Raw genomic sequence first — 144,179 nt, forward strand, 5'->3', positions numbered from 1 at the left:
TACAATTTCAAAATTTCACTTTTTTGGCAGATTTTCCATTTTAATATTTTTTTTTCCAGTTACAAAGCAAGGGTTAACAGCCAAACAAAACTCATTATTCATGGCCCTAATTCTGTAGTTTACAGAAACACCCCATATGTGGTCGTAAACTGCTGTACGGGCACACGGCAGGGCGCAGAAGGAAAGGAATGCCATACGGTTTTTGGAAGGCAGATTTTGCTGGACTGGTTTTTTTGACACCATGTCCCATTTGAAGCCCCCTGATGCACCCCCAGAGTAGAAACTCCAAAAAAGTGACCCCATTTTAGAAACTACGGGATAGGGTGGCAGTTTTGTTGGTACAAGTTTAGGGTACATGTGATTTTTGGTTGCTCTATATTACACTTTTTGTGCGGCAAGGTAACAAGAAATTGCTTTTTTTGCACCGTTTTTTTTTTTGTTATTTACACCATTCATCTGACAGGTTAGATCATGTGGTAATTTTATAGAGCAGGTTGTCACGGACGCGGTGATACCCAATATGTATCCAATTTTTTTTTTTTATGTACGTTTTACACAATTATTTCATTTTTAAAACAAAAAAAATGTTTTAGTGTCTCCATAGTCTAAGAGCCATAGTTTTTTAAATTTTTGGGTGATTATCTTATGCAGGGTCTCATTTTTTGTGGGATGAGATGACGGTTTGATTGGCACTATTTTGGGGTGCACATGACTTTTTGATTGCTTGCTATTACACTTTTTGTGACGGAAGATGACAAAAAATGGCTTTTTTTACACCGTTTTTATTTTTATTTTTTTACGGTGGTCATCTGAGGGGTTAGGTCATGTGATATTTTTATAGAGCCGGTCAATACGGACGCGGCGATACCTAATATGTATACTTTTTTTTTATTTATGTAAGTTTTATACAATGATTTCATTTTTGAAACAAAAGAAATCATGTTTTAGTGTTTCCATAGTCTAAGAGCCATAACTTTTTCAGTTTTTGGGCGATTATCATGGGTAGGGTATGATTTTTGCGGGATGAGATAACGGTTTGATTGTTACAATTTTGGCGTAGATGCGACTTTTTTGATCACTTTTATTACCTTTTTTGGGAAGTAAGGTGGGCAAAATTCCAATTTCATCATAGTTTTTAATTTTTTATTTTTATGGCGTTCACCGTTCGGGTAAAGTAACATTACCGTTTTATAGATCAGGTCGTTACGGACGCGGCGATACCAAACATGTGTAGGGAATTTTATTTTTTTCATTTTTAATCAGTGATAAATGTGTTTTTTGATTTTTACTTTATTTTTCACTTTTTTCACTTTTTTTTTGACCCAGACCCACTTGGTTCTTGAAGATCCAGTGGGTCTGATGTCTGCATAATACAGTACAGTACAATATATATAGTACTGCACTGTATTTTACTTACACTGAACAGATCTATGCTTTCAGCACAGATCTGTTCAGCACCATGGACAGCAGGACGCCTGAGAAGGCGTCCTGTTGCCATGGGAACCTTCCCCGTCTGCTCAGTAGTGGCCAGAACTGCGCAGACGGGGAAGGGTAAGGACGGGGCTTGGGGGGCTGCCTGGAAGCTCTCTCCCTCTCCATTCGGGGGACTGCAAAGGCACAGCAGCCCCCCGATCGGAGAGGGAGGGAGCTCCCTCTTACTGTTAACCTTTTCCATACAGCGGTCCGTACGGACCGCTGTATGGAAAGGGTTAAACGGCTGACATCGCATCACCGATGTCAGCCGTTTATACCAGGGTGCCAGCAATGTGCTGGCACCCTGGTATACCCACTAGACGCCAACGATTACGCAATGGGAGGCGGGCGGGGGATCGCGATCCCGCCTACCGCACCGCCCGCCTCCCGCACCGCCCGCACCGCCCGCAACCCTCCCCCTGCACCTCCCACCGTGCTCGAACAACTCAGGGGTGCAGGGGGGAGGGATACAGGAAACAATTTTTAATCCTAAAGTTTCTGATCCCCGCGGTCAGGGACCGCGGGGATCAGAAACTGCAGAAATCGCAGCAAACCGCAGGTCTGAATTGACCTGCGGTTTGCCGCGATCGCCGACATGGGGGGGTCACGGGACCCCCCCGCGCATTTAGCCTAGGTGCCTGCTCAATGATTTGAGCAGGCGCCGGGTTCCGATCACTGCCAGCCGCACGGCAGTGATCGAAAATGCACAGGGCGTACATGTACGCCCTGTGTCCTTAAGTACCAGGGCACAAGGGCGTACCTGTACGCCCTGTGTCCTTAAGGGGTTAAAGTAATGATGGCCACTCGTTTTTCTTTACTTAGCTGCTTTTTTCTTGCCATAATACAAATTCTAACAGTCTATTCAGTAGGACTATCAGCTGTGTATCCACCTGACTTCTCCACAACGCAACTGATGGTCCCAACCCCATTTATAAGGCAAGAAATCCCACTTATTAAACCTGACAGGGCACACCTGTGAAGTGAAAACCATTTCAGGTGACTACCTCTTGAAGCTCATCAAGAGAATGCCAAGAGTGTGCAAAGCAGTAATCAAAGCAAAAGGTGGCTACTTTGAAGAACCTAGAATATGACATATTTTCAGTTGTTTCACACTTTTTTGTTATGTATATAATTCCACATGTGTTAATTCATAGTTTTGATGCCTTCAGTGTGAATCTACAATTTTCATAGTCCAAAAATTAAGAAAACTCTTTGAATGAGATGGTGTGTCCAAACTTTTGGTCTGTACTGTATGTTTCTTTTTTTCCCTATTCCTTTCTCTCCCCCATCTCCACTTTTCTGATTGGTGGTGGATTTTTACAAGGGTGCTCGAATCCAGGCAGTCATCAGTTCATGAGTAAGAACCGATCGGTTCGAGACATGTCGATCTGGCGGTAGGTTTGTCCAATTTACTTTAGTCACGATGTCGTTTTTGGAATAAAGAGGATGCAATTTTCTAATCTACTATGTGCTGGAAGTTTTTTTTCTTTGAAGTTTGCAATCAGATTCTGGTCTACTATCTGCAACACTACCTCATTATGGACATAATGACGCCTTTGGGCAGAATTCCTATAAAACCATTCCAGTGAATCTTCTGGTAAAAGCCTATGTTTTATTGTATATTGCCGTCAATCAAGGGTCTCTCTTCCTATCACTGTCTCATCTGTAGTTCCTGTGGCTTATTCTGCTATCAATAGCTTCACCCAGACTTGGCAAGAAACCAAGACCTGCTTCAGGCCTTTGCTGACCTAAAGAAATTCACTTATCGCAAGTGCAGGACTTTGCCTCAATTTTCTCACAAAGACAAGAACATGCAATCCGCTTCATTGGTTGGTATTTTCTACCTCATTTATTGTTGCATTAAAACTAATGTGTTTGAAAATCAGATTCTTTGTCAGATTTCTTTGTCAGATATACTCTGTGATTATTTCATTCTATACGGTCAACCTAAATTTATATATATATATTTTTTTACGATTTACCACCTTTGTGATAAAAAAATACTTTATTAAGTACTAAGTCTCTGAGAAGTATTAAGGCTCCCAGTGCCGTACATCGAATAGTGTTAGTGCTTGATATTGCAGCTCAGCCTCATGGAATTGAATGGGGCTGAGTTGAAACTAGGTCATGTGACCGATATTCAGTGATGTCACTGGCCTAGGAGGAGGCTGTGGGGTTCTCAGGTAAGCTCTAATTGGTTTTCTGTAATTCACAAACCTGGAGGCCATCATTAGTCCTCTAGTTACCATAGTAACTAGTGAAGAATGAATCGAGCTTCAGGTGCTATATCCGAAGTTGATTCGTTAAAAACTTTGTTTTAAGTTGTACGGAGATGGGTCTCCGTAAAGCATTAAAATTTATGCGCTCCGGCGAGGCGAAGTGGGTTATTGCCAAAGTCTCGCAAGACTTCAGTGAATAACTTTGGGCATCGATTTTTAAACTTGAAAACCATTTTAAAACATGGATCTGTTCAGACTTCGGATCCATATTTTAAAATGGTTTTCAAGTTTAAAAATCGATGCTCCACGTTACTCGTCATAGTCTCGCGAGACTTCGAGAATAACCCACTTTGCCTCACCTAAGCACATACATTTTAATTCTGTACAGGGACCCATCTCCATACAGCATTAAAACAAAGTTTTTAACGGATTGACTGCTGATCTAGGATCCGAATCTCCAATCGTTCATCACTAATAGCAACCATAATTACACCATCATTGTGTTGCCCAAGGGAAATATATGATGGAGTTTCAGAGGGAGCTGCCTCCATATGCTTACCTGCTTTTATACAGTGTTTACTATTGAGACTGTGGTATCTAAATGAGTTAAATATCCAGGAAAGGAGCTTGCTAAAATCCTGGCCATTGCAGCAAAAGCCTGGCTATATATTGTGCTTATGGCACAAACACAACTGCTGTGGCCACCATCACTAAGTAGCATATAGGAAGTTAACCCTTACCCCCTTATACAGTTATGTCAAGGTCAGAGAAGGGGTAAAAATGACTACTATCTTGTGTGGAGGTTTTGATGATTTGTTGGTTAAACATTTCCTACATTCTGGACAAGAACAGTTTTTTCCAATGTGAATTTGATGATGGGAAATTAGATTAGACTTTTGGGTAAACATTTTCCACATACAGTCCATGAAAATGGCTTCGTGCCTGTGTAAATTCTGATGCCGAACATGAACTGAATTATAGTTAAAACATTCCCCACTTGGCATGAAAATTCTCCTTCTGCGAGTTCTTTGGTGTCTAAGAACCTTTGATCTATTGCCATAAAATTTCCCACATTCTTAGCATGAAAATGGCTTCTCTCGTGTTCGAGTTAATTAATATTCAACAATTTCTGATTTAAAAATGTAATATTTTCTACATCATAATGGTGTGAATTTACAGATGTTCAACAAGATTTGTTTTTCTTAATCAACATTTCCCACAATCTTAACATTTTCCCCTGTATGAGTTTGTTGATGTTTAACAAGTTGTGGTTTCCAAGTAAAACATTTCCCACATTCTGAACATGAAAATGGCTTATCGCCTGTGTGAATTCGTCGATGTGCAACAAGGGTTTTCTTCTGTACAAAACATTTCCCACATTCTGAACATGAAAATTGCTTTTCTTCTGTGTGAATTTTTTGATGTACAACAAGTGTTGTTTTGTGTGAAAAACATTTTCCACATTCTGGACATGAAAACGGCGTCTCCCCTGTGTGAATTCGTTGATGTTTAATAAGTTGTGATTTCCAAGTAAAACATTTCCCACATTCTGAACATGAAAATGGTGTCTCCCCTGTGTGGGTTCGTTGATGTTCAACACAATGTGACTTCCAAGTAAAACATTTCCCACATTCGGAACATGAAAATGGCTTCACTCCTGTGTGAATTCTCTGATGTTTAGCAAGATGTGCTTTTCTTATGAAGGTTTTCCCACATTCTTGGCATGAAAATGGCCTCTGCCCTGTGTGTATTGTCTGATGCTCGACAAGATGCGATTTTCTCATGAAGCTTTTCCCACATTCTTGGCATGAAAATGGTGTCTCCCCTGTGTGAGTTCGTTGATGTGCAATAAGTTGTGATTTCCAAGTAAAACATTTCCCACATTCAGGACAGGAGAATGGTGTATCTCCTGTGTGAGTTCGTTGATGGTCAACAAGTTTTGATCTCCAAGTAAAACATTTTCCACATTCTGAACATGAAAATGGCTTCACCCCTGTGTGAATTCTCTGATGTTTATCAAGATGTGCTTTTCTTATGAAGCATTTCCCACATTCTTGGCATGAAAATGGCCTCTGCCCCTTGTGTATTGTCTGATGTTCAGCAAGATGTGATTTTCTCATGAAGCATTTCCCACATTCTTGGCATGAAAATGGTGTCTCCCCTGTGTGAGTTCGTTGATGTTCAACAAGTTGTGATTTCCAAGTAAAACATTTCCCACATTCTAAACATGAAATGGTCTTCTTCCCTGTGTACGTTCTTTGATGTTTAACATCCCTTCTGTGACTTTTATTCTGCTTTACAGTCTGTGATGAATCAGAAGATAGAAGATGTTTAAATGGATCAGACGAGCAACCTTGGCTGTGAAGAGCTGAGGGTATATCCGAGATAGTGGCATGCTCTTCATATGTGTCTTGCGTGAGACCATGACCATTTGTTTTAAAAGCTGAAGAGATCAGATGTCCCTCTGAGCTTAAGGTACAGTCACCTGCCAAGAATAAAACTGTATTATTTTTAAATACTATAACCTTGAAAATGGTATAGATTATTATTATTGCTCCATTCCTTCCACAGTGCTGTACATATAAAACGGGGTGTACACATACATAAAACAACACAAGTACAATAAGCATCAACAAGATAAGTTACAAACTGGTAGAGGAAGAGAGAGGACCCTGTACCAGTACCCTGGGATGTTTTATACAATTTTTATATTAATAATATTATACACATTGCAAGTTATATATGTAGTAAAATGGTGTATAAGGAACCTGCAGTTAGATTTTATCATGTTCAAATTTTTGTTCTTGGCGAGATAAACTGACTGCAGAGGTGTCTCCCCTCTCCCCGCTGGCCAAGCCAGTTGGGCATATGTACGGAAGGTTTAGGAGGGATACAAATAGCTGTTTGCTAAATTAAACTTTTAAAGGGGTTCTGTGTCTTTTTATTACTGATGATCTATCCTTTGGATAGATCATCAGCATCTGATCAGTGGAGATCTGACACCCAGGACCCTGCAGATTAGCTGCTTGAGAAAACAGCAGCTCAGCCCCGTTCACGTTAATGGGGCCGAGCCGCGCCCATGCCACTGATAGTAGTCGTGATGTCACTAGCCTGCGGGAAACAAGAAGAAGGCCACAGCGCTACCGCCAGCACCCACTGCCTTTTCAAACAGCCGATCAGATGCTATAAATTAATCCCTTAATAACTGGGTTATTTTAATTTTTTTATTTCAGTTTTTTACTCCCAGCCTTCCCAAAGCCATAACTTTATTTTTCCCATTCACTGCGCTTGCAAGCCAGCACCATATTTAAAGACCCAACTGCTGATGTATACAGCGGTCACATACAGGTTAACCCTTTCTACCCCAGGCCAGTTTTCACCTTCCTGCCCAGGCCATTTTTTGCAAATCTGACATGTGTCACTTTATGTGGTAATAACTCATAAAGTAACACAAGATACTTTGAGTCAATATATTACACCTTTATTTATGAAAAAATCCCAAACTTACCAAAACTTTTGAAAAATTAGATACCTCATAAAATATTTATTACTTAACATTACCCATATGTCTACTTTATGTTGGCATCATTTTGTAAATGTCTATGTGTTCGATACTGCGCGACGTATACCCCTTTTATGCTCTCCCTGCCTGTTCAGTACTATAAAGGCCCACAGTATATGATACAGTAACTCCCAGAGTAATAGAATACCTTATCTTTGATGTTTCAGCTGCGGAGCCTGTTCCTCTGTGTCCTTATTTTTTTCTTTTTTCTGTCTTTTCTTCTTTTAGGTGCCGTCCAGGATGGGGAAAGGTTTGAGGGGTTAAACCCTAATTGTTATTTGTGGTTTTTTATAGTTTTTTTTATAGTTTTTTATATAAAATACAAAGTACAGAGCTTGCCCTGGCCGGTGGCACAGCTCGTGGTTTGAAAAGGCCGCTCGTTCACGCTCGCACGGAGTGCTGCGTGACGTCACGGTGGTAGCTACGGTGGACCAGGAGGACCAATTTTCATGCCAAGAATGTGGTCCTCCTGGTCCACCGTAGCTACCACCGTGACGTCACGCAGCACTCCGTGCGAGCGTGAACGAGCGGCCTTTTTAAACCACGGGCTGTGCCACCGGCCGGGGCAAGCTCTGTACTTTGTATTTTATATAAAAAACTATAAAAAAAACACAAATAACAATTAGGGTTTAACCCCTCAAACCTTTCCCCATCCTGGACGGCACCTAAAAGAAGAAAAGACAGAAAAAAGAATAAACAAGAAGGACACAGAGGAACAGGCTCCGCAGCTGAAACATCAAGGATAAGGTATTCTATTACTCTGGGAGTTACTGTATCATATACTGTGGGCCTTTATAGTACTGAACAGGCAGGGAGAGCATAAAAGGGGTATACGTCGCGCAGTATCGAACACATATATATTACACGTCATTTATTTGATCTTCAACGGGGGCGATACCGTTGCGATACCGTTGCGTTAGTTCAATTGTAGTGCAAGCGCCGGTGTACCACTAGTATTTTGTAAATGTCCTTTTATTTTTATAGGACGTTGGAAGGCTTAGAATTTTAGAAGCAATTCTTAAAAGATTTTAAGAAAATTTCCAAAACTCACTTTTTAAAAGGACCAGGTCAGATCTGAAGTCACTTTGGGGGGCTTACATAGTGAACCCCCCCCCCATAAATGACCCCATTGTAGAAACTACACCCCTCAAGCTACTCAAAACGGATTTTACAAACTTTGTTAACCCTTTAGTTGTTCCACAAGAATTAAAGGAAAATGGAGATGAAATTTCAAAATTTAACTTTTTTGGCAGATTTTCCATTTTAATCAATTTTTTTCTTTAACACATAGAGGGTTAACAGCCAAGCAAAACTCAATATTTATTACCCCGATTCTGCGGTTTACAGAAACACCCCACATGTGGTCGCAAACTGATGTAAGGGTGCACTGCAGGGCGCAGAAGAAAAGGAGCGTCGTATGGTTATTTACCATCAGGCCATCACCTCAGCCATCGGCAATCTACCACCAGGCTGGCACTCTGGCCATCGTCATCCTCCGAGGGCCTACTAGGAGGTGGTAGCCGAGGTTTGAGGACAGGGAGTCCCCACCATTAGGGGCCGTCCCTGGGCTGAGGTGTAGATTAGGGTACGAGTGTAGGGATATTCTCTCCCCCCTCTCCCCCCCCCCCCCCCTTACCCAGTAGTGGCCAGTTAACTGGTGGTATACTGACCATAGTGATTGATGTATGTCCGTCCTTTATGTTAGTATATCAATAAATATAAATCCTTGTGAGGGTTCATTTTTCTGCTGGAACTATGGTGTTTGGAAGGCAGATTTTGCTGGACTGGTTTTTAGATGCCATGTCCCATTTTAAGCCCCCTGATGCACTCTTACAGTAGAAACTGACAAAAAGTGACCCCATTTTGGAAACGAGAGGATAAGGTGCCAGTTTTATTGGTACTATTTTGTTGTACATATGATTTTTAATTGCTCTATATTACGTTTTTTGTGAGGCAAGGTAACAAAAAAAATAGCTGTTTTGGCACAGTTTACATTTTTTACAACATTCATTTGACAGGGTAGATCTGTGTTTCCCAACCAGTGTGCCTCCAGCTGTTGCAAAACTACAACTCCCAGCATGCCTGTTATTTGTAACATTGATGTATACCTCCTACTTACTGATGTAGCCTGCACTTGCAATGATGTGCGAAAGCCCACGCCAGTATCACACGCCCAAGTTAGCGCGTGTGGCGCATAAAAGATTATGTCATTTGCGTCAAGGGGTGTCAGTATTGGCGAGATGAAGCGGTGATACGCAAAACGTCCTTCGCCATGCCCTTGTGATTGCACTGTTTTGTATTTCCCTCTCTGTACCCAGCATAAAAGAAATATTTGCATCGAATGGTGAGTGCCGCTTATTCATTTCTATTTGTGGAATTACGTTTGCATTTGACAAGCTGTGCACCACCAGATTACGAGAGACCGCGGCCCCAGTTCTCCTTATATGATTAGTGGTGAAGCAATAGTTTGCCGTAGTGCCGCTTAACTCTGAACTCTGCACTATTACATGTGATACTTTTATAGAGCAGAATGTTACGGACGTGGCAATACCTAATATATATACTCTTTCTTATTTAACTTTTACACAAAAATAGCATTTTTGAAACCCAAAAAATGATGTTTTGGTGTTTCCACAGTCAGAGCTATAGCTTTTTTATTTTTTTACCAATTGTCTTACGTAGGGTCTCCTTTTTTGCGGGATGAGGAGACGGTTTTATTGGTACTATTTTGGGGGGCATACGCCTTTTTGATCGCTTGTTGTTGCAATTTTTGTGATGTAAGGTGACAAAAAAAGGCTTTTTTGGCATCGTTTTTATTTTTTTATTTTTACGGTGTTCACTTGAGGGGTTAGGTCATGTGGTATTTTTATAGAACAGGTTGTTTCGGACGTGGCAATACCTAATATGTCTAATTTTTTTAGTTTTCATTTCACTTTAGCACAATAATAGCAGTTTTAAATTAAATAAATTATGTTTTAGTGTCTCATGTTCTGAGAGCTATAGTTTTTTTTATTTTTTTAGTGATTTTCTTATGTAGGGACTCATTTGTTGCAGGATGAGGTGACGGTTTTTATTGGTATCATTTTGTGGGACATACGCCTTTTTGATCGCTTGGTGTTAGGCCTCTTTCACACGAGCGTGGCGCGTGAGGGCCCGATAAGAAGCGGGTGCGTTGCGGTAAAATGCCCGATTTTCAGCGCCAGTGCAAAGCGTTTTAATGCGTTTTGAACGCGTGTGAGAAAAATCGCCATGTTTGGTACCCAGACCCAAACCCGGACAGGTTTGGGTTAGGTGTTGTGTAGATTTTATTATTTTCCCTTATAACATGGTTATAAGGGAAAATAATAGCATTCTTAATACAGAATGCAAAGTAAATTAGGGATGGAGGGGTTAAAAAATAAAAAATAAAGTTAACTTACCTGCTCCATAGCTGTCGGTCTCTGTTCTATCTTCAGGACCTGGCAAAAGACCTGTGGTGACGTCACTGGGCTCATCACATGGTCCAATCACATGGTCCATCACCAGGGTGAAGGACCATGTGATTAGACCATGTGATGTGACGTCACCACAGGTCCTTAGCCAGCTGCTCAACATTACAGAAGAAGACAGATATCCGCAACTACGCGATCAAGTGGACTCGGTGAGTTAATTTTTTTTATTTTTAACCCCTCCATCAGTATTTAACTTTACATTCTGTATTCAGAATGCTATTATTTTCCCTTATAACCATGTTATAAGGGAAAATACAGATCGGGTCCCCAGCCCGATCGTCACCTAGCAACTATGTGTGAAAATCGCACCTCATCCGCACTTGCTTGCGATTTTCACGGCGCCCTATTCACTTCTATGGTGCCTGCGTGAAAAACGCAGAATATAGAGCATGCTGCGATTTTCACGCAATGCACAAGTGATGCGTGAAAATCACAGCTCATGTGCACAGCCCCATAGAAATGAATGGGTCCGGATTCAGTCCGGGTGCAATGCGTTCACATCACGCATTGCACCCGCGCGGAATACTCGCCCGTGTGAAAGGGGCCTTACACTTTTTGTGATGTATGGTGACAAAAATAGCCTTTTTTTACACCGTTTTTATATTATTTATTTTATGGTGTTTATCGGACACGGGGTGGATCATGCGATGAATGTATACAGCTGGTTGTTACGGACGCAGCAATACCTAATATGTTTTTTTTTTTATCCATCCCTCAGGTCCTGTCCAACACACAATCATCATCATCCTTACCCCCCCATGTCACTTTTATGGGATTGCAAGACGGAGAAGGAAAATTTTACCCCTGGCTCCAAGGCACAGAGTCAGACTGTGAAATCCACATTATCTGGCTTAGACTGAGAGGAGGAGTGAGATATACAGTACACAATCTCATCCTCTTTGTCCTTAATAATAATGTAGCACCTATCAGAAGCAAGTAAGAACTGTGGCCTTCTACTACCACCACTGGCCAAATGTATGCAGTCCTGGAACAGCCGTTTGAGGGTGCATATATCTTTGTTCAAAATGTAAGCAAATTGCCCCTTTGGAATCGAACATAGTGAATCTAAATGAGCGAGTTTCGACACTGAGAATCGTTGCCAGTTTGGAAAAGAGTTTGCTGCTCACTGAGCACTGTATGAGGTAGATGCAGAATGGGGGGGGGGGGGGTGTAGCATGGAGGCTCAGGAAAGTGAGGTAGATAGATGGAGAACAGTTAGAAAGTGGGGTAGAGGGAAGAGTGCCAGAGTGGATAGCCCTGATCTGACACACCACATGAGTGGGATGTTAGTTCAGGGATGACACTGCTAGTAACATAGTTTATAAAGCTGAAAAAAAGACATCTGTCCATCCAGTTGAGCCTGTCATCCTGCAAGTTGATCCATAGGAAGGCAAAAAAAAAAAACAACTGTGAGGTAGAAGCCAATTTTCCTTACTTTAGGGGAAGAAATTCCTTCCCGACTCCAATCAGGCAGTCAGAATAACTCCCTGGATCAATGACCCCTCTCTAGTAACTATAACCTGCATTATTATTATTACACTCCAGAAATACATCCAGGCCCCTCAAACTCTTTTAGTGAATTCACCATCACCACCTCCTCAGGCAGAGAGTTCCAGAGAGAAACCAGTGTCAGGCAGCTCCTGCCAAGGCCAATAAGATAATGGGTTTCATCAAAAGGGGCATACAGTTGCAAGAAAAAGTATGTGAACCCTTTGGAATTATATCGATTTCTGCGCAAATTGGTCATAAAATGTGATCTGATCTTCATCTAAGTCACAACAATAGACAATCACAGTCTGCTTAACTAATAACACACAAAGAATTAAAATGTTACCATGTTTCTATTGGACACACCGTGTAAACATTCACAGTGCAGGTGGAAAAGTATGTGAACCCCTAGACTAATGACATCTCCAAGAGCTAATTGGGGTGAGGTGTCAGCCAACTGGAGTCCAATCAATGAGATGAGATTGGAGGTGTTGGTTACAGCTGCCCTGCCCCATAAAAAAAACACACACCAGTTCTGGGTTTGCTTTTCACAAGAAGCATTGCCTGATGTGAATGATGCCTCGCACAAAAGAGCTCTGAGAAGACCTGCGATTAAGAATTGTTGACTTGCATAAATCTGGAAAGGGTTATAAAAGTATCTCCAAAAGCCTTACTGTTCATCAGTCCATGGTAAGACAAATTGTCTATAAATGGAGAAAGTTCAGCACTGCTGCTACTCTCCCTAGGAGCGGCCGTCCTGTATAGATGACTGCAAGAGCACAGCGCAGACTGCTCAATGAGGGGAAGAAGAATCCTAAAGTGTTAGCTAAACAACAGAATGGCTTAAAACAGAAGAAAATACGCCTTCTGGAGTGGCCCAGTCAGAGTTCTGACCTCAACCCGATTGAGATGCTGTGGCTGAACTGAAACAGTTCTGTAAAGAGGAATGGTCAAGAATCACTCCTGACCGTTGTGCACGTCTGATCTGCAGCTACAGGAAACGTTTGGTTGAAGTTATTGAGGCCAAAGGAGGTTCAACCAGTTATTAAATCCAAGGGTTCACATACTTTTTCCACCTGCACTGTGAATGCTTACATGGTGTGTTCAATAAAAACATGGTAACATTTTATTCTTTGTGTGTTATTAGTTTAGGCAGACTGATTGTCTATTGTTGTTACTTAGATGAAGATAAGAATTAAAATGGCGTCATTGTTTGCTATGAAGCCGTGCGCTTCATGTCACCTCTGCAGTACAGTAATACACTCGTATAGATCATACGAGTGTATTACTGTATTGCAGCGGCGGCACGAAGCGCACGGCGTCATAGCAAACAACGAAACAACAACGCTGTGCGCTCCTGCTCTCAGCAGGATGCCAGGCCGGGATACCACGGACCACTCACATCCGTGTTCCACGGCTGTGTGCATTCGGCCTTAAAGAAAGACGAGCAACTAAATGTCCCTCTTCCATAAACACACTGCACACTGGTATTGACAATTTACTTTGGTAGTAAAGAAAATCTTCAGTAAATGAGTTTGAACTACAAGATCTGTTGCAGTAATGCATTCACTAACACAGATATAACAATGCAATCTTTGCAGTAGAAGGTCTTTGTGCTACGTGTTCAATAACACAGGTATAAAAATGGCGTTTCTGCCATGAAATGATTTTGTTATAATGCAATGCATTCAATAACACAGGGTTCATGCACTGAAATGGTTTTAATAAGAAAAAAAAGTGCACTTCCTCATGGTTTGCAGCAGAATGCTACTGGGTTGCTGGCAATAAGCTTACGAAGTGTAGAAATTTTTAGTATATAAAAAAAAAAAAAAAAGAGCTTCTTTGTCTCACAGGGGTTTTGTAATATGGTACTAAATGCCAGCCAGCAGCTGTATTAAAAACACAACTGGGTGACCAGCACCAATTATATCTCCATATTCTTTCCCTATAGTGTCCCTATCGCACTACATTAGTGACTTGTGTCTGTAATAGCTTTTTGTCAGACACTGCCACATTACACCCTTCCAGGTCACAAGCTGAAGACAGAAGTTTGATTCTTCTCTCTCAGCATAAGGGCTCTTGCTCAAAATGTCAGCCTTGGAGCCAAACAGGGCAAGCCCCCCACTTCCTTCCATTGTCATGTGAGCCTCCATCTTCTTCCTCCCCCATGGATTTCCCTGCTTAAACTCACAGAAAAATGGTGCTGGCCGCCATTTTTTCATGATTTGTCAGAAACGAGTAAAAAATCTTAATTTTTGTGAAGTCCAATTAGTATCCAATTGGTTCAGAACCGATTCACTAAATCTCTAAATAGGTCATTTTCTGATGACACATTCCCTTTAAGACAGTAATGGCAAAACAGATCACAATCTAACAATAGACCTCACAGCAAGGACCAGCAGATCATGGTGTTAGGCCACCAGACTGTTCTCTTTTCCACTTCTGTGTTGAAGCCAGCATCTTCCTAGGATCATGCGATCTTCTCAAGGACCTTCACTGAAGGGTCAACATCCTGCTGCATGTACACAATGCCATAACAACACACAGCCTGGACACTCGGTGGCAGGATAGCAGTGGACATATATCGGCACTTCGAGAATTTGCAAAAATGTAGAATATAGTGCTATATATTCATAATCGCAAATATTCTAGATTTTGTTTTCATCAGTAACCTCCCTTCTTGCTTGTGGGCCAATGAGAAGGCTGCAATATCTTTGTCTGAGCTTAGCAACATCCCTAGCAACCAATAGGAAAGTAGCCTACCCCTTTACTATAGTGCTTACTTAGTGCACCAATCAGTAATATCTACTCAGACCGGATAAAACGTAAAGCTGCATGTATTGCGCAAAAAATATGCGCATCATTAGTGCAGATTGGCGCAATCGCGAAAATAATGACTAGAGATCACGAATTCTCGAATTCGTGAATATTATGCGTAAAATTCACAAAATATCATGTAAACGAATATTGCCTATGATGCTCATCACTAACATAAATCACACATACAGTATCTCAGGCTCTACTGAATGGATGCACATAATATCTCAATTTAAAGGCACAATAATAAACCATAGAAATAACTGTTAAGCACGTTTTTAAAAAAGTCGGGGTGGGGTCTTTTCTCACCTCCCAAATCTAATAAGAACAAATGTTTTTTTTAGGGTATTTTCACACTTGCGGCAGAGGGTTCCGGCAGTCAGATCCGGCAAAACGTATGCAAACTGATGGCATTTGTCAGACGGATCCGTCTGACAAATGCATTGAAATGCCGGATCAGTCTCCCTGGTGTCATCCGGAAAAGACCGGAAAGCCAAATCCATTTTGCCGAAACACTTAATGCCAGATCTGGCACTAATACACTTAAATCTAAATTAATGCCAGATCCGGCATTCCAGCAAGTGTTCAGTCTTTTTGGCCGGAGAGAAAACTGCAGCATGCTGCGTTATTTTCTCCGTCCTGAAATGGCAAAAAGACTGAACTGAAGACATCCTGAAGCATCCTGAACGGATTGCTCTCCATTCCGCATGCATTAGGATAAAACTGATCAGTTCTTTTCCGGCATTGAGCCCCTAGGACGGAACTCAATGCCGGAAAAGAATAACGCTAGTGTCAAAGTACCCTTAATTCCAAATTTAGGCAAATCCTTTTCCCTCATCAGTAGATAAATAAATCGGCCTTCTTCACAGAGGCGTATTTCATATCCATATTCAACCTGTATTGTTGCATCCAAATTTTACTATAACAGCACGTGTTTTCACCTGTAACAGTCTCATATTTTTGTACATATTTAATATGTATTTTGGCCGAATAAGAAGAATACAGCAGGAAAATCTGATACGACAAAGCTTAAAAATAAAACTTCCTGCCTGTGAATAAGTAGAATTTGTGAGTCTTCTCTGCTCTGTCTAGTGGTTTCTACTCACGTGGGTGGTTATCTGTAGGAATTTCCTTCTTACATTGGTTATCACATCTCACATATGTCTCTGTAGAATTATTATTGCTCAGATCTTTATCCAGATTTAAAAGCTGCAAAACAAACATTATAATTATCACCGTCAATCATAGACATTATCACGACAACCAAAAATAACAACAGCACTATTTATCTGAGTGAAATGGCTGTAGATCTCCTAAAGCAGAACATAGACATTAGATGATGGCTCAATGAGAAGAACCTCATTCACATGTGTATTTGGCATAGCTAGACATGGATCAAAACAATTCAGTGGAGGAAGTTGGCCTTCAGTGATGTTTGTCTCAGGAAAAAGGGAGGAAAAATAGAGGAATAAATCCAGTTGGTTTCTTATTCCTGCTGCCAGTATCCATAGCCGGAACATTGAAAGCGGTTCCAGGCATCTTTAATCCCATCATCTCACCATATTTCATTACAAAGATATACCACATATAATACTATGGGATAAAACAAGACTGAACATAGGGACTTCACAGCCTTCTACAGACCATAGGGAATATCTCCATCTACCTGATGTTCCTGTGGATGAAGAGGACTGGGACATCTCTCTGGTGTTCTTCTTTTACTGGGTCTTCCTGTAGGAGACACATACAGTGACTGGATTCATTCTTCAAATACAGATAATTAAGACATTTGTATTTAGTCCTATTACCTGGTGATGTGAGGGGCTGGTGGTCCTCCATTAAGACGTCCTTGTACAGATCCTTGTTTCCTTCTACATACTCCCACTCCTCCATGGAGAAATAGACAGTGACATCCTGACACCTTATAGGAACCTGACAACACAATGATACAGTCATCACCCAGACCCCTCCAGTGCTGTTACTGTATAATGTCCCAGCATTCCCAGCAGTGTCACCTCTCCAGTCAGCAGCTCCATCATCTTGTGGATGAGTTCTAGGATCTTCTGTTCATTGATTTCCTCATGTGTCAGGGGGTGAGGTGGAGGCCCCGTGATTGGGCTCAGGGTTCTTCCCCCAGAGGACTGACAGCGCTCACCAGAGGTCTTCTTCACTACTGTATAATCCTAGATAAGGGGAGACACAGTAATAAATTACTACTGACGTTTCTAGAGTCCATCACCTCTACAGCCATGTCAATCTGTTATTACCATAGATAAGAATGATGTAATGTGACATCATCAGAATCTCTCACCTCTCCAGTAAGTTGGAAGAGTATCTCTAGGGTGAGATTTAATATCCTCTCTGCCATCTTGTCTCTGTCCCTATCCTTGATGGGTCAATCAGGAAAATTCTGTTAAGTGGAAGATAATAACTGAGATGTTTCTATATTGTAGGAACCTAAATGGAAAGAAGAAGAAAGAATGTAAAAAAAAGCAGACATAATCCCATTTAAAAATATATGAATTAGTTAATAAGGGGAAACATTAGAGGATATATTACAATGTAGATGTTGTAGCTTCTCTCCTCCTCACACCTTCACATCAGCAGTGATAGGAGGGTTTTCACACCTCACAGGGATAGCAAACATGGAAGGCAGCAATAAAAATCTAATTTTACTTCTGTTTTTTCTTTTGTTGATGTTGCAGGAAAAGTCAGAAGGTAGTGATCCCTTCCCCACACAAAAACTACTTTCTGCATCCATGTCTATTCTACAAGAGCATAGAACATGTCCTATACTTGCCCACAAAATGCAGACTACAGATCCATTGAAGTCAAGGGGTCTGCATAAAAAATTAAAAATAAAATAAAAATTATTGCAACACGGACATCATCCGTATTCTGCAGATTTTTATTTTGCAGACTAAAAAAATATACCGGTATATGGTTGTGTGTATGGATCCTAAACGTCATGTCTGGAAAAAAAACAGGCACTACTGATTACCTGCCCAATACCATCCATGACCGCACAATGCTGTGGGGGTATTTTTTAGCAGCTGAGACAAGGAGACTGATCAGGGTTGAGGGAAAGCTGAATGGAGCTGGGATATTCTTAAAGGGCTGGCGTTATCTCAGACATTGGTAGCATATCGATAGTATATGCCATCAATGTCAGATAGCAGTGGACCTACCTCTGAGACCCACATCTTTCTCCAGAACTTGCCCCCCAAAGTGAATCAAAGGGCATCATGCATGCTCTCCATTCACTTCTATGGGAGTTCCAAAAAATAGTTGAGGGAGCCCTCGGCTATTTTCTTATCTCCCATAGAAGTGAATGGAGGGTGGCCGTGCTTGCGCGGTGGGCTATCGTTTACTTTGATGGCCCATTTTGGAGATAGGAGCGAGTCTCAGAGGTGGGACCCCCACCTATCTGACATTGGGGGCATATGCAGCGATATCTCTGAGATTAGACAGTCCTGTGAATGAAAACCTGATCCAGAGCGCTCGGGAACTCCGACTGGGCCAAAGGCTCTACTTCCAGCAAGACAATGACCCTAATCACAGAGACAAGACAACCAGGAGTCCCTATAAGGTGTTATACAGAAGGTCATTTATATTTGGCATACTGTATTCCACTAGATGCCGTCTATCTACTGAGGAACACAGCTACTGACCTAGGAGGAGGCCGCTGCTATCAGTCACTTCACTAGGAATGGGACGTAGATGTCGGAACGAGTGTCGGGAAGATTTTATGTACTTACCGGTATAAATGCACTGATGGTGATGGAGATTGTCACTACTCTCAGGGATTTCATGAGTCACATTCGCTTCAGGAAACTGACATACATACTGCCACTAGTGATGAGCGGCAGGGGTCATATTCGAATTCGTGATATTTCACGAACATTTTGTAGAATATTCGTTATATTATACTTTTTTTTTTTACTCGAAAACTCGGCAAGGTAATGATCGCGTAATATGTGAATATTACACGATCAATACAGGCGTGGGTCAAAAACGAATATATAGCACTATAGAATATGGTGCTATATATTTGTTTTTTAGAATATTCGTCATTTTTTTCCATCTGAAGTCATGATTCTTCCCTCCTTAAGTTACTTAATCAGGGAGGAATCATGATTTCAGATGGAAAAAAATGTCAAATATTCTAAAAAAAACTAAAAGAATATATAGAGCAACATAGCTAATATAGTACTATATTTATTTTTCAAAATATTCCTAATATTCTAAAACAAGAATATATAGCAATATAGCGAATATTCGAAAAAACGATAATAGAGCACCATTATAGTGCTAAAATCTTTTTTTCAAATCTGAACTTCAGATGAGAAAAAAATTACAACTATTAGACTAAGAAGATTATAGCACTATATTAGCTAAATTGCTCTACATTAGTTTTTTCGAATATTCACTATATTGCTATATATTCTTGTTTTACAATATTACGAATATTCTAAAAAACAAATATATAGCACTATATCAAATATATTAGTTTTTTTGAATATTCGTCTTTTATTTTTCAATCTGTACAGTTGTTTCACTTCGGCATACTCCTCCCCGACAAGCGTACCCGTCACCATGGGAATGCCTGGGGGTTAGAAGATTCCATCGGATTTGAGTTTTCACGATCTCACTGAGATCGAAAAAACACAGATCCGATGGTATATTCTAACCCCCAGGCGTTTCCCATGGTGACGGGGATGCTTGTCGGGGAGGAGATCGTGAAAACGCAGATCCGATGGTATATTCTAACCTCCAGGTGTTCCCATGGTGACGGGGACGCTTGTCGGGGAGGAGATCGTGAAAATGCAGATCCGATGGTATATTCTAACCCCCAGGCATTCCCATGGTGACGGGGACGCTTGTCGGGGTGGAGTATGCCGAAATGGAACAACTGTACAGATTGAAAAAAAAAAAATATAATAATAATAATAAAAAAAATATATATATATTTCGATATAGTGCTATATATTTGTTTTTTAGAATATTCTTCATTTTTTACATCTAAAGTAATCTAAAGTCATGATTCCTCCCTGCTTAAGTTGCTTGTGGGCCAATGACTCATTGGCCCACAAGCAAGAAGCAGAGAGGAATCATATGTTCAGAAGGGAAAAAATGACGAATATTCGCTATAATGAATACATAGCACTATATTCGAAATATTAGCGAATTCTCAAAGTTGCGATTTTCGAGATAAAAATTTGCTTTTCGAATATTCGCGCTCAACACTAACTGCCACACACTTTAGGGGTCCATTTGAGGAGCCATCAGGGTATGCATGTATTACTTAAGCAGGCTTATGTTAGGAGAAGTTACGGTATCAGCCGCCTCATGGTCGATACAGTCTAGAATGGTGTTTTGTGAAGAGGGTTTCGGGTATGGAGGGTGGCGAGTATATAGGAGAAAGTCAGGCTGGGGGTCAAATATATTACAGTGACGAGCTTAACCCCTTCCTGCATCCCAACGTAAATGTACATTGTAATTAGAACTAACTTCCTGCATCCTGACTTACAATTACTTTCCAAGGACAATATCTGTGCCCAGTCCATCAGCAGCAAATGTCATATAGGAGATGGCAATCATTCAGGAAGGGAAGGGGTTGGTTGCCATCTTAGCTGAGTTCTTAAAGGGGTTTTTACCTTCTCAACGTTTATGGCAAAATCCCAGGATATTCCATCAGTGTCAGACAGTTGTGGGACCCACCTCTGGAACACGCTCCCATCTCCAGAACAGAGCATAAACTGTGAAGATAAGCAGCTGTGCATGCACGGCCACCTTCCAATGACCGCTATGCGAGTTCTGAAAATATTGTCTCACAGAGGCGAATGGAGTGGTGGCCGCACATGCTTAGTGCGCTCTCCATTCACTACTATGGGACTTCTGAAATGAGCTGACAGCACTCACTTGTCTATTTTCAGAAGTCTTCTAACAGTGAATGGAGAAAAAGCTGTGCATATGCGGTGCGCTCTCCTTGACTTTGAGGCCCAAGTTCTGGAGATGGGAGCAGATTCCAGACGTAGGACCTGTACCTGACACTCCTGGAACATTCTAGTTATATGCCACACATGTTAAAAATTGGAAAATCCCTTTAAGAAAGGCCCGGCCTAACAGACTGCCTAGTAGGTCTATTGCTGAGTAAGACGGCATTGTGAGGTTCCCCTCTGGAACGGAAAAACTCATTTAGTATGTTCTAATTAAGGGGGTTGGCCCATCTTGGACACCGTTAGAATATGCCCACAACATCTGATAGGTAAAGGTCCCACCTCTGGAACCTGCACCTATTCTTAGACCAGAGCTCGCAAAGTGCAGGAGGACGCACTGTGTGTGCGAGCGGCCGCCCTCTATTTATTTCTATGGGACTGCCGAAAATAGCAGCGCACGCTGCTTGGCTATTTTTGGCACTACCAAGAAATGAAAGGTGCGACCTCCTGCACTTTGTGGGCTCCATTCTAAGGATAGATGCCAGTTCTACAGGTGGGACCCGCACCTATCAGACATTGGGGCTATATCCTAGCGATATGACCTTAATGTCCAAGATTGGACAACCCCTTTAAATTTACTTATCCTCTTGAAAGGTCATCGGTAGCGGTCCAACACCTGGGATCCCCGCTAGTCATCTGTTTAATAAGGCACCGTCACTCACAGTGGTGCTGCGGCCTACTCCAGCTTTTCCTAGGCCATGTCCGCTCTAAGTCAAATTCATCGGTCACATTGCAAATCTCAATCACATATAGCAAAAGCGTGTAATAAAAATTTACAGGTCTACCTGGTATCAACGTCATACTACTGGACCATGTAAAACCGTTATCATGATATTTAACCCTTCCTATCACAGCCAATTCCCATTTTTCCTTCCTGCCTTCCAAGAGCCATAATGTTTTTATTTTCCATCAACGTAGCCATACAGAGGCTTGTTTTTCACAAAATGAGTGGCGGCATTCACGGTTCAATGTAATGTATGGTGAAAAAGATAACAAATTATATGTGGACTGGAAACGTGCAATACTGACCTCCGGGCGATCCCCTCCATCACCTTGTACCCCCAATCCATACATGACTGTGAGCAGACACTTACCTCCTCCTGCAGAGCAGCCCTGTAGTTGTACTGTGCTTACAGGACCTGTGATGATGTCAGTCATGTGTGGGAGGGGTCAGGAATCACATGACCAGGTACTTATCTGTAGATGCTGAAGCTTAGTGGGTGAAAGGACCTTTGGTGATGTCATGACCATGTGACCATGTGTGGGCGGAGTCATGCTCCAGGCTGTGCTGTCTGAGGAGATTCAGATTCCTCTTGATAATAAAAAGCGAGTCCTCGTGAGGTGATACAGATGTGTGCGCCGCCTGAGGCTATGTTCATACAGCAGATTACTAGCAGAAAACAGGTGGATTGTGGTGGCAGATCTGTAAGTTGGTGCAGGTTTTACAGGAGTTTTTAGTTTCTTTGCTTCCGCATTGACTTCTATGAAATTCACAATCAAATCTGTTTCCAAGAAGTAACTTTAAGAATTTTTAAATCAGCGACGGAAAACGCCTCGACTATTTTACACTGTGTGCATTTGGTTGAGATGGTGTCAAGCGTGTGTAGTGGCAACCAGGTGACGAGCACAAAGACAAGTATGCCTTGCCTACAGTCAAGCACGGTGGTGGGAGTGTCAACATGTACTGTGACTTACTGAAGCAGAGCATGATCTCCTACCTTTGGAAACTGGGCCGCAGGGCAGTATTCCAACATAAGGACCTCAAACACCTCCAAGACGACCACTGCCTTGCTAAAGAAACTGAGGGTAAAGGTGCTGGACTGGCCAAGCACTTCTCCAGACCTAAAACCCTATTGAGCATCTGTGGGCGTCCTCAAACAGAAGGTGGAGGAGCACAAGCTCTCTAACATCCACCAGCAACGTGATGTCATCATGGAGGAGTGGAAGAGGATTCCAGTGTGAACCTGTGAAGCTCTAGTGAACTCCATGCCCAAGAGAGTTAAGGCAATGCTGGAAAGTAATGGTGGCCACACAAAATATTGACACTTTGGGCATAATTTGGCCATTTTTACTTAGGGGTGTACTCACTTTTGATGCCAGCGATTTAGACATTAATGGTTGTGTGTAATTTTGAGGGCACACCCAATGTACACTGTTATACAAGCTGCACACTGACTACTTTACATTGTATCAAAGTGTCAGTTCTTCTGTAACAGCAGCTGCTGTCCGCTGATGTTCCCCTGATTACTTAGACAACGCCTTTAGAGGAGGTAGGACATGTGGCACAGTGGGTGCCTCTATATATACAGTATCTTGCAAAAGTGAATACACCCCTCACATTTCTCAATGGACAACACTGAAGATGTGACACTTTGATACAATGTAAAGTAGTCAGTGTACAGCTGACTCAACACACAGCCATTAATGTCTTAACTGCTGACAACAAAAGTGAGTACACACCTAAGTGAAAATGGCCAAATTGTGTTCAAAGTGTCAATATTTTGTGTGGCCACCGTTATTTTCCAGCACTGCCTTCACTCTCTTGGGCATGGAGTTTACTAGACCTTCACAGGCTACTACTGGAATCCTCTTCCACTCCTCCAAAATGACAACACTAAGCTGGTAGATGTTAAAGATCTTGCACTTCTCCACCTTACTTTTGAGGATGCCCCACAGATGCTATATAGGGTTTAGGTCTGTAGACATGCTTGGCCAGTCCAGCACCTTTACTCTCAGTTTCTTTAGCAAGGCAGTGGTTGACTTGAAGTAAAAGTTTGAAACCGCGCTGCTAATGATTCAGTCAGATGCTGCACAAGTGAAATAATCAGGGTATTAGCCTTCGTCCTCCTCTCTCAAGTCACAGTACATGTGGTATGAAGTTTATGAATGGGAAGGGGCTGGGTGAGGCCGTCTGGAGTAACATGACTAATAGTGGGTGGAGATGGAACTAGTTTTTTTTTTTTTTATATATATATTATTCTTTTTATTTTCCAATACACAGAAAAGACAAATACATTAATAATCATAAACCATCTTTCCCATTTACCCACCCCCTACCACCCCTTTGGAGAGGGAGGGGGGGAGGAGATATGCGTAACCACGACCAACGAAAGAAGAAGAAAAAAAAAATATTTAAAAAATCATAAATAAATAATAAGAATCTATCCAGCCCTAAAGTACCCAGTTATTCCATATTTCATCAACTTTTTTTGCTTTTCTACTTTGGCCCTCCATCATTCGTTCTTCCTTAATCAAATTATCCACTGCTTTCCTCCACTGTCCCACTGTTGGAGGGTCCACCCCTACCCATTTCCTGAGTATAAGGAGTCTAGCTTGAAATAGTATCTTTTTTAGAACAGTTCGTAAATCTCTATTTAGGCCCAGATGTTCTGTTACCCCCAGGATACAAATCATAGGATCTTCAGATATCTGAACCTTCAAATTCAGATATATCATATCTGTTATTTCTGTCCAGTACCTAAACAGTTTTGGGCATCTCCAAAAACAATGTATTAGATCAGCGTTCTCTCCCCCGCATTTTATACAATTATCCGAATCTCTTACACCCATTCTTTTCAATATCCGTGGTGATCGATGGAGCCTATGAACTACAAAAAATTGTGAGATCTTATGTGAGCCCCTATTTGAGACTCCCGCATAGCTTTTTAATGCATCATTCCATTTTTCCTCCGGAGATGGAACTAGTTGAGTGCGTGATGAATGGTACAAGAGAAGTAGGAATGCGGTATACTAAAAGGTTTTCAAAGTAATGTGGACTAAAACTGTGGAAAAAGAAATTATTGTAATGCGGTCTAGTGAAAAGGGGATAATTAAAATGTGCTGATGAGGTTATATATAGTATAAGGTTGCGGCAATATGACAGTGAAAGATATATTGTGTAATTTGGAAATTTCTAACTGATTTTGGATATAGTTTGACATACGGTTGATATTTTTTATGATGAAATGAATGTTCTTTTTTTTTTTTTTTTATTATATTTATTTATCAATTTTCTTCTTCTCAATAAAACATGACATATGTAAAAGCTGATCATTACAAAAATACATATATATACCATAATAAATTACAAAAGAGTATCATAACAGTACAAATATACACCATTACAGAAAGTCATGTCATAACAGTTTATCTCCTTCATTTTTAACAAAGATAAGTTCCCCCCCCCCCTCCCATCCCCGACCCCCCTTCACCTCCTCCCTCCCCTCCACCCTATTTGGTTGTCTTGGGAGTGTCCCAGTGGCCTTTTCTTTCAGTAACCTCGTTTCGAAGTCTTATAGTTCCCCCCTTTTTTACTCCGAATTTATTTATTCATTGGCTTCTCCTGCCTAGCTTTCTCATATCTTGTCACCCTTTCACATAGATTTTTCCAGTCCACCACGTTTGGTGGGCTAGCCGCTCCCCATCCTCTGGCCAGGACAACCCGTGCCAGCATCAGTCCTTTTTCCCATTTTCCTTCACTTTTTCTATCTACTCCGATTCTTCCAGTATCTCCCAGGACTGCTATACTGATCTCAAAAGGGGCCGGTTTCTTTGTCTCTACCTCAAGGTGCTGGAAAACATGAGACCAGTACCCTTGTACAATCGGGCATGACCAGATCAGATGGACAAAGTCGGCCCTCTCCTCTCCGCATTTCCAACATTTTGCTTCTCTTGCTTTATACATCTTGCTCATAACCCTTGGGGTAACATAGGTCCGGTGAAGGATAAAGAACTGCGTCAATCGGAAGCTGCTGGAAATTGTACTCCTTTTAACATTTTTATATATATTTCTCCAATCCAAAGTTAAAGGTGCCACCTCCTGTGCCCATTTCTTTTCACTGTTAAATCTAATCACCCTTCCCAAACCCTTCTTTATCTTTTTATAAATCTGTGAAATTGAAACTTTACTCCCTATTTCCTGAACACAAAAATTAACAAATTCTGAGTGCTTTGTAATAAAATATTCTTTATTCTTCGTTTTATCAAAAGCGTGTTTCAATCTACTATATCTAAACCATGTGAGGTAATCCTTATCTATACTTAAACCCATTTCCTCTGGTGTCTTCAACCTTCCTTCCTCTACTATCTGGGGCACAAATCTAATACCCTTTTTATCCCAAAACAAATAATCCTCAAGCTTCAAGAATTCTTTTAGATTTATATTTCCCCAAATAGGTGAAACCTTTAGTGTATACTTTATTCCTAATAATTTTTTAATATTAACCCAAACTAGATGTACCATCTTGCTAATTGGGCAATGCCTCCCTCTAATTTTTATCATTCCTGCTTCCAATGTGCTGATAATATTATATTGGAGAGCTCCCAACTCCCCTTCCAAAAAACGATGCAGTCTATCATCCTCCATCATTAACCACTGGAGCTGGGCTGCAAAATAGTACCCCCTAAAACATGGGACGGACAAACCTCCATCTTCCTCACCTAGCCATAGATATTTTTGTTTCAGCCTGACCCTTTTCCTCCCCCAAATAAGATCATTTATTGCTCCTTCTAATGCATTAAAGAAGTGGTCCCCTATCCAAATTGGGCAGAAGGAAACAACATACAGAATCTGTGGCAGTAGAACCATCTTTATTATTGCTATTCGGTCCGTTTGTCGGATCAACAGCTTTTGCCAAACCCTAGTTTTTTCCCTAACCCTTTTTAATAGAGGGTCAATATTAAGTTCTAAATATTCCTGTATCCTCGAGCTGACTTTTATTCCCAGATATTCAAACGATTCCGTAGGTTTTAAAACCTTAATGTTAATTTCCTCCGGTCCAATTTCATGGCCAATTGGGAGCAGCACCGACTTCGTCCAGTTCACCTTAAAACCAGAAACACGGCCAAATTGGTTAACTACCTCCATCAGGTGCTGTACCATTGGTATTCCTCCATCCACAAAAAACAGAACATCATCAGCATATAGGCATATCTTATCCAGTGCACCATCTCCCCCAAATCCCCTTATCTTTCCGTCTGCTCGGATCTTACAAGCCAATGGCTCAACAAATATAGCAAACAATAATGGTGAGAGGGGACACCCCTGACGGGTTCCCCTCTGCAAAGGTATTGCCTCTGTTATTACTCCATTAACCCTGACCCTCACTTTCGAGTTATTATATAAAAGCTGTACCCATTTAATAAATTTCTCCCCCAGATTAAACTCATGCATAATCTTCCAGAGGTATGCCCACTCCACCCTGTCAAACGCCTTTTCGGCGTCCAGCGACAGGATGGAGTGGGCACCCTCCCCAGCCATCTGCATATTCAACAAGGTCCGTCTAATATTCGTCTGCGCCTGACGTTTCGGCACAAACCCAGTCTGATCCGGATGTATTAATTTCCCAATAGTTTTTCTTAAACGATTTGCCAACAACTTAGCGCATATTTTAAAGTCGGTGTTGAGGAGAGAGATGGGGCGATACGACTCCACCTTTCTCCCGTCCTTCCCTTTTTTGAGTATCAAACTTATTACCGCGGGAGTTCACCACCATCCAATGATTCATTCAGAACCTGTACCAACACTGGAAGAATGGCCTCCCCATACCTTCTATATATCTCAAACGGTAGGCCATCCAACCCAGGGCTAGTGTTCCCCCGAATAGTTTTCAGTGTGTCTCGCAATTCCTCAACCTCAATAGGGCCATTCAACCAATCCCTTTCCTCCTCCGAAAGTCTGGGGATAGGGACTCCCTCCATAAATATTCCAATTTCTTCGGGCCCCCCCCCCCCCTCCGAGGAGTAGAGGCTCCCATAATATTCCATAAATTCACGCTCTATCTCTCCTTGGCTGGATACCATCCCCCCATCTCTCCCCTCAACACCGTCAATCCTATTACCGCCCCTCTGATTCCGCACAAGTGTAGAGAGCAATTTTCCCGATTTTCCAGATTCTCTGAAATATCGTTCCCCCTCAAAAAAAAACTTTTGTTGTGCCTTATCATTCAGGTAATTCCTCAATGTACTTTTAGCCTGATCCAGTTGACTTATAAATTCAGGGTTTTTCTTGGTCATGAGTTCCCCTTCTATTTCTTTTATCCTATCTGTCAGATTTCTCTCCTGTTCCGCAAATCCCCTTTTCAGGCTCTTAATTTTACTTATCAAGATACCTCGTAGAAATGCCTTAAAGGCATCCCAAACGTACCCCGTGCCTGTGGACCCTAAATTGTGTTTCCAAAATTCATCTATATTCACTCCGATATCATCTTCCTCCTTAATTAAATTCAGCCAGTGAGGATTCAGCCGAAACTCGCGAGTTATTGGTTTTAAATTTGTTTTAAACCGCAGACAAACAGGGGAATGGTCCGAGATACTATTCACTTCATACTGGAAATTTTATGTACTAATTCTAAGCTAACCAGTGCCAGATCTATCCTGGACATTATTTTATTTCCCCGGCTAAAACAGGAGAACCCTGGCTTATCATCATAAAGATGTCTCCACACGTCTATTAAGCATAGTTCCTGCGATATTTTCCACAGCGCTGATTGTCGCCCTGTCGTCTGTTTAACCTTTGGGGTCACAGAATATCTATCTAACTCGTCATTCATAACATTATTTAGGTCTCCCATAATTACTATGGGGCATTTACCTCTTGAATCTACATACTCCAATAATCTATGAATGACCGTTAGGGAGAATGGGGGAGGTATATACACAAAAGCCAGAATACATACAGTGCCATTCCATTGACAGTGAAGAAATACATATCTACCCCTGTCATCTATTTCGTCGTCAATTGGGCGGTAATCTACTTTATAGTGAACATATACACTAACTCCAGATGAGTACGTAGAGAAGCATGAGTGGTATTGATACCGGGCCCACTTCTTCTGTAGCTGGTTTATTTTATCCTTTATACTATGTGTCTCCATTAATCCTACAATCGCAGGGAGATGTTTAGAGACAGTATCAAAGACCATTACCCTTTTAACCCTATCTCCTAGGCCCCTTACATTCCATGTTATAATACTGTTCATACTGCTCATCTGGATTGGTCACTGATTTTTTCTTCACCTTGGACCCTATTAGGTCTCCCAAGACAACCATTCCCACCCCAATCCTCCCACTCATCCCTCCCTCTCCCCCCCCCCCCCTCCCCTCCAACTGGTCGGCAGAAATCGAAAATTTCCCCCACCTCTTACACACGACCCCTTCCCACCCCCCAACCCCCCCCCCCCCATGAGTCGGCCTGGCGCCTTCATGTTCCTATTCCCTTAGCATCAAGCCACTCCGCCACCTCCTGTGGAGAACCAAAAAACCTAACCTGTTCACAATGTATTATACGTAACGTAGTAGGATACAGCAGAGAATATTGTATCTGGGCGTCAGCTAGTCTCTTCTTCACTTCTTTAAACTCACGCCTTTTAGTCTGGGTGGCTCTTGAGTAATCCGGATAAATCGCTATATTATTTCCATTGAACTCAAATGTCTGCAACGTTCTTTTCGTTCTCATTATAGTGTCCCTATCTTTAGCATTTTGTATTTTAACTAATATAGCCCTCGGGGGAGCCCCTTTTATTGGGGTTCTCCCTGGTATTCTATAAGCTCTTTCCACTGAAATGAATGTTCTTACTAAGGATATGTTATAAGCATTGTATTTTATGATGGATTTTAAGATGTCTTGATTGGGCTATGACTCCCATGATTTGATAATGGGAGACTGGGCTATTTAAAGGGCCCAGCTGTGGACATGCGCAGTTGTCGCCCCTGAGGAAGCCAGAGAGCGAAACCCGGGTCGGGCAGGAGTTCGAGTTGATTTTACTATTGTGTTATGCCCATTATCTACCATTGTCTGTGAGTAGAATAAAACCTTTTTGATTAACAACTAAGAGGGTACTTCACTATATGCTGGTCATTTAATCCTACAGAGGAGGCGGTCTGAGGAGGATCGAACCCTTGAGAGAGGAGGACGAAGGCTAATACCCTGATTCTTTCACTTGTGCAGCGTCTGACTGAACCATTAGCAGCGCGGTTTCAAACTTTTACTACTTGATTTTCGAGTGTGAATTACCCACCACACTACACCGGAACCAGCAGCGCAAGTAACTGTCCGTGTTCTGGGACACAGGACTGACATTTTCCTTTTTATCCTATACAGTGGTTGACTTGGAGTTGTTTGGGGTCGTTATCATGTTGAAATACTGCACTGCAGTTACGTTTCCGAAGGGAGGGGATCATGCTCTGCTTCAGTAAGTCACAGTACATGTGGCCATTCATGGTTCTCTCAATGAACTGTAGCTCCCCACAGCCAGCAGCACTCATGCAGCCCCAAACCATGACACTCTCACCACCATGCTTGACTGTGTAGGCAAGTCACACTTGTCTTTGTACTCCTCACCTGGTTGCAGTCACACACGCTTGACACCATCTGAACCAAATAAGTTTATCTTGGTCTTATCAGACCACAGGACATGGTTCCAGTAATCCATGTCCTAAGTCTGCTTGTTTTCAGCAAACTGTTAGCAGGCTTTCTTGTGCATCATCTTTAGAAGAGGCTTCCTTCTGGGACGACAATCATGCAGACCAGTTTAATGCCGTGTGCAGCATGTGGTCTGAGCACTGACCAGTTGACCCCCCACCCCTTTAACCTCTGCAGCAATGCTGGCAGCACTCATACGTCTAGTTTGAAAAGACAACCTCTGGATATGACGCTGAGAACGTGCACTCAACTTCTTTGGTTGACCATGGCGAAGCCACTTCTGAGTAGAACCTGTCTTGTTAAACCGCTGTATGGTCTTGGCCACCGTGCTCCAGCTCAGTTTCAGTGTGTTGGCAATCTTCTTATAGACTCGGCCATCTTTATGTAGAGAAACAATTCTTTTTTTCAGATCCTCAGAGAGTTCTTTGCTATGAGGTGCCAGGTTGAACCTCCAGTGACCACTATGAGAGAGTGTGAGAGCGATTACACCAAATTTAACACACTGGCTCCCCATTCACACCTGAGACCTTGTAACACTTACGAGTCACATGACACCGGGAAGGGAAAATGGCTAATTGGGCACAATTTGGCCATTTTCACTAAGGGGTGTACTCACTTTTGTTGCCAGCGGTTTAGACATTAATGGCTGTGTATTGAGTTAGGCTACATTCACACGTCAGTATTTTCCTATATTCCGATTTTCGGTCCGTTTTTTGCGGATCCGTTCATTACAATAAAGCTACTGATAGTTTGTGGCATTTGTCCAAGTTTTCCTTTTCCGCAAAAAACGGAAACATGTATAAATTCAATAATCAAATAAAGTTGTTTGGATTTCTTTGAAAAAAAATTGAAAAAAAACCCAAAACATTTGTTATGTGTTTCCAGGAACGGATTCCACATAAAACGGATGACATACGGAATGACATCCGAATGTCTTCCGTTTTTTGCGGATCCATTGACTTTGTATTGTACCAGGATCCGAATTTTGCGGAAAAGAATAAGACATGTTTTATATTTAAACGGACATGCGGAACGGAACAACGGAAACGGACAGCACACATTGTGCTGTCCGATTTTTTCCAGGACCCGTTGAAAATGAATGGGTCCAGATCTGGTCCTGATCTGTTCCGCAAAAAACGGAACAGCTCAGGAAAGAAAAAACGGACTTGTGAATGGACCCTTATTCTGAGGGCACACCCAATGTGCACTGTTATGCAAGCTGTGCACTGACTACTGTAAATGGTATCAAAGTGTCATATATTCAATGTTGTCCCATAAAAAGATATAATAAAATATTTATAGAAATGTAAGGGGTGTACTTACTTTTGTGTATGTATATATACAGGTGAAACTCGAAAAATTAGAATATCGTGCAAAAGTCCATTTATTTCAGTAATGCAAATTAAAAGGAATTGCATTAATGTTGCTTAAAATTAGAATTTTGTAAAAAAAGGTTCCATATTCTAGGCTCAAAGTGTCACACTCTAGTCAGCTAATTAATCCATACCCCCTGAGCACAGGGGACCTCAAAATTGAGACTTTGGGGTTTCATAAGCGGTAAGCCATAATCATCTAAATTATAACAAGTAAAGGCTTGAGATATCTCGCTTTGCATGTAAGGAGTTTATATCTCATATATTAGTTTCACCTTTTAAGTTGCATTAGTGAAATAAATTAACTTTGCACGATATTCTAATTTTTAGAGTTTTACCTGTGTGTATATATACACAAAGACAAGTCCCAATATTATGACTACTTCCTACTTTCGCTGTCGGCAGTTAGGGGTGAGTGAAGTTTAAAAAATAAATAAAGGAAATATCATCTATTTGATCGTGGAGAGGCTGTCGCATCCATCTTGAGGTGAGTATGTGTTTTATTTTTGTTTTGTTTTGTTTTTACCACCATTTCAGGAAAAATTCATTAGTTACCACGGAGTGCGAGGAAGTTCACCTTCGTGACTAATTAAACTTTTCCTGAAATTCTCAACACTATCAGCAATGTGTGGCTCATGAAGGAAGTCCCACATGCTGAGCTGGCTTCATGGGAAATATATGGTGCGCAATAAGCTGTCTGCACACATATCCCTTGTTGCTGTCATGAGTAAAAGGGGTGATTTAGCAGAGTTGCAAAAATAGATAACTATAGACTTTGGTGGTATTTCGGAACCTGCGCTGTGTTAACTGTTTTCGTACTGCTGTGGTGAAAGTGTATGGCGAGTGGACAAATGACAGCATTGTGAATAACAGCGGAGCACCATGTGCCATCAATGTGAGAGGTGAACGTCGGCTATGAAGATACACGAGGGTGGACCGACACGCTACAATGGAGCAGCTTTCCACCAAAATGAGCCAGGGGCCACCAGATGTGTGTCTAAAATAACAGTTCAGTGAACACTACTGCGTATGGGGCTCCGAAGCAGACAGAAGGTCACTGCACCTTTGCTGACGAAGTCACTTCGGCAAAAGGCTTTAATTTTCGCAGCAGTATCAGAATGGGACTTCCTCTATTTGGTAAAGGATTGTCTTCTTCGATGAGTCACATTTTTTGCTTCAGAGAACCGATGGACATTAGCATGTCATGCAAGTGTATAGGAAGGAGCCGTCCCATGGATGGGAATTGGATAGCTTCGGTATCATTACACCTGCGCATAGAGTGCAGCCTTCTCTTTAAACAGCTGATTGGCACGGGTTGCTGGGAGTTGGACCCCCACCGATCTGATATTGATGACCTATCCTGAGTATAGTTCATCAATATGAATAAAGCGGACAACCCCTTTAAAAGAAATGCGTCACTGAAAGTTTTTTCTGCCAGATAACGACACGTTCTTTTTTACTGTTTGAATTTTCTGATTGCAAATGTTTTTATTTTACTTCCTGAACATGATTATGGGGGCTGCGATTTTGCCTGAGCTGTTCTTAACAGCATTTAGAGGGCATTTTAAAAATTGCTTGACAGCAGTCACATGGGCCATAGACACAATGGACTGAAGGGGACCTCATTGACTTCATTGGAGAGTTTTCTAGGCATGTTCCGTTAGGCAACTTTTATAATAGCGCTAGGGATCCGGCAGGCTGTTCAGGCCGGAAGCTTGATAGTCCCCGTCCTGTTCTATTAACTATAATGGGTACTGGCAGAGGTCTGGCCACAACCCGACATCCTAAACACGCTCAATGTAACATACATTATACACCCCATACACATTTTGGGAGGAGTGCTCTCTAAACTGTAACTTTACTTAGGGCAGCTTGGTTGATCGAGTCTTCAACTTACTCTTGTCACTAATTATGGACAGAGACTTTATCCTGAACAGACCCCCACCCCCTGCCACTTCACAACAGCTTTCTACCCTTTTTGTGGTATATAAATGAACCAAATGACCATTCAAATACCTTTTCTCTCATTCCCACAGCACCCACACTTGATTTGATTATGTTTTTGGAAATTCCCTTGCGTTTATCCATTCCACTACTCTAGGTCCTATTTCCTGGTCAGATCACACCCCAGTACTCATTGAGCAATTTGCAACGATTTCCCCTACCAGATTGTCACTGGCATCGAAATGAATCTTTAAGTGTTCTTTACTTAGGACCTCTTTATGTTTACTTCATTTTCTTTCTTTTTTTTTGCGACATAATGATGGTTTGGTCTCAATCATGGCTACTTTTTGTTAAGAGCTCATTTGCATCCTTTTCTTCCCATAATTCCAGAGGAGCATGAATGGCCTATAAGTCTCCTCATGCTGATTAAGGCGCTCTCTCCCCAAGGACAGATAGTACCACCCAAATCCTGAAAGGCCTCTCACCCAGTTAAGCAAGTACTCTCTGCTCTGCACTGATGAGGGGCAATTGACCCGAAACAGTTGTCTGCAGATGAGGTGCTCACTTATTTAATATCCAAGTCATGTCTGAAGACTTATTTAAAGAGCTGAACAATGACTTACTGGATAGCTGCCTAACATCTGGTGGCATCAGAGGTGGAGCTCGTTAGGACCTCATTTGCATCCCTTTTTTTTATTTTTTTATTAGGACCTCTCTTCATGTGTACTTCATTTTATTTTTATTTTTATTTTTTTGCGAGATAATGATGGTTTGGTCTAAATCATGGCTGCCTCACATCTGTTGGCTTAAGAGGCAGAGCTTGTTAGGACCTCATTTGCATCCCTTTCTTCCCAGAATTCCAGAGGATCATGAATGGCCTATAAGTCTAGGGAACTCTCTCCCCAAGAAGAGATAGTACCCCCCCTCCCCCAAAGGCTGTAATATGAAGCCATTGCATAACTGTAGGTTCCCAAAAGGAACCCTCCCTTAACCTGCTCACGACCGCCGTACGCAGGATTGCGTCTTCTCGGCGGTCGTGCTCTTCTGGGTGGACGCGCCGGTGCGTCCTCTCGCGAGACGCGAGATTTCCGGGTAAGCCGGCCCGCGCATGCGCATCGCGGGCCGGCAAAATTTAAAGAACAAGTTCGTCATCAACCTGCCAGCCACGATCATTGGCTGGCAGGTTGATGATTTTCAAAAAAACGAATCAGCAGCCATTTAACCCCACATATTAGTAAATATGATGTGGTTATATGGCTGCTGTGCTCCTCTGCTCCTTCTTTTGGTCGGTTGGTTCCAGCAGAGGAGCACACATCACTGTGAGTACCCACTACACCACACTTAGCCCCCAGATCACCTCCCAGCACCCAATTAACCCTTTGATCACCTCTTCTTGCCCCTGTCAATCACTAGTGAAAAGGAAAAAAGTGATCAGTGCAAACTGTCACTTTTTTTTTTTCACTGGTATTGACCGTTAGGTTTTAGGTATAGTTTAGGCCCCTTGGTTAGGTAGTTAGCGATCAGTTAGCGGCCAGCCCACCGCACCGCAGTCCGTTATTCGCTGATTAGCGTATCGCTATTCAGCATTTGTACTTTTATAGTATCTGGAAGTGATCAAAACTGATCACGGTCAGATCTATAATTGTATTAGTGTCACTTTAGTTCGCCCTCCACCCAAAACGCAGTGTTTGCCCGATCAGGCCTGATCGGTCGCCCACACGTGCGTTCGCCCACGCCCGCCCACCGCAGTGACAAATTTTTTTATTTTTTTTGATCACTGCACATTCACTTTACACGCACTGCGGCGATAAAAAAATCTGTTTTGATATTTTTTATCAACCGCAGCGGCCTCCGGTACTTCGCTAGCCTCCCATTTGTAAGACAGGCTTGCTTTTTTTTCTTGGGTAGTCTCAGGGAATACCCCTAAATTTAGTTGCCCAAATGTCTAACAAGGGGTATTCCTCTGAAGAGGCCTACAGGCTTCTGACCCAGTCGGATGAGGAATGGGAACCCTCATCTGATGAATCCAGCGGGTCAGAATACGAACCTGTAGAAAGCAGTGGATCTCTGACCCAAAGTTCGGACGAGGAGGCTGAGGTCCCTGATAGCACCAGGCGTACCCGGCCCCGTGTCGCTAGACCGCAGGTTGGGCAGGATCCGCTTCAAGAGCAGCAGAGTGGGGCAGGTGCTGTCGGATTACGTGGTGAGGCATACACCAGCAGCCCAGCCCTTCCTAGACCTAGACAGTCCTGACTTTTAGGCTGTGTCCTGCTATGAGGTGAGCTCTGTTGTCCCCTTTGTCACACCCCCTGTTCACAGCAGCCGATATGAACAGGTCATGATTGGCAAGAAAACTGATGTTCTTCCCTATGCTCCTGATTTCCTCCACAGCTGCATGTATGGGGCAGGGGTCTCGCTATGAGCGTTTGGATTACATCACTATTAGGGGAGGAGCAGGCAGGACAGGCTGGGCTCAGGATCAGTGACCTGTGTGCGGAGTAGGGGCAGAGAGATGAAGGAGCAGCCGTCACGGAACATGCAGAGGTCAGGAGTGATGTGAGTGTGCCATCCTCTCCTCCCTGTAACACACCCTGTAAAATCACCAGGCATCTGCTAAAACATAAATCTGCATCATTAGCAATGGGTCATTAGTTATATCAGTGCAGAGGCATTTTATGCAGTATTCTAGTGACCACTGCTGCTGATAGAGAAATGGCGCTGATTTATTCATTATTTATTTATACTGACTTCACCATTGCTTTGACTGATGACCAGAAAAGTGTGTGTATGACGATGGACTGTACACACCTCCCAACCGCCCCAGATCCAGCGGGAGAGTTACATATTTCGGTGGCTGTCCTACAGTCCCGGGACGGCTGTGGTATGTCCTGCTCTCAACTGTATCTGTGCCCTTAGGACACAGGGACAATTGAGAGCAACAGTGAAGCAGAGAGACATCTGCTACCCTATTCACCATTCTCCTGCCAGCTCTCTCACCTTCAGAAGACCTGGGAGCAGTGAGTAAAGACAGCACCAGGAGCGCTGTATTCACCACAAAACACTCGTCTGTGATCAACTGAATTTAGTTAATGAAATTTTTTTCTTCTTTCCAAAAATAAATTGGAATTGGCAGGAAACATACTAACAGCATTACAATTCATATTGAAAAAATGTGTTCCTGACATTGCGAATTATGTGCTAAAAATCGGATAAATTGACTTGTATAGCATTAAATGCTGCAGTTTCACAATAGCTAGTAATGATGCGATCCTCTGTCATACCTGACCAGCCTGACAGGAACAGAGAGGAGATGATCTTGCTCAGTCATGACAGGATCGTATCATTGGTAAAAAGAAACCAGATGAAAATCTTTATTGTCTACACGTTTCAGGGGTGAATAACCCCCTTCATCACTGTCCTGATGAAGGGGGTTATTTACCTCTGAAACGCGTAGACAATAAAGATTTTGGAACTATATGCTCGACTTTGATGGTATCCTTGGCAGCGCCCACAGAAGAGGTATATCTGGTTTCTTTTTACCCACATCTTACTTTAGCTCCAGCACCCGTATTTTGGGGCACAGGCAGGAACCCAGGCTGCAGCCAAGTTCCCGTGGGCTGGTGCTGGTCGGGATATACACCAGCAGGTGCCTGTATAGCTGTTGTGACTACCTCACAACAGACTCTGGTAAGCAAACTATTTATATATTTGTATAGGATAATACTTTCAAGCAACACCACACATAAGGCGCTGTCCTCTCTCTTCTTTTTTTCTCTTGCAGGATCGTATCATTGCAATTGTACAGAAGAGTTCCTGCTCTACAATAGATAATAATAGAGGGATCATACATGAGACATGCTGTCAGACTGAGAAGTCCAATATCACATCTCAGCAGTGAGAATTGAACACAGCAACGACGTTTAGTGTACCGAGGCCCGGCCCCTCAACCACGTGAGCAGCTGTAGATGTGGAGGCAACCCATCCTAGTCACATTCTCAGACAAGTTGCTGAAGGCCATGTTGATAACATTCCTGGAGAACCCCTTTAACATTCAACTCTTTCTGGTGTAATGGAAACAATTGCAATTTTACTATTGTTTGTGCATTAAAATTTTTTTGAGCATTTATCATGAGACGTAGATAACATGTTGCTTTTATTCTGTGTCAGTACAATAATAGTACATAAAAGACAAGAAACACAATAAAAATAAAAATAAATCATGAGTGACAACCCACTCGTGAGAACACACAACACTTTATTCAAGCAAAAGTTGTATTTCCTAGGACTGAAGCCATGACTCTGGGGTGACAAGCTCATGTTTTTACCGGAGGTCATTGAGAGTCTAATGTTACAAAAATTATCTTTTTTTGGCACCCTCATCCTGGAATCACCGGAGAGTTGTTATTTTCAAGATTGCCTCATCTTAGGGGTAAATACCTGGTGAAGGAGCTAGCTACAACCCTGGCCATTGCAGTGAAATCTTGTCTGTATATTATGGCCTGCTCCCGATACTGATGGCACAGACACAATTGCTGTTTGTGCATCATCACTGCAAGTCAGAGTATAGGAAATTAGCCCTCACCTTCTTGTGCAGTTAAGTCAAAGGAAAAGTTATTTGATGGTTAAGAACTATGGTTTGTTTCTAAAACATTTTCTATATTCTGGCCATGAAAAGTGTTTCTAGTGTGAGTTCCATGATGAGAAATTAGAGCAGATTTTTGGGTAAAACACTTTCCACATACAATGCATGAAAATGGTTTCTCCCCTGTGTGAATTCTGAGATGCCGAACAAGAGCAGATTTATGGCTAAAACATTTTCCACACTCTTGGCATGAAAATGGCCTCTCCCCGGTGTGAATTTTCTGATGTTCAACGAGCCCTGCTTTTCTTATGAAAGATTTGCCACATTCTGAACATGGAAATGGCTTCTCCCCCGTGTGAGTTAACTGATGTGCAACAAGATGTGATTTTTGAGAAAAAAACTTCCCACATTCTGGACATGAAAATGGTTTCTCCACTGTGTGAGTTAGTTGATGTGCAACAAGATGTGATCTTTGAGTAAAACTTTTCCCACATTCTTGGCATGAAAATGGCTTCTCTCCTGTGTGAGTTCTTTGATGGCGAACAAGGTTTGATTTAACACTATAAAGTTTCCCACAATCTGGGCATGAAAATGGCTTCTCCACTGTGTGAGTTAGTTGATGTTCCACAAGATGTGATTTTTGATTAAAACTTTTCCCACATTCTTGGCATGAAAATGGCTTCTCTCCTGTGTGAGTCAATTGATGTCGAACAAGATTTGATTTAACACTGTAAAATTTCCCACAGTCTGGACATGAAAATGGCTTCTCCCCTGTGTGAGTTCTTTGATGTATAATAAGGGTTACCTTTTGTGCAAAACATTTCCCACATTCTGGACATAAAAATGGCTTCTCCCCTGTGTGAATTTTCTGATGTTCAACAAGACATGCTTTTCCTAAGAAACATTTCCCACATTCTGGACATGAAATTGACTTCTTGCCTTTGCATGTTCGCTGATGTTCAAGAAGCTGTGATTTCCAAGTAAAACATTTCTCACATTCTAAACATGAAAACGGCTTCTCCCCCGTGTGAATTCTTTGATGTACAACAAGAGTTGTTTTCTGTGCAAAACATTTCCCACATTCTGGACACGAATATGGCTTCACCCCTGTGTGAGTTCGTTGATGTTCAACAAGATGTGTTTTCCGAGTAAAACATCTACCACATTCAAAACATAAAAATGGCTTCTCTCCTGTGTGAATTCTCTGATGTCTATTAAGTTTTGATTTTCGAGTAAAGCATTTCCCGCATTCTAAACATGAAATCGGCTTCTCCCCTGTGTGAGTTCGTTGATGTTCAGCAAGACGAAATTTCCGAGTAAAACATTTTCCACATTCTAAACATGACAATAACTTCTTCCCAGTTTTCTCTCTTTGACGTACAACATCCCTTATGTTACTTGTATTTTGCTTAACAGTCTGTGATGAACCAGAACATAGAAGATGTTGAAAAGGATCAGATGATAGATCTTTACTGTGAAAGGCTGAGATTATATCAGAGATAACGGCACGCTCTTCATATGTGTCTTGTGTGATACCACAATCGCGAGCTTTAAAATCTGAAGAAATTAGATCTTCTGAGCTCCGGACACATTCATCTGCAAAGAATAAACAGATTTTATTTTTAAATACTATAACCTAAACCCCTTCAAGACTCACTTTATGTGGTAGTAACTTTTTAATGCTCTTACTTATCCAAGCCATTCAGAGTTTTCTTGTGACATATTGTACTTGCTAGTAGGAAATTTGAGTCAATATCTTTTACCGAAAATTTCACTATTATCTCCTTTTGAATTTCTTGGTTTTTAAAGAGATTTAGCGATATCTCAAAAATATTTATTAATCAACATTCACCATATATCTACTTTATGGTTAAATTATTTTATTTTTCATTAGAAGGCTTAGAATTTTGGAAACAGTTTTTTCAAATTCTCACTAAAATTTCCAAAACTGACTTTAAGGATTAATTCAGTGATGTGAAGTCCCTTTGAGGGGCTTACATAATAAAAAGCACACATAAATGGCCCCTTTTTAGTAACAACACCCCTCAAATTATTGTAAACTGATTTTACAACTTTTTTTAACCCTTTAAAGAGAACCTTTCACCTCCCCTGGCATGTCTGCTTTAGTAACTATTTGCATTCCCCATGTAATAACAATTCTGGAGCATGTTTTCTTATGACTCTCTGTTATGCCATAAAGGTACAGATGGGTGTTACCAGTTGGGGTGTGTGTCCCTGCACAGTCTGACATGGCATGATTGGATAGTGCCAGACTGTGCAGGGACACACACCCAACTGGTAATACCCATCTGTACATTTATCCATAAAATTCTAGCAAGAATAGCAGAAGAATGGCACCTAATAGAGCCATAAGAAAACATGCTTCAGAATTTTTAATACATGGGGAATACAAACAGCTACTAAAATATCCATGTCAGGAGAGTTGAAAGGTTCCTTTTAAGTGTTCCACAGGAATTAAAGCAAAATATAGGTGAAATTTAAAATTTTCTTGCGTGATCAAAGACTGCAGGATGGGCACACGGCAGGGCTCAGAATGGAAGGAGTGCCATTTGGAGTGCAGTGTTAGGGCTCATGCACACATCCGTATGCCCTCCGAGACATATGGTCCGTGAGCGGGCCATATGTCCCGGAGCGGCATACATCGTGCCCAACGAGAGTACACAGCATCATAGATTACAATAATGCTGTGCAGGTCGGGCCACCCGTGGGGCCATTGTCCCGCTTTCATAAGATCTTACGAGTGCGAGACAATAGTCCCTCGGGCGGCCCAACATGCATAGCATCATTGTAATCTATGATGCTGTGTACTCCCGTGCGCACAATGTATGCCGCTCCGGGACATATTGCCAGCTCACGGACCGTATGTCTCGGAAGGCATACGGTCGTGTGCATGAGCCCTTACTGGAATCATTTTGGGCACCATGTCACATTTGAAGAGACCGTGAGGTACCCCTACAGTGAAAACCCCCCAAAAAGTGACACCATTTTGGAAACAACACTTTTGAGTGTAATGAGCATTTTTACCCCTCAGGTGTTTTGGAAAAAATTAATGCACAGCAGATGGTGCAAAGTAAAAATTGAAATTTTTCAACAGATACACCATTCCAGTGCCTAATATCTAGGGTAGCAGTACAGCTATTTTCTGAGAACCACATGGTTCTTAGCTTTCTCCTGACTGAGCTCTGTGAGGGCTTATTTTTTGCGAGATGAGTTGTCATATCATTGGTACTATTTTGGGGTACATTTGATCAATTTTATTTAGCTTTTTGGGTTTGTTATTGCAGCGTACACAGTAGGGGAAAAATTACATGTTAACTTTATTCTGCTGGTCAGCATGATAACAGATACCGATTATATATAAAAGTTATATATATACATAACTTTTTATGGCGTTCACCTGATGGGATAGATCGTGTACTATTTTTACAACCAGATGCAACCATACCAAATATGTCTGTTATTTAATTTTTTTTCAGTTATACACAATGAAAGCATTTTTGAAAAAAAATCATGTTTTTGTGTTGCCATTTTCTGAGAGCCAATTTTTTTGTTTTTCTGGCGATTGTGTCTTACGTGAGGGCAAATTTTTTGTGGGATGAGGAAATGTTTTCATTGGTACCATTTTGGGGTATACATGACTTTTTGAATGCTCAATTTTATGTTTTTTTGTGAGGCTAGGTGAAGACATAATGGCAATTCTGCCATTAGCACCCCACTATCACACTGCAGGGAGCCGATGGGATGAGAAAGGGAGGCCCCTCTGTGAACCCCTGAGATGCGTCAGTCAGCATTGATCGCGGCATCTAAAGGATTAATCTGTTGGTATCAGAGTTTTCAGCGATTCTGGCAGATACAGTAGGAGCCTGAGTGTTAGTAACAGCCAGGCCCCTGTCACTGACCAAGCAAATGCATCTCCTGTGTCCGCAGCATGCTGTACCTGTATGGCATGGGTCTGGAACTCCCTGAGGACCACACTTTACACTTCTGGCAATGGTCCGAAAGCGGATTAAGAATATATTCATATTGTATAATATTTCTATACAAATATTCCTATGCTAATTGTAAGGTACTGTATGTAGCAGAATTATATTATGAATTGACTGAAGCTGGCCATACACATTAGATTAATGTTGGCTGAGCCTGCCTACCATTTACTGTGTAGAAGGATCGAGAAGTTGGATTTCAGCATTGCCTTCAGAGGTGTTTCCCACTAAACATGCCTTATTTACTGGTTACTACTCACCTGGGTAGGTATCTGTAGGAAATTCCTCTTTACACTGCTCATCACCCCACACATATGTCTCCGTAGGAAGTTCCTCCTTATACTGGTCATCACCCCTCACATATGTCTCCGTAGGAAGTTCATCCTTATACTGGTCATCACCCCTCACATATGTCTCCGTAGGAAGTTCATCCTTATACTGGTCATCACTTCTCACATATGTGTCTGTAGGAAATTCCTCTTTACACTGCTCATCACGCCCCACATATGTCTCTGTAGGAAGGTCTTCCTTATACTGATCATCACCTCTCACATATGTCTCTGTGGGAAATTCCTCCTTACACTGCTTATCTCGCCACACAAATATCTCTATAGGGATGTCTTCTATATGCTGCTCATCACCCCTAACATATGTCTCTATACCATGAATATTGTTAGGCTCTTCATCCTGATTCAAAAGCTGTGAAAAGAAAAATATTGTAAAAGTTAACAGACAATCGGAGAAGTCAAGGTGTATGTTCTAGATAAGCAGAAAAGATCATTAGTGATCATGATCACCAAAAATGACATGATTAGGAGTAGTTATCTGAGCCAAATAGCTGTAGGTCTCCTATGAGCTGGACTTAGATATAAGATGACAGCTCAGTCATAAAAACCTTATACATATGTATATTCAGCATGGCTAGACGGGATACAAGCTGTTTTAGTAGAGGGAGGTTGGTTTGCGGTGTTATTTGTCTCAGGTAAAAGGCAGGAACCCATAGGAATAAATCCAACCCGTTGGTTCCTCATTTCCAACAGCAGTCTCCATAGCCAGAACATTCTAATAACATCTTATGTCAATGGAGATTTATTCCCACCATTTCCACCTTTCTCAGTACACAGATATAAAACATATAATCATATCAGTGTTGATCGCGAATATTCTAATCGCTAATTTTTATCACGAATATCGGCACTTCGAGAATTCGCAAAGATGTAGAATATAGTGCTATATATTCGTAATCGCGAATATTCTAGATTTTTTTTCATTAGTAACCTTGTTTCTTGCTTGTGGGCCAATGAGAAGGCTGCAATATCTTTGTCAACATCCCTAGCAACCAATAGGAAAGTTGCCTACCCCTTACTATATAAGAACCTCCCCAGCAGCCATTTTCTGCTGTTTATTTTCAGTTCTGGGGGAGAGAGAGAGCAGTGTCATTGCTGTGCTCTGTGCTTTCATCTGGATCCTATTCCTTATCCAATTACATTAGATAATTAGTTAGCTCATATATATAACACAGATAGTTAGTGGGAGATAGTCAGTGTAGGTTAGATAGTGATATAGTGTTGCTGATGAGTTCCAGTGCAGGGTGTTAGGTAGTGTGATAGGGATTACTGTTTCTCTGCTGTCCATACATACATGCTACAGACATAGTTCTGTGATGTCACAACAATACTTAGTGCACCAATCAGTACTCAGACCTGATAAAATGTGAAGTTGCATGTATTGCGCAAAAGATATGCGCATCATTAGTGACGATTTGCAAAAATAATGACTGGAGATTACGAATTCTAGAATTCACGAATTTATTGCAAATATTATGCGAAAAATTTGAGAAATATGGCGAAACAAATATTGCCTGTGCCGCTCATCACTAAATCATATAAGATAAAACAAAACAAAAGAACTTCACAGCCTTCTATAGATCAAAGGGAATATGTCCATCTACCTGATGATCCTGTGGAGGAAGAGGACTGGGACATCTCTCTGGTGTTCTTCTCTTACTGGATCTTCCTGTAGGACACACATACAGCGACTGAATTTATTCTTTACATACAGACAATTAAAGGACGGGTGTATTTAGTCCTGTCTATTACCTGGTGATATGAGGGTCTGGTGGTCCTCCATCATGATGTCCTTGTACAGATCCTTGTGTCCTTCTACATACTCCCACTCCTCCATGGAGAAATAGACAGTGACATCCTGACACCTTATAGGAACCTGACAACACAATGATACAGTCATCACCCAGACCCCTCCAGTGCTGTTACTGTATAATGTCCCAGCATTCCCAGCAGTGTCACCTCTCCAGTCAGCAGCTCAATCATCTTGTGGATGAGTTCTATAAGCTTCTGTTCATTGATCTCCTCATGTATCAGGGGGTGAGGTGGAGGCCCTGTGATTGGGCTCTGGGTTCTTCCCCATCCTTCAGACACAGGAGCCTGACAGCGCTCACTAGAGATCTTCTTGACTACTGTGTAATCCTAGGTATGGGGAGACACAGTAATAACTATCAATACTGACATTTCCAGAGTCCGTCACCTCTACAGCCAAGTCCATCTGTTATTACCATAGATAAGAATGATGTAATGTGACTAGAGATGAGAGAATAAAAAAAAAAATTTGATTCGGCCGGTTCGCCAATAAAAAAAAAAAAATTTGGTTCAATCAGAATTTATTCATGGCGAATCGCGTTAAAAAACTGCTATTTCCTGGCTGCAGAGAGCCTTTATAGTGGTGTAGAACACTGTGCCTTGCAGTAACACGCATAGGGAGTCTGCTGTCGTAGTGAAACAATACTGCGAGTCAGTATGACATGCAGATAACAGGCGTCGCTCTTATAATCACTGCACACTTCACTTATTTGGGCAGTCACAGGCCAGAACTGACCAAATAACTCAAGTATGAACTCAGCCTTACAGGTCAATGTTAGCACCAAGAAGAAGCGCACTCCTTTTACACCGTCGTCAGCTGATTCCACATAGATGTCTACAGAACCTGTTCTATTAAATGTATATACAAGTAGAGCCCCCCCCCTGACAGAGTGGAGAAGGTAGATCAAAAAAACTCCAGTGACATTATTGTTGATTAGTGAATTGTAATTGTTATGCGGCTTAGACGTGACATTTCGGCCAACAAGGACTTTTTCAAACTGGTGCCGCTCTGTAAGAAGAGTAGGAAGTTAGATGCTTGAGCGATGGCTGAATCTCAGGAAGCGTGCATCAGCCATCGCTCAAGCATCTAACTTCCTACTCTTCTTGCAGAGCGGCACCAGTTTAAAAAAGGCCTTGTTGGCCGAAATGTCATTTCTAAGCCGCATAACGATTACACTAATTAATACATTAATAATGTCACTGGAGTTTTGATCTACATTTTACAGGGTAGGAACCCTACTTCCAGCGGCGAAGCTCAGCAACTGCTGCCTGCATCCAAGCTATTGTTTACAGAGTGGAGAAGGTGTCAGCAGTAAGTTTGTGTTGACGTCACTGATTATTTTGCCCTTCCTCTGATCCGTCAGAACAATAACTCCCAAAAAACGGATCCTGTCTGTTGAGCATCCGCCTTCACTCAGTCAGCATTTGGTCACTAATACATCAGTATTGCTAATGCAAAAAAAAAAAAACAGGAGTGGATCCAAAACAGAGATGACAAATGAATGGAATATTTGCACGTCTTCTGTGTTTTGTACCCACTCCTGCTTTTGGCTACCAAATCACAAACCAATTCTGATGGGACCATATAGGCCTTATAGCTGCTACACAGACGGGATCCGTTGTGCGTCTAATTTTTCCTTCCTTCTGACAGATCAGAAGGGTCAAATAAATGATGATGTCCACCAGGTCCAGTCATGAAGTGGTGAGGGTGGGAACAGCATGAGAAGTCCACAGAGTGGCCCTATGACATGGTGCTGAGGTGGAAGCAGCATGAGGAGGCTACAGAGTGGCACAATGACAGTGGGGAGGTGGCAGAATCATCATCAGGAGACCACAGAGTGGCAAGGTGACATTGTGTGGAGGTGACAGCAGAATCAGGAGACCACAGAGTGGCAAGGTGACAGTGTGGAGGTGACAGCAGAATCAGAAGACCACAGAGTGGCAAGGTGACATAGTGAGGAGGTGGCAGCAGCATCAGGAGACCACAAAGTGACCTGGTGACAGAGTGGGGAGGTGGCAGCAGCATCAGGGGACCAAAGAGTGACCCGGTGACAGAGTGGGGAGGTGGGTGACAATACGAGTACCAGCTGAAGATGTGTGAAAGAAGGAGCACTTGGCATCAGATGTGTGGCATCAGGCGGGTAGCAGCATCAGAACAGTAGGTGAGGCAGGTAGCCAGAAGAAACCGGTCTCTTGTCAAAGTGTTGGTGTGGCACCATGGATGATCTAGTCTGATGCATCAGGCATTGGTGGGTGGAAATCCTGGCTGATCCACGCCTGATTCATCTTGACAAAGATCAGTCTCTCCACATTTTGGGTGGATAGGCGAGTTCTTCTTGGGGTAACTATGGCCCCTGCCACACTAAGCACCCGCTGTGATGCCACACTACTGGCCGGGCAGGACAGTAGTGTGATACCACTCCCCTGTGCAGGGCCTGGCACTTCTCTGTCTGACATACTGTTAGATCAAATAAATAAATAAAAAGGAAATAAAACCACCCCAAAAAATTCAGTAATTTTCTCACTTCACCACACAACGGTTAATAAGCCCTTTTTTCCACTTCTACATGCCAAAAAGGGCTAAAATTTTCTCACTTCACCACAGAACATATAACTGCACCGCTGAACGGCAAATAGGCCCTTATTTTTTCCACTTATACACGACACAAAAGGCTTTAGAACATAGAACTGCACCGCTGAACGGCAAATATATTTATCTTTTTTCCTCTTATACACTCCACAAAAGGCTTTAGAACATATAACTGTACCACTGAACGGCAAATTGGCCCTTATTTTTTTCCACTTATTCACGACACAAAAGGCTTTAGAATATATAACTGCACCGCTGAACAGCAAGTATATTTTTCTTTTTTCCACTTATACACTCCACAAAATGCTTTAGAATATATAACTGCAACGCTGAACGGCAAATATATATTTTTTTTGCCACTAATACACAACAAAAAGGGCTTTAGAACATATAACTGCACCGCACAAGGGTAAATAAGACATAGAAATATTTATTTGTAATAAACCCTGTTAATGTAACGGGGCGCCGAAGGTGCACTCGGTCTCCCATCAGCCGCAGACCTGCTGCTTAGCTTCTGGAGCGAGGATCTGTCTTTAGCCTCGTTCCCAGGGTGGATTTTGCTAGCTGGGAGGCTCCCTGCTCCTAGGTCTGCCTTGAGCGCCAAGCTGATCACTCGGTGCTTGACTTGTTTGTCTGTCGTTCATGTGACGCTGGCCACGTCACATGACCCTCACTCCCCACTATAAATACAGGCAACCTGCTGGCTACAGGTTGCCTTTGATTTTGGTCCCTTAGGCTGTGTATTATTATTGTTGTTTAGCTTTGGATTTGACCCTTGATCTGCTTCCTGACACCTCTTCTGCCTGCTTCCTGAACCTTGACGCTACCTCTCGGATTTTGACCTCGGCTTGCTTTTGGATTTTGTCTTTGCCTCTTCCCTTGTACTGACGTGACCTCCTGGACTGACCCCGGCTAGTTGACCCGCCTCGCCCTTTAGTTTTTGGTGGTACCTTGCTTGTTCCACCTCTCTGTCCGCTCTAGTGCTACCTCTCATTGGCTGTCCGCTTCCCTGCTGTCTCTATCTCTCTGCTTGCACTTACTCAGGTAGGGGACTGTCGCCCAGTTGCGCCCCGTCACCTAGGGTGGGTGGTGCAAGTAGGCAGGGACAGGGGACCGGGTGGCAGCTTAGGGGGTGCACCTCTGCTCTATCTTTAGACCCGCGACTCTACCCAGTGACAGTTAATGGCTGTATCAAACAGCATTTGCACCCCAATAACAAGAACAGTTTGCTGGAATTACAGAGCTGTATAATGGCAATTTGGCCCCCCAGTCAGTGCAGCAAAGTGTAATGGGGTTGTTCCTATTACCCAGGCTGTAACCTCCCCTACTGAACCCTGTTCTACATAAATGCTGTGGAATCATTCCTCCCTATCCTTTCCCTACACCTTGAATAATCTTTCCCTGAACTAGTAAATCATTTTTTTAGCACAATGAAGTCTTTCCTAGCACTGTCCCTAGCGCCTGCTGACGTCTCTCCCTGCACTAAGTACACTAGGAAATGTCAGAATCCAAGATGGCTGATGCTATTTAAAGGGCTGTGACATCACAGGGCTGGTTGGCCGCTGATTGGATGCGTGCATGGCATTATGGGTGATCCCGCGTTCCCAGAGTTCCTTGCTCCATGTCCTCACACGTGCAGCAGCCATTTTAGGAAAAAATGCGATCCGTTACCACGAAGCACGAGGAAATTCAGATTCGGTGCAAATATAATTTTTCCTAAAATTCAGATCGAATTCCACTTCGTCAACTTCGATTCGCTCATCTCTAAATGTGACATCATCAGAATCTCTCACCTCTCCAGTCATATCTTCTGTTATTACCATAGATAAGAATGATGTAATGTGACATCATAAGAATCTCTCACCTCTCCAGTCATATCATCTGTTATTACCATAGATAAAAGCAAAATATAGGGGAAATGTAAAATTTTCATGTGTGATCATAGACGGCAGAATGGGCACACGGCAGGGTTCAGAATGATTTAATGTGACATCATCAAAATCTCTCACCTCTCCAGTAAGTTGGAAGAGTATCTCTAGGGTGAGATTTAATAGCCTCTCTACCATCTTGTCTCTGTCCCTATCCATCCTTGATAGGTCAATCAGGAAAATTCTTTTATGTAGAAAATATCAAATGGAGACAATTCCTATAATGTAGGAACCTGTTAAAAACACACAAAATCTCATGTAAAAATACATTAGCTGTACATAAGGGAATACATTTACAGTGTATACCTTCTAGCCTCTTTGACACGAGGGTATAAAATTGGGATCAAACCCCCATCAGACCTTAGATCAGACTTCCATGCCAGACCCGTATCAGACCTCCATGCCAGACCCGTATCAGACCTCCATGCCAGACCCCTATCAGATCTCTATGTCAGACCCCCATCAGACTTTTAAAATAAATAACCTGACTTACCTCTCCGTTCCTTTCCAGGTCCAGCGGTCTCTGCAGAGGTCGCGCTCCCTTATCTTCTCCGGGCCTGCACTGCACTGTCATCTGACTGTGTGCAGAGTTGGGTCATAATGTGCGCACTACATACTGACACTGTACGCAGTCAGGACCTGCAGTGCAGCGTGGCCAAAGGGAAGAAGACCAGGGATGGAGAGTATAAGAAGCGCTCACAGCGTATCCGCTCTCCTGCACCCTGCACCTAATGCATACTAGTGAGCACTTCCATAATGGTATATACTTCGCCCCGAGATATCACCCCTGCTGTACTACAAAACACCAGTGATTATTAAAATCATGTCCTGAAACTGAATCTCTCAGAAAGTCAACTTAGGAGTCATTTATGAATGGCACTACGCCAGGCTTTGGTGTAAGAGAAAAGGTTGAAAAAGCCTTTTTTGTGACATTTTAACCGCAAGTGCGAGATTTTGTCACATGGTAATTTTTGTCTTGCGTTCGACACTTGGGAGTGGCGGGGTTCAGGGTATCGCCCCCAACAAATTTACCAGAATTTATAGCAGGCATAAATGTTGGTGAAAAACTACTCCAGTCAGAAGCTGGGGTAGTTTTTACTCCAGGTGCACGGACCAACTAATTTATGATGAAGCACACACCTCATTATAAATTATGAGCATCCTCCACTAGCGCCAAGGAGAAACGAAGACCACCGTAAAACGCTGGTCTTTGTAAATGATCCTTCTTGTCTTTCTCCCATCTACTAACCTACCTAAACCTGATATTTCAGTCTGTAGTGCTATCATATTTCCTGGGCCGCACACCTGTTGTCTTAGGGTTATGTTGACTCAAACCTTTCCTTTGTTTCCCATATTCAATCACTTGCACACTCATATCGTCGGCACCTCAAGAACAACTCTTCTTGTTGCTTTGATTCATTCTTATCTCATGACTCATTACTAATCGGTCTTCCCCTCGATAAACTCTCCCCCTCCAGTCTGTCCTAAATGGAGCAGCCAGGCTCATGTATCTGTCCACCCGCTATACCGATGCCTCTAGCCTCTGCCAGTCACTTCACTGATTGTCTATCCTCCACAGAATACAATTCTAACTTCTCACCCATAAAGCTCTCCACAGTGCTGCACTTGTACTTATCCTCCCTCATCTCTCTCAACCACCCTACTCGCGCTCTTCATTCTGCTAATGATCTAACACCAACATCCTCCATAATTCGAACCTCTCACTTCCATCTTCAAGACTTTTCTTGAGCTGTACCTGCTCTCTGGAATGCACTTCCCAGGTTAGGGCTACTTTTACATTGGTGGCACAGTTCTCTGGATCCGGCATTGCCTGATATAAATGAACGCTGGTCTGATTGATTATAATGGGGTCTAGCGGAGATCCAGACACTACCTCGTAAATATACCGGAGAGCTGTGCCGAACATATGAAAACAGCCTAATTCCCGACTTACTTAGCTTTAAACATGCCTTAAGACACATCTTTTTAGGCAGGCTTATCACGATCCCTAAACTGACCCTAGCAAAGATGGCCGGACCACTTCCTTAACCCCTTAAAGACCAGGCCTATTTTCATTTTTGAGTTTTCCTCCCCATGTTCCAATAGCCATAACTTTTCACATAGCCATATAAGGGCTTATTTTTTGAGGGGCAAGATGCATGTTTAATAGCACCATTTTATTTACCATGTCTTGATTTAGAAAAAAAAAATCTTTGTGGGGTAAAATAAAAATTAAATTAAAAAAAGACACAATTCCGCCAAAGTTTTGGGATTTTGACATCACAACCTTCACTTTTTCCGCGGCTCAATATGATTATGGTGAAACCAAACTTTTGTAGTTTTTATTTTGTTTTCTTACTTTAAAAAAAAATCGAAAACCTAGAAATCTAAATTTTCTTTGCATCACCATTTTCTAACAGCCATGACTTTTCTATATTTCGGTGTACAAAGCTGTATGAGGGCTTGTTTTTAGCAGAACTAACTGTACTTTTTATTGGTATCATTGTGGTATGTTTTCATATAATGTTATTCCATTCTTGGGGGGGACAAGGTGACTACAAAAATGGCTGAATCGCATGTTTTTCTTTTTTATTCCTTACAGGCTATCAACGCACAGGAATTCTTTTTTATATTTTAATAATTCAGACTTTTTCAAACATGTTTATTTGTTTTTGTTTATATATAATATTGGGAAAGGGGGTGATTTAAACTTTAATATAATGGTGTTGTTTTTATTTTTATTACACTTTTTTCACTTTTTATTTATTAGCTATTAGCTCCCTTAGGGGGGTTAGTATATGTGATCTTAAGATCCCTTGTCTTATTCACCCTAATAGAGATCTATTAGGATTCTGACACTGTCCCTGCTGAGCTTTATCTGGTGCAGCAGGGAGCTTACCATGGCAGGCCTGGAAGGCTTCACAAGTGTCCAGGCTGCCATGATAACCAATCAGAGCCCTGCGAATTCACTGCGGAGGGTCCGATCGGAAGGCAGAGGGAACTTTACCTCACAGGTGCTGCGATCAGTGTTGAACGTGGCATCTGAGGGGTTATATGACAGCATTTGGCACAATCACTGTTTCTCGTCATTGCAGCGGGGTATTATACAGCCTGTGCCTGCCACGGAATGAGCTGGCTCATCGCAGCAGCCTGACCCATACAATTTGAAATGCATAATGCTGAACAAGAATAGCATTACAGGGCTCCAGATGGCGACCAAAATGGTCGCCAATGCGACTTAGAATGGCAAAATGGACAAGGCTTTGTAGTCTTGTCGCCATTTGCGCCTAGACCCTCTGCTGCTCTGCCGCTTTAAGAAGAAAGGTCTTGCATCCAGCAGACACAGAAATCCAATAACAGAGCTCCGCACAGTACAGAGCTCTGTTATTAGTGAGGAGGCTGCTGATTGGTCAGTATCAGCGTGCTGCCGTACCATTGGCTGCTCCTCTCACCCCCCCCCCTTTCTCCCGCACTGAACACAGCAGCTCGCTTTTCGGTTATGAAAACGGGGAGTGCGCTCACTGCCGACTGCTCCATAGACAAGGGGCAGCTAAAGTAGACGAGTTTTTCAGTCATGCAGGCGCACGGGGGTGAGCGTTCTGCGTACACTGCACCATGTGCTGAGGGTGCTCTGTGCCCCCCATGTAAGGGGCAAGTGGTGGAGAAGAGAGGGCAGCTGCAGTGCGCTCAGCCCCACAGTGCCGAGTAACGCTGGGCTTTAGGTCTCCTCACACTATTCCAATGCTGGTTTACGCAATTCTGTCACAGGGCCTGGTGCACTTTATGTCTGTGTGCTAAATAAAAAGAAAGGAATGCACTGTTGCCAGCACGACCGACCATCGTAGTGTAGTGCAGGGTTTCAAATCGTGACAGTGAATGGGGTCGCATTGCAACCCTACAGTTGGGAGAATTATTGGGGCTGTCATGACAATGTGCAGGTCTCAAAATGACCCCTCTCACTAGTGGCAATGCTGCATTGCTACACTGTGATCTCGGTCACAGCCAAAGGCCCCTTGCAGACGAGCGTTCCTCCCGCAGCGAGCTGCAACGCAGCTCCCCGCCTGACCACCCAGCGCTACCGGGGGTCACATAGCATTATATTGATTTATGATGCTATGTAACCCTTACAGTTCTGGAATGTATTGGATAACACTGGCATAATGCTGTCAGTGTTATCCAATACATTCCAGAACTGTAAGGGTTACATAGCATCATAAATCAATATAATGCTATGTGTTTCCCATCAGTGCTGGGAGGTCAGGCCGGGTGCTGTGTTGTGGACTCGCTGCTGGAGGAACGCTCGTCTGCAAGGGGCCAAAGTCACCATGTAGCCCCAGGCTCATCTAACCTGTGGTTATGTAATAAATAGCCATTTGGGACAACCACTTTACACCCCTTTTTGTATGCACGGTACACCACACAGTCCAACGGCGCTCCTCATTAAATATGCCTGTTACCTGCCAGGCTTCAGGTGGAGTCTCGACAGAACAGCAGGGTTTAGGGCATGCAGCATCGCAGACATGGTGAGCGGGAGAAGTCGCAATGAGGGAACAAAGTTTTATGCGAATCGACTCCAGATGTTTCATCCGAAGTCGATTCGCTCATCCCTAGTCGCAATAACGACTGTACAAGCGTCAGACACCTGTACAGGCAGTTTTTCTCCCTAAAAAATGTCTTATGCATATGAATACGCACGATAATTTAACTGCCATTCATGGAGCAGGGGAGCACGCGCCACTGCCGACTGCTCATGAAGTGCCAGGGACAGCATGGCGGGAACGGAACCTCTGCTGAGTATAGACCATGTGCCCAGGTGATGTCACACCAGAAGTGCCAGCGTGCCCTGCAGGCTTCTATCTACTGCTGGGAGCTCAATGTGGAGGTTTATGAATGGAAAAACTAATAGCCAAGAGGCTAAAGAAAACCCCATTTCTGACCCTTATGTTACAACCTAAAATTTTATTTGGGCTCCTAAATTTTTCAGATTAGGAGCCAATTTCTCATTGATATTAATTTTTTTTTGTCTGGAGCACTGCATTATACGTTAAAGAATCAATGCTACCTTTTGTGACACCCCCATTTCCTCATAGATTGCAAGCTCTTGCGAGCAGGGCCCTCAATCCTAGTGTTTCATCTGTACATTAGCCTGTAATCCTGTGATGACGACTTGATTTGTACATGAACCCTCTTAATTGTAAAGCGCTGCAGAATACGGTGGCGCTGTATAAATAAAGATTATTTGAATTGAATGAATGGGCTGCAGGCACATGGACCAGCAGTGAGGTCAGAGCACCTTAAAGGCACAAAAGGGGGATGCTTACCTCCACCTGTAGAGCAGTGTGTGCTTGTTCTGTGCTTACAGGACCTGTGATGATGTCAGGACCATGTGACCGTGTGTGGGCGGAGTCAGGCTTACAGCTGAGAGGATTAGGATTCTTCTCGACAATAAGAAGCGCGTCCTCCTGAGGTGATAGAGATGTCTGCGCCGCCCGAGACATACACATCTGCGCTGCTCCACACACACGGCTCTGTGCCAAGTTTTAAAATGGTTTTTTCAGCTAAAAAAATCTAATAACGAAGTTATTCACTAAAGTCTTACAAGACTTCGGGAATAACTCACTTCGCCTCGTCGGAGACCATACATTTTAATACAGCATCGAAGGGGTTATCCAAAGTATAAAACATGCCCCCCCCCCCCCAATGCCCAGATCGCTCATATAGATTATACTTACCCCACTCCCCAGCGTCGCTCCTGCTCCCTGCACGGCCGCCGCTTCATCGCTAGGATGACGCAAGGAGATGCAGCGGCGGTCGTGCTAGGATCAGGATTGACAGGAGTGCCGGGGAGTGGGCTAAGTATAATCTATATGAGGGGCCCGGGCATTGGGGGGCATCCATACTTTGGATAACCCCTTTAAACCGAAGTTTTCAGCGAAACAAAGTTGTATTCCCAAATATTTCACCAAAGTCTTCTTCCATTTAAAAGAAAAAGATCAGGATAAATATAGTTCTTCTTATTGTGGGAGAGTACTTCAGATTTTTTATATTTACTTTAAAATTACTCAATCTCCCATATTTCTGTATTTCATACATTATAGTTGGAAGGCTAATTTGAAGGGAGGTTATGCATTATAGAAGGTCATCAGCAAAGAGTATATGTACTGTATATATATGATAGATCTCCTTCATAGTACATATATAGTAGTATCTACTCCACAGTAGATATCCTTTATATAGTGTATATATAGTAGTATATAATATATTACTATATGCAGGAGATCTACTGCAACCTATGAAATCTGTGTCTGGTCACTAGAATACAGAAGGAGCAGACCCTGGAGTATTGTCTGTATCTGGTCTCTATAATACATAACATAGTAACAGTTTATAAGGCCGAAAAAAATACATTTGTCCATCCAGTTCGGCCTGTTATCCTGCAAGTTGATCCAGAGGAAGGCAAAAAAAAATCCTGTAAACTAGGAGCCAATTTTCCCCACTTAAGGGGGAAAAAAATCATTTTCGACTCCAATCAGGCATCAGAATAACTCCTTGGATCAACGACCCCTCTCTAGTAGCTATAGCCTGTAATATTATTACACCCCAGAAATACATCCAGGCCCCTCTTGAATTCCTTTATTGTACTCACCATCACCACCTCCTCAGGCAGAGAGTTCCATAGTCTCACTGCTCTTACCGTAAAGAATCCTCTTCTATGTTTGTGTACAAACCTTCTTTCCTCCAGACGCAGAGGATGTCCTCTCGTCACAGTCACAGTCCTGGGGATAAATAGATGATGGGAGAGATCTCTGTACTGACCCCTGATATATTTATACATAGTAATTAGATCTCCCCTCAGTCGTCTTTTTCCTAAAGTAAATAACCCAAATTTTGATAATCTTTCAGGGTACTGTAGTCCCCCTATTCCAGTTATTACTTTAGTTGCCCTCCTCTGGACCCTCTCCAGCTCTGCTATGTCTGCCTTGTTCAGAGGAGCCCAGAACTGTACACAGTCCTCCATGTGTGGTCTGACTAGTGATTTGTAAAGTGGTAGGACTATGTTCTCATCACGGGCATCTATGCCCCTTTTAATGCAACCCATTATCTTATTGGCCTTGGCAGCAGCTGCCTGACACTGGTGTCTACAGCTTAGTTTGCTGTTCACTAAAATTCCTAGGTCTTTTTCCATGTCAGTGTTACCCAGTGTTTTACCATTTAGTATGTACGGGTGACTTGCATTATTCCTTCGCATGTGTATAACCCTACATTTGTCAGTGTTAAACCACATCTGCCACTTATCTGCCCAAGCCTCCAATCTATCCAGATCCCTCTGTAGTAGTATACTGTCCTCTTCCGTGTTAATTACTTTACACAGTTTAGGGTCATCTGCAAAAAATTATACTTTACTGTGCAAGCCGTCTACATGATCATTAATAAATATATTGAAGAGAATAGGGCCCAATACTGACCCCTGAGGTACCCCACTAGTAACAGTGACGCAATCTGAGTGTGTACCATTAATACCCTCCCTCTGTTTTCTATCACTGAGCTAGTTACCTACCTATATACAGACATTTCCTCCCAGTCCAAGCATTCTCATTTTATATACTAACTTTTCATGCGGTACATTGTCAAATGCTTTGGAGAAGTCCAGATATACGACATCTATTGATTCGCAGCTGTCAAGTCTAGAACTTACTTCCTCATAGAAACTGATTAAATTAGTTTGACATGACCGATCCCTCATGAAGCCATGCTGATATGGTGTTATTTGCTTATTTTCCTTGAGGTACTGCAAAATAGCATCTTAGAAAACCTTCAAACAGTTTACCCACAACAGATGTTAAACTTACCGGCCTATAGTTTCCGGGCTCTGTTTTTGGACCCTGTTTGAATATTGGCACCACATTTGTTATGCGCCAATCCTGTGGAACACTCCCTGTCAGTATAGAGTGCTTAAATATCAGAAATAAGGGTCTGGCTATGACATTACTTAATTCTCTTAGGATACGGGGGTATATGCCATCTGGTCCTGGCGATTTGTCTATTTTGATCTTTTTAAGACGCCGCTGTACTTCTTCCTGGGTCATACAGGGCACTTTTAATAGGGAATTTACTTGTACATTCTGCATTGCATCTGTTTATTTTTCTCAGTGAATACAGTGGAGAAAAAAAAAAAGATATCTAATAGCTTTTCTGTCTCCTCATCGCTCTCTGCAACTCCCCCCTCCTTACTCTGTAGAGGGCCGACACCTTCAGATTTATACTTTTTACCATTTATATAATTGAAGAACATTTTAGGGTTAGTTTTGCTCTCTTTGGTAATTAATCTCTCGGTCTTTAGTTACATATAACATTTTTTTTCCTTATAGTTTTTCAGTGCTTCCTCACTACCCTCCTGTTTTAGTGATTGAAATGCTTTCTTTTTGTCATTTATTGCTTTCTTTACAGTTCTATTTATCCACATTGTTTCTTTCTTGTTCCTTAACATTTTATTCCCATAAAGGTACCTCTCAATTAGATTTTAGGATGCTTTTAAAAATATCCCATTTTGTGGATGTATTTTTATTTTTGAGGACTGTGTCCCAGTTAGTTAGGCCTATGGCCTCTCTTAGTTGGCTAAAGTTAGCTTTTTTGAAGTTTGGTATTTTTGTTCCTCCCTGAAGAAACACTCTTTTGAATGACAATTAGAAGGTTATTACTTTATGGTCACAATTTCTCAGGTGTCCCCCAACCTGCATGTCTGTTGTCCAGTATGGCTGTCACGCTAGTCGGGTCCTGAACCAGTTGGGAAAGGTAATTGTCTTTGGTTATTGCCAAGAACCTGTTTCCTTTATGAGATATACAGGTTTCAGTTTCCCAGTCTATATCTGGGTAGTTGTAGTCCCCCATAAAAATGACCTCATTATGATCTGCTGCCTCATCTATTTCGTTTAGTAGCAGATTTTCTGTGGACTCTGGTATATTAGGTGGTTTATAATAAACTATACTCCTATTAGTATTTTATTATTGTTTTTGCCTCCATGGATTTCTACCCACAGTGACTCCACATGTTCGTGTCCCTCACTTATATCTTCTCGGAGTGTGGGCTTTAGACAGGACTTTGCATAAAGGCAGACCCATCCCTCCTCTCCGGTTTCTGCGATCCCTTCTAAAGAGACTGTAACCCTGTACATTAACTGCCCAGTCATAGCTGTCATCCAGCCATGTCTCCGTTATTCCCATTATGTCACACATCACTAATTCCAGTTCACCAGTTTTATTAGTCAGGCCCCTGGCATTAGTATACATACAATTAAGAGGTTTATGTATATTTTTTACCCTACACCTTTCCTTCTAAACTGTTCTAGTCCCTCCTTCCATTCCTCCCCAAGTCCCATTACCTTGCCCCCGGTCTCCAACTGCACTATCTTCCCATCCTATAACTTAATTACCCTCCCCAGTCCCTAGTTTAAACACTCCTCCAATCTTCTATCCATCTTGTCCCCCAACACATCTGCTCCTTCCCCATTGAGGTGCAGCGCATCCCTACGATAGAGCCTGTAGCCAACAGAGAAGTTGGCCCAGTACTCCAGGAACCCAAACGCCGCCTTTCGGAAAACACTACCTTTGAGGTCCTTGCCCTAATCTTGTGACCTAAATCCCTAAAATCTTTTTTAAGGATGCTTCACTTACCTCTAACTTTGTCATTGGTTCCGATATGGACCATGACTGCTGGATCTTCTCCAGCCCCTCCCAGTAATCTGTCAACCCGATCCGCAATGTACCCAACTTAAGCCCCAGGAAGACAACACACCGTTCGACGATCCCGGTCTTTGTGACAGATCGTCCTATCTGTACCCCTAAAGATTGAGTCTCTGAGTAGACTCTGGTGTATTGTCTGCATCAGGTCATTATACTACAGGAGGAGCAGACTCTGGTGTATTAGGTGTAGGGTTGCCATCTATCCTAACAAACAAAAAAATACTGGCCAAATTAATCCACTGCCCAAAAGGGGGTGTGGTTGTGGGGGTGGCTTAACATGGGATGTTAAGATGACATGCAGAATGACATGCAGAATGTAAAAATAAATTCCCCATTAAAAGTGTCCTGTCTGACCCAGGAAGAAGTACATCAGCGACTTAAAAGGATTAAAATAGACAAATCGCCAGGGCCGGATGGCATACACCCCCGTATCCTAAGAGAATTAAGTAATGTCACAGCCAGACCCTTATTTCTGATATTTGCGGACTCTATGCTGACAGGGAATGTCCCACAGGATTGGCGCATGGCAAATGTGGTGCCAATATTCAAAAAGGTTCCAAAAACAGAGCCTGGAAACTATAGGCCGGTAAGTTTAACATCTGTTGTGGGTAAACTGTTTGAAGGTTTTCTGAGAGATGCCATCTTAGAGCATCTCAACGGAAATAAGCAAATAACGCCATATCAGCATGGATTCATGAGGGATCGGTCATGCCAAACTAATTGAATCAGTTTCTCTGAGGAGGTAAGTTCTAGACTTGACAGCGGCGAATCAATGGATGTCGTGTATCTGGACTTCTCCAAAGCATTTGACACTGTACCACATAAAAGGTTAGTATATAAAATGAGAATGCTCGGACTGGGAGAAAATGTCTGTATGTGGGTAAGTAACTGGCTCAATGATCGAAAACAGAGGGTGGTAATTAACGGTACACACTCAGATTGGGTCACTGTCACTAGTGGGGTACCTCAGGGGTCAGTATTGGGCCCTATTCTCTTCAATATATTTATTAATGATCTTGTAGAAGGCTTGCACAGTAAAGTATCACTTTTCACAGATGACACTAAAGTAATTTACACTGAAGAGGACAGTATACTACTACAGAGGGATCTGGATAGATTGGAGGCTTGGGCAGATAAGTGGCAGATGAGGTTTAACACTGATAAATGTAAAGTTATTTACATGGGAAGGAATAATGCAAGTCACCCGTACATACTAAATGGTAAAACACTCGGTAACACTGACATGGAAAAGGATCTAGGAATTTTAATAAACAGCAAACTAAGGCTACTTTCACACTAGCGTTCGATCGGATCCGTTCTGAACGGATCCGCTCATATTAATGCAGACGGTGGCTCCGTTCAGAACGGATCCGTTTGCATTACCATGAGCAAAAAAAAAAAAAAAAAAAATTTTTTTTTTTTTGTTCATGATAGTGCAAACGGATCCGTTTTGACTTTACATTGAAAGTCAATGGGGGACGGATCCGTTTGAAAATTGAGCCATACTGTGTCAACTTCAAACGGATCTGTCCCCATTGACTTACATTGTAAGTCTGGACGGATCCGTTTGCCTCCGCACAGCCAGGCGGACACCCGAACGCTGCAAGCAGCGTTCAGGTGTCCGCCTGCTGAGCGGAGCGGAGGACAAACGGTGCCAGACTGATGCATTCTGAGCGGATCCGTATCCACTCAGAATGCATTAGGGCTGGACGGATCGGTTCGGGGCCGCTTGTGAGAGCCTTCAAACGGAACTCACAAGCGGAGCCCCGAACGCAAGTGTGAAAGTAGCCTAAGGCTACTTTCACACTAGCGTTCGATCGGATCCGTTCTGAACGGATCCGATCATAATAATGCAGACGGAGGCTCCGTTCAGAACGGATCCGTCTGCATTATTTTGGCATATAAAAGCTAAGTGTGAAAATAGCCTCGGACGGATCCGTCCAGACTTTCAATGTAAAGTCAATAGGGGACGGATCCGCTTGAAGATTGAGCCATATTGTGGCATCTTCAAACGGATCCGTCCCCATTTACTTGCATTGTAAGTCTGGACGGATCCGCACGCCTCCGCACGGCCAGGCGGACACCCGAACGCTGCAAGCAGCGTTCAGCTGTCCGCCTGTCCGTGCGGAGGTGAGCGGAGCGGAGGCTGAACGCCGCCAGACTGATGCAGTCTGAGCGGATCCGCATCCATTCAGACTGCATCAGGGCTGGACGGAAGCGTTCGGGTCCGCTCGTGAGCCCCTTCAAACGGAGCTCACGAGCGGACCGACGAACGCTAGTGTGAAAGTAGCCTAAGCTGCAAAAACCAGTGTCAGGCAGCTGCTGCCAAGGCCAATAAGATAATGGGTTGCATCCGAAGGGGCATAGATGCCAGTGATAAGAACATAGTCCTACCACTTTACAAATCACTAGTCAGACCACACATGGAGTACTGTGTACAGTTCTGGGCTCCTGTAAACAAGGCAGACATAGAGCTGGAGAGGGTCCAGAGGAGGGCAACTGAAGTAATAACTGGAATGGAGAAAATACAGTACCCTGAAAGATTATCAAAATTAGGGTTATTCACTATAAAAAAAAAAGACGACTGAGGGGAGATCTAATTAAGGCTACTTTCACACTAGCGTTCGGGCGGATCCGTTCTGAACGGATCCGCTCATATTAATGCAGACGGAGGCTCCGTTCAGTACGGATCCGTCTGCATTAATAACTTTAAAAAAATTCGCAAGTGCGCAAGTGCGAAAGTAGCCTGCGCGGATCCGTTCAGACTTTCAATGTAAAGTCAATGGGGGACGGATCCGCTTGAAGATTGAGCCACATTGTGGCATCTTCAAACGGATCCGTCCCCATTGACTTACATTGAAAGTCTGGACGGATCCGCACGGATCCGCACGCCTCCGAACGGCCAGGCGGACACCCGAACGCTGCAAGCAGCGTTCAGCTGTCCGCCTGTCCGTGCGGAGGCGAGCGGAGCGGAGGCTGAACGCCGCCAGACTGATGCAGTCTGAGCGGATCCGCCTCCATTCAGACTGCATCAGGGCTGGACGGCTGCGTTCGGGTCCGCTCGTGAGCTCCTTCAAACGGAGCTCACGAACGGAAACCCGAACGCTAGTGTGAAAGTAGCCTAATATGTATAAATATATCAGGGGTCAGTACAGAGATCTATCCCATCATCTATTTATCCCCAGGACTGTGACTGACGAGGGGACATCCTCTGCGTCTGGAGGAAAGAAGGTTTGTACACAAACATAGAAGAGGATTCTTTTTGGTAAGAGCAGTGAGACTATGGAGCTCTCTGCCTGAGGAGGTGGTGATGGTGAGTACAATAACGGAATTCAAGAGGGGCCTGGATGTATTTCTGGAGCGTAATAATATTACAGGCTATAGCTACTAGAGAGGGGTCGCTGATCCAGGGAGTTATTCTGATGCCTGATTGGAGTCGGGAAGGAATTTTTTATTCCCCTAAAGTGGGGAAATTTGGCTACTACCTCACATTTTTTTTTGCCTTCCTCTGGATCAAGTTGCAGGATGACAGGCCGAACTGGATGGACAAATGTCTTTTTTCGACCTTATGTTACTATGTTATTTGACACCAATGGTTTGATCATATTGAGTTGTTGTTTTTTTTTTTAAATAAAACATTTTTTTCCTAAAGGGTGTCACCCCAATTTTGGACTATTAATTATAGTAATAAATGAGTGGCCAGAGGTGCACCTAGCCTTTCTGCTGCCTGAGGTGAAAATGTAAATGGTGCCCTTTCCCCCGCAAATGCAAAATTCTCAACCTAACCTCTTCCCTCCAAACATTACATACAGCACTACGGAACACACATAGTAATACAGCACCACATACCACTTACATCCAGTGACGTCTCCTCTGATGTAGATGTTCTCTTTCCTCATCTTCTCTATTAAGACCAGACCGCCATGATGAATTCTTTCAGCCATCTCTGGTCTCTGCAGAGTTTCACAAACAGACATCTTAGTTTCCTACTTTTCCATCATCCTCCCAACTTCTGAACACCCCATTCTGCCACCCCAAATACTGTGCCCCCCAATACTAGTACCATACAGACACTAGTACCACACAGATAGTGCCCCTTTCAGTAATTATTGGCACATAGTGCCCTAAAAAATAACTGTGCCCAACAAATAGTGTCCCTGACATTAACAGTGTAACCATAATGCCCCCAAAAATAATTGTGCTAAGCTGATATTGTGCCAGGGTGCGCCCCACAGTAAAAGTGCTCCCCAAACAGTACTAATATCCCCACTGTGTCTCAGAAGTAATAATTCCCTCATAGTGCCCATACTAGTACAAAAATGCCCACTTATAATGTGCACCAGTAAAAAAAAAAAAAATACCCCCTTATAATGCGAGTGGCAGAAAAAAACATCATAATGTGTGCCAATGCAAAAAATTCCCCCTTATAGTGTGTGCCAGTACAAAAAATGTCCCCTCTTAGTGCCCCCAGTTGAGCTAATGTTCCTTTAATGTGGGCCAATATAAAATGCCCCTATATAGTGCCCCCAATAGTGCTCCTCTCCACACACACACAAGCGCTTCCCCATAGTGAGGTCTCCGATAGGCTACAGGCAGTAGGCTGTTTTATTTTCCTACTGTCCCCCCTGCTGTCCGCTGTCAAAGCTGCACTGAAATACACAGTCAGGACTGTTGTGCTGTTTTAACATAATGGAGAGGGCTTATGTGTGCGTGCACAGTGGTCCTGATGATGTATTTTATTGTATCTGTGTGCTGATAATGGGGGAACGGGGGCAGAAGAAAAATAAAAACTAGTGATCTGGACTCTGTATTGGCAGGACTACTTACCGTAGAAAATGGTCCAAAATCGGGGTGACAGATTCCCTTTAAAGGGGTTGAGCAGTGGTTTAATATTGATGACCTATCCTCAGGATGAGCAGGGGTCCAACTGATTAGCTGTATGAAGGGATAGCTCCGCCTGTGCCAGTGCTGCTTTCTCTTCGAAATTACCTGTGTCTCGTCTACTTTGCAGTGGCTGTGCAGTGTATTTACAGTGCAGTCACTTGAACAGGAAGAAGCCATCCTATAATTACACTGCTCACTGCTGCAGTTTCAACGGCAAGCAGGTTAACAATAAAAAGAAGCCAGGTATGAGCTCTGCCTTCTCTACAAACAGTTAATCAGCGGGGGTGCTGGGAATTTGACCTCCACAGATCTAATATTGATGACCTATCCTGAAGATAGGTCATCATCAATATAAAAAATAAATTAAAAAAAAGTGGACAACCCCTTTAATGGCAAGAGCACCTGCAAAATATGCAGATCAGCAGCTGATCCCAAATGCTTTGGTATGCATGAGGCGGGTTGACCTTCACAGTCCTAAGAACAGGGTTCTGTTCCTCCGGTCTGATAGAGTGGCAGGTCAAGCATGAACCCTGCCACTCCATTCTCTATGGGACTATACATATATGGTATTCTGCCACAGATGTACGTTAGAGAAGTCTCTGACTGGTTGTGAGTGGTAATCTCTGTACAAGCAATGGTAGACAGTTGAACTCACTAATATCCCTAGGTTCTGGTACCAGTTGCATGTGAAGCTCCAGTGAGGAGGATACAATGGAGATGCTTTGGTAATTTATTGAGTTTTCCTTGAGCAAAGACATATAGAGAACATTAGAGGTCAAAACGAAATGCTCTCACCAGCTCTGAGTCTGCTGCAGAAAAGAAAGACACAGGACCAGAACAAACAGGATACGATGTCACCAAAAGGGAGGAGTAGGCAGAGGCAATAGGATTTACAGAATACATTCAGGAAACCTATAACAAGAATGACCACAGGGTGGCAGCATTACATAACATGGTAATGATAACACAAATACAGCAATTAATCTTAAATGGAAGAAATAAATGCTGGGACAGCATACTCCCCGTCTAAAATCCTAGGATTTCACACTATATAGTAAACATGAAAGTCCATATGATGTTCAATGAAAATACTGGAACCTCAAAAGACAAAAGGCTATAAAGAAAACACAATAAACTAGAATGGGTGGACAGGAACAGTCCAATGTCTAGGAATAGTCCAGAGATGGACGACTAAATAGAAGAAAAGTCCTTAAAAAGTTCCTCAAGGTAGAAGGAATAATTTCTTAACGGGTAAGAGGAGAACAATCTCAGATGCAGGCCTGATGAAGGACTTGGGATCGCCTTTTTTGCGATGGTCACTTCCACCTTACGGACCTTGCCATCTTCACTGGCAAATATTTTTGAGATGAGTCTCATGGGCCAGGAATTTCTTTCCACCTTCTGGTATTTCATGAGAACAAGATCTCCCATTTGTAAGTTTGGCTTGACCTGCTGCCACTTCCTACGTCCCTGAAGAAGGGTTAAGTACTCTTTTTTCCACCTGCTCCAGAAACAGTTGGCCAGATGTTGAACATGTGTCCACTGTTTCTGATATAGGTTACCAGAAGAAGACTTCAGGTGGATTAGGAAAAAATCCAAACTTCTGAGTGAGAAGAGTTGCTGGAGTGAGAATGACGGGATTCTGGGTCCATAGAAACAGGTACAAGAGGTCTTGAGTTGACGATAGATACCTCAGCAAGGAAGGTGGTCAAAGTCTCATGGGTCAGCCTTGAGAAGTTTGAGTCCATTAGATACAGTCCAATATTTTGCGGGTGATGCCCATCATTCTTTTCCATGAACCACCCATATGAGAGGCATGAGGGCGAAGTAGTCTTAAACTGGCTTAGAGTCGATTTGCAATTCTCAGCAGGCGCCTATGAAGCTGGTTCCACAGTAAGATCTAATTTTCTTTACTGGTCCTCTAATGGTGAGAAATAGTCTTAAAGCATTGATGAAACTAGAAGCATTCATGGATTCTATTAGTTCAATGTGTATAGCACATACACTTAAGCATGTAAACAACACTGCCCATCGTTTTCTGTCTGCATGACCACCTCTGGTCCTTTGTGCAGTGACTGTCCATGGCCCAAAGACATCCAGACCAACATAAGTAAACGGTGGTTCGGTGCTTATCCTATCAACTGGCAAATCAGACATTTGTTGATGTTGCAGTTTTCCCCTTGCCTTGTGACATTTAATGCAATGGTGAATTATATGAGCAACCTGTCTTTTTGCTCCCACTATCCAAAGACCTGCGGCTCTTAAAGCACCCTTAGTGAAATGTCTTCCTTGGTGCTTGATTCTTTCATGATAATTCCATATCAGCAGTGTAGTACCATGGTGATTGGCAGGAATAATGAGGGGATTCCTTCTGAAACCTCTAACTTAGCTTTGGTTAGGCGACCACCAACCCTCAGCATGCCGTGATAGTCAATTACTGGTTTCAAGTTGACAATGGGGCTGATTTTTGCAATATATTGCTTGTCATGTATACATTTTAGTTCCATTTGAAAGGCCCTCTGCTGTACGTTACATATCACAAGCAACTCACTTAGGACAATATCTTCTGCAGTGAGAGGTTTATGGCACACGTGCCAACTGTAACATTCAGCGCGAAAGCAATGTACAATGTGGACTAACCTTGCAATAGTGTGAACGAGCCTTGACCATCTGGAGAAGCATTCAAAGCAATGACAGCCCAAGCCAGCCCTCTTTTCAGACTTGGTGACAAGGGTACTAACTTTAGGGCGAATCTCTGGATCTTCATGAGGGTCTTGGAGACTGAAGACATCTTGAGTAGGAGTTCCTTTTCTTTGGTTCAGCAAAAACTCTGGGCCTTGTGTCCTTTTGAGCAGATCTATTGCTTCCTCCGCTGTGGGCAAGGATTTGAGTGCGTTGTCCACGTAGAAGTCTCTTTCAACAAAGTTTCGGGCATCTTCCCCAAAATCTGACTCAGTCACCATCAGAGGCAGCCCTATGTAGGCCATATGTAGCAACAGCAGTTGAAGGACTGTTACCGAACACGTGCACCTTCATGCGGTATTCAACCATTTCCTTGCTGGTGTCATTGTCTCTGTGCCAAAGAAACCTGAGATAATTTCTGTGGTCTTACCAAATGATAAAGCGGTTTAACATTTGTTCAATGTCTGCAGTAATGGCAACTAGCTCCTTTCTAAATTTCATAAGTACTTCCACCAGATTATTGGTCAGGTTTGGACCGGTGAGAAGGATGTCGTTCAGAGATACGCCATTATGTTTGGCACTTGAGCCGAATACCACTCTTATCTGGTTTGGTTTCCGAAGGAGGGAAGGTACCAGCAGTCTCCATGCGCTTGCAAAAATGTGGAGTCGGCTCTGCATGGTCATTGTGAAATATCTTTTCCATGAAGGCCACAAAATGATTTTTCATTTCAGGCTTGTTTTTTAACGTACGCTGCAAGCAGATGAATCTGGAATACCTGTTCCCCAGTTGTCAGGAAGTCTGGCTCTTACAGCACAGAAAGGTAAAGGTGCAACCCAGTGGTTAGTTGCATCTTTGAAGAATCCATTGTCCATTATTTTAATAAACTCTTTGTCATCCATGGACAAGGCCAATCTGTTTTCTTCTGGTGTTGTACAAAACACTGATCTTCCTAAGTTGTCATAAAGGGTAGGAATGATGTCTGGTGCCTTAAGGAGGTTAGAAAGCTTTTCCTTTACTTCGTAATGACGAACACATGGCTTAAAGTGAGTTGTGCGACCATTTGTGAGCACAAAAGTTTTGAAGGAGTTCACTTGAGATGGTTTGTGGCTCTTATTTATACATACATCGCCCACAATCACCCAGCCTAAGTCGAGTCTTTGCGCATATGGGGCAGTCAGGACCGTTGCATTGTTGCCGCACTTTGTGGACCCTCAGAATGTCTCTCCCGAGCAAGAGTAGGATGTCAGCATTCATGTCCATAGGAGAAATCTCACTAGCTAGATGTTTCAGGTGGGAATGATGGTATGCAGCTTCTGGAGTAGGAATTTAACCCCTTAAGGACCAGGCTCATTTTCACCTTAAGGACCAGGCCATTTTTGGCAAATCTGACCAGTGTCACATTAAGTGCTGATAACTTTAAAACACTTTGACTTATCCAGGCCATTCTGAGATTGTTTTTTCGTCACATATTGTACTTCATGACACTGGTAAAATAAAGTCAAAAAAATTAATTTTTTTTTCATAATAAAATACCTAATTTACCAAAAATTTGGAAAAATTAGCAAATTTCAAAGTTTCAGTTTCTCTACTTCTGTAATACATAGTAATACCCCCAAAAATTGTGATGACTTAACATCCCCCATATGTCTACTTCATGTTTGAGTTATTTTGGGAATGATATTTTATTTTTTGGGGATGTTACAAGGCTTAGAAGTTTAGAAGCAAATCTTGAAATTTTTCTGAAATTTACAAAAACCCAATTTTTAGGGACCACTACAGCTCTGAAGTCACTTTGCGAGGCTTACATAATAGAAACCGCCCAAAAATGACCCCATTCTATAAACTACACCCCTCAAGGTATTCAAAACTGATTTTACAAACTCTGTTAACCCTTTGGGTGTTGCACAAGAGTTATTGGCAAATGGGGATGAAATTTGAGAATTTCATTTTTTTTGCCTAATTTTCCATTTTAACCCATTTTTTCCACTAACAAAGTAAGGGTTAACAGCCAAACAAGACTGTATCTTTATTGCCCTGACTCTGCTGTTTACAGAAACCCCCCATATGTGGCCATAAACTACTGTACGGCCACACAGCGGGGCGTAGAGTGAAAGGTGCGCCGTATGGTTTTTGGAAGCCAGATTTTGCTGGACAGTTTTTTTGACACCATGTCCCATTTGAAGCCCCCTGATGCACCCCTAGAGTAGAAACTCCATAAAAGTGACCCCATCTAAGAAACTACACCCCTCAAGGTATTCAAAACTGATTTTACAAACTTCGTTAACCCTTTAGGTGTTGCACAAGAGTTATTGGCAAATGGGGATAAAATTTGAGAATTTCATTTTTTTGCCTAATTTTCCATTTTAACCACTAACAAAGCAAGGGTTAACAGCCAAACAAGACTGTATCTTTATTGCCCTGACTCTGCCGTTTACAGAAACACCCCATATGTGACCGTAAACTACTGTACGGCCACACAGCGGGGCGTAGAGTGAAAGGTGCGCCGTATGGTTTTTGGAAGCCAGATTTTGCTGGACAGTTTTTTTGACACCACGTCCCATTTGAAGCCCCCCTGATGCACCCCTAGAGTAGAAACTCCATAAAAGTGACCCCATCTAAGAAGCTACACCCCTCAAGGTATTCAAAACTGATTTTACAAACTTTGTTAACCCTTTAGGTGTTGCACAAGATTTAATGGAAAATAGAGATACAATTTCAAAATTTTACTTTTTTGGCAGATTTTCCATTTTAATATTTTTTTTCCAGTTACAAAGCAAGGGTTAACAGCCAAACAAAACTCATTATTTATGGCCCTGATTCTGTAGTTTACAGAAACACCCCATATGTGGTCGTAAACTGCTGTACGGGCACATGGCAGGGCGCAGAAGGAAAGGAATGCCATAGGGTTTTTGGAAGGCAGATTTTGCTGGACTGGTTTTTTGACACCATGTCTCATTTGAAGCCCCCTGATGCAACCCTAGAGTAGAAACTCCATAAAAGTGACCCCATCTAAGAAACTACACCCCTCAAGGTATTCAAAACTGATTTTACAAACTTTGTTAACCCTTTAGGTGTTGCACAAGATTTAATAGAAAATAGAGATACAATTTCAAAATTTCACTTTTTTGGCAGATTTTCCATTTTAATATTTTTTCTCCAGTTACAAAGCAAGGGTTAACAGCCAAACAAAACTCATTATTTATGGCCCTGATTCTGTAGTTTACAGAAACACCCCATATGTGGTCGTAAACTGCTGTACGGGCACACGGCAGGGCGCAGAAGGAAAGGAATGCCATACGGTTTTTGGAAGGCAGATTTTGCTGGACTGGTTTTTTGACACCATGTCCCATTTGAAGCCCCCCTGATGCACCCCTAGAGTAGAAACTCCCAAAAAAGTGACCCCATTTTAGAAAGTACGGAATAGGGTGGCAGTATTGTTGGTACTAGTTCAGGGTACATATGATTTTTGGTTGCTCTATATTACACTTTTTGTGCGGCAAGGTAACAAGAAATAGCTTTTTTGGCACTTTTTTTTTTGTTATTTACAACATTCATCTGACAGGTTAGATCACGTGGTAATTTTATAGAGCAGGTTGTCACGGACGCGGCGATACCTAATATGTATATTTTTTTTTATTTATGTAAGTTTTATACAATAACTTCATTTTTAAAACCAAAAAATTGTTTAGTGTCTCCATAGTCTAAGAGCCATAGTTTTTTCAGTTTTTGGGCGATTATCTTGAGTAGGGTCTAATTTTTTGCGGGATGAGATGACAGTTTGATTGGCACTATTTTGGGGTGCATATGACTTTTTGATCGCTTGCTATTACACTTTTTGTGACGTAAGATGGCAAAAAATTGTTTTTTTTACACAGTTTTTTTTTTTTTTTTTACGGTGGTCACCTGAGGGGTTAGGTCATGTGATATTTATATATAGCCGGTCGATACGGACGCGGCAATACCTAATATGTATACTTTATTTTTATTTATGTATGTTTTACACAATGATTTTATTTTTGAAACAAAAAAAATTATGTTTTAGTGTTTCCATAGTCTAAGAGCCATAGTTTTTTCACGGTTTGATTGGTACTATTTTGGCGTACATGCGACTTTTTGATCCCTTTTTTTTACCTTTTTGGGGAAGTAAGGTGGGCAAAATTTCAATTTTCTCATAGTTTTTATTTTTTTATTTTTATGGCGTTCACTGTGCGGGGAAAGTAACATGACCGTTTTATAGATCAGGTCGTTACGGACGCGGCGATACCTAATATGTGTAGTGTATTTTATTTTTTAAATTTTTATTCAGTGATAAATGTTTTTTTTTATCTTAACTTTTTTCACTTATTTTTTAAATTTTTGGACCCAGACCCACTTGGTTCTTGAAGATCCAGTGGGTCTGATGTCTGTAAAATACAGTACAGAACCTATATAGGTTTCTGTACTGTATTTTACTTACACTGAACAGATCTATGCTTTCAGCACAGATCTGTTCAGCACCATGGACAGCAGGACGCCTGAGCAGGCGTCCTGTTGCCATGGGAACCTTCCCCGTCTGCCACAACTTCGCAGACGGGGAAGGGTGAGGACGGGGCTTCGGGGGGCTGTCTGGGGGCTCTCTCCCTCTCCCATCGGGGGGCTGCAAAGGCACAGCAGCCCCCCGATCGGAGAGGGAGGGAGCTCCCTCTTACTGTTAACTCTTTCCATACAGCGGTCCGTACGGACCGCTGTATGGAAAGGGTTAAACGGCTGCCATCGCATCAACGATGTCAGCCGTTTATACCAGGGTTCCAGCAATGTGCTGGCACCCTGGTATACCCACTGTACACCAACGATTATGCAATGGGAGGCGGGCGGGGGATCGCGATCCCGCCTGCCGCACCGCCCGCCTCCCGCAACGCCCCCACCGCCTGCGACACCCCCCCTGCACCACCCGCCGCCATCAAATCGTGCAGGGGGGGGGGTGTACAATATTGATTTTAGGCACTCTGAAGTTTCTGATCCCCGCAAAAAGCGCAGCAAACCGCAGGTCTGAATTGACCTGCGGTTTGCTGCGATCACCGACACGGGGGGGGTCACATGACCCCCCCTGGCGTTTTAACAGGATGCCGGCTGAATGATTTCAGCCGGCATCCTGTTCAAATTAACCCCTGGGGCGCCGGAATGCTGATTTTAAAGTTAGGACGTACCGGTACGTCCTTGGTCCTTAAGGACTCGGGAAATAGGGCGTACCGGTACGTCCTATGTCCTTAAGGGGTTAATCTCTTTCATCAGGTATCTGGTCGCATTCAATTAATGTTGGCAAGGGTATATGAACGTTCCCTTTAATGGAGGATATAAGGTATCAAGTGGCTCTTCTGCCATAAATCTCTACACAACCAGAACAAGTGTTGAGGGTGTATGGTGTTGCTTCTCCCGCTATGCCAAAGACCTCAAAGAATTTAGGTTTCGCCAGAGACCTATTGCTTTGTTTATCTATAATGGCGTACATTCTGGTGGCCTTTTCAGATTGCCCTTCTGGGTAGACGTTGACCCAACACACTTTTGCATAGCACTTGGAACCAGTCTCCTTGCCACATATTTCCATACAGGAAGAGGAGACAGTCGTTGCAGCTAGCTCTTGAGCCGATGGCTCCCCGCCATGAAGTGCGACGGCGTTGGTTGCGTCTTGAGATGGTGCGTTGTCTGGAGGCAAAGTAGGCTACATTGATGTAACATGCTTGTCACTGCTGCATTCTGCACACCTTTACAATCTTTTGCCATCTAATTTGACGAGGCACAACACTTGTAACACACCAAGCTCTTTAAGTGTCTCTCTGCGTTCTTGCAAAGTCTTTGCTCTGAGCCCACAACATTCTTTTAAAGGATGAGGTCTTTTGTGGATAGGGCACATGCGATTAGGGTCCGTTTCTTTAAGGACGGAGGTGTCCTTCCTAGTAGTGGAGGTTGTAATAACTGGGACGTTTGTTTTCCTAACGGATACTGTTCCCCTTAAGTCTCTACGTTTACTTGTTGTATTGTCATACCTTGAGCATGAGGATGAAGCAGGTAGAGTGGATTCTGTGAAGTCAAAGCTGGGATCATTCTTCTTCCGAGCTTGGTCACTGATGAATCTGGAAAAGAAAGAGAAAAAGGGAAAAGACTCATTGTGTTCTCTTCTTGCATGCAGTGTGGTAGTTTCGACACAACTGGATTAACACCATGGACAGTATCAAGGTAACTCAGTCCTGGCAGACGTGGGTCCATTTCAGCCATTTCTAATTCCTTTAGTAGGTCGCTCAGATCCTGGAGCTTGCGATTGTCCTTGCTAGTTATCTTTGGGAAGGCTTGAAGTCTCTTGAATAAGGTGCTTTCTATAGCTTCAGAACTGCCATAGGTCTGTTCAAGTCTCTCCCACGTCTCTCTTAATATCTTTATGCGTTCTGCAGATTCTGTGCCTAACCAGTTGACAAGAAAGTTAAGTTCTTCCTTGGCAGTGAGGTTAAGATCGCTGATTACTGCTTTAAAGGTCGATTTCCAGGCCCTGTAGTTTTCAGCATGGCCATCATACTTTGAGAGACTAATGTTTATCAGCTCCCTGCGCATCATGTATCTGGCAAAGTCTGACATGTTTAATCTTCCATTACTTGTTGCTAGATTGCATTGTGGTCTCTCTGGGGCATGTAGGGCCTCTGGCACATAAGGCTTAGATTGATCAGGACAGAATGATGTGGAATAAGGACTAAGCTGTGGTGTAGTCTCTGGAGATCAGCTAGCTCGACGCTGTTGGTGATTTAAAAGTGGAGTTGGTACATGTGATTTAGCAGGAGGAGCAGTGCAGTCAGCCGGGTCTTCCACTTCTCCTTGGATGAAATAGTCTAGGTCGGTACCTTGGTCTAATGTTGTTTGCTCGAAGACCTTCAGTTTAGATAAGGTAGCTGCTTCTTCCCCTTCTGTTTGGAGAATTTTTAGTTGGGCTTCTGCCTCCATCTTTGTGTTCTCAGCCTCCATTTCTGCTCTCTTCTTTGTGATCTCAGCCTCCTTCTTAGCAAAGGAACTTCTTACACTAGCTTCCTCTGATTCTGCCCGGATCTCTATAAGCTTGTCATGCAACCCTGACCTTCTGGAACGAGAGGTTTTGGAAGATGAAAGCGTAGATTTGGTTGAAGGCGATCGATGGGATCTCACTTTTTGCAAGTGTGCAATGCGGAGTTCTGCCTTACTCTTAGTGTCTTGTACTAAGGCATCCTTCCCTTGGGGATTCTTTCTCTCAACTCTTCTGAGGCATCATCAAAATCGGAGTCGCTCAGGAAAGTGATGTCGCTAAACGCTGTGGTTAACTTTGGTGCATCACTGTTATAGCGTGAAAGAGCTACTATATACTGTTCAGTTCTTTGCCATAAATCATTTAAATTGTCACTGAATTCTTCTTTGGTGTCAAGAAAAAAAAAAATATTAAAATAAAAAATGGAGACCGCACGTCCAAAAGGTTGAATTTTTTCCAGATGCAACGTTTCGGCTGTGTAGTAGCCTTTTTCAAGCATGCATATACATCAGAAGGTGGGGATTAAATACCCACATACAAAACATGTGAGGGGGAGTGACCTGTGATACAATTAGCTTCATTGACATCAGCAGTTAGAGATAACATAACATACCTTATCCATGATGTGCAGGTGAGGTTGGGCGGGTAGCCTGTAGTATTGGGGCTATGAGAAACGTCATGTGGGACGCCAAGGGAAGTCAAATGCAGGTGGAACGCATCTGCGTTCCAACAACGTGCTTCCGAGGTCGTCACTTCCGGTGCCGAACCCTCGTGGAACGCATACCACAAGGAGCAACGAATTCCCAGAGGACTGAGATCTCGGCTACGCCCGACTTTACTCCTAGAAAATACTCGATTTTGTGCCAGGTTTGAACAAATATCGAACAAATACTCCCTGGACTTAATACTACTGAATATTGAATTTCTACAAGAGGAGATTACCAACTGCAATTTAAAGATCTCGGAATTTGAGACTCAACTATCAGCCAAATTATCAGAGGGTGAACTCAATACTGATAAAGAAAGCATCCAGATTCACCTTAATCGACATCGTACAGAAACGGAGGAAACAAAGAGACAGAAATGGCATCGCGATGCGGAGGACTATTAACGCGGGAACATCTATCAATGGCAACACAGAGACCAGGCGCCAAGGAGAAGGCAAAGGATTCGGATTCATCGGATGCAGCTCCTTTTTTAGGCTCAGGACACAAGACCGGACAACCAACAGGAATCGCCCCTGGAGAAGAGGAGGACGGAAACACAAGAGACGCAATGGGACCATCTGCACAAACAAGGAAACCACCATTTCGAAGATACCCAGCGAGACAGAAGAGAACAACTTAGTCGTTAATATATCATCATGTTCTCTGACACCCAGTGAGACAGCAATCCTGAATAAAGGTATGTCTTTTGTCCCTGATCCCAAAATTGACTGGTTCACCACTGATATTGAACTTAAAAATGTTTTCCGTTTATTAAGACTTAAAGCATTTTTTGCTAATAAGGCCCGATCAGACGATCTCACACTTACTAGAGAAACTATACAAACTAATGGGGTTACATTGAGAGAATGTGGGTTAAGAAATAGGAGCTCCTTCACGCCACCAACAACTGATCATAGTGTGGAAACATACATAGATGTGGTCACATCACAAATACAAAATCTACGTAACAACAACACATATGAGAGGCTCCATGAACATTGACTTTGCAATAACCCCCTTTCTCTGAATTACATGTATTTACTTTTTACAGTTGATAAGCACCATCGGATTTCTTTGCGCTTAACCTTTGTTTTTATCTTTTCGTTTTTTTCTCTGACACACTTGCACTGGGACTTATGGACTCTTCACATGTTCAACCCCCCCCCCCCCCAATTTTCTTCACCATTATACGTGGGTAGGGTAAGAAACCCATAGAATATTTAGTCTATCAGAAATCACCTTAATATACAGATTTGTGTACACGCCATGTCATGTCAGACCACAGCATCTGTCTATACTTATTTATTATGCAAGGAAATTAATCTGTTTATGTTGGTGCATTATGTGAGTGTCACATAGGGACGGAGCGCCCCGTGACATAGTCAAAATCTAATTTGCAGGTGGCTGGGGCACACACAGTGTCCGATCTCTGCGCGTTGCCAGAGCATATTAGTTGCGCTCAGATATACTTATTTGATGCATAGATGCACGTTTATTCCATTGCGCATATGCTAATTCTACTCCCTATTCCCAGCCCTTCATTCTGCACATGGATACACCGCAGGTATACCCACTAAACGTTATTGCGCATGCGCGCCACACAGTATTGGAGCCTCCACTCCGGATCGGGTGCCGCGGAATACTATTGTTACTTTTTGATTATCTCCCCCACAAAGTTTGCCTAACACCGACCCTTTGAGCAAATACAGTTATTGTTGTGGCATTATATTAGTAACAGGGCGTACCGTCGATTCCGGATTAGACACTACCAGAAGAGCCGGGCTGGAACGCAAATGCGGTCCATGTGTGACCGGCACCGCCGATTTGGAACGCAAATGCGTTCCACGAGGGTTTGGCACAGGAAGTGACGACCTCGGAAGCACGTTGTTGGAACGCAGATGCGTTCCACCTGCATTTGACTTCCCTTGGCGTCCCACATGACGTTTCTCATAGCCTCAATACTACAGGCTACCCGCCCAACCTCACCTGACCGAGAAATCCATGGAGCCTCTTGTGGACATGTTATTCCTGTTTAAGTGGTACTTTCTCTAAGAAAGGATTTTGGCTTACTCACTGTGCTTATGAAGCCACGTGCATGTAAGATGGCAGACAGCTCTAAGCTTGCTTGCAGACTGCGTGTAGACATACAAAGACGGTAGATTTAGGCTTTATTTTGACCATTATACCACAGATGTACGTTACAGAAGTCTCTGGTTGCGAGTGGTAATCTCTGTACAAGCAATGGTAGACAGCTGAACTCACTAATATCCCTAGGTCATGCTACCAGTTGTATGTGAAACTCCAGTGAAGAGGATACAATAAAAATGCTTTGGTAATTTATTGAGTTTACCTTGAGCAAAGGACATTAGTGGTCAAAACGAAATGCTCTCACCAGCTCCGAGTCTGCTGCAGAAAAGAAAGACACAGGACCAGAACAAACAGGATATGATGTCACCAAAAAGGAGGAGTAAACAGAGAGCAAAGGCAATTGGATTTACATAATACATTCAGGAAACCTATAACAAGAATGACCACAGGGTGGCAGCATTACATAACATGGTAATGATAACACGAATACAGCAATTAATCTTAAATGGAAGAAATAGATGCACCACATATAGGCATATATAGACAATAGGGGGGATACTTACTAAGACAGAGATTTAGACGCTGGTCTTATTCCATGTCCGCTGCTGCTTGATGCGCCTAAGTTACATAGAGACGTCGGTCTCTACATAACTTAGGTCCTTTGCTGTCGTAGATTGAAATTTTCTACGCCAAAAACTGGTGTATAAAATAATGAATGCGATGGGCCTGCCGGCATGTCTAGGCCATTATTATTTTAGATCAGAGCAAGTTACAGGAGGAGGTATAAGAGCAGAGGACTACAACTCCCAGCATGTCTAGGCCATTATTATTTTATATCAGACCACGTTACAGGAGGAGGCATAGGAGGAGAGGACTAAAACTCCCAGCATGTCTAGGCCATTTTTATTTTATATCAAAGCATGTTACAGAAGGAGGTACAGCTTCCAGCATGCCTAAGCCATTATTATTTAATATCAGACCACATTACTGGAGGCGGTATAAGAGGATGGGACTACAACTCCAGGCATGTCCAAGCCGTTATTATGTAATATCAGAGGACATTACAGGGAGGAAGCATAAGAAGAGATAACTACAACTCCCAGCATTTCCCTGGCTCTGACATTGAATCCATGTGACTAGAATGGAGTTGCTCCTGGGAAGGTGTGGGTTGTGTGGAATGAGTTAGGAATCACATGACCAGTTGTTTATCTGTAGATGCTGAATCCTAGTGGGCTAAAAGACTTGAGATGATGTCTTAACCATGTGACCATATGTGGGCATAGTCCGTCTCTAGGCTGTGCTGACTGAGGAGATTCTAAAGAGGTGCGCGAGTCGGGTGAGGTAAGACAGGTGCGTGCGCCAGGTGAGGTAAGAAGTGCATGTGACCCGTGAAGTAAAAGCACCACCGTGAGCTTAATATGCCTAATATATACACAGCTCTGCGCTGTACGCTTTATATATACACAGCTCTGCGCTGTACGCTTTATATTTACACAGCTCTGTGCTGTACGCTTTATATATACACGGCTCTGCGCTGTATGCTTTATATATACACAGCTCTGCGCTGTATGCTTTATATATACACAGCTCTGCGCTGTATGCTTTATATATACACAGCTCTGTACTGTATGCTTTATATATACACAGCTCTGTGCTGTATGCTTTATATATACACGGCTCTATACTGTATGCTTTATATATACACAGCTCTGCGCTGTATGCTTTATATATACACAGCTCTGCGCTGTATGCTTTATATATACACAGCTCTGTGCTGTATGCTTTATATATACACGGCTCTATACTGTATGCTTTATATATACACAGCTCTGCGCTGTATGCTTTATATATACACAGCTCTGCGCTGTATGCTTTATATATACACAGCTCTGCGCTGTATGCTTTATATATACACAGCTCTGCGCTGTATGCTTTATATATACACAGCTCTGCGCTGTATGCTTTATATATACACAGCTCTGCGCTGTATGCTTTATATATACACAGCTCTGCACTGTATGCTTTATATATACACGGCTCTATACTGTATGCTTTATATATACACAGCTCTGCGCTGTATGCTTTATATATACACAGCTCTGCGCTGTATGCTTTATATATACACAGCTCTGTACTGTATGCTTTATATATACACAGCTCTGTGCTGTATGCTTTATATATACACAGCTCTGTACTGTATGCTTTATATATACACAGCTCTGTGCTGTATGCTTTATATATACACGGCTCTATACTGTATGCTTTATATATACACAGCTCTGCGCTGTATGCTTTATATATACACAGCTCTGCGCTGTATGCTTTATATATACACAGCTCTGCGCTGTATGCTTTATATATACACAGCTCTGCGCTGTATGCTTTATATATACACAGCTCTGTGCTGTATGCTTTATATATACACAGCTCTGTGCTGTATGCTTTATATATACACGGCTCTATACTGTATGCTTTATATATACACAGCTCTGCGCTGTATGCTTTATATATACACAGCTCTGCGCTGTATGCTTTATATATACACAGCTCTGCGCTGTATGCTTTATATATACACAGCTCTGCGCTGTATGCTTTATATATACACAGCTCTGCGCTGTATGCTTTATATATACACAGCTCTGCGCTGTATGCTTTATATATACACAGCTCTGCACTGTATGCTTTATATATACACGGCTCTATACTGTATGCTTTATATATACACAGCTCTGCGCTGTATGCTTTATATATACACAGCTCTGCGCTGTATGCTTTATATATACACAGCTCTGCGCTGTATGCTTTATATATACACAGCTCTGCGCTGTATGCTTTATATATACACAGCTCTGCGCTGTATGCTTTATATATACACAGCTCTGCGCTGTATGCTTTATATATACACAGCTCTGCGCTGTATGCTTTATATATACACAGCTCTGTACTGTATGCTTTATATATACACAGCTCTGCGCTGTATGCTTTATATATACACAGCTCTGTGCTGTACGCTTTATATATACACAGCTCTGCACTGTATGCTTTATAGCTCTGTGCTGTATGCTTTATATATGCACAGCTCTATACTGTATGCTTTATATATGCACAGCTCTGCGCTGTATGCTTTATATATACACAGCTCTGCGCTGTATGCTTTATATATACACAGCTCTGCGCTGTATGCTTTATATATACACAGCTCTGTGCTGTATGCTTTATATATACACAGCTCTGCGCTGTATGCTTTATATATGCACAGCTCTGTGCTGTATGCTTTATATATACACAGCTCTGCGCTGTATGCTTTATATATACACAGCTCTGCGCTGTATGCTTTATATATACACAGCTCTGCGCTGTATGCTTTATATATACACAGCTCTGCGCTGTATGCTTTATATATACACAGCTCTGCGCTGTATGCTTTATATATACACAGCTCTATACTGTATGCTTTATATATGCACAGCTCTGCGCTATATGCTTTATATATGCACAGCTCTGCGCTATATGCTTTATATATGCACAGCTCTGCACTGTATGCTTTATATATACACAGCTCTGTACTGTATGCTTTATATATACACAGCTCTGCGCTGTATGCTTTATATATACACAGCTCTGCGCTGTATGCTTTATATATACTCAGCTCTGCGCTGTATGCTTTATATATACACAGCTCTGCACTGTATGCTTTATATATACACAGCTCTGCGCTGTATGCTTTATATATTCACAGCTCTGTGCTGTATGCTTTATATATACACAGCTCTGTGCTGTATGCTTTATATATACACAGCTCTGTGCTGTATGCTTTATATATATACACAGCTCTGCGCTGTATGCTTTATATATACACCGCTCTGTACTGTATGCTTTATATATACACAGCTCTGTACTGTATGCTTTATATATACACAGCTCTGTACTGTATGCTTTATATATACACAGCTCTGTGCTGTATGCTTTATATATACACAGCTCTGTACTGTATGCTTTATATATACACAGCTCTGTGCTGTATGCTTTATATATACACAGCTCTGCGCTGTACACTGTTCTGCAAGAAGACAACATTTTATTTGAGCAGCAGTTGTATTTCCTAGGTCTGCAGCCATGAATCTGGGGCAGCAAGCTCATGCTGTAACCGGAAGTTAATGATGTTGATACCGGAGATGCGTGAGGTGTGCACAGTGAAACACTGATCCTTTTCACGGCACTGGCATCAAGGAATCACTGGAGAGTTGGTATTTTCAAGTTCATTTATTGTTACGTTAAAATTACAATGAATTTGAAAACCAGGCAGATTTATTTGTCAGGTATAAACACAATCTGTGATTATTTTATTCTCAGGGTTTTGTTTTATTACTTCCCTAAACAATTAAACTTTATTTTAAAAAAAATACCATTATTTTGTATAAGTAGTAATAACTAAGTAAGTATTTTCTCTGAACTGTACAAGAAATCTGACATTAAATACTGGTGACTCATGCTTCAGTCGGTATACTCTGTTTATCATAACATTTGATATGTACTTGAGGTCATAGATTTCTTGCACCAGTCATTCTAAGGCCTCATGCACACGAACTTATGTATTTTACGGTCCGTAAGAAACAGATCCGCAAAAAATATTGATGACGTCCGTGTGCATTCCGTATTTTGCGGCCCCTAATAGAACAGTACTATCCTTGTCCGTAAAGCGGACAATAACAGGACATGTTCTATTTTTTGGCGGAACGTAAATACGGAAAGTACAAGGAGCACCTTCTGCTTTTTTGCGGACACATTGAAATGAACGGTTCCGTATACGATCCGCAAAAAAAACGGAATGGACACAGAAAGAAAATACGTTCGTGTGCATGAGCCCTAAGTGAGAGTGCCAGTCGGATGACTAGTGAAATACCTTTCACTGAAAATATAAGTCCAGTTGCTCTAACGCAGGGAGGCTCAACCTGCGGCTCTCCAGCTGTTTTAAAACTACAACTACCACCATGCCCTGCTGAAGGCAGTCCGGGAATGATGGGAGTTGTAGTTTTGCAACAGCTGGAGGTCTGCAGGTTGAGCATGCCTGCTCTAACGTATTGCTAATGGTATACCATGAACTGACTTGCTTTCTCAGTTGGAATGACCTGTACAAGAAATCTCTGACATTGACCCTGGGTTCACACCTGAGCGTTTTACAGCGCGTTCAAACGCGCTGTAAAACGCTTAAGACATGAAAACCAATGCTTCCCTATGGGAAGGGTTCACACCTGGGCGTTTTACAGCGCGTACGAACGCGCTGTAAAACGCCCGACGCTCAAACAAGTACTTGAGCTTCTTTGGGGCGTTTTGACGCGCGTTTGTGGCCATAGGACACTGCAGTCAATGACACAAACGCGCGTCAAACGCGCGTTTACTATTACAAAAAACGCGCGACAAAAACGCGCGTTTGAGGAACGCTTAGGTGTGAACCCAGGGTAAAAGCTGGTGACTCATGCTTCATTTGGCATCATCTGTTTATCATAATCAACACAAGGTCAAGGATCTCACAGGGGTAAGAAATTGATTGCAATTTCAATGACTGAAGCTATTAGCTGTGATCAAACTGCCTTAGGAGAGGTGTTAGAACAGCACTGTAAGTGCAAATTGCACTTCAGTCATGGAAATTGCAAACAACACCTTACCTCCACGAGCTGTTTGACCTTGTGTTGATTATGATATGCAGATTATGCTGACTGAAGCAGGAGTCCATTTCTTGTACTAGTCATTCTAATTGTGAAAGCCAATCAGATTAGTAAAACGTCTTCAACAGAAAAAACAAGGTGCTCTAAAGTATTGCTACTGGTATATTACAACCTTCACAGACACCATTATTTTGTGTGGCCATACTCTGAGAGTGAGAACTTATTTTTTAATTTCAAGAGCTGTGTGAGGGTTTGTTTTTTTTGAGGGGTGCTTAACAGGTTTTTATTGGTACCATCGTGGGGTACATACAGATTTTTTTTATTGCCTTTTATTCTGCTTCTGAGAGGCAGGATGAACAGAAAACGACTTTGCTTTTCATATATTTTTGACAGCACTCAATATGCAGTTGAAATAATATGACAGCTTTATAGGAATGTCGTTAGAGACATGGCAATGACAATATTGTACAGTTTATTTTGTTGTAACAAACATTCTAAGTTTAAAGTTAAAGGGGAACTAAACCTTTGGTGAATAAACAAAAAGGTAGCAGTTGCAAGCCAAGCTGATAAAAGCTTTGTTTCATCAACAACGGTTGCAATTTTCGTGGCTTTTTTTTTTTACAGTTTTTTATTAAATGTAGAATCATATATTTTTCTTGACTAAGGGAACTTAAGCATGCAATCCTTTGACTGCTTACATTTTATATTGCACTAGTTATGTAGTGCAGTCCATTATGTCTGCCTGTTAGTATTCTACCAATATAGGTAGCCTATTAAACCCTCAGGCAAGGTCTAATTAGCTTTTGTACTTCGCAGACCTGCAGCTCTTAGTTAGGCCTCTGGCTGCCATACCAACCATAATCACATATTTATCTCTTACCCCGGTAATATAGACTAGAGAGAGCCGCCTCCATCTGCTTAAAAGGGTATTCTGGTTCTTTCAAGTTATCCCCTATGCAAAGGATGCTGGGACCCCCACCGATCACGAGAACAGAGCCCTGTAGCCCCCATAAACGAATAGAGCGGCATAACTGCTCCGTTATTTCTATGCGAGTTTCAGAGACTGTCACCCTATAGGAAGTTAGGGGGAGATTTATCAAACTGGTGTAAAGCAGCACTAGATTAGTTGTCCATAGCAACCAATCAAATTCCACCTTTCATTTTCCAAAGGAGCTGTGAAAGGTGGAATCTGATTGGTTGCTATGGGCAACTAAGTCAGTTTTACTTTACACTAGTAAGAAACATCCACCTTAGTCTTTACCTCCTTGATCAGTTATGTCAAGATGAAGGAACCGATAAAAAAATAAAAAAAAAAAAAAATGGCCACTTCCTTGTTCGAGTTGTTTGCAGTTTAAGAAAATATCATTTGTTGGCTAAACATTTCCTACATTCTCGACATGAAAAGTATTTCCAGTGTGAATTTCATGATGTGCAATTAGGCCAGACTTTTGGGTAAAACACTTTCCACATACAGTACATGAAAACTCTCCTGTGTGAATTCTCAGATGTCGAACGAGAACTGACTTATGGCTAAAACATTGTCCACATTCTTGGCATGAAAATGGCCTCTCCCCGGTGTGAATTTTCTGATGTTCAACAAGATTTCCTTTTCTTATGAAGCACTTATGACATTCTGGACAGGAAAATGGCTTCTCCCCTGTGTGAGTTAGTTGATGTGCAACAAGATGTGATTTCTGAGTAAAACATCTCCCACATTCTGGGCATGAAAATGGCTTCTCTCCCGTGTGAGTTCTTTGATGTAGAACTAGATTTGATTTAACAGTATAACATTTCCCACATTCTTGGCATGAAAATGGCTTCTCCATTGGCACTGTGTGACTTCTTTGATCTTGAACAAGATTTGATTCAACACTATAAATTTTCCCACATTCTGAATATGAAAATGGCTTCTCCCCTGTGTGAATTCTCTGATGTATAACAAGTGTTGTTTTCTGTGCAAAACATTTCCCACATTCTGGACATGAAAATGGCTTCTCCCCTGTGTGAATTTTCTGATGTTCAACAAGACATGCTTTTCCTACGAAGCATTTCCCACATTCTGAACATAAAAATGGCTTCTTCCCTTTGCGAGTTCGTTGGTGTTGAAGAAGTTGTGATTTCCACGTAAACCATTTCCCACATTCTAGACATGAAAATGGCTTCTCCCCCGTATGAATTCTTTGATGTATAACAAGTGTTGTTTTCTGTGCAAAACATTTACCACATTCAGGACATGAAAATGGCTTCTCTCCTGTGTGAATTCTCTGATGTTCAACGAGATATGATTTCCGAGCAAAACATTTCCCACATTCAATACAAGAAAACGGCTTCTCTCCTGTGTGAATTCTCTGATGTCTATACAGTTTAGATTTTAGAGTAAAACATTTTCCACATATTGAACACGAAATAGGCTTCTTCCCTGCATTCTCTCTTTGATGTACAACACTGCTTCTGTGACTTGTATTTTGCTTAATAGTCTGTGATAAACCAGAAGAAAGAAGATGTTGAAAAGGATCAGATGATAGATCTTTACTGTGAAGGGCTGAGATTATATCTGAGATAACGGCACGCTCTTCGTGAGTATCTTGCGTGATACCACAATCTTCTACTTTAAAATCTGAAGATACCAGATGTCCCTTTGAGCTCCCGGTACAATCATCTGCTGAAAATAAAACTGTATTAATTTTTGAATACTATAACCTTAAAAATCATATTGATATTTTATAAGATTTTTATAATAAGATTTGTATACAAACTGTATGTAGCAAAGTGCAATTATGAAATCACTGAAGCTGAGATTAATGTTGGTTGAACCCCCCACTTACCATTTAATGCGTTAAATGATCAGGAAGTTGGATTTCAACAGGCCAGATACTTTGGGGGACATTTACTAATCTGAAATATGCCTAAAGTAGGCATATTTCAGTCGAAACTAACCGTTGCGCCGCTGTCTGCGACTTTTCCCTGCTCACGCCAGATCTAAAATTGTGTGCCAGCCCGTCTCATTTACCATTTTCTATACCTGTTTTAGGCTTAGAAAATGGTCTAAATGTAAGTCAGCTCAGAAGTCATCTTACATTTAGAAATGGCGCTGGATTCACCGAGGTTATGGAGAGGCCTGCACCTGTTCATAACTTCGGCGGATCCACCACCAGCTATGGGCCTTTATTAAGACCGGGGTCTAAAACGACAGGCTAAATAAATGTTTCCTCTCTCCCCATGCAGAAAACATACAGCTTAGACAAGTGCATATGCTTGGGGGAGTTTGGGAGACAGCAGTCAGCCAAATAAGCATTGTGAACTGTGTGGCCAGCTTAAAAGGAATCTGTCACCCCGATTTTGGACTATGATCCATTAAAATACATCAGTACTGACGATAAGTAATGCAGCTCACAATTTTTTATTTTCCTACTGTCAGCTCTCAAAGCTGCACTGAAACACAAAGTCCAGAATGTTGCTCTGTTCTAACATAATGGAGGACTCGTGCGTGCATGCACAGCAGTCCTGACAATGCATTTCAACACAGCTCTGAGAACTGACAGCAAGAGAACGGGAAGCAGTAGGAAAATAATAAAATAGTGATCAGGACTCCATACATGCAGTACTACTCATTTATTAGTGTAGATAATGGGGGGGGGGGGGGGGGGGGAATGGCCAGCAGGCTAAGGAGATGGAAGCGTAGTCTCGGTGCTCCTGTGAAAAGTTGACTATATCGCGGCTCATACCAGCTACCACCCTCTGACCCCAGAAGCTTACTACGTTTTTTCCGGGCTCAACAAGATAGCGCTCATAGGAATACGTGGGCGCAAGCAGACAAGCCCAGCAAGACACGCTAGCGAGTACCGGAGCTTCTCCAGCTTCTTCTCTTAACTCCAACACTCACAGCTCCTCCATACCCACTCCTCCCATGCCTGCTTGCTCACCTACACCTTTGTTGGGCATGTCACCCCTGGCTCAACCCCATATTGACATAAACCGTGCTTCAACCCCTTCTCTCCTGCCATCACCAGCTACATGGCAAGACAGTGGGGGGGGGGGGGGACGGCGGAATATCACAGCTGCGTCCTCTGGACACCTTATCACAGAAGCCACTATCTGCCTCCTGCTATCTAATTTAGAGGCCTCCATACAAAAGGAGTTTAACCAGGCACTCCACCAGTTCGAACAAGAAACACCATCCCTGGGCTCCAGAACGTCCCATATTGAATCCAAAATGGCAGAATTTACTTCTGCGCATAATGTGGTAGTAGATGCTACTAATTCCATTCAGTTGATGCGCTCAAATTGAAGCTGGCTGATACGGATGACAGGTCGCGCCAAAACAATTTGAGGTTCCACGGCATTCTCAAAACTGTTAAAACAGAAGCTTTCCAATTGTCCCCGATTGGCTTTTGGCTTTGCTTGCTTACTAACTAGTTCCACTCTGTTTGATTTAACTATCGACTGGGCCCACTGTCTCCCAATATCTAAGACCCTACCATCTACGCTACCTCGCAATGTAAAATCGCCAAAACACATTTCTGTGATACCAAAGAACAATTCATGGCGGCATGACGATCTACTCCCGATCTACCGGACTGCTTTAAAAATATTTTTATAAATGCCGACCTATCAGTGGTTACTTTAGCAAAATGACGAGCCTTTGTTGCAAGCACCAAAAGGTGTTATGAGCTCACATCACTCACAGATGGGGCTTCCCGTAAAACAGCTCCACTGTGGTGGTGACTACTCCAGCAGATTGCCCAGTGTCTCTGCCTCAAGTGGCAGTTACTACTGCCTGAAACTACTTCATCTCTGGATCAGGATGGTTCAGCATGGGTGATATAAGAAGGAGTGGACCACAGTGTCTCACCACAAGAAGAAACCCAAATGACTTTTACTCTGCTCCGGTACATTTCTAACCAACTACCTAGGGCAGTATGGCCCACTCATAACAGCCCGCGGCTGGCACGTTAACATCTGGTTCTTTTACCTTCTGGATCCCTCTATGAATGCTTTAGTGATCTAGCTTAGTCCGCTTTCTCGACCTTTATCACTCCTTTCCTTATATCGTTTTCCCTCTCCTCCCCCATTCCATCTTTGAGAACTTTGTTCTCTTTCTCTCTGTTATTTACACGGTATATCTCTGTACTAACCTACCAATGATTCTTTGCAGTTATTGTTACTGTTACGGATTTACCTTTTGGGCGTTTCCTGTCACCATGTAGTCACTGAGTGGTATCATTGGAAATTTGATCTCCTTATCATGGGCTCCCCGCCTTGACATGTTTAACCCTTCTGATTTAATAGTGGTATATAGCGATATTTGCTCTCTCCACAATATTAGTTAATGTAATATCTCTCAGTGTTGAAGGTCTAAATTCCCCTTTCAAACAAACAATCTCTTCTGTGGAGAGAAGCTCGTGATTCACGACATGTTATGTATACAAGAAACACACCTAGATCTGAAATTTTTTTTTTTTTTTACTTTCTCATACGGTGTCCGTCTTGGTGAAAGACACTATAGCATTTCAGCTGCAATTTTTGATTAGTGATCCGGAGGGTCGCTATATTATTGTCTTATGCATGCTGACTAATGTACAATTTACACTGGTTTCCCTTTATGCTCCGAACACCCGACAGTATTCTTACGTAAAGAAATTGCTTCTTACTATTGAACATGCCAAGACAGGCCATCTATTGATAGTGGGTGATTTTAACACAGCTATCAGTCCATCTGTGGATTCTACTAGCCTACACCACTAGCAAAACTCCACACACTTTACGACATCTGGCGCATACAACACCCGACAGAATGGGATTAAACCTACTACAGGGGTCCCTCAAGTTACAATATGAATTGGTTCCAGGACAACTATTGTATGTTGAAACCATTGTAACTTGAGTAATCGGTTCCAAAGCCCCAAAATGGCATTCAAGATAAAGAGAAAATGAAGATTTAGGAAAAATAAGCAGATCACTAAAGACATATAAAACTAGTCCTTACATATAACAATCAGGACTAGCCACTAGTACAGCTATTTTACCAGAGAAGTGGACTTGATTGGTTGGGAGTCTGAGGCATTGTATGTGGAGTCTAGTGTCAACGTACGATGGGCCAGAAAAGATCATTGTATGTTGAAAATATTGTATCCTGAGGCCATTGTATCTTGAGGGATCATTGTATTCCTATTCGGGTAAAATATATATCCATATTCCTTCCTGGTAAAGAGCTCCTTGATCTCTTAAATTACTAGCTCCACAATAGGTGTCTTAACATGGTCGAATCATACCCCCATTACATAACTCAGAACGCTCTTCCTCACCTCCTTCCACCCTATGGCGTCCTAATAACTACATTCTTCATCACTCCAATTATGCACCATCTACTTCAAATGCTATAAAACAGTACTTTATTAGGACACTCAAGATGTAGAGGACGCTATCCTATGGTGTGCTCACCACTCACAAACCTTCTCCTGCAGTACAATATGGAATACTAAAGAAGAGCTCGCTAGTTTTAACTGAGCAAAACCTCATAGCACTACTATTATTATGCACTTTAGCCTATTCTTGTTTTAATAATAAGCAACTAATAAAAGTTACGTTTTAATCATTAGTATCTGGGGTAAGAGCAGCATTTAAATGCCAGCAAGGCAATAAATAAATTGAATATAAATTATATAAATATATATATATCTCAAGAATAAATGGCGGCACTGGTACACAATCCAATGAGACTAGGGTGCACGTCTCCAGGGGAATAGGCTTCTTACCCCAATGTATAATCCAGAAAAATGGGCGGCACTCCAGAGAAAAGAACAAGTGAACCTTTATTCACCCAGGTGGTGCAACGTTTCGGCTCTGCACCACCTGGGTGAATAAAGGTTCTAGTGCAGAGCCGAAACGTTGCACCACCTGGGTGAATAAGGGTTCACTTGTTCTTTTCTCTGGAGTGCCGCCCATTTTTCTGGATTATATATATATATATATATATATATATATATATATATATATATATATATATATACACACACACACACACACACACACACACACACACATACATACATACATACACGTATTACACGCCCCACTACAGGGTCAATTTGATCCATTATATGGGGGTTACTGCTGATCCCCAAACAGACAGAATTCCCATTTACATGGTCGGAGGGAGCTCTACCGTATCTGGGCATTAAATTCACCTTTCCCTTTCGTAATTTAATAACCGTAAAATTTCCTGTTCTCATAAAAACTAAACGTCCAATATTTTCAGATACTCTAAACTTCCTATTTCACGGATGGGCGTTATATCTCCAATCAAAATGATGCTGGTGCCAAAGATATTGTACTACTTTAGAAACCTTCCCATTCCACTACCCAAGTCTCATTTACAACGAATAATAATGCAGTTTGTATGGAATCATGAGCAAGCTCGAGTCCCCATGCAAACCCTACGCCTACCGGTTGCTAAGGGAGGTCTCGGATGTCCTTGTATTTCATCCTACTGTGATGCAGCTATCATGGATCAAATAAAATCCTCTGTACGCTCTAAAATTGTAGGATTGGATATACCCTGGGGTCCGGAAGTGGTGCTACTTTCCTTAGGTCTTGAATTATTGCAGATGGACCATAGTAACGCACATATTAAATCACTACTAAAACTAAACTGGCTTCTCCGTGGAAGTCTTCATCTACACCCCCGCTTACAGAAATACTATATACAGTGCTAACTGAACTATGGAATATATGATTGCGTGCAGGCAACACTCCCTTTCCACGTTTAGTCACCATTGGGGGAAATGGTTTATTTTCCGTGGGCAGTCTTGTTAAAATAAACATGACATTGGGGATGCTATCGCATTACCTTGTGTTGAGACTGAGTGCGATTCGGGTCGGCCTACATTTGAAGGTGGAGTTATGGCTGTTCAACGGGAAGATTCGAATTCCAGGATCACCCTTTTATTTCATATGTTTACCACTCCCACTACTTGTCGGACACTTGTTCAATAAAACTGTTGCCTACATTTTTTATATAGCTGTGGCCAGGGCCGTTTGAAGGAATTTGGGGGCCCCAAGCAAAATAGACATGGAGGCCCCCCCCGCTGACAGCCTCTAGCGACTTTTCCCTCTGGCAGGGCGACCTGTCAATCAGGTGATGTCACAATACGCCTGTTGTAACTGTAAACACAGCGCTCCTGTCCGTGCCCCGGTCAGTCCCTCATCCCTTCACCTATCGTTCCCTCCGGGCTCTGTTGCCCCTGCACGCCCCGGGCCACCTACCTGCAGTGCAGAACTCATCCCACTAGAACCCATCAATACAAGACAATTCATTGAGAAGCACCGGGCAGGTGACATCATGTCCCCAGTAGCCTCGTCCAATGGGCTTGCGAGCTGGGGGAAGACAAGTGGCCCCACCCATGTCCCACCTCCATCCACGCCCATGTCCCGCCTCCAACCACACCCATGTCCCGCCTCCACCCCTGATTGCTTTTCCGTACTGTTTAGTATTCGACGCAGGTGCGGGATTTACGGGACGAAGAGGAGAACTTGGACGTCAATCAACTAAACATGGGCGTGCCACTGCCAAAAGGTGAATGGACGGAGCCTCTAGGTGCTGCAGCAACGCCCTCATAGCACCTAGAGGCTCATTAGCATATTATAAGTCTTTATTTTAAGAGAACAGCGGCAGGCAGGGAGTTAAACACACACTGTTATGCACTGCTGACATTAGCCCCTCGCTGTCAGTCAGCTACATAACAACGTTTTTTCTGATTGACAGATTCAGAAACCTGAGGCTGTTTAAACACTGTTACAAACATGCTTCAAATGTTTTATATTTATACCTTTTTAGAAGTAAAGTAAGTGATTATCTGGTGTCACAGTCAGACTCAGTCTTGGTCAGGTTAAAAAACTAGCAGCTAGTAGCAGGGCACAGTGGGCACAGTCTGGGCTGGGCACTAGTTGGGCAGGCTGCTGGAGCCTGGAGCTGCTGGAAGAATGATTTCAAATCTCCCTCCCTGCCTCTCTCTCTGATGTCACTTCCTGTGGACTTGACTTAGTTCCTTATCAGAGAGAAGGAGGGAGGGACTGGGAGGCAGGGGAGGAGTGAGGAGGAGTGAGGAGGAGTGAGGAGGAGTGAGGAGGAGTGAGGAGGAGCGAGGAGGAGCGAGGAGACTGGACTGGAGACTATTAAACAGTGAGTGAGCCGCTGCGGCTGCGCTGCCTGCCTGGCAGCCGCATCACTGTAGTGATTGTAAACTGGAGGAGGAGAGTCTAGAGGAGGAGGGGAGGGGGACTGGGGGAGGGAGCGCTCCTCTCAGCTGATTATCACCCGGCCGCCGCCGCAGTGAGTGAGTCACTAGTGAAGTGACAGTGCAGTGCACTCAGGCAGCAGCTTAAATATGCGATCGGACGGACTCCACACTGACTGTCTGCAGTTTCAATGAATAGAATAGAATAATCCTGTGCCCGGGTCTAAAAAAAGGCTTGTACCCGGGCACAGGATTACAAACCCGGACTGTCCGGGTCAATCCCGGACCGGTGGCAACCCTATGGGGCCCCGGGCCAGCTCGGGGCCCCAAGCAATTGCTTGTTTTGCCTGTCTGTTAGCGACGGGCCTGGCTGTGGCTTGTTTAATGTCCGAAAACTCTGTTCACAGTGTTTTTCTGGTTTCTGAACTTCATGGAATATATTGTTTCATTGTATGTCTTAATGTTGTATGTCTCTGACATAACTTAAATAAACAATATGTTATAAAAAACATATATAAAAAAAGGTTACTGTAGATAATGGTCCAAAATCAGGGCGACAGAATCACTTTAAGGCTACTTTCACACTAGCAATTTTGCTAGATTCGGCAGGGTTCGGCAAAAACGCTTCCGTTACTGATAATACTACTATCTGCATCCATTATGAACAGATCCGGTTGTATTATCAGTAGCATAGCCAAGACGGATGCGTCATGAACTCCATTGAAAGTCAATGGGGCGGATCGGTTTTCTATTGTGTCAGAGAAAACGGATCCGCCCCATTGACTTGAATTGTTTTGCTCCGCATCCCAGGACGGAAAACAAACCGCAGCATGCTCTCCGGTATGAGAACGGAACGCATTTTGGAGCATTCCGTTCTGTTTAGTTACGTTTTGTACTCATTGACAATGAATGGGGACAAAACGGAAGCGTTTTTTCCGGTATTGAGACCCTATGACGGATCTCAATACCGGAAAATAGAAACGCTAGTGTGAAAGTGGCCTAAGACAGTGGTGGCAAAGTACATAACAATGTAACTGTGTACCTCTAAATCAACACTACTGTGTTGAAGGCAGCATCTTTAGAGGGTTATGTTTCAGTGTGCCTGCCCCAACTCCTAGTGAAACGCTCAGTGGAGAATCATAAAGTGACATGTGAGCCAGTGCTCTTCAGTGGGGTCTGTCTCACACACTATATGATGGGTACATGCACTTCACCGCAGAGCAGTTCAGAGGGGAAGAGCAGTATGGTCATGCACAGTATGAAGCAGCCATAGCTTTTCTACAAGTGTTAGGCTAGATACACATCATCATTTCATTTTCCGTTCTTCTGATCCATCAAAAGAACAGAAAAAAAATATATATAAAATTCTAATACGTACAAATGGTTCCTTAGTCTCAAAATAATAAAATACTTTCCCCTCATCAGTAATGACAGCAGATGAAGATCACTTAGGCATATTTCATATATTCGTATCCATATTCCATCTGTATTTTGTAATCCAAATTTACATGCACATCACGTGTTATTTAAAATAGTATCACACTGTCAGCCATATTTAATTCTATTTTCAATTAGGAAATACTTTATTTTTCACCCTCCAAGGCCTCATGCACACAACCGTGGTGTGTTTTGCAGTCCGCAAAACACGGATGGCGTACGTGCGCATTCCGCAATTTGCGGAACAGCACGGACAGCCTTTAATATATATGCCTATTCTTGTCCGCAAAGCGCGGGCAAGAATAGGACATGTTATATTTTTTTTAGCGGGGCCACGGAACGGAGCAACGGATGCGGACAGCACGCGGAGTGCTGTCCGCATCTTTTGCGGCCCCATTGAAGTGAATGGGTCCGCATCCAAGCCGCCAAAACTGCGGCTCGGATGCGGACCAAAACAACGGTCGCGTGCATGAGGCCTAAGATGAACTTTTTCCCCCAAAAGTGAGGGAAAAATGTCAGTGCGTTTTATAGGAAGTGCTTATTAGTACAGTAGGACCAGAAAGCGGTGAATACATCGGTCCTTGTGCTAGTAGTAGTACCCACTACCACCTGGTCTTCTTCTGTCGGCACCGCTCTGTGTTGAGATGTGCACACAGCGTGTGTAAACCGTGCAACGTCGGGTAACAGATTGGCAAAAAGGGGAGTTAATTTGTGTTGTCTGATGAACATTAGGGGTCTGTTCTGAGGTTTGATTGGAGCTCTATGCTTAGGTACAATTAAGATTGGGGGTCAGATCTGAGGTCTGATGAAAAATTTTTTTTTCTTTTTGTCTTCTAAAAAAATCTAGGTGCGTCTAATGGGCAGGTGCGTCTTATAAAGCGAAAAATACAGTAAACAGCAGAAAATCTGACACAACAAAGCTTAAAAAAAAATAAAAAAATTACATTTGTTCCCGTCTGTGAATAAGAAGAGTATTTGAGTCTTATTTAATGGTTACTACTCACCTGGGTAGGTATCAGTAGGAAATTCCTCCTTACACTGCTCATTATCCCGCACATCTGTCTCTGCAGGAGGTTCCTCCTTACAATGCACTTCATCCCATGCATAGGGCTCTGTAGGAGGTTCCTCCTTACAATGCACATCATCCCGCATATATGTCTCTGTAAGAGGTTCCTCCTTACACTGGGCATCACCCCTCACATATGTCTCTATAGGAATGTCCTCCTTACACTGGTTCTTACTCCACACATATGTATCTGTAGGAATGTTCCCCGTACGCTCCTCATCACCCCTCACATATGTCTTGGTAGCATTAATATTGTTCAACTCTTTATCCAGATTCGAAAGCTGTGAAAAGAAATATTGAGAATGTCACAGGATAATCAGAGAAGTCACATGGAATGTTATAGAAAAGCAGAAAAATAAATAAAATCATTGGTTATCATGATGACTAGTGATGAGCGAATCGAGCTTCGGATCCTAGATCCGAAGTTGATTCGTTAATACCTTTGTTTAAATGCTGTTTGTTTTAAACTTGAAAACAATTTTAAAACATGCTTCCGAAGTCACCTTCAGTATCGAATTACCAGTTGGTACCAAAGCAGACTTCAGATCCATGTTTTAAAATGGTTTTGAGACCGCCATCATTCGCCATTCCTGAGGGTGGGAGCTGTAAGAGCGGGGAACCGGACCGGCAGCGGGCGCCCTCTCTAAACATGGCTGAACACGAACCCACTTCAGAGCAACTGGCGCAGATTGCAGCGGAGAACGAGTAGGACGAGCATTCGGTGAACTACAGGCCCCCAGCCCAGAAAACTATCGAGGAGATACAAGCTCTGGACCAGGATGATGAGAGTCTGCGCAAGTACAAGGAGGCTCTGCTGGGCCCCGTTCCCAGCACAGTGGATCCCAACGCTCCAAATGTCATCGTCACACAATTGACCTTGGTTTGTGAAGATGCTCCAGGCCCCCTCGAGTTGGATCTAACAGGAGACCTTGAGAAACTTAAGAATCATTCTCCCATAAAGAAGGCGTGGAGTACAGGATCAAAATCAGCTTTAAGGTCAACAAGGAGATTGTGTCCGGACTGAAATATCAGAGGCAGACGTACAGGAAAGGTGTAAGATTGGACAAGACAAACTACATGGTGGGAAGTTACGGCCCCCGTGCGGATGAGTATGAGTTTCTCACTCCAGTGGAGGAAGCCCCCAAGGGTATGTTGGCCAGAGCCTGTTACAATATGAAGTCTCTCTTCACTGAAGACGATAAGAAAAATCACCTCTCCTAGGAGTGGAACCTGAACATCTGTAAAGATTGGAAGAACTAGGTCTGCCCAGAGATGCCCCCGGCGGGGGTCTAACACAGCCCTCCGTCCTCCAACTCTCTGAGAGAAGCTGCCGGATTGTGTCCCAGCTCTGTACCATGTGGTGTCTCCCCCCACAAGCTCTACCTTATGCCCCATAAAAAAAGAAAAAAAAATGCCGAGTGGGATTGACGGTTCTGCCTTGTGTGGGCGCTGCCTTGCCCTGTCCTCCTCTTTTATGTATACTGCAGGATGACAGGGAGGCGGGAGCGTGTCCCGTTTGCTCTCGTTATCGTGCCCGTCATTGGCAGCCAGTTTGTGCTGGGAGTTCATTCCGAGGACTTCTCGCCGTCCACCCTTCTTTATATTCTACCTTATGATCATTGCCTGTGTTATTTCAGTTTATTATTATTATTTTTTTCTCGTTGCTTTAATGATTTTGCATTTGTTGCAGTAGGGGCATTGCCCGGTGCCCCCTTGGTTTCATGTGTGCCTCGCTTTCAAGTCTGCCTGCCGCACGGGGATCATCCCAGAACCAGATGAATCCCTTGCAAATGAAGACACTTCTGTCTAATCCCGAAGGTTTGTTTCTCGCTCCAGTGCAGGTTTCTATAGGACCAAACGTGAGATCCGACACTGTCCAATGTCAGTCCTCCATTCGGGGGCCGGAACACCCACTTTCTAGTAGATGGACTTGAGTGCGTGATGTGCCAGTCTTACGGAGCTGCTTGTCTGTATTCGGCCTGCTTCAATGTCCTAGAGATCTGCCCTACTAACGCTAGTACTGACATATGAATGTGGGGGTTATGCTCAAACGGGCGGCTTAACATCCAGGGGGAAGTTGTGCTTTTCCTTTTCGGTTCAATATTTATTGCCTTTGTTTCAAGTCCTTCCTCTCAGATTCAATCTTCCCACCCTGGGGCCTCCTGGGGGGGTATCGGTATCATTGCAGTCGGGAGAAGCCTTGGGGGTGGGGATAGTTTCTCACCGACAGAGACAATATGTGGTTTATTTTGTATTTGTTATGTCTAATATTTCACAGAAGCCAGAATCGCATGATCCTGACGTCATCTGCTTCCTTTTTATGATAAATAAAACGATTCCAGTTGGCGACAAAAAAAATTTAAAAAAATAAATGGTTTTCGAGCTTAAAAATTGGTGCCTGAAGTTATTCACCACTTCGGGAATAACCCACCTGGCCTCGCTGGAGTACTTACATTTTAATGCTGTACCGAGACCCGTCTCCGTACAGCATTAAAACGACGTTTTGAACGAATCCACTTTGGATCTAGGATGTGAAGCTCGATTCGCTCATCACTAATGATGATCAAAGGTGACAGGACAGGAGTAGTCAACTGAGCCAAATAGCTGTTGGTGTTCTGGAAGCTGAAGAGAGATATCAGTTGACAGCGAACCTCATACACGTGTATATTCAGCATGGCTTGACATGTATCAAGTTGTTTCTCACAGAAAAGGGAGGAAAAGATAGAAGTAAATCCAGCCTCTTTGTTCCTTATTCCCACCAGCAGTCACCAGTACAATGTGATAACATGCAGAAATCTAATATCTATGGTCAGCGGTTAAAGGGTGAAAACCAGGGGACTGCCAGTATGGTTGACTCTGTGGTTCTACACCACTGTCCAAAACAAAGTATAAAAACATATAATACTATGGAATAAAACAAGACTGAACACAAGGACTTCACAGCCCTCTACAGATCATAGGGAATATCTCCATCTACCTGATGATCCTGTGGAAGAAGAGGACTGGGACATCTCTCTGGTGTTCTTCTCTTACTGGATCTTCCTGTAGGAGACACATACAGTGACTGAATTCATTCTTTACATACAGATAATTAAAGGACGGGTGTATTTAGTCCGGTCTATTACCTGGTGATGTGAGGGGCTGGTGGTCCTCCATCATGACATCCTTGTATATATCCTTGTGTCCTTCTACATACTCCCACTCCTCCATGGAGAAATAGACAGTGACATCCTGACACCTTATAGGAACCTGACAACACAATGATACAGTCATCACCCAGACCCCTCCAGTGCTGTTACTGTATAATGTCCCAGCATTCCCAGCAGTGTCACCTCTCCAGTCAGCAGCTCCACCATCTTGTGGGTGAGTTCTAGGATCTTCTGTTCATTGATCTCCTCATGTATCAGGGGGTGAGGTGGAGGCCCCGTGATTGGGCTCAGGGTTCTTCCCCATCCTTCAGACTCAGGACCCTGAAAGCGCTCACTAGAGGTCTTCTTCACCTACTGTGTAATCCTGGATATGGGGAGACACATTGATAAATATCACTACAGCTATTTTCAGAGTTCGTCACATCTACAGCCATGTCCATCTGTTATTACCATAGATAAGATTTATATAATGTGCTGTCAGAATCTCTCACCTCTCCAGTAAGTTGGAAGAGTATCTCTAGGGTGAGATGAAATATCCTCTCTGCCATCTTGTCTCTGTCCCTATCCATCCTTGATGGGTCAGTCAGGAAAATTCTCTTATACGGAAAATATCAACTGAGACAATTCTATATTGTAAGAACCTGAATGTAAAAAAAGAACAACAATGTATAAACCATACCCTATTTTACTTGCTCTTCATTCCACAGGACAGATAGGATTAGCACGCATACGAGCACAACACAAGTATCTCTAAAAATAGTTTCCTGGGATGCCTCTGGATTGAATATACTGATAAAAAGAAAAAGTTATAGCTCACTTATAGCTCCTTCCCTTCTGAGCCCTGTGATGTGCCCATACACTACTTCACAACCATATATGGAGTGTTTTTGTATTCAGGAGAAAATGGATAACAAATTGTACCATGCTTTTTATCTCGTTACCCCTTTTGAAAATGACTAATTTGGTGCTAAAGCAACATTTTATTGGACAAGATTACACTTTTCATTTTCCCAGCCAAGGGTTTCTAAATTCTATAAAACTCCTCTGGGGTCTAAGTGCTCAGTAAATCCTTTGATACATTAATTGGGGGGTGTAGTTCCGACACCCCCGCCGATCAGGTGTGAGACGAGGAGGGAGCACTCCATGCTGAGCCCCGCTTCTACATCATTACACTACACCTTGTGTCCAGTGGAGCGGTGGTGCGGTGTAACTACAAGCATTTACTTGAATAGAGCAGGTGCCTGTATTGGGCCTCTTGCACACGACCATATGACTTTTTCTGTATTTTGCTGTCTGCGGAACTGAACAGCTGGCCCCTGGTAAAACAGTACTATCCTTGTCCGTTATGCGGACAATAATAGGACATGTTCTATCTTTGAACGGAACGGAAACTGAAAGCATAGGAAGTACCTTCCGTTTTTTTTGCGGATCCATTGAAATGAATGGTTCCGTATACAGTACGCAAAAAATGGAATGTAAACGGGGAAAAAAAAATTGTGTGAAAGAGGCCTTACACTGCACTTCTGAGACGAAGTGCAGGTGTAAGGCCTCTTTCACACGACATGTTTTTTTTCTTCCGTTTCCGGGCGTTTTTTTGCGTTCTGTATACGGAACCATTCATTTCAATGGTTCCGCAAAAAAAACACGGAATGTATTTCGCATGCATTCCGTTTCCGTATTTCCGCTCCATTGAAAGATAGAGCATGTCCTATTATTGCCCGCAAATCACGTTCCGTGGCTCCATTCAAGTCAATGGGTCCTCAAAAAAAGAAATGCATCCGTATCCGTTCAGTTTTTGCTGAACCATCTATTGAAAATGTTATGCCCAGCGCTCCAGAGTGACGTCAGGGCGCCCCAAGCGCATGGATCACGTGATCGCATGGCACGTCATCCATGCGCATGGGGCGCTCTGACGTCATTCTGGAGCGCCTCGGGAGCCGCGCGGACTGTAAGTATACCGCTCCCCACTACTACTATGGCAACCAGGACTTTAATAGCATCCTGGGTGCCATAGTAACACTGAATCCCCACCGGGTCCCATTATAGTCAATGGGGCACGGCGGTGCTCCGACTCTTTCCGGCTATGATGAACTCTGGCAGGCTGTTCCTCTACCGTAACAGCCTGCCCCAAGATCTAATGCTAGTACGCAACTAATCCTCCGCTGCAAGTAAAGGCCTCTTTACAATGGCCGATCATCACTAACAAGTGATTTCAGCAGTGTCCTTCATAGACATATAACATTTAAATCAGCGGGCTGATAGGTCGATATTCGAGTAGAAAGGCAATGCAAACAATGCAAAAACAGTTACCCATACAAAAGTACCAAACAAAGGAAAGTAAAACAAGAGGGATTACATAAAAACACTAAACTCACGTCCACAACAAACGTGGTTGCTATTCCTTCCAGTGTAGTCCTTTATCCAGGGAGCTGTGGTCCTGGTCACAGCATAGTCCCACACTCATAGTTCTTGTCACACACACCCTATATTCCCTTTGTCCAATCAGCCAGTTAACATAATGTTATCAGAGGTGTCCTGCCCCCTGCAGCCATTCCATCTGGTGACCGGAGCCAGACGAGTCCAGGCTCATTTTCAGTTTCTTTAACCCTTTAAGGCCTCATGCACACGACCGCTGTTTTATTCCGTGTCCGTTGTGCCGTTTTTCGTGATTTTCTGCGGACCCATTGACTTTGCTAATTCACTGTTTGCCGTCCGTGATCCGTGGTTCCAGTCCGTCAAAAAAAATATAACCTGTCCTATTATTTTCGCGGAAAACGGTTCGTGGACCCATTCAAGTCAATGGGACCGCTAAAAAATGCGGAGGCACACAAGATTGTCATCCACGTCCGCGTCCGTTTTTTTCCTATCATTTGCATGGCAAACCGGTGAGACTTTTTTTTTTACTTTCCTGGTGGTCCTCCCAAAAAAATCATGGAAGACACACGGAAACAAAAACGGAAGCGGATCACGGAACAACGGAACCCCATTTTGCGGAACAGAACACAGCAACTGTCGTGTGCATGAGGCCTAAGCCCCGGATTTTTTTTTATTTGCGTTTTGCGCTCCCTGCCTTCCCAGAGGCATAACTTTTTTTATTTGTTCTTTGCGGGACAAGTTGTACCACCATTTAATAATACGGTGTTCGGTGTACGATAAAACTGACCAGTTACTTTTATTCTACAGGTCAGTAAGAATCCGGACAAGAATAGGCATTTCTACAATGGGCCACCCGTTCCAGTTAAATGCGGAAGACACGCGGATGGCTTCCATTTTTTGTGGACCGCAAAAAAACGGAACGGTCGTGTGCATGTAGCCTAAGGCTAAATGCACATGATCAGGATTGCGTGCGGATTTGCGTGCAGAGAATCAGCACCGTAGGTCATGTACATTGTATTCTATTAAAATTTGAAATTCTCAATGCACACAATGCTGATTTTTAAATCCGCAGCATGTCAATTTATTTTATTTTTCCTGACCGGATTTTCTTCATTCACTTAGTGAAATCTGCATGCGGAAAAACCACACCAATTGATGCGGATTGACCGCATGGATTTGCCTGCGAACATCTGCGGACTTCAGTGCGGATTCTCTGCACAGCCTTAGGCCTCTTTCACACTACCGGTTTTTTTTTTTTTCCGTTTTGCGGTCCGTTTTTTGTGTTCCATATAAGGAACCATTCATTTCAATGGTTCCGCAAAAAAAATGGAATGTGTTCCGTATGCATTCCGTTTCCGTATTATGTTTTGTTGAAAGATAGAACATGTCCTATTATTGCCCGCAAATCATGGTCCGTGGCTCCATTCAAGTCAATGGGTCCGCAAAAGAAACGGAACACATACGGAAATGCATCTGTATGTCTTCCGTTTCCGCTCAGTTTTTTCTGAACCATCTATTGAAAATGTTATGTCCAGCCCAATTTTTTCTATTTAATTACTGTATATGCCATACGGAACAACGGAACGGAAGCAAAGAAAATGGAACAACGGATTCGTGAAAAACGGACCGTAAAACACGGAAATCGACATACTGTAGTGTGAAAGAGGCCTTAGAGAGGACTTTGGTGTCAGAACTCAGCAGGAGGTCAATTGGCCAGCACACTACAACAAGGTTATCTCTTTAGATATAGTGTGTACATACAAAGAATCAATCAAAAGTCCTTGCTTTGTTGCTAACCTACTTACCTTTATGTGACCCTTGGAGATTACTAAACCCTACAGCCTGGAACTACACATTCTACTCAAATGTCCATGACTCCCTACATCGCTCCCAACATCAAGACAGCCTCAGTACACAACATCAATATCTCAGATCTGCTCCTGTTACCATTACAATAGATCTTAAAGGGAATGCATCGTCAGAAAATGACCTGCTGTTTAAATAACTTTTTAAAATAATTTTTGGTCTATCCTGGTTAGCGACGAGTCCGGCTTTTGTCTCAATTGCAATGATAGCTGGAGATTGGCCTGGAGACCACATGGGCAACGTCATGAAGAGGCCTTCACTAGGGAACGACACACTGCTCCTATTACTGGGATTATGGGGTGAAGTAGCATACTGCATGGGAGCCAGACTCCTCATTTCAGGTACACTAACAGCTCAGCGTTACATTGATTCGGTTGCGGAACCAGTGGTACTGCCATTTCTCCAAATTGTCCCAGGAGCTGGTTTTTCAACAGGACAACACCTGTGACGCTAGGGAGTCTTGTTCCCATCATGGCCTGCTATTGGCTGGATGTCACTGGATGTTTTTATCTGCGAGACGGGGAGATGCAGTGGTAGCGGTGCAGGCATCAGGAGCGACGCAGGTGCCGGGAAGAGGGGTAAGTATAACCTGTATGAGATGCCTGGGAGAATTATAGGTGTTGGATAACCCTTTTACATTTTTCTGTTATTTCCATGTACAGTACAGACCAAAAGTTTAGACACCCCTTCTCATTCAAAGAGTTTTCTTTATTTTCATGACTATGAAGGCATCAAAACTATGAATTAACACATGTGGAATTATATACATAACAAACAAGTGTGAAACAACAGAAAATATGTCATATTCTAGGTTCTTCTAAGTAGCCGCCTTTTGCTTTGATTACTGCTTTGCACACTCTTGGCATTCTCTTGATGAGCTTCAAGAGGTAGTCACCTGAAATGGTCTTCCAACAGTCTTGAAGGAGTTCCCAGAGATGCTTAGCACTTGTTGGCCCTTTTGCCGTCACTCTGCGGTCCAGCTCACCCCAAACCATCTCGATTGGGTTCAGGTCCGGTGACTGTGGAGGCCAGGTCATCTGGCGCAGCACCCCATCACTCTCCTTCATGGTCAAATAGCCCTTACTTTCAAAGTTTTCCCAATTTTTCGGACTGACTGACCTTCATTTCTTAAAGTAATGATGGACACTCGTTTTTCTTTACTTAGCTGCTTTTTTCTTGCCATAATACAAATTCTAACAGTCTATTCAGTAGGACTATCAGCTGTGTATCCACCTGACTTCTCCTCAACACAACTGATGGTCCCAACCCCATTTATAAGGCAAGAAATCCCACTTATTAAACCTGACAGGGCACACCTGTGAAGTGAAAACCATTTCAGGTGACTACCTCTTGAAGCTCATCAAGAGAATGCCAAGAGTGTGCAAAGCAGTAATCAAAGCAAAAGGTGGCTACTTTGAAGAACCTAGAATATGACATATTTTCAGTTGTTTCACACTTTCTTGTTATGTATATAATTCCACATGTGTTAATTCATAGTTTTGATGCCTTCAGTGTGAATCTACAATTTTCATAGTCATGAAAATAAAGAAAACTCTTTGAATGAGAAGGTGTGTCCAAACTTCTGGTCTGTACTGTATGTGCAGATATATTTATAGGCCCTGACTTTCCAAAAATAATATCCAGTGTATCTGTGCAAGTGATCAGTCGACGTGTGTATATACTGTATATTCCGCTTTGTTGTCACTATAAAACATCTTTATTTAATCATTATTAGAAAAAGCTGATTATACAGACATCAGAGGCATTACATGCGTACCGCTATCTCTCTGGACATCTGGGTTGCTCTGCTACACTGTAGTGTAGTTGTGATATGTGAGGGGCACGACATGAGTAAATGTGACTACAACATGGAGCTTTTAGTCCTGACAGCTTATTTTTTGCTCTTTTTTTTATCTGTTGTCTGCCCATGTACTGACTTTCTGCCTGTTTCCTGGATTGTGACTCTCCACTGCCTTACCTAACCTGTGTCTGACCACCGTATTGACCCCTCGCTGCCTGCCCTGACCTCGGACTATTTACCGTGCTGCAGTACTCTGCCTGTCCTGACCTTGGCTCACTCCTGACTACAATTTTGCCTGATCCCTAGGGGCCCTGCACCGATGTCTCCTGAACCCCACTGGTCAGCTGTCAAACATATTGAGACTACTCCATGAGGTGTGTAGTCCAGATCCCTGTACAAGCTAATAACAGGGAATACCAGAGTAACGCCTTTAAAGGGAATCTGTCCCCTGGTTTGACCATATTAAGCTGCCATGTTTAATAAAATACCTTATCTCCTGCAGTGGTCTTCTTTCTTCTCTTCATGGTTTCATTTTGTTAAAAAAGCAATTTCTGTATTATGCAAATGAACCTCGAAGGTGCCCAGAGGGGCGTTATTAATCACCCTTTGAGTCCAGTAACGCCCCCCTGCAGTGCCTAGCCCACCTTAATTTAGAGCCCAAGCACGTCTCCTCATTATGAACCATCGTCCCACAGCCTAGTTTAACCACCTCCGGACCGCCTAACGCACATGTGCGTTCCGGAGGTGGCAGCGCTGCGCACAGTCACGCATATACGCGTCATCTCGCGAGACGCGAGATGACGCGACTATGCAGTTCGCGCCGGCATTTCGCACAGAAGTATTTCGTCAGCAACCTGCCAGCCAATGATCGTGGCTGGCAGGTTGCTGATTTTTTAAAAATCCAATCAAAGTGCCAGATAGCAGATCATATTTGTAAATATGATCTGTTATATGGCTGCCTGCTCCTCTGCTGGTTCTTTTCGTCGGTTGGATCCAGCAGAGGAGCAGGCTTCACAGTGAGTACACCAAACACTACACTATAGCCCCTGATCACCCCCCTGAACCCCAATTAACCCTTTGATCACCCCTTTGATCGCCCCTGTCAATCACAAGTGAAAAGAAAAAAGTGATCAGTGTAAACTGTCACTTTTTTTTTTCACTGGTATTGACCGTTAGGTTTCAGTATAGTTTAGGCCCCTTGGTTAGGTAGTTTAGGGATCGGTTAGCGCCCAGCCCACCGCACCGCAGTCCGTTATTCGCTGATTAGCGTATCGCTAATCAGCATTTGTACTTTTATAGTATCTGGAAGTGATCAAAACTGATCACGGTCAGATCTATAATTGTATTAGTGTCACTTTAGTTCGCCCTCCACCCAAAACGCAGTGTTTGCCCGATCAGGCCTGATCGTTCGCCCACACCCGCCCCACCGCAGTGACAAAAAAAAAATTTTTTTTTTGATCACTGCACATTCACTTTACACGCACTGCGGCGATAAAAAAATCAGTTTTGATATTTTTTATCAACCGCAGCGGCCTCCGGTACTTCGCTAGCCTCCCCTTTGTAAGACAGGCTTGCTTTTTTTTTCTTGGGTAGTCTGAGGGAATACCCCTAAATTTAGTTGCCCACATGTCTAACAGGGGGTATTCCTCTGAAGAGGCCTACAGGCTTCTGACCCAGTCGGATGAGGAGTGGGAACCCTCATCTGATGAATCCAGCGGGTCAGAATACGAACCTGTAGAAAGCAGTGGCTCTCTGACCCAAAGTTCGGACGAGGAGGCTGAGGTCCCTGATACCACCAGGCGTACCCGGCCCCGTGTCGCTAGACCGCAGGTTGCGCAGGATCCGCTTCAAGAGCAGCAGAGTGGGGCTGGTGCTGTCGGATTACGTGGTGAGGCATACACCAGCAGCCCAGCCCTCCCTGGACCTAGTACCAGCACTGCCGTACAACCTGGTGAAGTAGCGAGCACCAGAAGGGCAGTTGAAGCTGGTACGGTGGAACGTGCAGTAGTGACCCCGTCGCAGCCACTGCAAAGACGTGCCCGTAGAGCCCCTAGAATCCCAGAGGTGCTGGCAAACCCTGATTGGCAGTCCCCAACTTCAGCCGCACCTGTAGTTTTCCCTTTCACTGCCCAGTCTGGAGTTCGGGTTGAGACGGCTCAGATCGGTTCGGCCCTGGGATTTTTTGAGCTGTTCTTGACTGCGGAGCTTTTAGACATAGTTGTGGCCGAAACAAACAGGTATGCCACACAATTTATCACCGCTAACCCGGGAAGCTTTTATGCCCAGCCTTTCCGGTGGAAACCAGTCCAAGTTTCCGAACTTAAAACTTTTCTGGGCCTCCTCCTCAACATGGGCCTGACAAAAAAGCATGAATTGCGGTCATATTGGTCCACGAACCCGATTCATCACATGCCCATGTTCTCTGCTGCCATGTCCAGGGCACGTTTTGAGGCCATCCTGCGGTTCCTGCACTTTAGTGACAACACCGCCTCCCGTCCCAGGGGCCACCCTGCTTTTGACCGGCTCCACAAAATTCGGCCCCTCATAGACCATTTCAACCAGAAATTTGCAGATATTTATACCCCAGAGCAAAACATCTGCATAGACGAGTCCCTGATACATTTTACCGGGCGCCTTGGCTTCAAACAATACATCCCAAGCAAGCGCGCCCGGTATGGGGTCAAATTGTATAAGCTCTGTGAAAGGGCCACAGGCTATACCCACAAATTTCGGGTCTATGAGGGAAAAGATCAGACCCTGGAGCCGGTCGGTTGCCCTGACTACCTGGGGAGCAGTGGGAAGACAGTTTGGGACTTGGTGTCACCCTTATTCGGCAAGGGGTACCATCTTTATGTGGACAATTTTTACACAAGTGTGGCCCTCTTTAGGCATTTGTTTCTAGAACGGATTGGCGCCTGTGGTACCGCGCGAACTAGTCGCGCGGGCTTCCCCCAACGGCTCGTTACCACCCGTCTTGCAAGGGGGCAGAGGGCCGCACTGTGTAACGAAGAACTGCTCGCGGTGAAATGGAGAGACAAGCGTGACGTTTACATGCTCTCCTCCATTCACGCAGACACGACAATACAAATTGAGCGAGCAACCCGTGTCATTGAAAAGCTCCTCTCAGTCCACGACTATAACCTCCACATGGGAGGGGTCGACTTCAATGACCAGATGTTGTCTCCGTATTTAGTTTCCCGACGCACCAGACGCTGGTATAAGAAGGTGTCTGTATATTTAATTCAATTGGCTCTGTACAATAGTTTTGTTCTCTACAGTAAGGCTGGGAGAACTGGATCCTTCCTCAAATTTCAGGAAGAGATCATCGAGAACCTCCTGTATCCAGGAGGTTCCGTGGCCCCAACCACCAGTGTAGTTAGCCGTCTACACGAGCGACATTTCCCCAATGTCGTTCCTGGTACCTCAACCCAACAGTCACCCCGAAAAAGATGTTGTGTCTGTAGCAGGAGTGGAATAAGGCGTGACACCCGCTATTTCTGTCCTGACTGTCCGGACCACCCTGCCCTATGCTTTGGAGAGTGTTTCCGGAAGTACCACTCACAGGTACACTATTAGCATAGGGATCATCTCACCAGGACAGGCACACAGGGCTATTAGGGCCCATTCACTCACTGCTGCTGCAAACGTCTCCTTTCACATGGGACAAAGTGCATAACGCACTTCGCCACATCTTTGGGCGATTTGCACACACACCAGTAAGCAAACACGTTAATGTTCAGTTAAAAAAGTTAAAGTTTATATGTTCTGTTGCAAAGTTAATAAAATTATTGCGTTGCGGCCTGGTTTTTTCTTTTTTTTTTTTTTTTCTTTTTTTACCTTCCAGGTGGACCAACCGATTGACTAGCTGCAGCACTGATGTGCATTCTGACAGAAGCATTGCGCTGCTGTCAGATTACACGCAAGTCGGTGTATGCGGCGCTGCAAGACGGGATTTTCTCCTCTGCAGTGACAGATACGTTTGCCGAGGCATACGAGCTGAGGAGGAGGCGGCGTTCCTATGCTTTGGCAAACACTTTGTATATATATATATAAAAAAAATAAATAAAAAATACCGGCAATGATTTATTCATCCACATCGATTGATGTGAATGGAGAAATCTGGTTTGCCAGGGCATACGAGCTAAGTGGGTATGGATGTAGGGCGGAGCTCCTATGTCCTGGCAGACGCCTTTCCCCTCCATTTTTTTTTTTTTGGCAGAGATTTTTTCATCCACATTGATCGATGCGAATGAAGAAATCTGTGCCGTTCATTTTTTTCTTTCAGCCCAGAGGCTGAACGGAAAAAAAAATCTCATTACCTGTATGCTCAATATAAGGAGGATAGCAGAAACTCCTAATGCTGGCCATACATGTAATGATTGCGGAGACCCTCAAATGCCAGGGCAGTACAAACACCCCACAAGTGACCCCATTTTGGAAAGAAGACACCCCAAGGTATTCACTGAGGGGCATATTGAGTCCATGAAAGATTGAAATTTTTGTCCTAAGTTAGCGGAAAGTGAGACTTTGTGAGAAAAAAAAAAAAAATAATCAATTTCCGCTAACTTATGCAAAAAAAAAAAAAAATTCTAGGAACTTGCCAGGCCCCTCATTGGATACCTTGGGGTGTCTTCTTTCCAAAGTGGGGTCACATGTGGGGTATTTATACTGCCCTGGCTTTTTAGGGGCCCTAAAGCGTGAGAAGAAGTCTGGGATCCAAATGTCTAAAAATGCCCTCCTAAAGGAATTTGGGCCCCTTTGCGCATCTAGGCTGCAAAAAAGTGTCACACATCTGGTATCGCCGTACTCAGGAGAAGTTGGGGAATGTGTTTTGGGGTGTCATTTTACATATACCCATGCTGGGTGAGATAAACATCTTGGTCAAATGCCAACTTTGTATAAAAAAATGGGAAAAGTTGTCTTTTGCCAAGATATTTCTCTCACCCAGCATGGGTATATGTAAAATGACACCCCAAAACACATTCCCCAACTTCTCCTGAGTACGGCGATACCAGATGTGTGACACTTTTTTGATGCCAAGGTGGGCAAAGGGGCACATATTCCAAAGTGCACCTTTCGGATTTCACCGGTCATTTTTTACAGATTTTGATTGCAAAGTACTTCTCACACATATGGGCCCCTAAATTGCCAGGGCAGTATAACTACGCCACAAGTGACCCCATTTTGGAAAGAAGACACCCCAAGGTATTCCGTGAGGGGCATGGCGAGTTCCTAGAATTTTTTATTTTTTGTCGCAAGTTAGTGGAATATGAGACTTTGTAAGAAAAAAATATATATAAAAAATCATCATCATTTTCCGCTAACTTGTGACAAAAAAAAAAAAGTTCTATGAACTCACTATGCCCATCAGCGAATACCTTAGGGTGTCTACTTTCCGAAATGGGGTCATTTGTGGGGGTTTTCTACTGTTTGGGCATTGTAGAACCTCAGGAATCATGACAGGTGCTCAGAAAGTCAGAGCCGTTTCAAAAAGCGGAAATTCACATTTTTGTACCATAGTTTGTAAATGCTATAACTTTTACCCAAACCATTTTTTTTTTGCCCAAACATTTTTTTTTTATCAAAGACATGTAGAACAATAAATTTGGCGAAAAATTTATATATGGATGTCGTTTTTTTTGCAAAATTTTACAGCTGAAAGTGAAAAATGTCATTTTTTTGCAAAAAAATCGTTACATTTTGATTAATAACAAAAAAAGTAAAAATGTCAGCAGCAATAAAATACCACCAAATGAAAGCTCCATTAGTGAGAAGAAAAGGAGGTAAAATTCATTTGTATGGTAAGTTGCATGACCAAGCGATAAACGGTGAAAGTAGTGTAGTGCCGAAGTGTAAAAAGTGCTCTGGTCATGAAGGGGGTTTCACCTAGCGGGGCTGAAGTGGTTAACGGCGCAACCCCTCCCCCTCCGCTACATCAACTAATTCATTCAAGCTATGTACCTGGAATCTTTATTTTGTCCGCTGAAAATCTCGCGCAGGCGCAGTACCGCCTACTGCCTATAGCTCCTGTGCGATCCAATAGCTCCTGAGGGCAACAGCCTCAACAGTGTCATTGGGCATGCGCCGAGCCCAGTGACGTCTCATCATCACTGTTGCCCTCAGAAACTATTGGATCGCACAGGCGCAGGCAGTACTGCGCCTGCGCGAGATTTCCGGCACTCCCTCCACATCATGTGTCCCCAAGCTTTCCCCGGGACTCTGAATGACAAATCTGGCTAGCTGTGCTACAGTATAGAGAATATGTCACTACTGGTATTTATATTCAGCTTTCCATGCTCCTGACTAGCAACTCCACCTAGGTATTCTGCTATATGGTGAATTTACTAATTAATAAATAGGCTGATCTAGCATTCTGCAGTCTGGGAAAGCAGGACGGTGATGGGGGCATACTGGTTATATAAAATACACACAATGCTGTCCTGATACACATGCCTCCGCATGCTACTCGCAGAGTCACACTGCGACCTCATTCATTCTTGTGGCAGCTCAAACTACACTGCTATACTTGGGGTGCGAAAAAGACACGTAACAGGTGTCGCACCCAGGTGCCGTACTCTTATGCAGTGAAGGGAAGAATTATAATTGCATAACTAGGCAGATTAGCAACTCAGCTGCATGTTATATGGATGGTACTATGTATATACTACAGCTGGTACCATTGGCACTATGGCTGGTACCATGTACAGTTGCAAGAAAAAGTATGTGAACCCTTTGGAATGATAGTGATTTCTGCACAAATTGGTCATAAAATGTGATCTGATCTTCATCTAGGTCACAACAATAGACAATCACAGTCTGCTTAACCTAATAACACACAAAGAGTTACATGTTACCATGTTTTTATTGAACACACCATGTAAACATTCACAGTGTAGGTGGAAAAAGTATGTGAACCCCCTAGACTAATGACATCTCCAAGAGCTAATTGGAGTGAGGTGTCAGCCAACTGGAGTCCAATCAATGAGATGAGATTGGAGGTGTTGGTTACAGCTGCCCTGCCCTATAAAAAAAACACACACCAGTTCTGGGTTTGCTTTTCACAAGAAGCATTGCCTGATGTGAATGATGCCTCGCACAAAAGAGCTCTCAGAAGACCTACGATTAAGAATTGTTGACTTGCATAAAGCTGGAAAGGGTTATAAAAGTATCTCCAAAAGCCTTGCTGTTCATCAGTCCACTGGTAAGACAAATTTTCTATAAATGTAGAAAGTTCAGCACTGCTGCTACTCTCCCTAGGAGTGGCCGTCCTGTAAAGATGACTGCAAGAGCACAGCGCAGACTGCTCAATGAGGTGAAGAAGAATCCTAGAGTGTCAGCTAAAGACTTACAAAAGTCTCTGGCATATGCTAACATCCCTGTTAGCGAATCTACGATACGTAAAACACTAAACAAGAATGGATTTCATGGGAGGATACCACAGAGGAAGCCACTGCTGTCCAAAAAAAAAACATTGCTGCACGTTTACAGTTTGCACAAGAGCACCTGGATGTTCCACAGCAGTACTGGCAAAATATTCTGTGGACAGATGAAACCAAAGTTGAGTTGTTTGGAAGAAACACACAACACTATGTGTGGAGAAAATGAGGCACAGCACACCAACATCAAAACCTCATCCCAACTGTGAAGTATGGTGGTGGGGGCATCATGGTTTGGGGCTGCTTTGCTGCGTCAGGGCCTGGACGGATTGCTATCATCGAAGGAAAAATGAATTCCCAAGTTTATCAAGACATTTTGCAGGAGAACTTAAGGCCATCTGTCCACCAGCTGAGGCTCAACAGAAGATGGGTGTTGCAACAGGACAACGACCCAAAGCATAGAAGTAAATCAACAACAGAATGGCTTAAACAGAAGAAAATACTTCTTCTGGAGTGGCCCAGTCAGAGTCCTGACCTCAACCCGACAGATGCTGTGGCATGACCTCAAGAAAGCGATTCACACCAGACATCCCAAGAATATTGCTGACCTGAAACAGTTCTGTAAAGAGGAATGGCCAAGAATTACTCCTGACCGTTGTGCACGTCTGATCTGCAACTACAGGAAACGTTTGGTTGAAGTTATTGCTGCCAAAGGAGGTTCAACCAGTTATTAAATCCAAGGGTTCACATACTTTTCCCACCTGCACTGTGAATGTTTACATGGTGTGTTCAATAAAAACATGGCAACATTTAATTCTTTGTGTGTTATTAGTTAAGCCGACTGTGATTGTCTATTGTTGTGACTTAGATGAAGATCAGATCACATTTTATGACCAATTTGTGCAGAAATCCACATCATTCCAAAGGGTTCACATAGTTTTTCTTGCAACTGTATATACTACAGCTGGTACCATTGGCACTATGGCTGGTACTCTGTATATACTACAGCTGGTACCAATGGCACTATGGCTGGTACTCTGTATATACTACAGCTGGTACCAATGGCACTATGGCTGGTACTCTGTATATACTACAGCTGGTACCATTGGCACTATGGCTGGTACTCTGTATATACTACAGCTGGTACCAATGGCACTATGGCTGGTACTCTGTATATACTACAGCTGGTACCAATGGCACTATGGCTGGTACTCTGTATATACTACAGCTGGTACCAATGGCACTATGGCTGGTACTCTGTATATACTACAGCTGGTACCAATGGCACTATGGCTGGTACTCTGTATATACTACAGCTGGTACCAATGGCACTATGGCTGGTACTCTGTATATACTACAGCTGGTACCAATGGCACTATGGCTGGTACTCTGTATATACTACAGCTGGTACCAATGGCACTGTTACAAAAATCTATTTTGTACTATTAGTAACTAGGAGATCCCTTAAAAAAAAAAAAAGGACATGCTCACTGTGTAGACAAAGTGTGAAGCCTAAACCCAGGCCCTTCTTCTCACCTTCCTGGCTCATGTGAACTAGAATCAGAGGGGGGAGAAGCAGAGAGAACATTTCTATTGTATTTTTTATGATCCGCAATTGTAATAACTTACAAAACGATAGGAAATAACGAAGAGACTTAAAGGGAGTCTGTCACCAGCATTTCACTTTTTTAACCCTTCCCACAGCTCCCTAGCATGCTTACAGTTAATCAAAACGTTACCTCTGGCATCTTTCCTGCTGTTATAAATCCATCAAAAACGATCTTTATAAGATATGCAAATTAGGGCTCGCAAGTGCCCAGGCGCGGCGTTACCCTCCTAGGTGCCCTGCTTGCCCAGCCTTTTCATTGCGTCCCCCCGCCCCATTCTACCCTCCGCCCGCCCATCCTTTCCCTCTGACCGCCTTTCTCATAGCTTGTTATTCCGCCGATATCTATTGCCCATGCGCCGGCTACTGACGCGAAAACTCAACAAAGGAGGCGGTCCGTCGGCGCTTGCGCATTAATTACTGTGATGCCGTACAAGGCAATGAGCATCGCAGTGCGCATGCGCTGGCCAAAGGAATGAGTGTGCAGGCGCGGGATATCGGCGGAATAACAAGCTATGAGAAAGGCGGTCAGAGGGAAAGGATGGGCGGGCGGAGGGTAGAATGGGGCGGGACGCAATGAAAAGGCTGGGCAAGCAGGGCACCTAGGAGGGTAACGCCGCGCCTGGGCACTTGCGAGCCCTAATTTGCATATCTTATAAAGATCGTTTTTGATGGATTTATAACAGCAGGAAAGATGCCAGAGGTAACGTTTTGATTAACTGTAAGCATGCTAGGGAGCTGTGGGAAGGGTTAAAAAAGTGAAATGCTGGTGACAGACTCCCTTTAAGGGTGTATTAGACATCCCGATGCCGCAGACGATTGTGGGGAGGGAAGCGATCCCTCCTGACAGTCCCCAGATAGCTGGCATCGGACACCCCGGCTATTACATGCAGCAGTGTCCTCCGCAGCATGGGGAGGAGTGATCACTATGCCAACGCTCATCCCCATGCAGGACAGCGCTGTGCTGGCGGCAGATCATGATTACACAGCGCGATCAGCCGCCGGCAAATCCAGATATTTCAGCAGAGTTCATCATCGGAGGCAGTACTCGACTGGCAGATGATCGGTAACGAGCCTTCCTATGAATCTACCCGTCTAATGTACCCTTTAAGAAGTTATGTTATGTAGTTAATTTTTGCGCCTTTTTTTGGTGATACATGGGGCTTTCATTTTATGTCTTTTTTTTTTTTTACAGCCTGTAAAATATTTTTTTTACAGATGGGAAAAATTGTTTTTCAATTTTTTTTCGTTTGGATTTGTGAATAGCAAAACGTCCAACAATTTTTTTTTTATTATGTCCCCTTTCCATAACCGTCACACTTCATGCCCCTTCCTTATTAGGTCATAAATGAATTTTGGGTGCCATCTAACATTACATTTTTTTTATTGCCAATTTCTCATCTAACTAGGGTTGATACTGTATTAGCCCCAGTTATAGCGGGAATATAAGCAATAGCAGTTGAACAGCACTCCCTAGCAGTGATGGCCAGTTCGCCGTGTTCACCCGCGAACACATGCGGGCTGCCATCTTAACTCACAAGTCCGGCGATGCACAGGCAAGTCCTTACCTGTGCGCGGAGCCTGTCTGAAACAAATGCGGTCACCGGGAGCAGGCAGTTCCGATGAAGGCCCTCAGCGGCTGATATCGGAACTGCCTGCTCCCGATGACCGCATTTGTTTCAGACAGGCTCGCGCACAGGTAAGGACTTGCCTGTGCATCGCCGGACTTGTGAGTTAAAATGGCAGCCTGCATATGTTCTTGGGCGAACACGGCGAACTGGCCATCACTGCTCCCTAGCATGCAAGCTATAATGTAGGTGCGCGCCTATTGTGGACAGGGTCCAATATCACACTGCAGAGAAGTAAAAAGGCAGCACTTTGAATGCACATCTCGATGGAGTGCTGCCTTTTTACATGACATTACAGGGAGACTACAACCCCCAGAGAGGGTGCACAGGGCTACACAAGCTCACTTCTAAGACCCAGCACCTTGTGCAGACCCCAAGTCCCAGCAATCATCTGACCGCAGGTGACCAGTGCAGCTTTCTGTTCTCGATACACAGTCCGTCCGAACGCTCATTAGCGCTAATCTGCACCGAACATAAGGGCAGTCTAAGGGGCCTTAACATTCTTATTGGCCTGAGAATTGCTCTGTGTGAAGGTGGATTTACACGGGATAATTATGCAGCCGACTGTCAAGAAGGAACGTTCCTTCCCGGCAGTCGGCTGCTCGTTCAGTGAAGGAGTCCGCTGCATTTACATGCAATCACTATATGAGGTCAGCCATTGCGATCCCTCGTCTTCATACAGATTCGTGGTTTCCGAGTAGCAGATCAAACTTTAGACCACACAATCTGCTGCCAAGAAACTATGATCGGCGGTGCCTGCACGAACAGGATCACCCGAAGAAAGAGCTTTTCGCTCGTTCATTGGGTGGTCGGTGGCGCATTTACACGGCCAGATTCTCAGAAACGGATGCTTAGCAAGAGCTGAGAAGACGGGGGAGAGACACACAGGTCAGTGCTTCTCTGTAATGTCCTCCATGATCCCGAGGCTGCTAACGATTAAGGGCTCATGCAGACGACCGTTGAATCTTGTCAGCATCTGATCTGCATTTTTTGCGTGTCGGATGTGGACCCATTCACTTCAATGGTGCCGCAAAAGATGCGGACATGTAATGACCGGCAACACACACAGGGAGGAAAACAGGGAAAGCCCTGCACAAGGGAGAGGGAAAGGTGGTGACCCCTAACTCACCTTGCAGCTGGTACCTGCCTGCCCTGTCGTCCCTAGACGGGTTCCTCACCCGTGCGGCGATCACGTGCCTAAACCCTGGCTTTCCCTGAAATGAGCCCTAGATAATGAACGGGCCGGTGGGATCGCTAGTCCTCACCACTGCACTAAGAGGGAAACACCAGGGAGAGGACAGACAAACACGGACAAACACAAACACCCAGGTGGACGGCAACAATTGTCCACAAAGGTCCAACAGGGATCCGGAGGGTAGCGTTCTAAGGCAACACTCAGAGAACGCAGCAACACAGCTCCAGTGGGTCAGAATAGATGTCCAGGCAGGAAGCTCTATATCTGGCAACCAGAGAAGTGTGAGAGGGGAATATAAGGAGGATTGGGAGTGCTGGACAAGGAACAGCTGAGAGAAGGAGCTACGGATCCCTGAGTGAGCCAAAAGGGTTTGTAAAGCAAACCCAGAAAGCTACAATAAGGAAACTTCCCTATCTGACATAGAGCGTGCAGCCAACCGCTGCGACCTCCTGACCCCGGGTACAACGGAGTCAGGCGTGGCTCTTGACACCCTCGTGACAGGACAGCACGTGTTTTAATTTTTTGTGGATGCCACGGAACGGACATATGGATGTGGATAGCACACAGTGTTATCCGCATCCTTATGTCTGTTCCGTGGCATCCACAAAAAATAAAACCTGTGCTATTCTTGTCTGTATTATGGACAAGGATAGGACAATTCTAGAGAGGGCTGCGCAGACAGTGTCCGTGTTTGAAAGACCCGCAATTTGTGTCCCGCAAAAACGGCTACGGCGGTGTGCATGAGCCCTAAGAGAAAGACAGGAAGCAGATTCTTCTCTACTCTCTGTGTGACATGTACGCGGGCTGGTCTCCTAAAGAGCTTGCAATTAGATAAAAAGAAAATCTGCAAAAATGCCAGATATCGTCTTATTCCTCATGTACACCACTGCCCTACCGATTAAAGGGGTTTTCCATGTTCAATACCAATGGACTAGCCTCCATTATCTGATTAGTGGGGGTGAGACACCCACATACCGGCCAATCAGCTGTTTTAACCCCTTAGTGACCAAGCAAATTTTAAAAAAAATTGCATTCCAATGTACTTATATGAGGTCTTATTTTTTGCAGGACAAGTTATAGTTTTTAATGCACAATTTTAAGTACATGTAATGATTGATTAAAGCCAGCCGTTTAGCTAAAACCCCCTTTGTTTACGTCAGTAAAAACACGTATGGGTGGTCACTAAGGGGTTAATAGGCCGCAAAACCTATAAGCGCTGCCGTCTCGCCACAGCTCCACCCGCTGCATGGTGGCAGTGCTTGGAACTGCAGCCCAGGCCCATTCGCTGTTAATTTACTTGCTGTGATCATGAAGGGGTTAAGATATCAATATTGCACTGATAAACGGTGACGAATGATAGTAATTGTGACCACGAGACGACAACCGTCAGAAATTCAAACCTGCAACCACATCCGCTAACATTAGCTGCTGCGCGACACTGGGATCTGAAAGGGTTTTGCAGCATAACAAAAAAAAAATGGGGTCAGAGCCCCTTAAAGACACAAAAGGGAGACGCTTACCTCGTCCTGTAGAGCAGCCGTGTGCTTGTTCTGTGCTTACAGGACCTGTGATTATGTCATCGTGTAGGAGGAGTCATGAATCACGTGACCAAGTGTAATAGGTTTATCTGTAGATGCTAAAGCCTAGTGGGCTAAAAGACCTTTGGTGATGTCATGACCATGTGACCATGTGTGGGCGGAGTCAGGCTCCAGGCAGTGCTCTCTGAGAAAATACAGATTCGTCGTCCTGGCGATATGCCCCCATTGTCTGTGATGGGAAAACCCCTTTAATGCTGTATTCACATCAGGCTCGTGTCTCACACGTACGTTAGACCAGGGCTAGGCAACCTCTGGCCCTCCAGCTGTACTACAACTCCCAGTAGGCATACTTGCTGTGTTCTTTTCAGAACTCCCATAGAAATGAATGGAGCATGCTGGGAATTGTAGTTTCACAACAGCCGGCGTGCCGGGGGTTGCTGACCACTGCGTTAGATGGATACATACAGAGACTACAATCACCATAGGGTTCCAATTAGGGCTGAAACAATTACTCGATTGAATCTAATAATTCGACACAAAAAAATCTTTGCATCGAGGGTTCGTTTGTGTCATGTGACCACGGAGCGGGAGTGAAGCGCTTGCTATTAGTTACCGCTCCGTGGTCACCCGCCGGCCCGCACCGCGCTGCACTTTCAGCCCTGACACATCGTCAGGACACCCGATGCGATGTGACGTCAGGACGGCAGTGCGGCGGGCCGAGAAGAAGACAGAGGAGCTGTGGAGGGGCGCCCCTACAGGAAAGGTAAGTACTGGCGCCGGAGACATGGCTAGGAGGGGAGATGGTGGCACGGGGGGGGGTAAGCTGGTGGCACAAGGGGGCAGCTGATGGCACTAGGGGGCAGCTGATGACACTAGGGGACAGCTGATGGCACAAGGGGACTGTTAAGGAAATTATCCAGCTTCTACTATGGATATAAAAGTGATTTTCATTTTATCTGTATACATGATATAATTTGCTGACATTTGAAAAGAAAACTATAGAAGAAGTGAACTGTGTGTGTTAAGATAAGATAACATTTGTACTACTCCTTGTAATTTTGCCTCTTTTGCTTAAAATTCTAAACCCATTAGTTAACACATTTTTTGTAAAGTGAAACTTGAAAAATAACTAACCAATCAATAGATGGATTCAAAAGCCATTATTGAAATGTCTGTAAACCAATCATGTTTTACTTTGAGGGGTTACACCCTGTGAACTGTGTATAAATAAAGGGTGCAGGACACTTTCACTTTAGGGTCCTGACAAGGTTTTGAACTATACTCAGACTTCTGTCATTTTCCTCCGTCGACGTCATTCACCTGAACACGAGGCAACGATCATCACGTGGCTGACCTTTGGCCTGCCGCAACATTTTCTGGTGGAGACTGCGGGCACCATAACAACACTCCTAGCTGCAGATCGCGACACGGAGACCAGGACCCAGGAAGACCGCGGTAAGTAACCCATTGTGTTACTACCTGTCTCCTGAGCTCTGCTCGCTGTTCTGCAGTGTGGTGTGTGAACGTGGTGCCTGTACCGTGTTCTGGTGAATGTAATATTTCCCCTATATGTGCTAAACTGTCTTTAGGCGTATGAATGCACGAATGTGTGAGTGGCTGAGATAAGCTGAATCTTGGAGGGGTCTGTCCCTGCTCCTCCTGAGCCAAGCTGAAAGTCTAGAGCTCGCTGACTGGCTTGTCCGGTCCCTGACTCTGGAGGCCTCTGGTTCTGGTGGAGAAAGGGTTGACAGACCTATACTGGAGGAGGCTGTGAGAAGTGGCAGTGTATAAAGCTGTCCAGTAAGTTTGGATAGGGGCCCTGCAGTTCCTTGTTGGTACCTGAAAAGGCGCCTGAGGTCAGGGGTTGTTCCAATGTTATGTCATACTGTGTGGTGTCACATGTACTGAGTGCCTGCTGATATTGTGTGAGGAAGAATTACTGCATTGCTGCCAATTCCTGTGCTGTACAGTGTATACATGCGTGGGTATTATGATTCCAGTTTGGATTGGGTGGTTGCAGTTATAATCATTTGGATTGCAGTATTTGTTTGCTTCCTGTGCCATAGAAAGAACAAGAGGGGTTTAAGGGGTTTCCAGCGAGTAACCCCAGAGAAGGACGTGTGAGTTACTCTGTGTGAGGGCAAGACTATATTGTAGTATTGCCAGACCAGTGGATAGTGCTGCCTCGGAAGTGTGCCCACAGCACCACTGGTAGGAAAATTGGTGCCGCCTCGGAAGTGTGTCCACGGCACCAATAGTAGTGCCGCCTCGGAAGTGTGTCCACGGCACTACTGATAGTGCTGCCTCGGAAGTGTGTCCACAGCACTGTTGTAATTCACCAGGTGTGTGAGTACCTGGATAGTGAATTACAAGGAGCCACCCACGGGATGGGGGCTACACAGAGTAAGCGTTCCTCTGAGAAGGGAGCAGAGAAATGGGTCTCTGCAATTGATATTATGCAATGCGCAAAGGGCACTGAAGCAACCAAAGACTGTAGACAAATGCTAAAGAAATTAGGAGCAGGTGTGAATGGAACATTGGATGAACCAGTATGGCAGAAATTTCTTACAAATTTTAAGGGGTGGTTGGAAGACCATAACAAATATGACCAGGCCACAATGTGGTATGATGTAGCCCAGGGAATGACTTTGACTGCCCATAAGGCAAAAGACACTGACAAAGGGACTATGTATGAAATATGGGATGAAATTAAATTGCCTACAAAAGAATTAAACATCCCTTCTGAAGTACGGTGTATTATCCCCCATAACCCACAAAAATCTCTCCCTCCCACAGCACCACCTCCATATAAAAGCCCGGAGGGGTGGACTTGTCCTAATTGTGGACAACAGAACCCAGACACAAGAGTGAGATGCTCAGCCTGTGGGGGGTCCAAGCCACACTCTCGTGTGGGCTTATACCCATTAGTCAATAAGACCCTCCCCACAGTGAAAGCTGGGCAACTGGAAACACATGATTATGAGGTCTATAGGCCATGGACTCCTAGTGAGTTACTGGCTATGTGTAATACTTTGCCAGACCCCCGTACTGTCCCCAGTACTTTCCTTCGTAAATTGGAAAGTATCCAGACCGCATATAAAGCCACTTGGGCGGATCTGGAGAGTCTTCTAGAGACTAAAGGAGGGGAAGTACTTAAGAATCAAATGATGGCAAAAGCCCCTGGTACTGTCCCAGTGGATAAGGCCACAGACCAGTCAGGCCAGGAATTTATCATGGCCCTTAAACCCTGGGTAAAAGAGCAACAGGACAATCAGACTGACACTTTTATGATGCAAACACAAGACGCTAAGCAGACTGTAGCTGACTATGCCACAGCTTTAGAACAGCTCTGGCTTGACTATGGGTATGAGACAGGAGACAGTAAGGACATGAGACTACTAAAACATACATTCATGTCTGGATTAAAAGCACCCATACAGGATGCGGTGAAGAAGGCTCGCCCTGATTGGCGGACCTGCCAGTTCCCTGACCTAGTGGCCATAGCAAAGGGAGCTGAGCTAGACTTACAAAATAAAAAGAAGCCAATAATGGCTAACCAACCTTTTAAACCTAAGGGCAGGTTTCACGAAAGAATACCAGGTGGGGATCAGTCTCCACGTAACTGGGACCAAGTAACATGCTGGAATTGTGGGAAAAAAGGGCATTTTTCAGTCAAATGTCCCCGGAGAGGTCAGGCTACTGCCCGGACCTCTCAATGAAGTGACGGCAATCCTGTGAGTTCCCTCAACGTTAACTACCCCCTTGACGCAATCCCAGGTCCACAACTAATCATCACATCCACATGTGAGGACACAGGGAATTCAATTGACTTCTTGGTAGACACAGGAGCGGCCCATACCCTAATACAAGAAAAATATGTGCCTGAGGAGCTTATCTCTTCAGATTACATCTACTGTCAAGGGGTTGAGGGGACAACTGTTAAACTCCCACTAACAAAGCCTGTAAAACTTAATATTCATGATGCTGCATCTATTGTCACGCGTGTGTTGGTAAGCTCAGATAGTCCATACAATTTGCTGGGGACTGACGTACTCAGTGCCATGAGGGCATCTGTGGATTTCTCTTCAGGAAAACCCCAAATTACAGCCCCTGTGTCTGAAGAGACTTTGTGTGCACTTATGTACTTAATGACATTTAGTGCCCCCTCTGCCTCTCAGAATACACCCCCAGATTGGCTGTCTGAAGTGCCATCACATTTGTGGGCAACTTCCAAGACAGATGTGGGCAGACTACCAGTAACTCCGGTGGTTGTGCAGCTGAAACCTGGCATTAAGCCGCCATGTGTGCGTCAGTACCCATTAAATTCTTCACAGGAAGATGCCATTGCAAATGATCTGGAAGAGCTGTTGGGGAAAGGGTTAATAATCCCTATAAAAAGCCCCTTTAATACACCCCTATTTCCTGTAAAGAAGAAACAGACTGTGAAGGGTCAGCCTCCAGTCTATCGTATGGTACATGATTTAAGGGCAGTGAATGCTGTAACTGTCATAAATACACCACAAGTGCCCAATCCACACACACTGTTAAACCAAGTGCCCATAGATGCCACATCTTTTTCTGTCATTGATCTTGCAAATGCTTTCTTCTCTGTCCCTTTAGATGAAGAATGCTGGCCCTACTTTGCTTTCACTTTTCGTCACAAGCAGTATGCATGGGTCGTTTTACCACAAGGGGCTGCCAATTCCCCTGATATTTTCTCCACTGCTTTACACTCTGTGTTGCAGTCCTGGCAGCCGGCCTATCCGGACACTGTTCTTTTACAATATATTGATGATCTGTTGCTTTGTTGCCACAGCTCTGAACAGTGTAAAGAAGAAACTTTATCTTTGCTTATTTTCCTTGCTGAAAATGGTTGTAAAGCCTCCAAGGAGAAGCTGCAACTTTGTAAATCTACTGTGATTTTCCTAGGTCACTGTATTTCTCCAGGTACCAAACACCTCACAACTGAGAGGGTTACTGCTATCCGGCAGCACCCCCTGCCAAGTACTCCAAGGGCTCTGCGTGCCTTTATTGGACTTGTCAGTTACTGTCGCCCCTGGATTAAGGATTGCTCTCAGATGATGCAGCCACTATATGATTGCCTCAAAGGAGAGACCTTTGAACTCACACCAGGAGCTGTGAGTGCATTTCATACATTAAAACTCACTCTCACCACGACACCAGCATTGGGCATCCCCAATTACAAACAAACTTTCACGTTGTATTGTCATGAGCAAGGGGGATTTGCCTCAGGTGTATTGATGCAGAAACATGGGGATCGTATGCGGCCTATAGCATACTATTCTACCAGTTTGGATTGTATTGCCAGAGCACTACCCACATGTTTCAGAGCTGTCGCTGCTGCCTCTGAATTGGTGCTAAAGACGGAAGACTTGGTACTGCAACACCCTCTTACCTTACAAGCACCACATTCAGTTGCTGAATTACTACACTCCACCAAACTGAAACATTTGTCTCAAGCCAGGATCACAAAATATGAGATGACGCTCCTCAGTCCCCACATTACCTTACAGCGATGTACTGTTCTAAATCCAGCTACTTTGATGCCAGTGGATTTAGAAGAGGAGGGGGGAGTGGGAGTAGTAGACATGTCTGATCCAGTTGCAAATCATAACTGTCATGAATTGATGATTGCAGAAACAAAAGGGTTACCAAATGTTACTGAAACACCATTAACTAATCCTGATGCTGAGTATTTTGTAGATGGCTCCAGATGGTGGAATGACGAACAAGGACACTTTGTCACCGGGTATGCGGTAATCCAGGATGGTAAGGTAATCATACAAAAACCACTCCCATCTTGTGCGTCTGCACAGGAGGCGGAGTTGAAGGCACTCACTGACGCATGTACAATGGGTAAGGGACTGAGAATAAATTGTTACACTGATTCCAGGTATGCTTTTGGGGTAGCACATGATTTTGGTGTTATCTGGAAAACTAGGGGATTTCTGACTTCCTCGGGCAAACCAATTAAAAATTCAGAAGCAGTACAGAGCCTCATAGAGGCCCTAGAGCTGCCCACAGAGGTAGCCATTGTTAAAGTGCCAGCCCATGTGAAGCAAGATGATCCGCTGGCTGTGGGAAATGCTCAAGCAGACCAAGCAGCCAAACAAGCAGCCGGTCTGCCGCTCCTGACATTGTTTTTTCCAACTATGCCAGATTTGTCGCTCTTGCAGGAATTACAGGCCCAGATAACGCCTCAAGACAAAAAGGTATGGATGGAGGCGGGGGCTACGAAGACAGAAGAGCTCTGGCAGGTAAATGGCAGAACATGTTTGCCTCGGAGTTTGTATCCGATGATGGCCAATTTAGCACATGGCCCTACTCATTTGTCGAAAGGAGCTATGAGCGCACTAGTGTTAGAACATTGGTTTGCACCTGGAATTCAGACCCTCTTTGAAAAGTTTGTTCAGGGTTGTCTTACATGTGCCAGACATAACCCTGGGAGGTTTGTAAAGACCCCCAAGAAACACACTCCCAAACCCTTGTACCCGTTTCAAAGAGTGCAGGTGGATTACATACAGCTACCCAAGGTGAGCACATATGAGTATGTCCTTGTAGCCATTGATGTATTCTCAGGCTGGCCAGAAGCTTGGCCAGTAACTACAGCTACAGCCAAAAATACTGCTAAGAAAATATTGTCAGAGGTAGTCTGCAGATATGGGATTCCAGAGGTAATAGAGTCAGACAGAGGTACCCACTTCACTGGGGAGATAATGGGACACATACTGAAGACCCTAGGGATCACACAAGCCCTGCACACTCCCTATCACCCGGAAAGCAGCGGAAAGGTGGAAAGACTTAATGGGACAATTAAATTAAAATTGCAAAAGTATTTAGACTCACACAGTTCTATGAACTGGGTAGAAGCTTTGCCAGTAGTATTATATGCCATCCGCACTACTCCTACTGGACAAGAAAAGCTTAGTCCGTTTGAAATTTTGTTTGGTTCTGCACCAAGGACAGGGTTATATTTTCCACAGCAGCTGCAAGCAGACTACTCTACCCTGACTTCATATTTGGTGGAATTGCATGAACATCTGTCAAAGGTGCATTCACGTGTTTTCTCTTCTATACCAGATCCTAATTCTCTTGAAGGTACACATTCTCTAGTTCCTGGAGATTGGGTAGTCCTGAAGAGGCATGTAAGAAAGACCCTGGAGCCAAGGTTTGACGGTCCATATCAGGTGCAACTGACCACACCCACCGCCGTCAAGCTGAACGGGAGACCAGTCTGGGTCCATGCAAGTCACTGCAAAAAGGTTCTGAAGACAGACAGTCACGAACAGGAAAGCAGCCCTACAGTTGTAAATCCAACCAGTTGTGAGAATAACGTGGATCAGTAGACCATCACAATGCATGCAATGCCTTGCCTGTTTCTTTATATTCTATGTTTTTGTGCGCAGGTGAAAGGAGGAAAACATACAAATTCCATTTGGCAACTACATCAACAGACTGCCAAGCAGCTGAATACTACTGACTGTTGGATATGCTCTCATATCCCTGCCAACTACAAGGGAATCCCTCTGATAGGTGTTCCAATCTCTATGAATGATTTGAATCTCACAGACTATAGCTATGATGTTCAAATAGATGTAGATCACACCTCACATAATGCTGTTTCTGATCAAGGGATATACTTAGAGATTACTGGTATAATCTCTCCGCCCACTATATGTTTGGGGCCTATGTTTGTGAACCATATAGCTAAGATAAAGGGCCGTTTTGTCAGTTTACCACAGATATATGTGGGGGAAACAGATTGTAGAAATGCTACTCTGATATTCAATATGGAATTTAGGAAGACTTCATGTGACATAGTTAATACTAACTGTAATAGTTTGTGTTTCTGTCCAACTATGAAAGTTTCTTGTGCCCCAAGGTGTGCCTGTCCAGAAAAGAAGGACAAGGACAAATGGACTTGTAAGACGAAATTGTATGATAATATGATATGGTTTCAGGGATGGCTGGGACATCACGGCAGGATGATTCCCAAAGTCCTGAAACAAGGACTATATTACATTTGTGGTAACAGAGCCTACTCATGGCTCCCTATGGGGGCATGGGGCAACTGTACCATAGGAAGAGTTGTCCCAGCCATCAGACGACGCACAAACATTTCACTTACTGATGCCCCTGAAACTCTTCTTGGGATGACTAGAAACAAACGAGAGTTATTCACATCAGCAGATAAAGCCTGGATGTGGTTCCCTTCTTGGACAGGTTGGGGAATTGAGTTAGCAAATAAATTAAACAAATATGCAAATATCATGGATGGAATTATTAATGAGACCACAAGTTCAATCCATGCCCTTAATGAGGAACTGGCACAAGTCAGGAAAGTGGCTCTCCAAAATAGGATGGCCTTAGACTACCTCCTAGCTATAGAGGGTGGGACTTGTGCTATCATAGGAGAAGAATGCTGCACCTGGGTTGAAGATTCACATGATCCCATAGAGGCCCACATGAATAAGGTAAAGGAATTGCAACAAAAAGCTAGAGACATAGCTAAAGAAGGATGGAACCCCTTCTCTTGGATGGGGTCTATAGGTGTCTGGTTCAACAATATGATCTCTGATTTACTGAAGCCCATAGTGGTAGTGATAGGCCTGGTTTTGATACTGCTAATTGCTTGGAAATTACTAATGTTGTGTATTTCTCATTGCAGTAGGGGAAATTCCCTCCCTTGAAAATAGATGACACAACAGCCCTGGAGATGACAGTCTGAAGCTCCTGTGCTGCGATGTATCCCTAGTTGCTGTTGTCATCCACTTAGATAGTGTGTTTGTGTGTAGTATGTGGTTTTAATAAAATGTATGCTTAATCAAATGACAACTACTAGACAGGCTGGAATCGATGCTTGCATCGCATGGTCTATGCAGCTTATCTGTATACTCTGTGAAGTACAGGCTGTCTAAGGGGTCATTTGTTTGTTTAGGCAGGTTAGTAGTTAGCAAGACACACATGATACAATGAAGCCTTCAGAAGGAAGAAAACGTCTACCACGTGAACAGAAAAATGAAAAAAAGGAGGGAAATGTTAAGGAAATTATCCAGCTTCTACTATGGATATAAAAGTGATTTTCATTTTATCTGTATACATGATATAATTTGCTGACATTTGAAAAGAAAACTATAGAAGAAGTGAACTGTGTGTGTTAAGATAAGATAACATTTGTACTACTCCTTGTAATTTTGCCTCTTTTGCTTAAAATTCTAAACCCATTAGTTAACACATTTTTTGTAAAGTGAAACTTGAAAAATAACTAACCAATCAATAGATGGATTCAAAAGCCATTATTGAAATGTCTGTAAACCAATCATGTTTTACTTTGAGGGGTTACACCCTGTGAACTGTGTATAAATAAAGGGTGCAGGACACTTTCACTTTAGGGTCCTGACAAGGTTTTGAACTATACTCAGACTTCTGTCATTTTCCTCCGTCGACGTCATTCACCTGAACACGAGGCAACGATCATCACGTGGCTGACCTTTGGCCTGCCGCAACAGGGACAGCTAATGGCACTAAGGGGAAAGCTGATGGCACAAGGGGGGCAGCTGATGACACTAGGGGACAGCTGGTGGCACTGAAGGGAAAGCTGATGGCACTAGGGGACAGCTGATGACACTAGGGGACAGCTGATGGCACAAGGGGACAGCTAATGGCACTAAGGGGAAAGCTGATGGCACAAGGGGGGCAGCTGATGACACTAGGGGACAGCTGGTGGCACTGAAGGGAAAGCTGATGGCACTAGGGGACAGCTGATGGCACTGGGGGGAAAGCTGATGGCACAAGGGGGGGCAGCTGATGACACTAGGGGACAGCTGGTGGCACTGGGGGGAAAGCTGATGGCACAAGGGGGGCAGCTGATGACACTAGGGGACAGCTGGTGGCACTGAGGTGGCAGCTGATGGCATTTTAGGGGGTAGCTGATGGCACTAGGGGGACAGCTGATGGCACGGGGGGGCTGATGAGATTTTTTAAAGAAAAACATTATTTGAATTAGTATTTTTGTTATTAGAGTACTCGATTCATTGTTGGATTAATTGATATAATACTCGATTACAAAAATAGTCAATAGCTGCAGCCCTAGTTCGAATGGCAAAAGAAAAAAAATCCATAAAAATTATACTATTTCCCGCAAAAAAAATTCTACCATATTTGTTAAATGTGGGACAAAAAACATGATCTGAACCCATCCTGAGGCTCCTCCATAAGACGGTGTCCGTACTGCGCTCCACAAACCTGCAACATGCAGATCTCCTCCGTGTGTGATCCGCATCATTCTCCCTCCTGTCACTACAAACACTATTCTATAGACATCCGAGTCATGTCTGGGTTTATTTTTTTCAAATCTATAGAAATGAATAGTTCCACCTGCTATTCGAAAAAAATGAATCGTACATGGAAGCCAAATATGAAGATGTATGTGCTGCAAACGTCACACATATACATCTGTACTGCTCCACACAACCAACTCTGCGCTGTATGCTTTATATATACACAGCTCTGTACTGTATGCTTTATATATACACAGCTCTGTACTGTATGCTTTATATATACACAGCTCTGTACTGTATGCTTTATATATACACAGCTCTGTACTGTATGCTTTATATATACACAGCACTGTACTGTATGCTTTATATATACACAGCTCTGTGCTGTATGCTTTATATATACACAGCTCTGCATTGTATGCTTTATATATACACAGCTCTGTACTGTATGCTTTATATATACACAGCACTGTACTGTATGCTTTATATATACACAGCTCTGCACTGTATGCTTTATATATACACAGCTCTGTGCTGTATGCTTTATATATACACAGCTCTGTACTGTATGCTTTATATATACACAGCACTGTACTGTATGCTTTATATATACACAGCTCTGTGCTGTATGCTTTATATATACACAGCTCTGCATTGTATGCTTTATATATACACGGCTCTGTGCTGTATGCTTTATATATACACGGCTCTGTGCTGTATGCTTTATATATACACAGCTCTGTGCTGTATGCTTTATATATACACAGCTCTGCGCTGTATACTTTATATATACACAGCTCTGTGCTGTATGCTTTATATATACACAGCTCTGTGCTGTATGCTTTATATATACACAGCTCTGTACTGTATGCTTTATATATACACAGCTCTGCGCTGTATGCTTTATATATACACAGCTCTGTACTGTATGCTTTATATATACACCGCTCTGCGCTGTATGCTTTATATATACACAGCTCTGCGCTGTATACTTTATATATACACAGCTCTGTGCTGTATGCTTTATATATACACAGCTCTGTGCTGTATGCTTTATATATACACAGCTCTGCGCTGTATGCTTTATATATACACAGCACTGTACTGTATGCTTTATATATACACAGCTCTGTGCTGTATGCTTTATATATACACAGCTCTGCGCTGTATGCTTTATATATACACAGCTCTGCGCTGTATGCTTTATATATACACAGCTCTGCGCTGTATGCTTTATATATACACAGCTCTGCGCTGTATGCTTTATATATACACAGCTCTGCGCTGTATGCTTTATATATACACAGCTCTGTGCTGTATGCTTTATATATACACAGCTCTGTGCTGTATGCTTTATATATACACAGCTCTGCGCTGTATGCTTTATATATACACGGCTCTGCGCTGTATGCTTTATATATACACGGCTCTGCGCTGTATGCTTTATATATACACAGCTCTGCGCTGTATGCTTTATATATACACAGCTCTGCGCTGTATGCTTTATATATATACACACAGCTCTGCACTGTATGCTTTATATATATACAGCTCTGCACTGTATGCTTTATATATACACAGCTCTGTGCTGTATGCTTTATATATACACAGCTCTGCGCTGTATGCTTTATATATACACAGCTCTGCGCTGTATGCTTTATATATATACACACAGCTCTGCACTGTATGCTTTATATATATACAGCTCTGCACTGTATGCTTTATATATACACAGCTCTGCGCTGTATGCTTTATATATACACAGCTCTGCGCTGTATGCTTTATATATATACAGCTCTGCGCTGTATGCTTTATATATACACAGCTCTGCGCTGTATGCTTTATATATACACAGCTCTGCGCTGTATGCTTTATATATATATACAGCTCTGCGCTGTATGCTTTATATATACACAGCTCTGCGCTGTATGCTTTATATATACACAGCTCTGTGCTGTATGCTTTATATATACACAGCTCTGCGCTGTATGCTTTATATATACACAGCTCTGCGCTGTATGCTTTATATATACACAGCACTGCGCTGTATGCTTTATATATACACAGCTCTGCGCTGTATGCTTTATATATACACAGCTCTGCGCTGTATGCTTTATATATACACAGCTCTGCGCTGTATGCTTCATATATACACAGCTCTGCGCTGTATGCTTTATATATACACAGCTCTGCGCTGTATGCTTTATATATACACAGCTCTAGTGTATGCTTTATATATACACAGCTCTGCGCTGTATGCTTTATATATACACAGCTCTGCGCTGTATGCTTTATATATACACAGCTCTGCACTGTATGCTTTATATATACACAGCTCTGTACTGTATTCTTTATATATACACAGCTCTGCGCTGTATGCTTTATATATACACAGCTCTGCACTGTATGCTTTATATATACACAACTCTGCGCTGTATGCTTTATATATACACAGCTCTGCACTGTATGCTTTATATATACACAGCTCTGCACTGTATGCTTTATATATACACAGCTCTGCACTGTATGCTTTATATATACACAGTTCTGTACTGTCATCAGGCGGAATTTTCTCCCCAATAAATATTAGCGGAGAGATTCTAGTTCCCACATGATAGCCAGGCACTCTCTCTCCACTATACTGTATTGGCTCTCGGCTAGGGTGAGCTTACAGCTGAGGAAGACAACGGGATGCTCCTCCCCATTGACTTCCTGAGACAGTACAGCACTGAGGTCTACTTCGGAGACATCGGTATGTATTACCAACTCCCTATTGAAGTCGAGCGTCACCAAAACTGGTGACCCGCACAGGGCCGACTTCAAAGTGGAAAAAGCCTCTTCCTCTCGCTCATCTCAGTAAACCATCACTGACTTGTGTCCCTTCAAGTGTCCTTTCAAGGGCGCGGCTAGAGTAGCAAAGTGGGGAACAAACCTCATATAATAGCCCACCATTCCCAGGAATGACTTTATTTGTCTAGTGGTGACAGGTCGGGACAAATTCCGTATAGCCTCTAATTTGTTCTGCTTGGGGTTTGATGACTCCGCGCCCAATGACATACCCCAGGTACTTAGTCTCTTCTAACCCTATCGCACATTTTTCTGGGTTAGCGGTTAGGCCAGCTTTCCGAAAGGAGTCCACTACAGCCTGCACTTTGTGCATGTTACTTTCCCAGTCAGTACTGTGGATGACAATATCGTCCAGGTAAGCCGAAGTGTACCAACGATGTGGACAAAGCACAATGTCCATTAGTCGCTGAAAAGTGGCGGAGGCGCCATGCAGACCAAAGGGTAAGACTTTATATTGATACAGCCCCTCAGGCGTGATGAAGGCAGTTTTCTCTTTGGCAGCCTCCGTTAAGGGCACCTGCCAGTACCCTTTCGTGAGGTCCAAAACAGAAAAATACTGGGCTTGTCCTAACCTCTCAAACAGCTCATCCAACCCGGGCATAGGAAACGCATCGAATTTGGAAACCTTGTTAAGTTTTCGAAAGTCGTTACAAAACCACAATGGCCACGTCCAAGAGACTGCGAGGGTGTCTGCCATATATTTGGTGAGAACCCAGTAGATGCCTGGGGTACATCTTGCACTGCGAACATGAGATTGTCACGGTCCCTCCTGTGAGAGAGGTGAGAAGATCGGATAGACTTGCTGCATGTGAGGCTATCTGACAGGTCTCTCTGTTTTCCTCTATGTATGTTGTTGTTTGGCAGGATCTCACCTCTCCTTAGGTGGCGCTCGTTATCAGTGATGAGGCTCTATTTAGATCTGCCTCACACTGCTGACCATGCAGTTGATAGTTTCTGCTTGGAGTTGCTAGTGCTTGTTTGTCTTGAATCTTTTGCTTCTCCATACATCTCTAAGCTAAGTACTTGTTGCCTTTGCTGTTTCCTATTATCTGGTGTGTGTTGTTTCTAGGCCTCAGGGAGACGCAGGTTCCTTCATTCTGGAAGGAACCAACTGTCTCGTCTCCTGCTACCTATCCTAGGGCTCGTCAGTTTTAGCAGGGCTTTAGGTATGAGTATTTCCACCATCAGGATCTACTCATACTGGCAGGAGTTAGAGAAAGGCCTAGGGATTACTAGGACCATCACCAGTCACCATCTCTCTTCCTTAGCTTTTGAGGCCTAGATTGTTGTCTATTCGTTGTGATGTTTATTTGGTGTTTTCCCTTCCCCTTAACCTGTGACAGAAATAGGGCAGAAGGAGGTCCCAGTCCTTCCCATCTTTAGACACTACCTTTTTCAACATATTTTTTTATGTTTGGTTAAACTGTTCTACCAGACCATCCATTTGTGGATGGTAAACACCGAGTTCCCTCATCACCTTGGACATAAAAGGGGTCCCTTGGTCGGTCAGAACCTCTTTAGGTAGTTCTACTCGGGAAAACAACTCCATTAACTCCTTAGCTTTGAGTTTGGCCGAGGTATGTCACAGTGGCACCGCCTCTGGGTACCGAGAGACGTAGTCTAGAATGACTAAGATGTGTTGATGCCCTCTGGCGGACTTCGGTACTGGGCCTATGAGGTCCATAGCTATTCGGTCAAACGGTACTTCAATTATCGAGAGAGGTACTAGGGGACTACGAAAATGTGGCTGGGGGCTAGTTATCTGGCAGGTCGGGCAAGACTTACAAAACTCTTCCACTTCTTTGAATATGCTGGGCCAGTAAAATCGCTGTAGAATAAGATCCTGAGTTTTCTGCAGCCCCAGGTGACCCCCGAGAACGTGTTGGTTGGCTAGATCTAAAGCTTGCGATAAGCCTCGGGGACCACCAACTGTTCAATAGGTTTACCCCGTAGTTGGTTTACCCAATACAAACTATCTTGATGAACCACAAAATGGGGAAACACTGTCTCCGTCCCACGTTGTTGTGGTTCACCATCTACTATAAACAAATTTTCCCAGTTGCGGGATAGGGTTGGGTCCCGACGTTGGGCGGTACCAAAAGTATCCCAGTAGACATTGAGGTCTGCCAATTCAGGACCCGGTGGCAAGTCCTCCATGTCTCCCACCATCACACTTAGCAGGGTTGTCTCCCCCTCTTCCACCGAAGTGGCGGTCACCGCTACCGCTGGCCCTTCGGTCTCAGGTTCCCAGAGTTGTGGTCTCCCCCCTGAGCCGGGCCACTCTGCTAGGGTTACCCCTGTCTCATGGGTATCAGTCACTCTCATAGCAGGCCACAGTGCCGGAAAGTCTCTCCCTATTATGAGTTCATAATGTAAATCGTGGCGATGGCCACCTCATGGGTCCACCTGCCGGCCACCATGGACAGAGACACCAGGGCGGTGGGAAAGTCCTTTAAGTCTCCATGAATGCACACGACCCTGACATTTCGGCCAATATACTCAGCGGGCTGCACCAGGGAAGCTCTTGCCAGGGATACCACACTCCCTGAGTCCAGCAGAGCTACCACCAGAGCGTCTCCCACTTCCACCTGTCACATGTGGCTATTGTCTATAGTCGCTGGGGTACCTGTTGCACACAGATTTCTGGCATACAAGGAGTGGCAGTAGCCATAGTTAGTATCCATGGGTTCGCCCCGATGGGGACAGTAGGCCCTTATGCGGCCAGACTCCTGACACCGCCAGCAGACTATTAGAGCTAGGTCTGTAGGGGGTATATCCCAGGCGGGTTTTTCTCGCACGAGTGGCCGGGTCTGGGGTGGAGATTTGACTGCCCCCCTTCGAGAAGTACCCCCCAGTAGTGTCCTGGTAGCCTCATAGTGCTCCACCAGGTCGAACATCTCAAGGGTATTACCAGGAGACCCCTCGCCAATCCAGTGCTGGAGAGGGTACGGCAAAGCCCTACAGAATACATCAGCCAACAGACGGTGCAGCATAGCAGTGGAACTCAGCATGTCAGACTGCAGCCATTTTTGCAACCGTTGTAACAGATCATAATACTGAGGTCTCGCGGGTTCAGCCGCTGGGCCCGGACCAACACATTCACCCCCAGTCTTGCCAGAATCTCACCCTTTACTGTCGTGTAATCGGCCGCTTGATCATCTGGTAAGTCGAAAAACACCTGCTTCGGTCCAGATGCCAGGAACGGAGCGACGACCTCAGCCCACTAATCTCGGGGCATTCTCTTCCTCATGGCCACCTTCTCGAATATCGCCCGATAGGTCTCGGCGTCGTCTGAGGGGGTCATCTTAGGGATCGCCACACGGACCGCTTTTCAGGCATAGTTGACGCTATGGGATGCTCCTGCCGCTTGTAAAGCCATCACATGTTGCAAAAGCAGCTGGTTGGTTTCCTGCTGCTGCTTATTAGCCTCCCGCTGTTGCAAGTTAGCCTTCACGAGGGCTTTCACGACAGCTTCCATTCAGTCGAGAGACACGGGTTGTAATCTCGCTGGTTTGATGTAAGACGTGCCCGCATGCAGCCTCACTGCACCCGCCCGCATTCTCCACCAATTGTGGGGACTCGCTCTGGTAGACAGGATTAGCCGACGCAGTATAGAGGCAACAAGTTCTTTGGATCAAACTGTTCTGTGTTTTATTCACACTTTAGGCAAGTAACAAAACAAACAGTCATATTCAAACAAAAAGTCACCTTGCGGTGTTGGTGGTAATTCACACCATGTGGCAATTCTGCCTCAACGAGTCCTTGCTGATAGCAGCACCAACCTGTTTTTACGCCAAACAGGTAGCAAGCCTTCATCCAGACACAAGGCTCCCAGATCCCAACACAGAGACATTGCTTCTGAGCCAAGCTGTCTATTTAAGGACAGCCAGCAGCACATGCTGGGAGGAAAATACCTGTTTTCCCAGACCAAACCTCTCACTGTGTCACAATATATATAATACATAGGCCTACATAATGTTAACAGTTTGACATTTATGCAGGGAAACCATTACTAATCTCCTCTATAATGACTTCCAGACAGAAATAGCAAATGTAGATAATTTTAAATTTATCCAACATCATACACTAAACACAAAACCAGTGGCACCATAACAGAGTGAGATACACAATGCCCACATAACAGTGCCATACATAGGACAATAATGGTATAAATCACAAAAAATTAAAATAAAATAGTCACGACAATACAGTCACCTATTGCTGTTCTGCAAGAAGACAACATTTTATTTGAGCAGTAGTGTCACGGATGTAGTAGGGGAGAACAATTTTATTTGAGCAGTAGTGTCACGGATGTAGTAGGGGAGAACACCAAAAGACAACAAGAAGGAAGGGGAAAGACACTAGGCCTCACCGCTAGAGAAGGAAAAGGGTCACCACCTATAAAACTCTGCTCCTGGCACTAACTCCTATCCGTATGGGCACCTCTCGATGGTAAAGATGCCCATACACAGGAACCTAGAAAACCCTGGTGACCCTCAGATGCCCTAAAGGTAATGACAGGGCAGAGACAACCTGTTCCTTGCCTGGTGAAGGAACCAGCATCTCACTGAGGCCTAGTAAACAACCAGAGGGGGGGGGGGGAATACAAAACACAACAAGTGGAACACTTAACTTCTGTGGATGAACAGGACTTCAACACGAACCACACTCCAGCTCTTCCAAAACCAAATTGAGCTATCCAGAGCAAGGAGTGATGGATAAAGTCAGACTAAATAGGGATAGGTAAAGGTCACATGATCCACACCTGAACAGGAGGTGTGGACATACCAGCAACACACAGACAAAGTGGAACCAAAAGAGGCTGTCAGATCACTAATGTGCAGTTAATCTTTCAGACCTTCTAAGACCTGTCACAGGTGTGACAGTATCCCCCCCCCCCCTTCTACGGGTGACCTCCGTGTACCCAGGACCGACCTTATCAGGATGAGCTTTGTAGAATGCTCTCACCAGACGACTAGCATTAACATCGGTCACTGGAACCCACATCCTCTCCTCTGGTCTATACCCTCCTCAATGAACGAGATACTGGAGGGATCTCCGGAGAACTTGGCAGTCCACAATCCTGCTGATCTGAAATTCTCAATTGCCGTCCACTATGACAGGAGCGGGAGGTAAGGAGGACGGCTCAACAGGTTCGACACATTTCTTTAACAACGGTTTATGAAATACGTTATGGATTTTCAATGCCTGAGGAAGTGTCACGGCTGTTTGAGGGTAACAAGAGCAAACACAGTGAAAAGAGCTACTGACCGGACCCAAACTAGGGAAGATAAGGGGTGACCCCTGTCAGACCCTCAAAGCTCTCCCTATGCTGCTAAAGCACATGCCTGGATCCAAATGGTGGAAGGAGGCATGCCCGCGTACCTCAGACTGATGGCCACTGTAACCCCTACAATAGTGGAAGGGGCACGGCCACCGGTGCCCTACTCAGTATATGGAGGGAACCGTGGCCACCTCAGATCCAGTCAGAAAATAACCAGGTAAACAACAATATCTGCACACTTAGCTGAAGGAGATGCAGCCGCAGAGAAGACGGATCCAAGGACAGCTGGCAATATCCGGATTGCTTGCTGCAGCAGAAACCAGGTCCAGTGAACTGATAGCTTACAAGTGAAGTTACTCAAGCCAGAGCTACAACTGAAATGAGAAATATAATCCACGCCCTGCAACAGGAGGAGGGGTGATTTAATGGCAGGAAAATCAACTGCAGGAGAAACAGCTGAGAGTAAAGACCTCATCACAGGGGCGGAGAAAAAGAACAGTGAGAACACCTCCAAGCTCTAAGTGACATCATCGCAGGGGTGGAGACACAGAGCTGTGAGAACTTCTCAAAGCTCTGGTAGTGACAGGAAGTTTAGGATGGAAGGCTACAGGGTTAACAATGGCAGTGATCCTATATGGACCAATAAATCTTGGGCCCAACTTCCAAGAAGGTACCTTAAGTTTAATCAGAATCACCCACTCTCAGGTCCAGACCACTTATACGTCTCCTGTCAGCTGCACGCTTATTCCTGTTGCCCATCTTTTTCAGGTTATTTTGGATTTTCCGCCAAATAGAAGACAAAGAAGAGGAAAATCATTCCTCCTCAGGAATGCCGGAATTTTGAGCACCAGAAAATGTACCAAACCCATATGCCCCAAAAAATGGCGACTTATCAGGGGATTCCTGCCTACGATTATTTATAGCAAACTCAGCTAATGACAAAATGAAGACCATTCTTCCTGATTCTTTGAAACAAAATATCTCAAGTAAGTATCACGATCGGCGTGACTATCACATACGTGACACAGAGGGAGGGAAAGAGGAAGGCCCTGCCCAAGTGAGAGGGAAGGTGGTGACCCCTGACTCACCTTGCGGCTGGCACCTGGCTGCCCTGACGTCCCTAGACGGGTTCCTCACCCGTACGCCGATCACGTGCCTAAAACCCTGGCTTTCCCTAAGATGAGCCCTAGATAGTGAACAGGGCGGTGGGAACACTAGTCCGCACCACTAGCTCTAAAGGAAAACACCAAGGGGAGGACAGACAATACAGACTAAACATATAATCCCAGGTGGGTGACAACAGGAGACAACAAAAAGCCCAACAGGGATCCGGAGGGAAGCACTCTGGAACAACAACCAGGATTCACAGCTCCAGTGGGTCAGTATAGATGTCCAGGCAGGAAGCTCTATAACTGGCAACTAGAGAAGTGTGAGAGGAGAATATAAGGAGGTTGGGAGTGGCAGACAAGAAACAGCTGAGGAGGAGAAGCTACGGATCCCTGAGTGAGACAAAAAGGATTGCAAGGCAAACACAGAAAACAATCACTAAGAAACAACGTGATCTTTAGACATAGAGCGCGCAGCCACCCGCTGCGACTTCCTGACCCCGGGTATAACGGAGTCAGACGTGGCTCTTGACACCCTCGTGACAGTACCCCCCCTTTCACGAGGGGCCTCCGGACACTCAGGACCAGGTCTCTCAGGATGAGAGGCATGGAAAGCCTGAATTAACCTGTTGGCGTTTACCTCTGACGCTGGAACCCACATTCTTTCCTCGGGACCGTAACCCCTCCAATGCACCAGATACTGAAGAGAGCGGCGGACCCGACGAGAATCAACGATTCTGGATATTTGAAACTCCAGATTACCATCCACAATAACAGGAGGAGGTGGCAGCGGTGATGGTTCTAGAGGTGGAACATACTTCTTGAGTAACGACTTATGGAAGACGTTATGGATCTTAAAAGTCTGAGGTAGCTCCAGGCGAAAAGCCACAGGGTTAATGACGGCTACTATTTTATAAGGACCAATGAACCTAGGACCCAGTTTCCAAGAGGGAACCTTCAACTTAATATTCCTAGTAGACAACCACACATAGTCATTCACTCCTAGGTCCGGACCTGGCGACCGTTTCTTATCGGCCATGCATTTATATTTACCACTCATATTTTTCAAGTTAGCTTGCACCTTCTGCCATACCGATGAAAGAGATGAAGAAAACCGTTCCTCTTCGGGAACCCCAGAAGACCCCCCCTTTTTGAAAGTACAAAATTGGGGATGAAAACCGTATGCACCAAGAAATGGTGACTTGCCAGTGGATTCCTGACAGCGATTATTTATGGCAAACTCGGCTAACGGTAAATATGATGATGACCACACCTCTTGGTTTTCAGACACAAAACACCTTAAATATGTTTCTAGGTTTTGGTTGGTACGCTCAGTCTGTCCATTCGACTGAGGATGGAAAGCTGAGGAAAAGGACAAGTGTACCCCCAAACGGGAACAAAAAGCTTTCCAAAACTTAGAAATAAACTGGGTTCCCCGATCCGAAACCACATCGGAAGGGACCCCGTGAAGCTTCACGATTTCACTGATAAACACCTGAGCAAGAGTCTTAGCATTAGGAAGTGCGGGTAGCGCAATAAAGTGTACCATTTTGCTAAACCTGTCTACTACTACCAAGATAACTGTTTTACCCGCAGACAAAGGTAAGTCAGTGATGAAATCCATTGATAGATGTGTCCATGGCCTATTGGGGATGAAAAGTGGCAATAAAGACCCTGCTGGACGTGTATGAGAGACTTTCGCGCGTGCACAAGTAGAACAAGTAGACACGAAATCCATTACATCCTGACGCAACCTTGGCCACCAAAAACGACGAGACAATAGCTCCAAGGTTGCTTTACTACCCGGGTGCCCAGCAAGTGCCGAATTATGATGTTCCTTTAATAGTTCAAGACGCAGGTTTAACGGTACAAACAATTTCTCTGAGGGGCAAGAGGCCGGGGCGTCCCCCTGGGCCTCTAACACCTTTCCCTCTAGAACAGAGTGTACAGCAGAGACAACCACTCCTCTTTGTAAAATAGGTACCGGATCACTAACATTACCCCCTCCAGGGAAACTACGAGATAATGCGTCTGCCTTGGTATTTTTTGCCCCAGGACGATAGGTGATTACAAAGTTAAATCTGGTAAAGAATAGCGACCACCTAGCTTGTCTAGGGGTGAGACGCTTAGCCGATTCTAGGTACAGAAGGTTTTTGTGATCCGTAATCACCGTGACGGGGTGGATTGCTCCCTCTAAGAAGTGACGCCACTCTTCAAACGCCAGTTTAATCGCCAACAGTTCCCTATTTCCAATATCATAGTTCTTTTCTGCTGTAGATAACTTTTTGGAAAAGAAAGCGCAAGGACGCCATTTGCCAGGAGACGGACCCTGAGACAATACAGCCCCCACTCCCACCTCTGACGCATCTACTTCAACAATAAAAGGCTGGGAGACATCAGGTTGAATTAGAACAGGTGCCGAGGTAAATCTCTCTTTTAGAGAGGAAAATGCAATTTTAGCGGCGTCAGACCATTTAGAAAAATCAGTCCTCTTCCTAGTCATGTCAGTAAGGGGTTTAACGATCACTGAATAATTTTTAATGAACTTTCTATAGAAATTTGCGAAACCCAAAAACCGTTGTAGAGCTTTAAGGTTCTCAGGAAGATCCCAATCTAAAATTGCCTGGACCTTCCTAGGATCCATACGGAAACCTGAAGCAGATAATAGATATCCCAGGAACTGTATTTCCTGAACGGCGAAGACACATTTTTCAATTTTCGCATATAATTTATTCGTCCGTAGGACCTGCAGTACTTGCCTGACATGTACTTCATGTGTTTTCAGATCAGCCGAATAAATTAAGATATCATCTAGGTATATGACTACAAACCTGCCGATGAGATGACTAAAAATATCATTAACGAAATGTTGGAAGACAGCAGGGGCATTGGTCAGACCGAAAGGCATGACTAAATTTTCATAATGCCCCTCAGGGGTGTTAAAAGCTGTCTTCCACTCATCCCCTTCCTTGATACTAATCAGATTGTAGGCCCCCCTAAGATCAAGTTTGGAGAACCACCTAGCACCCGCAATCTGATTAAAAAGGTCAGGAATGAGAGGAAGAGGGTATGGGTCTCGGATGGTTATCCGGTTTAGCTCACGGAAATCTAGGCAAGGACGCAGGCCCCCATCTTTCTTTTTAACAAAGAAAAACCCTGCAGCCACGGGTGAAGAAGAGGGTCTAATGTGTCCCTTAGCCAGACTCTCGGAGATATAATCTTTCATGGCTTGTCTCTCGGGACCCGAAATATTATACAACCTGGACTTGGGTAATTTTGCACCGGGAATCAGGTTAACCGGGCAATCATAAGGACGATGAGGTGGTAGCTTCTGACAACCCTTTTCAGAAAAAACGTCCTCAAAGTCCGAAATAAATGTAGGTAGGGAAGCTATGGAGGCGATTAAGCAATTGTTATTTAAGCAATTCTCTCTGCAATGCTCACTCCACTCCAATATCTCCCTGGCCTGCCAATCCACCACTGGATTGTGCGCTACCAACCAGGGAAGACCCAATACCACAGGAGAGGGAAGGCCCTCCAGAACGTAACATGAAAGACACTCATTATGGTGGTCCCCTACCCGAAGGTGTAAGTTATGGACAATGTGAGTGAGGTTTCTCTGAGACAGAGGAGCAGAATCAATAGCGAATATGGGAATAGGTCTCTGCAGCGTACAGAGAGACAAACCCATAGTGCGGGCAAAATGGGCATCTATCAAATTTACCCCTGCTCCACTGTCTAGAAAAAAAGAAATAGATTCCGTCTTAACACCAAAAACAATAACCGCTGGCAACACAAATTGAGATGTTCGTATGGAGGAAACGTATACCCCCCGGCTGACATCCTCCACACAGCCTGGGGTTAGTAGTTTTCCGACGGTCTTTTGTTTTTGAGAAAGGAGGGACAGACATTAATGAAATGACCCCTCCCCCCACAGAAAAAACAAGCCCCCCACCTACGGCGAACCTCAGGAGGACGGACCTGATGAGAAGTTCCTCCTAGCTGCATAGGCTCATCTAAGTCAGTACAGACTAACTGCTGCTTGGGAGAGGTTACCGATTGCTCAGGAATTTTCGATCTCTCCCTAAGACGTCTATCTATTCTGATAGAGAGGGACATAACAGCATCAAGGGAAAGGGGGGTCTCATACAGCGCCAGCGCATCCTTAACCCTTTCAGATAACCCAGAGCAGAACTGACTCCTGAGAGCCGGGTCGTTCCACTGAGTATCCGTAGCCCACCTACGGAACTCTGAGCAATATTCCTCTGCTGGCCGATCTCCCTGTAGGAGTCTCTGTAACTTCGACTCAGCCAGGGCGACTCGGTCAGGGTCATCATATATGAGACCCAAAGCCCCAAAAAATCCCTCCACTGACCGGAGAGCCTGGGAACCAGGGGGTAACGAGAACGCCCAGGATTGCGGGTCCCCCTGAAGCAGGGAAATAACAATCCCCACCCGCTGTTCTTCATTACCTGAGGAGTAAGGGCGCAGCTTAAAATATAATTTGCAGGCCTCACGGAACGTCACAAATTTGTCCCTTCCCCCAGAAAATCTGTCAGGAAGAACAACCTTGGGTTCTGTAACAACCTGGTTACCCATAGCAACCGCTGGGCTTGCGGTCTGCTGCATTTGCTGCTGTTGTTGGAGGACAGACGCCTTCAATCCTGCCACCTCCAAAGACAGGCCTTGAAGCTGTTTTGCCAAAGCAGCAATAGGATCCATATTGGATTCTAAGTAGAGAGAAAGAATTTTTATTTTTTTTCTCTCAAAAAATAAGGGCCAGTTATAATATCACGATCGGCGTGACTATCACATACGTGACACAGAGGGAGGGAAAGAGGAAGGCCCTGCCCAAGTGAGAGGGAAGGTGGTGACCCCTGACTCACCTTGCGGCTGGCACCTGGCTGCCCTGACGTCCCTAGACGGGTTCCTCACCCGTACGCCGATCACGTGCCTAAAACCCTGGCTTTCCCTAAGATGAGCCCTAGATAGTGAACAGGGCGGTGGGAACACTAGTCCGCACCACTAGCTCTAAAGGAAAACACCAAGGGGAGGACAGACAATACAGACTAAACATATAATCCCAGGTGGGTGACAACAGGAGACAACAAAAAGCCCAACAGGGATCCGGAGGGAAGCACTCTGGAACAACAACCAGGATTCACAGCTCCAGTGGGTCAGTATAGATGTCCAGGCAGGAAGCTCTATAACTGGCAACTAGAGAAGTGTGAGAGGAGAATATAAGGAGGTTGGGAGTGGCAGACAAGAAACAGCTGAGGAGGAGAAGCTACGGATCCCTGAGTGAGACAAAAAGGATTGCAAGGCAAACACAGAAAACAATCACTAAGAAACAACGTGATCTTTAGACATAGAGCGCGCAGCCACCCGCTGCGACTTCCTGACCCCGGGTATAACGGAGTCAGACGTGGCTCTTGACACCCTCGTGACAGTAAGTCTCTAGATTCTGATTAGTGCGCTCCGTCTGTCCGTTCGACTGAGGTTGAAAAGCCGAAGAGAAGGACAATTGTACACCCAGACGAGTACAGAACGCTTTCCAGAATCTGGAAACACACGGAGTCCCTCTATCGGACACAACATCAGAGGGAATGCCATGTAGTTTCACAATGTTGTCAACAAACACCTGTGCAAGGGTTTTAGCATTGGGTAGACTAGGTAATGCAATAAAGTGTGCCATTTTACTAAAACGATCGACAACCACCAGAATCACGTTTTTTCCCGAAGAATTCGGTAAATCCATGATAAAATCCATGGACAAATGGGTCCAAGGTCTGGACGGGATGGGCAATGGAAGCAGAGATCCGGAAGGCCAAGTATGTGTCACCTTAGCACGTGCACAGGTACCACAGGCTGACACATAGTCCTCAATACATTTACGCAACCCTGGCCACCAGAATCTGCGAGAGATGAGATCGACAGTCGATCTGCTCCCAGGGTGCCCAGCAAGCACCGTGCAGTGATGTTCCTCGAATACCTTGTGACTTAATTCGGAGGGAACAAACAATTTTCCCGGAGGACAAAAGTCCGGAGCATCCTCCTGTGCCTCCAACACCCTGGCCTCGAGATCAGGATAAAGAGCGGATATGACTACCCCTTCAGATAAAATGGAACTAGGGTCATTAGACCCCTCCCCCCAGGAAAGCTATGCAAAAAAGCATCCGCCTTGACGTTCTTAACCCCAGGGCGGTAAGTGATGAAGTTAAATCTGGTGAAAAACAATGACCATCTGTCCTGCTTTGGGTTCAGTCGCTTAGCCGACTCCAGGTAGGCCAGATTCTTGTGATCCGTAATTACCGTACAAACCGGATTCCAAAAAAGTTGAATGCAACTGAATGCAATGATGTGGAGGTGCCAACTTCTAATATTTTATTCAGAATAGAACATAAATCACGGAACAAAAGTTTAAACTGAGAAAATGTACCATTTTAAGGGAAAAATATGTTGAATCAGAATTTCATGGTGTCAACAAATCCCAAAAAAGTTGGGACAAGGCCATTTTCACCACTGTGTGGCATCTCCCCTTCTCCTTACAACACTCAACAGACGTCTGGGGACCGAGGAGACCAGTTTCTCAAGTTTAGAAATAGGAATGCTCTCCCATTCTTGTCTAATACAGGCCTCTAACTGTTCAATCGTCTCGGGCCTTCTTTGTTGCACCTTCCTCTTTATGATGCGCCAAATGTTCTCTATAGGTGAAAGATCTGGACTGCAGACTTGCCATTTCAGTACCCGGATCCTTCTCCTACGCAGCCATGATGTTGTGATTGATGCAGAATGTGGTCTGGCATTATCTTGTTGAAAAATGCAGGGTCTTCCCTGAAAGAGATGACATCTGGATGGGAGCATATGTTGTTCTAGAACCTGAATATATTTTTCTGCATTGATGGTGCCTTTCCAGACATGCAAGCTGCCCATGCCACACGCACTCATGCAACCCCATACCATCAGAGATGCAGGCTTCTGAACTGAGCGTTGATAACAACTTGGGTTGTCCTTGTCCTCTTTGGTCCGGATGACATGGCGTCCCAGATTTCCAAAAAGAACTTCGAATCGTGACTCGTCTGACCACAGAACAGTCTTCCATTTTGCCACACTCCATTTTAAATGATCCCTGGCCCAGTGAAAACGCCTGAGCTTGTGGATCTTGCTTAGAAATGGCTTCTTCTTTGCACTGTAGAGTTTCAGCTGGCAACGGCAGATGGCACGGTGGATTGTGTTCACTGACAATGGTTTCTGGAAGTATTCCTGAGCCCATTCTGTGATTTCCTTTACAGCAGCATTCCTGTTTGTGGTGCAGTGTCGTTTAAGGGCCCGGAGATCACGGGCATCCAGTATGGTTTTACGGCCTTGACCCTTACGCACAGAGATTGTTCCAGATTCTCTGAATCTTCGGATGACGTTATGCACAGTTGATGATGATAGATGCAAAGTCTTTTCAATTTTTCGCTGGGTAACACCTTTCTGATATTGCTCCACTATCTTTCTGCGCAACATTGTGGGAATTCGTGATCCTCTACCCATCTTGGCTTCTGAGAGACACTGCCACTCTGAGAAGCTCTTTTTATACCCAATCATGTTGCCAATTGACCTAATTAGTGTTAATTGGTCTTCCAGCTCTTCGTTATGCTCAAATTTACTTTTTCCAGCCTCTTATTGCTACTTGTCCCAACTTTTTTGGGATTTGTTGACACCGTGAAAATTTGAATCAACGTATTTTTCCTTTAAAATGACAGATTTACTTGGATTAAACGTTTGATCTGTCATCTACGTTCTATTACAAATAAAATATTGACATTTGCCATCTCCACATCATTGCATTCAGTTTTTATTCACAATTTGTTTAGTGTCCCAACTTTTTTGGAATCCGGTTTGTAATAGGATGAATTGCTCCTTCCAACCAATGCCGCCATTCCTCAAACGCCAACTTAATGGCCAGCAATTCCTATTCCCCATATCATAATTCCTTTCAGCAGTCGAGAGTTTTTTAGAGAAAAATGCACATGGGCGCCATTTACTGGGTGAAGCACCTTGCGACAAGATTGCTCCTACCCCTACCTCGGACGCGTCAACCTCAACAATAAATGGCCGAGACATGTCCGGTTTCACCAGAATAGGGGCCGAAGCAAAACATTCTTTCACAGCAGAAAAGGCCTGTAATGCCGCATCGGACCAAATAGAAAGATCAGCACCCTTCCTAGTCATGTCTTTTAAAGGTTTAACCACCGATGAATAGTTCAAAATAAATTTACGGTAGTAGTTGGTAAACCCCAAAAACCGCATAAACGCTTTCAGATTTTCAGGTCGATCCCAGTCCAACATGCCACAGACCTTCTCGGGATCCATACGAAAACCTGAGGATGAGAGCAGGTAACCCAGAAATTGCACTTCCTGTACAGCAAATACACACTTTTCCATCTTAGCATACAACTTATTCTCTCCTAGGATCTGTAACACCTGTCTCACATGATCCTGATGAGTCTCCATATTAGGCAAATAAATTTGTATGTCATCA

At 43.7% G+C, this 144,179-nt stretch overlaps 1 protein-coding gene, 1 long non-coding RNA gene and 2 pseudogenes across 2 annotated transcripts; 1 reads left to right on the forward strand and 3 right to left on the reverse strand.

Annotated features, from left to right (window-relative positions):
- Positions 1-4,203: 4,203 nt before the first annotated feature.
- On the reverse strand, positions 4,204-16,914 carry LOC122938108 (zinc finger protein OZF-like). The gene is made up of 4 exons (XM_044293420.1): positions 16,859-16,914; positions 16,717-16,781; positions 16,157-16,259; positions 4,204-6,177 (listed from the first exon to the last, which is right to left on the reverse strand). Exons 1-4 carry the CDS (start codon positions 16,887-16,889, stop codon positions 4,895-4,897), a joined length of 1,482 nt encoding a protein of 493 aa, XP_044149355.1. The 5' UTR covers positions 16,890-16,914; the 3' UTR covers positions 4,204-4,894.
- Positions 16,915-37,943: 21,029 nt separating this feature from the next.
- Positions 37,944-96,958, reverse strand: LOC122925171 (annotated as a pseudogene).
- On the forward strand, positions 94,226-94,836 carry LOC122925170 (annotated as a pseudogene).
- Positions 96,959-97,028: 70 nt separating the features above from the next.
- On the reverse strand, positions 97,029-116,133 carry LOC122938366. Its single transcript, XR_006390006.1, has 3 exons — positions 116,094-116,133; positions 97,217-97,366; positions 97,029-97,089 (listed from the first exon to the last, which is right to left on the reverse strand). It is a non-coding gene; the product is annotated as an uncharacterized LOC122938366 (long non-coding RNA).
- Positions 116,134-144,179: the final 28,046 nt, after the last annotated feature.

Source organism: Bufo gargarizans, chromosome 1, assembly GCF_014858855.1.
Source record: "Bufo gargarizans isolate SCDJY-AF-19 chromosome 1, ASM1485885v1, whole genome shotgun sequence".
Taxonomy (NCBI): domain Eukaryota; kingdom Metazoa; phylum Chordata; class Amphibia; order Anura; family Bufonidae; genus Bufo; species Bufo gargarizans.

Bases quoted from the DNA above. Each gene is read 5' to 3' on its own strand.
- LOC122938108 (XM_044293420.1), bottom strand. From the start codon at position 16,889: ATGGAGGACCACCAGCCCCTCACATCACCAG. The intron at 16,782-16,858 runs GTAATAGGACTA...TGTCTCCTACAG, and splicing joins CCAGCCCCTCACATCACCAG to GAAGACCCAGTAAAAGAAGA. The intron at 6,178-16,156 runs GTGAGTAGAAAC...TATTCTTGGCAG, and splicing joins TCCTACAGATAACCACCCAC to GTGACTGTACCTTAAGCTCA.